Raw genomic sequence first — 144,179 nt, 5'->3', positions numbered from 1 at the left:
CTTCTCTGACTGCCCCAGGCTCCTGTACACCCACAGAAGGTAATCTTGGCAAATGGACCCTCTTGGATTTTGGAGAGTTTGATGGTCCAATATTCTGCGGCCTGGTTGGGAAGACCTGGGGGCTGGATTCTCCGCCGGCGGGATTCTCCGTTCTGTCGGCAGCCCGGGAGTTTCCCGACGGCGTGGGGCTGCCCCACAATGGGAAACCCCACTGACCGGCCGGTGAAACGGAGCATCCCGCCGGCAGGGTAAAATAGAAATGTGGCGGGGCGGAGAATCCAGCCCCCTGATTTCCTCCAAGGATCATTCTTTTGAGATATTAGGGAACAGAATCCCGTCAGTCAATGGACAACTGAGAATCCAATTACAAAGGGTTGCTGTGAAAAGGAATTCATGATGGTTTACACGGCTGGGAACACAAATCTTTCCGAATTGATGAGGAGGTTTTGGCAATTTGCCTCTTGACGCTGTTAAAAATTAAGAGTGGTCACATTGAGATTGCTGACTCTGTAATGATTTGTATTTTCTGAGAAATGTTGCAACGATGAGGTTCCTGGTAATTATTAGCAGCTCGCCCACGACAAGCCCTGGAGTTTACAGCAGCGTGACAAGGAGGAATACAGCACAGGAACAGGCCCTTCGGCCCTCCAAGGTTACCTTGGTGAGATAAGAGGGTGCTGGTACCTGACCTCAGCTAAGGGTCAGCAAGTTAACCAGCATGGTTGAGCAGGACGGCAAGCACATTTACAGCGAGAACTCCGATAACCGTGACGAAGCCCAGGAAAACCGGGCCGCTGACCCTGGCGACCTCTGTCAGGCTGCTTGACACCGCTTGCACCACGGCTTGACCAGGATCCAGGAGCTCGGAATAGACAAGCTGAAAGATTCCCACAGCTGCCTCATACCCGAGAGGCCGCAATGGAGAACTTGCCGTGTTCACTGGGTTGATTATCTTATTCTGAATCAGCCCTTCCACTTCTTTTAAGATTTGCATTTCATCGCTTTCGCTTGCCCCCCGACATTTATCGAACAACTTGGCCACTTTCAGTTTTCTCGCCAGCTGCCTCACGGACAGGTGCACGGTGGCCTTTTCAGGTTTCATCGCTTTCATAAATGCAAAGGAAAAGTCCCGATTGTACCTCAGTACATCCTGCCCCTCTGGTTTCATAATGCCATCCTGGCAGGGGTCGTTATTCTGGTCTCGTGGGAAGGTGCAGCACAGGGCTGTCCACACCAGCCCAGGCACCGAGACCCTATTATTTATTTTGGTTCCTGAGGGATTGGCAGCGCCTGTCACCAGATACATGGACCGGTCGGACTTGCGGCATATCCGTGCCAACTTCTGGACAATGGATTCTGCCTCCTGGTACCAATTAACGTTGGCCGCATGATCCTCGGGCACTGCGTTAGTGAGGGTACAGGTGGATGTGGCACTCTCCCACTCATTCAGTGCAAACGGGTAGAGGTGGCCCCTGTTGTAGCCCGAATCTTGGTAGTCCTTATCCACTGCCTGTCTCTCACTGACATACGTGCTTCTGCTTCCCATTGTAGTTGCGGCATTTTGATCATCGATCTGTAATCAACGCAGATAAAAAACAGTGTTAGAGAAATTAAAACATCACAATGCGAATCATTGTAATCTGATCTCCCAGTGACGGCCGAAATCAATGATCTCTCTGAGATTAGCCATGATCTCCTAGGATGGTGGGTCGTGCTGGAGGGGCCGAATTGACTATTCCTGAGCCTCCGTCCTTCTGTTCACAGGGGTGCAGCCTCAATGCACACATTGTCAGCACAACATTTTTGGAAAAATATACTTTACTCGTAAAATACCTGAAAGCAGGTTACAAAACATTTGAAAATGGCCGTCACAGGAAGTGCAAAAATACTCATGTTTTCTACGTAGGTCATGGCTCACTCTGAGGAGGAATGGAAATCGCTTATTGTCACGAGTAGGCTTCAATGAAGTTCCTGTGAAAAGGCCCTAGTCGCCACATTCTGGCGCCTGTTCGGGGAGGCTGGTACGGGAATTGAACCGTGCTGCTGGCCTGCCTTGGTCTGCTTTAAAAGCCAGCGATTTAGCCCAGTGTGCTAACCCAGCCCCTGCTTCAGTCTAATAAAAGGAACATTACAGACATTTGGAAATGGTGGGCAAGGAGGTACTGATTGTCCATCCTGAATTGCCTTGAAGTGATGACAATGTAGCTGCTTCCTGAACAATTACTCAGTAGCTGCTTCACAGAGGGTGCAGCATGGTCTGAGATTCACTGTGATGGCACATCATGTGAACATTAGTGAGGCCAATGTTTTTTTAAAATAAATTTAGAGTACCCAATTCATTTTTTCCAACTAAGGGACAATTTAGCATAGCCAATCCACCTACCCTGCAGACACGGGGAGAATGTGCAAACTCCACACGGACAGTGACCCAGAGCCGGGATCGAACCTGGGACCTCGACGCCGTGAGGTAGCAGGGCTAACCCACTGCGCCACCCTGCTGCACGGGAAACAGATGGTTTTTATGTTACAAGATATCAGCTCTGCTGATGTCAAACTCACTCTCGGGATGTGATTTTTCACACTTTGTCTCATTTGTTGGTAATGCAATCGGGAATTTAACTCACTCCCCGTTCATAATTTCTGCTCCGACTTCCCGCAGAATTACGCCCAATGTGGTATTTGCCTAGCACAGATCTACTGCAGGAATGCAAAACCCATCGAATAATCCTTTTGAGGCTGCCTCATTGGCTAAGGGCACACCGCGTGGTGCACAAAACCACTGCCAGATTTCACTTTTAGAATGTCACGTAACAGAGTATTTCTCAAACGCACAAGCTCTCCCACCTAGGACGACGGCAGTAGACGCAGGGGAAAACCACCACCTGGAGGTTCCCCTTTAAGCCACGCACCATCCTGGCTGGGAACGATTTTGCCGTTCCTTCGCTGTCGCTGTGTCAAAATCCTGGAAATCCCTCCCTAACAGCACGGTGAGTATACCTACACCACATGGACTGCAGCGGTTCAAGAACGCAGCTCACCACCACCTCAGGGATCGGCAATGAAGCCAGCAACACCCATGTCCCACAAGCGATTAAAGAAATGGGCACACCGTATGTTTAGTGTCTGTGCAAAGTGATCTCGGCGCCACTTGGAGATTCAAATCCAGACTGTGTGTCTCGGCCGACAGTGAAGTGAGTTCCCTGATGGACCCTCACACTACTCCAGTGACAGGCCACAAGCGCAACACGTCCCCACCCCACAACTACAACCTGCATTTATATAGCACCTTGTGAAGTCTGGGTGCTCACAGGAGAGTTAGCAAACAATAGTTGGACCACCAAGCCACAAGGTAAGCTATATGATCAAAAGCCTGACCCAAGGGTACTAAGAGTCATCTTAAAGGGAGAACCATAGAATCACAGAATTGTTACGGTGCAGAAGGAGGCCGTTTGGCCCATCGTATCTGCACCGGCTCGGCGAATGAGCATTGTGGTTGAGTGCCATTCCCCTGCCTTTTTCCCTAACCCCTGCACACTGTTTCTATTCAAGTAATCATCTAATGCCCTCCTTGAGTGCCTTGATTTAGCGGCAGCACGGTGGTGCAGTGGTTAGCACTGCTGCCTCACGCCACCGAGGACCCGGGTTCGATCCCGGCTCTGGGTCACTGTCTGTGTGGAGTTTGCACATTCTCCCCGTGTCTGCGTGGGTTTCACCCCAACGATGTGCAGGCTAGGTGGATCGGCCATGCTTAATTGGAAAAAAAAAATCGGACACACTAAATCTATTTTAAAATGGGGACAAAAATTGAACGCCTCAATTGAACCTGCCTCCACTACACTTTCAGTGCATCTCAGGAGAGAGTTGTAGAGGTTTAAGAGGTTTAGGGGAGGGGGCTTAGGTAGGTTGAAAAATGGGAGTTGAGGGTGTGTGCAGCTGATGGTGGGGCCCCCAATGGATGGGGGTGAAGAAAATGGGGAGTATATAACGGTGCATTGCAAACGTTACCTTGGATATAGAATCAGGATAACCTCCCTCACTCTGTAATTGAGAAGTGCCCCCAGGCAGGTACAGAACTCTGCAGTTCTGAGGAAGCAGCATATTGGATCGTTATCTCTATCACTCTGACTCCAGAGGCATAGACCAAGAATAGTTAAATTGGGGGAGAGCCCGATAGGGCAAGAACGGAGCTGAGTTAGGCTGGAGTAAAAGTTTGGTGGAGAAAACCGTAGCTGAACAGTGGGCTACCTTCAGGCACGGTCAAGGTGTAGTCCCTCAGAGGGCAAGGGTAGGGCAAACAAATTCACAGCTCCTGGGATGAGAAAGGAGATCGGAATTAAGATAGGAAAAATTGTGCTTATGACAGGTGTCTGGTAGAAAATAGGGTTGAGAGCCAAGAGGAATAGAGAAGGTTCAGGGGGAGGTACAAAGGTAAATTAGAGAAGCAAAGGGAGATTCCACAGGCATATCAATCGTGAAATGTGGAACCAAAAGGGGAACTTACACATGGAGCCATGTCTGATGTATAAAATGAATAATTTGCATCCGTCTTTACCAAGGAGATGGATGTTACCCAGGCCACGGGGAAGAGAAAACTCTGTCCTTAGAAGGGTTCAAAGTTGATCAGGAGGAAGTGAAATGAAAAAATGAAAATCGCTTATTGTCACAAGTAGGCTTCAAATGAAGTTACTGTGAAAAGCCCCTAGTCGCCACATTCCGGCGCCTGTTCGGGGAGGCTGGTACAGGAATTGAACCGTGCTGCTGGCCTGCTTTAAAAGCCAGCGATTTAGCCCTGTGTGCTAAACCAGCCCCTGCCTTGTGGTGAATAGACTATCGGTACTGCAAGTTGACAAGGCACCGGGACCAATGAGATGCATCCAAGGATGTTGGGGGAAGTGAGAGTGGAAATTCCAGGGGCGATGGCCATAATCTTCCGGTATTCTGAGACTCGGGATGTGCCAGAGGACTGGAGATTTGCAGGCACTCCACCCGTGTTCAAAAAGGTTGCAAGGATAAACCGAGCAATCACAAACCAGTCAGTTTAACTTCAATGGCGGAGAAGCTTTTAGACACAATTATTCGGGGTAGAATTAGTCGCCACATGGAAAACTGTGGGTTGATTAGGAAGAGCCAGGCTCCTCGGGGAGATTGGCACCTCCTCAGGTCACAAACTCAGCCTGGGGAAGAGCGAGATTTTCCTCGTAACCCCGAGAGGGAGGAGGGGAGCTGGAAGAGCTGAGGTTTAAAGTGACCCAAACCAAGTTCTGGTACTTGGGAATCTAAGTGGCCCACACCTGGAAGAGGCTTCACAAATTGAACCTCTCCAGCCTGATGGTGGAGGTGAATAGGGACCTTCAAAGATGGGACTTGCTCCCTCTTTCACTAGTGGGAAAGGTACAGACAATCAAAATGAACGTTCCTGCCCCCCCGTGTTTGCGTGGGTTGACCCCCACAACCCAAAGATGTGCAGGGTAGGTGGATTGAACACGCTAAATTTCTCCTTAATTGGAAAAAAATAATAATTGGATACTCTAAATTTATTTTTTAAAAATGAACGTTCCGCTTCGTATTCAGATCACTCCCGATCTTCACCCCCCAAATCCTTCAACACCAGGGTCAACAAGTTAATCATGGCTTTCATCTGCGGGGAGGGGGAGGAGGTACGTGGTAGACCTGGCACTACCAAATCTTCTGTTCTATCACTGGGTGGCCAACGCGGAGAGGGAACCGGAGGCAGACTGGGTCCGAATGGAGAAGGCCTCCTGCACGGGGGCCTCTCTCTGAACATTGGACACTACGCCACTCCCGGCTCTTCCACACATACACTCCAGGAGCCCAGTGGTAACAGACACCCGAAGGACGTGGAACCAGTTTAGGCGCCATTTCGAACAGGGAGAGATGTCCACGGGGGCCCCCCGTCTGCAATAAACACAAATTTGCATCGGCTGTGAGGCACACTCACAGTCAACGCCACCTCCTCCTGCGCTGGGCTAAGCCTGATGCAGCTTAAGGTGGTGCACAGAGCATACCTCACCAAGACATGTATGGGCGGGTCCTTCCCGGAGGTGGGACACAGGTGCAGAAGATGCTGGCGGTGGGTCCGGCCAACCACACCCACATGTTCTGGTCCTGCCCAAGACTCAGGGGAATTCTGGACGGCTTTCTCCGAATCTATGACCAAGGTGGTGGGTTCTTCGAGATGGAGCCACGCCCGTCTGTGGCGGTCTTTGGGAGTGTCATAGCATCCAGAGCTCTGGACAGGAAAACAGCCGGACTCCCTGGCCTTCGCATCACTGATCACCAGGCGGAGACTTCCGTTAGGGTGGAAGTCGGGAGCATCGCTTCGGGCCTCGGAATGGCTCTCATTTCCGGCTGAATTCCTGAGGCTGGAGAAAAATCCCAGGAACCCCAGCCACACCAGGACACAGGAGACGGGAAACAACCTGCATTGCCAAGCGGCAGGGCCCCCAGCGGAACCAGACAAACCGTTCTGAAAATCAAACATGATTCTGAAAATGTAAATATTGCCCAGAGTTAGAGCCCTAGTCACAGCTATGGTGACAAGGGAGGGCCTGAGACTGGTTGTTCAGACCTATGTACAGTTTTCTTTTTTGTGGCTGGTTGAAACTCCACGAGGGAAACCCAGGTCTTTTTCATTTATTTTTTTATTCTGTAACTGTTACTTGAAACACCAATAAAAATATTTTCAAAAAAACAGGAAGAGCCAGAATGGATTTCTGAAGGGAAAATCACGATGAACTGACTTGCTGGACTTTGTTGGGGAGGTGAAAGAAAGGACAATGAGGGTAATAATAATAATAATCTTTAGTGTCACAAGTAGGCTTACATTAACACGGCGATGAGAAAATCCCCTAGTCGCCACATTCCGGCGCCTGTTCGGGTACACTGAGGGAGAATTCAGAATGTCCAATTCACCTAACAAGCACATCTTTCGGGACTTGTGGGAGGGAACCGGAGCCCCCGGAGGAAACCCACGCAGACACGGGGAGAACGTGCAGATTCTGCACTGTTGTTGACGTGGTGTACATGGACTTTCAGAAGGCATTCGATAAGAGTGCCACACAACAGACCTGTGAGAAAAGTTATAGCTCATGGAATAAAACGGACCGGAGCAACGTGGCTATAAAATTGGTTGAATGATTGGAAACAGAGAGTAACGATCGATGGATATTTTTCAGTTTGGAGGGAGGTTTGTAGTGAAGTTCCCCAGGGACCCTGACTTTCCTGATATATGATCTTGGTACACAGGGGACAATTTCAAAGTTTGTGGATGATACAAAACTTGGAAGTATTGTAAAGGAGAGAGTGGACTTCAAAATGACAGAGACAAGTTGGTGAAGTGGGCAGATACATGGCAGATAGAGTTCAAGGAGGAGAAGTGTGAGGTGGTGCATTTTGGTAGGAAGAACATGGACAGACAATATAAAATAAGGGGTAAAATTCTTAAAGTGGGTACAGGATCCGAGGAACCTGGGTGTTTATGTGCCCAGATCATTGGAGGTGGCAGGACAGGTGGAGAGAGCAGTTAAGAAAGCAAATAGTATTCTGGGATTTATTAATAGGGGCGTAGAGTACAAGAGCCAGGAGGTTATGCCGAATTTATACAAGGCACTAGTTAGACCTCAGCTCGAGTATTACGGACAGTTCTGAGCACCACACGATGGGAAGGATGTGAACGCACTGGAGAGGTTCACAAGAACGGTTCCAGGGATGAGAAACTTCAATCATGAGGATAGATTGGAGAGGTTGGGACTGTTCTCCATGGAGACAAGAAGGCCGAGAGGAGATTTGAAAGAGATGTTCAAAATCAGGGCAGCACGGTGGCGCAGTGGGTTAGCACTGCTGCCTCACGACGCTGAGGTCCCAGGTTCGATCCCGACTCTGGGTCACTGTCCATGTGGAGTTTGCACATTCTCCCCGTGTCTGCGTGGGTTTAACCCCCACAACCCAAAGATGTGCAGGTTAGGTGGATTGGCCATTGCTAAATTGCCCCTTAATTGGAAAAAATGAATTGGGTACTCTAAATTAAAAAAAAAAGAGATGTTCAAAATCATGAGGGAGCTGGACAGAGTGGGCGAGAAACTGTTCCCACTCGGAAAAGGATCAAGAACGAGAGAGGGCACAGAGTTAAAATGATTTGTAAAAGAAGCAAACGTGATGTGAGAAAAAAAACTCTCTCACACACATCGGAGTGGTTGGGGTCTGGGATGCATGGCCTGGGGAGGCAGGTTCAATCGAGGGGCTCAAGAGGGCATTGGGAGCACGGTGGCACAGTGGGTTAGCCCTGTTGCCTCACGGCGCCGAGGTCCCAGGTTCAAATCCCGGCTCTGGATCACTGTCTGTGTGGAGTTTGCACATTCTCCCCGTGTCTGTGTGGGTTTCGCCCCCACAACCCAAAAATGTGCAGGGTAGGTAGATTGGCCATGCTAAATTGCCCCTTAACTGGAAAAAATGAATTGGGTACTCTAAATTTATATAATAAAACAAAGAGGGCATTGGGTGATTATGGGAGCAGAAACAGTGTTCAGTGTACAAGTCACAATGGCCTCCTGCACTGTAACCATTCTGTCAATTCTGTTATTAATAGAGCTTTAGCTCTGTGTTTATAAATACTCTGCAGCTAGCAAGTTGGAATAAGTCCCAGGAATGTAGAAGGTTGTTGATTCCTGCAGACCTGATCAGAGTCAGAAAATGTTAGTTCTTGTTTTGGGGGGGGGGGGGGGGGTGAAGGTACTTGAAACTTTTATATCCTAACGTGTCACCTTGTCGGATGGATGGACAGTAATGAGCTAGGACAGACTTGTGTGTGTGTGGTGGAGAGAGAGAGCACAAGGACTCATTTACCTGCGGCTCCTGGAACCAGGGACTGGGTCTGTAGCCATCGCTGCTGCCCAAGCTGCAGGGGTATCTGTAAGCCGAGTACACCGGGATCCTGTGGTCTGTCCTGTACAGGGTGGCATAGTGATAGTGGTTCTTGTACCTCTGGCAGATCTTGACCCGGCCTCTGTTGGGGAATCCCTGCGGGGGCACCATGTTCTGAAAGAACCAGTTGCAGGTTTGGAAATCCCGGACCACTTCCCCCGGCACCGTCCCGGGATGGAGGAGGGTCAGGAGCAGGAGCAGGAATGATCTCCCTCTGCCCATTGAGCCACAGGGTCCGCAGGCTGGTCTTGCCAATGCTCACTCCTTCTGTTCCGGTCCCAGCTACACAGCCGCCAGTCCCACTCCACTTCCCCTCAACTTCTTTTCGGAAGTTCCTGCCACTCCACAGATTGCTGACACTCCCATTCCCTAACCCTCAACAAAAAAACAAACCGCGTGATAGGGCTTCCTGCAGACCTAAGCCTCTCCCCCCCCCCCCCCCCCCCCATCATTTCAACCCACACTCACCAATAATCTCCAGATGGAATGCAGACAGGCACTGCTCCTCTCAAGGCTCAGTCCTGTAGGCTGCTGATATTGAGACAAGTTGCAACAGGCACCTGGAAACACTGGCGAACTATTACCAGCCTTCCCAAAGGTTCTTATGTCCATGGGCAAGGAAGTTGGTCCAACAGCGGGTGTGCTTGTCCAGGCCAGCATCGTGGCGCTAATCACTCAACACCGATTCCGCTGGGTGGCACGCATCATTTTAAAAATTTGTTCTTGGGATGTGGGCGTCGCTGGCTGTGCCCACATTTGTTGCCCGTCCCTAATTGCCCTTGAACGTGGCGGCTTTTTATGCCATTACTCAGTGCCGGGTAGTTAAGAGTCAACCTTATCACTGTGTGGGTCTGGAGTCACATGTAGGCCAGGCCGGGTAAGGACGGCAGATTTCCTTCCCTGAAGGACATTAGCGAACCAGATGGGTTTTTTCGACAATCGGCAATAGTTTCATGGTCATCATTAGGATTTTAATTCCAGATTTTTATTGAATTAAAATTTCACCATCTGCCATCATGGGATTCGAACATGGGGCTCCAGACCATTACCCTGGGTCTCTGGATTACTAGTCCAGTGACAATACCACTACGCCACTGCCTCCATCGTTTGTATGCCTGACATCACAATCCCGAGGCAACTGCTCTATCCGAAACGCGGCCACGCAAGAGACTCCCAGGAGGACATCGGACCTCAAAACATCCCTGAAGAGGTCAAATATATCTGCCGCCCCCTGGGGGACTCCGGCCCCTGGCCAAACAAAATGGAGGAAGTTCATTCGGGAAGGCCCCCGAACACGGTGACCCTTCAGAGGTGAAGGCGAGGCATCGGAGGGAGCTCACAAAACTCCAAACAAGCCTCCCTACCCAACCCTATACCTGCCCCGCACCAGGCAGAGTCTGCAGATCACAGGGTGGATTAGCGGCTATCGCAGAACCCATTGAGGCAGAGTGGGGGGTAAGACATCTTCATCCCCGAGGGCAACTGTTAGACTGTTGTTACAAACGCAGCTGTAAGAAAGGAGGGACAGAGACCTCACACCTTTCGCAATCTCAGAATGTCCGTTTTCATTTTGTAACTGCAGTTATTGTTGTGCAGGAAGTGCAGCAGCCAACTTGTGCGCAATATTATCTTTGAAATGGGGTGGGTTGAGGGGTAAACATTGGGCAGCACACGCGGAGTAACGCCCTTGCTCTTCTTCAGATAGCGCCAGGGGATGTTTGACAGCCGCCTGGCAGAGCTGAAGGAGCCTCGGTTTGTTGTATTATCAATTCTTTCACAGGGATGTGGGCGTAGGCCAGCGTTTTTAATACCCATTTCCAATTGCCCCTTGAGAAGGTGGTGATGAGCTGCCTGCTTAAACCGCTGCAGTCCATGTGGTGTAGTTACATCCACGGTGCTGATAGAAATGGGAACTCCGGGCAGCACAGTGGCGCAAGTGGTTAGCACGGTTGCCTCACAGCGCCGAGATCCCAGGTTCGATCCCGGCTCTAGGTCACTGTCCGTGTGGAGTTAGCACATTCTCCCCGTGTTTGCGTGGGTTTCGCCCCCACAAGATCCGCAGGGTAGGTGGATTGGCCATGCTAAATTTCCCCTTAATTGAAAAAAAAGGAATTGGATACTCTAAATTTATTTTTTAAAAAGGAATGGGAACTCCAGACCTTGAGCACCAGAATCTGAGCCGACAGTCCTGTACCATACTGACACCGTGCTGTGGTGTTGAAGGCCATAAATTTGGGTGAGGCCATAAATCAAAGTCCCAACTGCCCCCTCCTGGTGGACGTAAGAATTGCCATTTTAAAAAAAGGTCAGGGATTTCTCCCTGATCCCCTGGACAATATATTTTTTTTAAATAATTTTTATTAAAGTTTTCACAAAATATCAACAACAAAATATAAAAGGAACCCAATAGAATTGAATACAAAACAGAACCAAACAACTCAATGGCCCCCTCCCCCCCATACACAAATAATAAATTAATACCCGTCGAAACACATAGCAAACATAGCAAATATATACACCCCCTCAGATTCCCCCAATATAGAAAACTGACTCACAGCAGTTCAGGGTGCGGGTTTACGTTCCACCACTGGGGAGCGCTAAATGCCAAAGTAACACCAAAAGCTGCCTGCCCCAAACTGCAGATACTTAGAAACCAGTGAGTCACAAAACAGGTCAAAGTGTGAAAACTAAATGATTACCTAGAGAAACGTGCTGCGTAAAATGTGGTTTTTTAAAAAGTATTTTTATTCCAAATTTTCAACATTTTTACAATTTACATCACAACCCCCCCCCCCCAACACATTAAATCCCCACCCCCATACCTCCCTCTCCCTCCACCCCACTCTACCCCTCCCTCATCAGTCAACGGTAACCAAATCTCCTTAAAGCAAAATGAACAAAACCCCAACTATTGTAGAACCCACCATTCACCCAACTTAGAGCAAGTTTCACCTTTACCAGGGTCAGAAACTCGAGCAGGTCCCCCCGCCAGGCTGAGGCACAGGGTGGAGAAGCTGACCTCCACCCCAACAAGATCCACATGTCAGCTATCAGCGAGACGAAGGCTACACCGTCTGCCCCCCCCCCCCCCCCCCCCCGCACTCGCCTCCAGCTCCAGCCAATCCGACACCCCGAATATGGCTTCCAGGGGACCAGCTGCCACGTGTAGAACCCCCTAGATGGTACTGAACACTGTCCTCTAAAATCTTTTCAGCTTCAGGCAGGCTCAAAACATATCCACATGTTTCACAGGGCCCCTCCCACATCACTCACAGACATCCTCCACCCCCTCGAACAGCCGGCTCATCCTAGTCTTTGTGAGGTGTGCCCTGTACACCACCTTCAGCTGTATCAGCCCCCAGCCTCACACACTAAGCTGAGGCATTCACCCTCCGCAGCACCTCACACCACAATCCCTCCTCCAGTGCCGCCTCCAAATGTTCCTCTCACTTCGCCTTCACCCCCTCCATGGACAACCCCTCCTCCTACAAAATCCTTTTGTAAATCGGTGAGACGACCTCCTCTCCAAACCCCCCCCCCCCCCCCCCCCCGCTGACAGAACCGCCTCCAACAGCGAGAGGCAGTCACTATAGGGAAGGCCGGGAAGACTTCCTCACAAAGTTCCACACCTACACGTACCGAAAACCTGCCCCCCTGTGCCAAGCCAAACTTCTCACTCAGCTCCTCCAAGCTCATAACCGCCCTCCCAGAAATAGATCCTTCATTTCCCTAATCCCCTTCTCCTCCCATCCCCGGAAACCCGCACCCATCCTCCCTGGCTCAATCCCATGATTCCCCCTAATTGGCACCCCCCTGAAAAAACCTTGGGCAAAAAGACCAACAGGCACCGAAACAAATACAAGAATCGCAGCAAAATGTCCACCTTTACTGCCTGTACCCGGCCCACCAACGACAGAGGGAGATTGTCCCAACTCAGCAAGTCACCCCTCCCACCAAGTCAATGAAATTGAACTTCCGGAGACCTGCCCAGTCCCGGGTCACCTGCACCCCCAGATATCTAAAGTGAGACGCTGCCACACGGAATGGCAGCCCCCCCACCCTGGAGAGCAAACCACAAAGTATTCATTTTTCCCCAGATTCGACTTATGCCTTGAGAATGTCCCAATTCTCTGAAGCAAACCCATTATGTCTGTCACCGAGGAGCCCAGCTCCGAAATATATAACAGATCATCCGCGTACATGGACACCCTATGCTCCAGGCACCAGCCCCCTCCCTCCCCCCTCCACAATCCCGAGCTCCTCAGCACAATGGCCAAGGGCTGTATAGCCAATCCAAACAGATGGGGGGACATGGGCATCCTTGCTTCATTCCCTACTGCAACGTAAAATACTCTGAGTTTATATTATTTGTGCGCACCCTCGCCACCAGCTCCTTATACAATAGCTGCACCCACACCACAAGCTTAGGCCCAATCCCAAATTTCTCCAACACCACCATCAAATAACTCCACTAAGTCAAACGCCTTCTCCGCATCTAACGCCACCACCACCTCCATCGGCCGGAGACAGCACCACATTCAGCAGCCTCCTCACATTAGAGGACAACTGTCTGCACGTGACGAATCCCGTCGATCCTCCCAATCACCTTTGGAAGACACCAACCCCCAATTTTAACACCAGCTCCTTTGCCAACATCTTGCATTCAGCAGAGATATGGGCCTGTACGACCCACACTCCACCGGATCCTTGTCCTTCTTAACCAAGAACTAGATTGAGGCTTGCCCCATCGTTTGCCGCAAGACACCCCTATCCATCGCGTCTTCAAACATTACCACCAACAACGGCAGCAAGCCTATCCTTAAACCTCCTATAAAATCCGACCAGGAATCCATCGGGCCCCGCTGCATTTCCTGCCTGCATCCTCCTGATTGCCACCTTCATCTCCTCTAGTCCTATCGGCTCCTCCAGCCCTGCCCTCTCCACCTTACCCAATCTAACCCACACAAACACTCGCTGATCTCCCGCTCAACCTCTGGTGGCTCAGACTTATACAAATGCCTATAAAACTCCTCAAATAACTTTTTGATCTGTTCTGAAGCCACCTCTACCTCCCCCATCTTATGCCGCATCCGAACTCTCTCCCTCCCTGCGGCCTCCCTATGAAGCCGACCTGCCAACGTACTTCTCCCCGTACTCATGGGCAACCCCCTCACTGTTCTCAACTGATGTACCGCTTTACCCATTGGCAATAGGTCAAACCTCACCGTCAACTCCTGTCTCTTTGCCAGAAACCCCAGGTACCCAGTGTACCTCCCATCCAACCCCAAAATCACTCCTATCAACCATGGGCGCTCCTCTCTCTCCTCCCTATCCCTCTCTCCTCTCTGTCCACCTTGGCCTTTAACAAGATCACCTTCCCTCTCATCACTGCCTTCAGAGCCTCCCAAACCACCGACGGCAAGACCTCCCCTGTGCAATTGAACCCCATATACACCTCAATCACCTTCCCTATCTTGACACAGAAGCTCCAATCCACCAATAAGCCCACATCCACTCCCCCACCCCGGCTTCTGGGCTGCCCCTTCTCCAGGACCATGTCCATCCAATGTGGAGCGTAATCCGAGATCACAATTGCCGATTACTCTGTCTTCTTAATTCCAGCCAACAGCGCCTTTCCCACCACAGAAAAGTCAAATCTGGAGCACACCTTGTGCAGCGGGAATATTCCCGATCTGTCGGGTGTACAAATCTCCACAGGTCAAACCAACCCTCCCCCAACCCCCCACCTCCACCATGAGCCCGGCCAATGCCTCCACCCTCCACCCACTCCATCCCCCACGATGGGGTCAGCGAGCACGGCTGAACCCTGCCCATCCTTGGCTCCAATCTCCCCCCCCCCCCCCCCCCACCCACCCACCCAATATCAACTCATAGGTATCCAGATCCGGAATGGCAGTCAACATTCCCTTCAGGAACCCTGCATCATCCCAATTGGGGGCATGTACGTTTACCAACGCCACCAACCTCCTCTCCAGCACACCCGTTACAAACACGTACCTGCCCCCCCTGATCCACCGCCATCTTCTCCATCTTGACCCTCGCCCGCTTACCCACCAAAATCGCCGCGCCCAAGCCCTACTATGAAACCCCGAGTGAAACACTTGGCTCGCCCAACCCTTCCTCAGCTTCATCTGGTCCTTCACCCTCAGATGGCTCTCCTGCAGCATCACCACATCGGCTTTTAAACTCTTCAAATGTGTAAAAACTCTCGCTCTCGTCACCGTTCCCCTCACATTCCATGTCACCACTCTGACCAGGGGGGGGGTCTCTCACCATTCCACCCCCCCCCAGCCCATTCGATCCACCATTACCCCAGGCCCCGCCCATCCGGCCGGACCTGCCCTGTCCATCGAACCCCTCCCCCCCCCTCCCAGAATACCCCATCCACTTCCTCTGGCAAACACCTCACCCAGTATCAATCCCCGCCCCACAATTCACACCTCCCAGGCTCCAAGGACCGCGCACCTCTCCCCACCTCACTCCCGTTCACGAGCCAACCTTCATTTGCTAACACGGTGACCCCTGCCAGAGGCCCCCTCCTCCCCTCCCCCTCCTCAGAAACCGGCTCCTTCTGCCCAAAACCCACCTTCCCCAAACCAAGAAACAAAGAACAAAGAAAAGTACAGCACAGGAACAGGCCCTTCGGCCCTCCAAGCCTGCGCCGACCATGCTGCCCGTCTAAACTAAACTCTTCTACACTTCCGGGGTCCGTATCCCTCTATTCCCATCCTATTCATGTATTTGTCAAGCCGCCCCTTAAATGTCACTATCGTCCCTGCTTCCACCACCTCCTCCAGCAGCGAGTTCCAGACACCCACTACTCTCTGTGTAAAAAGTTTGCTCGTACATCTCCTCTAAACCTCGCCCCCTAGTAATTGACCCCTCGACCCTGGGAAAAGCCTCTGACTATCAGCTCTGTCTATGTCCCTTATAATTTTGTAGACCTCTATTCAGGTCGCCCTTCAACCTCCGCCGTTCCAGTGAGAACAAACCAAGTTTATTGAACCTTGTGGCTGTGGTAGGAACCACAGCCATGAGGAAAAACAAGAACATTTATCAATAAACCCCCTCCCATTAAGAGACAGAAAGAAAACCCCAATCCAAGTCGGAAACACTCAATAAAAAAGACAATCCCTGTCCGCACCATCCAAGTCCAAATCCCAACATCCCAGCCCCAGTCCTTCAGCCTTAATGATCGCCTCCACCTTCTCAAAATAAAAGTCCTCCGGATTGTGCGTCAGACTCAGCTTCGGTGGGTAGACCACTCGGAATCTCACTCCGCTGCCATAAAATGCCATCCTCACCCATCAAAAGGCCGCCTGCCTTCTTGCCAACTCCACCGTCGGGTCTTTATATAATCGCATACCAATGCCTTCCTACTCACATCTTGTCTCTGCTTTGTCCAGCTCAAAACCTTCTCCTTCACGTGGTAACTGTGGAAGCAGACTACAGCCCACCCCCCCACCCCCGCTTGGTGCTCATTGGCCTGAGCGACTGATGTGCCCTGTCCAGGGCGGTCTTCCCCCTCCCCCATCAATTCCGCAAACATCTTTGCAAAGTAATTGGTTTGCCTCTGGCCCTCTACACTCCACCCCCCCCCCCCCCCCCCAATCCCCAGGGCAGACCCTCCATCCTCAAGATTTTGCCTCCTCGACCTGTTCTCCAGGTCCTCCGCCTTAGCTCTGAGCCCTTTGTTGACCTCCGCCACCCTCCTCAGCTGCTCGCCCATCGAGGTGAACTGGTCGCTGTGTTGAGACAATGCCTCCTCCACTCCCTTCAACTTCACCTCGACCGACGTCTTCATCACTGCCGCCTTTACCGGGGCAATCGCCTCCTCCACCCACTCTTTCATTGCAGTCATCACCTGCCTCCGAAGAACCTCCATATGCTTGGCAAGCAGCCTCGAAAACTCCACCGACATCACCTCGGTTAAAGTTTCCGACGTGTGGTCAGCGGCCCCACCCGAAGACCCAGCCCCACCATCTTTCATACTGCAGGACTCACAGCGCCACTCGCCCTCGGACTTTCGCTCGCCCACTTCTTTCCAATATCTTCCTTCTTGGACTTCGGTAAGAAGTCTTACAACACCGGGTTAAAGTCCAACATGTTTGTTTGAAACACTAGCTTTCGGAGCACTGCTCCTTCCTCAGGTGAATGAGCAGCGCTCCGAACGCTAGTGTTTGAAACAAACATGTTGGACTTTAACCTGGTGTTGTAAGACTTCTTACTGTGCTCACCCCAGTCCAACGCCGGCATCTCCACATCGTGGAGTTCGACATTCTTCCTGAGCAAGAGCTGTGGGGTATGTATAGAACTGTCTTAGCATAGTAAATCATTCCAAAGCGTTTTCAAATGTTTTTTAAAAAATAAATAGAGACTACCCAATTCTTTTTTTTTCCCAATTAATGATCAGTTTAGTGTGGCCAATCCACCTACCCTGCACATCTGTTTGGGTTGAGGGGGTGAGACCCAGGCAGACACGGGGAGAACGTGCAAACTCCACACGGACGGTGACCTGGGGCCGTGATCAAACCCGGGTCCTCAGTGCCGTGAGGCAGCAGTGCTAACCACTGTGGGTAAAGAATCACAGAGTGTACTGTCTGTGGGTAAAGGGTCACAGACTGTACTGTCTGTGGGGTAAAGGGTCACAGACTGTACTGTCTGTGGGGTAAAGGGTCACAGACTGTACTGTCTGTGGGGTAAAGGGTCACAGACTGTACTGTCTGTGGGTAAAGGGTCACAGACTGTACTGTCTGTGGGTAAAGGGTCACAGACTGTACTGTCTGTGGGGTAAAGGGTCACAGACTGTACTGTCTGTGGGGTAAAGGGTCACAGACTGTACTGTCTGTGGGTAAAGGGTCACAGACTGTACTGTCTGTGGGTAAAGGGTCACAGACTGTACTGTCTGTGGGGTAAAGGGTCACAGACTGTACTGTCTGTGGGGTAAAGGGTCACAGACTGTACTGTCTGTGGGGGTAAAGGGTCACAGACTGTACTGTCTGTGGGGTAAAGGGTCACAGACTGTACTGTCTGTGGGGTAAAGGGTCACAGACTGTACTGTCTGTGGGGTAAAGGGTCACAGACTGTACTGTCTGTGGGTAAAGGGTCACAGACTGTACTGTCTGTGGGGGTAAAGGGTCACAGAGTGTACTGTGTGTGGGGTAAAGGGTCACAGACTGTACTGTCTGTTGGGTAATGGGTCACAGACTGTACTGTCTGTTGGGTAATGGGTCACAGACTGTACTGTCTGTGGGGTAATGGGTCACAGACTGTACTGTCTGTGGGGTAAAGGGTCACAGACTGTACTGTCTGGGGTAAAGGGTCACAGACTGTACTGTCTGTGGGTAAAGGGTCACAGACTGTACTGTCTGTGGGTAAAGGGTCACAGACTGTACTGTCTGTGGGTAAAGGGTCACAGACTGTACTGTCCGTGGGTAAAGGGTCACAGACTGTACTGTCTGTGCGGGTAAAGGGTCACAGACTGTACTGTCTGTGGGGTAAAGGGTCACAGACTGTACTGTCTGGGGTAAAGGGTCACAGACTGTACTGTCTGTGGGTAAAGGGTCACAGACAGTACTGTCTGTGGGTAAAGGGTCACAGACTGTACTGTCTGTGGGTAAAGGGTCACAGACTGTACTGTCTGTGGGGGTAAAGGGTCACAGACTGTACTGTCTGTGGGTAAAGGGTCACAGAGTGTACTGTCTGTGGGTAAAGGGTCACAGACTACTGTCTGTGGGGGTAAAGGGTCACAGACTGTACTGTCTGTGGGGTAAAGGGTCACAGACTGTACTGTCTGTGGGGGTAAAGGGTCACAGACTGTACTGTCTGTGGGGTAATGGGTCACAGACTGTACTGTCTGTGGGTAAAGGGTCACAGACTGTACTGTCTGTGGGGTAAAGGGTCACAGACTGTACTGTCTGTGGGGTAATGGGTCACAGACTGTACTGTCTGGGGTAAAGGGTCACAGACTGTACTGTCCGTGGGTAAAGGGTCACAGACTGTACTGTCTGTGGGGTAAAGGGTCACAGACTGTACTGTCTGTGGGGTAAAGGGTCACAGACTGTACTGTCTGTGGGTAAAGGGTCACAGACTGTACTGTCTGTGGGTAAAGGGTCACAGACTGTACTGTCTGTGGGTAAAGGGTCACAGACTGTACTGTCTGTGGGGTAAAGGGTCACAGACTGTACTGTCTGTGGGGTAAAGGGTCACAGACTGTACTGTCTGTGGGTAAAGGGTCACAGAGTGTACTGTCTGTGGGGTAAAGGGTCACAGACTGTACTGTCTGTGGGTAAAGGGTCACAGACTGTACTGTCTGTGGGGTAATGGGTCACAGACTGTACTGTCTGTGGGTAAAGGGTCACAGACTGTACTGTCTGTGGGGTAAAGGGTCACATACTGTACTGTCTGTGGGTAAAGGGTCACAGACTGTACTGTCTGTGGGTAAAGGGTCACAGACTGTACTGTCTGTGGGGTAAAGGGTCACAGACTGTACTGTCTGTGGGTAAAGGGTCACAGACTGTACTGTCTGTGGGGTAATGGGTCACAGACTGTACTGTCTGTGGGGTAAAGGGTCACAGACTGTACTATCTGTGGGGGTAAAGGGTCACAGACTGTACTGTCTGTGGGTAAAGGGTCACAGACTGTACTGTCTGTGGGTAAAGGGTCACAGACTGTACTGTCTGGGGTAAAGGGTCACAGACTGTACTGTCTGGGGTAAAGGGTCACAGACTGTACTGTCTGTGGGTAAAGGGTCACAGACTGTACTGTCTGTGGGTAAAGGGTCACAGACTGTACTGTCTGTGGGTAAAGGGTCACGGACTGTACTGTCTGTGGGGTAAAGGGTCACGGACTGTACTGTCTGTGGGGTAAAGGGTCACAGACTGTACTGTCTGTGGGGTAATGGGTCACGGACTATACTGTCTGTGGGGGTGAAGGGTCACAGACTGTACTGTCTGTGGGGTAAAGGGTCACAGACTGTACTGTCTGTGGGTTAAACGGTCACAGACTCTACTGTCCTGTGGGTAAAGGGTCACAGGACTGTACTGTCTGAGGGGTAAAGGGTCACAGACTGTACTGTCTGTGGGTAAAGGGTCACAGACTGTACTGTCTGTGGGGGTAAAGGGTCACAGACTGTACTGTCTGTGGGTAAAGGATCACAGACTGTACTGTCTGTGGGATAAAGGGTCACGGACTGTACTGTCTGTGGGGTAAAGGGTCACAGACTGTACTGTCTGTGGGGTAATGGGTCACGGACTATACTGTCTGTGGGGGTGAAGGGTCACAGACTGTACTGTCTGTGGGGTAAAGGGTCACATACTGTACTGTCTGGGGTTAAACGTCACAGACTCTACTGTCCGTGGGTAAAGGGTCACGGACTGTACTGTCTGAGGGGTAAAGGGTCACAGACTGTACTGTCTGTGGGTAAAGGGTCACAGACTGTACTGTCTGTGGGGGTAAAGGGTCACAGACTGTACTGTCTGTGGGTAAAGGGTCACAGACTGTACTGTCTGTGGGGTAAAGGGTCACAGACTGTACTGTCCGTGGGCAAAGGGTCACGGACTGTACTGTCTGAGGGGTAAAGGGTCACAGACTGTACTGTCTGTGGGTAAAGGGTCATAGACTGTACTGTCTGTGGGGTAAAGGGTCACAGACTGTACTGTCTGTGGGGTAATGGGTCACGGACTATACTGTCTGTGGGGGTGAAGGGTCACAGACTGTACTGTCTGTGGGTAAAGGGTCACATACTGTACTGTCTGTGGGGTAAAGGGTCACATACTGTACTGTCTAGGGTAAAGGGTCACAGACTGTACTGTCTGGGGTAAAGGGTCACAGACTGTACTGTCCGTGGGTAAAGGGTCACGGACTGTACTGTCTGAGGGGTAAAGGGTCACAGACTGTACTGTCTGTGGGTAAAGGGTCACAGACTGTACTGTCTGTGGGGGTAAAGGGTCACAGACTGTACTGTCTGTGGGTAAAGGGTCACAGACTGTACTATCTGTGGGGTAAAGGGTCACATACTGTACTGTCTGTGGGTAAAGGGTCACAGACTGTACTGTCTGTGGGTAAAGGGTCACAGACTGTACTGTCTGTGGGTAAAGGGTCACGGACTGTACTGTTGTGGGTAAAGGGTCATAGACTGTACTGTCTGTGGGGTAAAGGGTCACATACTGTACTGTCTGTGGGTAAAGGGTCACGCACTGTGGGAGGAAACCGGAGCACCCGGAGACCCACGCAGACACGGGGCGGACGTGCAGACCCTACACAGCCACCCAAGCCAGGAATTGAACCTGGGACCCTGGAGCTGTGAGACAACAGTGATAACCACTGGGCTACCGTGCTGCCACCCCTCTATATCACCCCTGCACCCTCCCCATCCCCTCTCCCCACCCTCCATTCCACCACTGTGCGTGGGGTTCTGCCTTCAATCGTCACGGTATCACTATCTGAATTTCCCTTCTTAAACCCTCACATTTGTCTGCCCTTCAATCCAGCTTGAAACCAGGCGGCTGCAATCGTTGCTTGTCCATGGGTGGCTGTGCTGTCTGCTGCCTGGGCCCTCAGCTCTGCAATTCACATTGTCCGTGTGGAATTTGCACATTCTCCCCGTGTTTCGTGGGTTTCGCCCCCACATGCGAAAAGATGTGCAGGGTAGGTGGATTGGCCATGCTAAACTGCCCCTTAATTGGAAAAAATGAATTGGGTACTCTAAATTTATTTAACAAAAGTTCTGGATCCCCTCCCTAAATCTACCCCCCCCCCCCCCCCCTCCTCCTTCAAACCCGCTACCTGGCTGTCACCCCTCCTGATCTCCTTATCCTGTGGCCAGCCTCACATTCAGCTCCTGCGGAACACCTTAGACCTCATCTCAATTCTCTGAGAGGATGTGAGCGTGGGCTGGCTCAGCCTGTAGTATCAAACTGAGCTTGCCTTTGGGAAGGAGGTCTTGCTGCACGAGAGGTGCTACATAAATGCAAGTGGTTGTTGCTGGCGGGGGGAGGAGCGCTGCTACAGACTGTGCTGAGGGAGCGGCGGGGGGGTGGGTGTTACTAAACTACAACACATCCCAGGGAACCGCGGGCTGGTGTAAACCTGGTTCAGGGACAAGGCTGAATGATAACATCCGGCGCAATGCAGAGTTCTTTACCTCCCCTCTCCCCTCCCTCAGTGTCAGAGCAGCTGACGGTGCGGCAGGGCTGCTGAGCAAGTGGGTGACAGGTTTCAGGGTCGTGGCTGGGTTGACAGGGGGCTGTCTGCAGAGTCCTCACTCCTGCTAAAGCAGCCCTGCAGGCAGCCAGCGGAGATCTGTGTGTGAGTCTGGGTGAGGTGTGTGTCTGTGTGTGAGTCTGGGCGAGTGTGTGGGTGAGTGTCTGGGTGAGTGTGTGGGTGTCTGGGTGAGTGGGTGAGGTGTGTGTGTCTGTGTGTGAGTCTGGATCAGTGTGTGGGTGAGTGTCTGGGTGAGTGTGTGGGTGTCTGGGTGAGTGGGTGAGGTGTGTGTGTCTGTGTGTGAGTCTGGGTCAGTGTGTGGGTGAGTGTCTGGGTGAGTGGGTGAGGTGTGGGTGCTGCAGCTCCACCCCCTCAGCAGGAAGTCTAGCTCCCAGGGCAGCGGCGCCGCAAGGAGCGGAGATCCGGGCACTTCCTGGTGTGAGGGACGGAGCCCTGGGGACATGGAGGCGGCAGTGGACGGCAGGGCGCAGATCCTGCTCCTCCTCCTGCTGCTGCAGGCAGGCACGCTGAAGGCAGAGGTGCTCCGCGACTTTGAGCAATGCAGCTGGTTCTTCCAGGGCAACACCCCTCCGCAGGGCTTCCAGGCTCCCAACCAGGTGTACATCTGCCAGACGTTTGAGAACCGCCACCACTTCGCCACCCTGTACAGCACCGAGCTGCGGAGCCCCGTCTACTCTGCCTACCGGTACCCCTGCACCCTGGGCCAGCAGCAAGGTCGCAGACCCACTCCCTGGTTCTACGAGCCACAGGTAACTGATACCCCCCCCCCCCCACCCCCCGTGCGGTTCAGTCTGACTCCAATGCGATGAAACTGGGGCAGGGTCACACCAAACCAATCGATTCGGGGGAATGGTTGAAGCTGGAGTGATTTATGAGCTAATTGCTTTCACTGGAGGTGGTGGGGGGTTGGGAATGTTGGGAAGTTTGTAACCTGATGAGATTGGCAGGGGCACCCGCTGAACAGAATATGTGCAGCAAATTGCGGGGGGGGGGGGGGGGGGGGGGGGCGCCCTGTCCGAATGGGATCTTAACTTTCCATGGGGGGGTTTGGATTTGGGACAGTTTTTTTTTGCTATCGAAGCCCGGATGGGCAGAGTGGCCACCTTCTGCAGGGCATCTGACAGGGCAGGAAAGAGGCGAATTGAGCAGACTGGAGACTGTGAAGTCAATCTACACATGGGGGTGGAGGGCATGGCTGAGGTTACCAAATGAATACTTTACGTCTGTCTGCCTTTACTAAGGAGGTTGGCGCTGCTTAAGTCATGGTGGGGTGTGGTGATGGAGATACTGGATGAACTAAACATTGACCAGATTAGATAGTCTAATTGTACTGGTTAGTATTGCCGTCTCCCAGCGCCAGGGACCCGGGTTCGATTCCCGACCTTGGGTGACTGTGCAGTTTGCATTTTCTCACTTTTTCTGCGTGGGTTCCTTCCGTGTGCTCCAGTTTCCTCTCTCAGTCCACAGAAATGCAGGTCAGGTGGAGTTACGGGGATAATGCGGATAATTGAGCCGAGGTAGGGTGCCCTTTTGGAGGGTTGGTGCAGACTCTATGGGCCGAATGGCCTCCTTCTGCAGTGTAGGGATTCTATGATTCTTAAATCACCAGGATTAGATGAGATGCGTCTAAGGATACCGAGGAGAGTGAGGGAGCAAATTACAGAATCACGGGTATTTGAGGTGGGTGCAATACGGGGGCACAGTGGTTAGCACTGCTGCCTCACAGCACCAGGGACCTGGATTCAATTCCGGCCTTGGGTCACTGTCTGTATGGAGTTTGCACGTTCTTCCCATGTCTGTGCGGGTTTCCTCCGGGTGCTCCGGCTTTCTCCCAACAGTCCAAAGATGTGCAGATTAGGTGGATTGGCCATGCGAAATTGCCCTTTTGTGTCCAAGGTGGGCACGTTAGATTATGGGGTTACGAGGACGGATGGTGGAGTGGGCATGGGGAGAGTGCTCTTTCAGAGGGTTTGCATAGATTCAATGGGCTGAATGGTCGCCTAACCCTAATCCTTTGCACTGCAGTGATTTTATGATTCTATAGTAACCTTCCAATTCTCCTCCGATACTGGCGTGATGCCAGAGGACGGGAGAACTGCAAATGTTACACCCGTATTCAAAAAATAATGCAAGGATAAACCCAGCAACATAAAACTAGTCAGTTTAACCTCAGTGGCGGAAACACTTTAAAGAATGATGAGATTAGAAGTGATAATCCAGGATCAAATTAACTGTTCCTTGGACAAATGTGGATTTGTTTAGGAAAACCAGCACAGATGTGTTAAAGGCAAATCACGTATAACTAGGTTGCTGGAGCTTTTTCATGAGGTAACAGCGAGGGTAGATGAGGGTAATGTTGTTGATGTGGTGTACATGGACTTCCAAAAGACATTCGACACAGTGCCACACAACAGACTTGTCAGCGAACCTGAAGTTTATGGCATGAACAGGATAGCAGCAGCGGAGATACAAATAGGCTGAATGATGGGCAACTAAGAGTGGTGGTGATTGGTTGCTTCTCGGGCTGGAGAGAGGTTTACAAAATTATTGCTTTCCTTAATCTACATTAATAAACTGGACTTTCGGTGGACGAGGCTTAATTTCAAAATTTGCAGATGACACAACACCTGAAGAAAATTCTCACAAGAGTGTGACATGGTAGATGAGGACTGGTCATTTCCCCTGGCTGATTAGTCTAGAACCAGGGGACACAGTCTCAGAGTAAAGGGGAGGTCCTTGCAGACTGTGATGAGGAGGATTTCTTCACTCGGAGGCAAATCTTTGGAATTCCCTACCTGAGAGGGTTGTGGAAGCTCAGTCATTGGGTAGATTCAAGGCAGAAATCAATAGAATCATAGAATTTACAGTGCAGAAGGAGGCCACTCGGCCCATCGAGTCTGCACTGGCCCTTGGAAAGAGCACCCTACCGAAGCCCACACCCCCACCCTATCCCCATAACCCAGTAATCCCACTCAATACTAAGGGGCAATTTCGGACACTAAGGGCAATTGATCATGGCCAATCCACCTAACCTGCACATCTTTGGACTGTGGGAGGAAACCGGAGCACCCGGAGGAAACCCACGCAGACACGGGGAGGATGTGCAGACTCTGCACAGACAGTGACCCAAGCCGGGAATCGAACCTGGAACCCTGGAGCTGTGAAGCAATTGTGCTAACCACTATGCTACTGTGCTGCCCGGTAACATAGTGGTTAGCACATAGTGGTTAGAATACATTTCTGGATTCTAGAGACATAATACGGGGCTAGCTCGGGAACGTGACTTTGAGGGAAATGATCAGCCACGATCCAGCTGAATGGTAGAGCGGGTTCAATGGGCCAAACAGCCTCTTCCTGCTCCTGCTTCCTATGTATTGTGAAATGTGAGGAGGTCGGTGATGCGTTTCAAGAGGACACAGGCAGGCTGGTGGAATGGGCGCACATTTGATAGATGAAATTGATTACCAAGAAGTGTGAAATTGTACAAGGAAAACAAGGAGAGGCAAAATATAACAGTAGATGCAATTCTTTCAACAAAAATATTTTTTCCAATTAAGGGGCAATTTAGCGTGGCCAATCCACCCGCTCTGCACATCTTTGGGTTGTGGGGGTAAGACCCACACAGACACGTGGTGAATGTGCAAACTCCACACGGACAGTGACCCGGGGCCGGGATCGAACCCGGGTCCTCAGCGCTGTGAGGCAGCAGTGCTAACCACTGCGCCATTGTGCCACCCTGGGTCCTGAATTTCATAAATAAAGCACAGTGCAGAATAGCAAAATGTTAAGATGGGTGTTTTTAAATCTTTAACAGGGGTGTGGGTGTCACTGCCTAGGCCAGCATTTATTGCCCATCTCTATTTGCCCTTTGGAAGGTCAAATTACATTCTCCCTGTGTCTGCGTGGTTCTCACCCCCACAACCCAAAGACGTGCAGCGTAGGTGGATTGGCCACGCTAAATTGCCCCTTAATTGGAAAAGAAAAGAACTGGACACTTTAAATTTAAAAAAATGAGAAGGTCAGATTAGGGATGGGCGATAAATGCTGATCTAACCAGTGACACCCACGACCCTTTTATAAAATACTGGATCGACCTTAACTTGTGTCCGGTTGTAGGCACCAGGTTTTAGGGGAGGATGTGAAGGTAATAATAATCATTATTAGTATCACAAGTAGGCTGACATTAACTGCAATGTAAGTTACTGTGAAAAGCCCTTAGTCACCACACTCTGGCACCTGTTCGGGTACACTGAGGGAGAATTCAGAACATCCAATTCACCTAACACGACACGTCTTTCGGGACATGTATGAGGAAATCAGAGCACCCGGTGGAAACGCATGCAAACACGGGGAGAACGTGCAGACTCCACACAGACAGTGACAATAGCGGGAATTGAACCCGGGTCCCTGGCGCTGTGAAGCAACAGTGCTAACCACTGTGCTGCCATGCTGTGGCTTTAGAGAGGGTGCAGAAAAGATTCACAAGAATGGTTCCCAGGAATGAGGAAATTCATGTTGCATGGATAGATCTACAAGAGGTCTGGATTGAGTAGTGTAGCCATCTGAGATGGCCACCTGCAAAGGACCGTGGGAATTATGGCCAACACAGATACAGAGCTTCTGTGTATTTGAAACGCAGGTAGCTAGACCTGATCGAAACCCCCGCCCGTTCCCCAGAATAATAGGACTCCAATCAAGAAACCGGTACAGCCACAGACTGCTTGGCGCCACTCCCTTTACTCAGAGAGCCCAACTGCCAAGGTCAATGACCGTTAAGGACCCGTCCAGCCACCAAGGCACCGCCCCTTTATTGGCAGTGATCAGAGCCCTGTCAAATTACTAGGTCCAAGATCAAGGACCGCCCCAAAGGGCGCAAAATCCCACAGGTATAAAAGGGGACACAGCCATGTGTTCTGCCTCTTTTGGACCCGGCCTGTGCCAGCCACTTTTGGGATTGGCCTGTGCCCACACCAACTGCAGCATAACGACCAGACAGCCAAGTTCAAGGTCAATGATCACTACCTGACGGATGAGCCCAGCAGGGACAGAGCCACTTCTCCAAACCAGCCACGTGAGATCAAGATAAAGGCCTTATCCATCTGCACAGTGCCGGTTGCCCTGAAGTTGTATAAATACCCACAGTATTGGCGACACTGTTGAGACATAACACCACATTATAAATAGAGCATCATAGGGCAGCACGGTGGCACAGTGGTTAGCACAACCGCCTCACGGCGCTGAGGTCCCAGGTTCGATCCCGGCTCTGGGTCACTGTCCGTGTGGAGTTTGCACATTCTCCCCGTGTCTGCGTGGGTTTCGCCCCCACAACCCAAAAATGTGCAGAGTAGGTGGATTGGCCACGCTAAATTGCCCCTTAATTGGAAAAAATAATTGGGTAATCTAAATTTTTTTTTAAAATAAATAAATAAATAGAGCCTCATTATTAAAAAGGCCAACAGTAGATCGGAAGAAAGGCTGAGAAACAGAAGACACAGATTTAAGGTTATTGGGAACAGGGCACGAGGGGAAACCTTCTTTCACACAGTGAGTGGCTGGGATCTGAATTGCACAGCCGAAGAGTGTGGGGGACGCAGGAATTATGGCTTTCAAAAGGGAATTGGAGACAAACATTACAGGGTTATATGGGGAAAGGGTGAGGGAGTGGGACCAGCTGATTTGCACTTGCAGCCAATTCGAATAGACACAGTGGGCTGAATGGCCTTTTGCTGTGCCGTGATCATTCTACAGTTTTGATTCTAACGTGTTTATTTAAACAGCAAATACATTAAAAATAAATTAGGATTTGTTCTGCAATAAATTATTTAAGACAAGGAAAATAGAAGAAATGAGTGGAATGTATGGATACCAGTATAAAGGTGAGAACTGGCAGTGAATCTCATTGCTCCTTGAGATTGCTGGTGTGTTGATCTCTGCGGGCACTGTGTCATCTTTGGTCACTGGTGTAGACCTGGTTGGAGATATGAAGGTCCATTGAGGAATCATATAACAATGCTTGAATCTTTCTCACATTTTTGTCTGTGTTGGTTTCAGATTGAGGATTCTGCTAATATAAAGGAGATGACAAGCTGCAAATTGGATTTCAGTGAGTTGCAGGCGGTTGATGTGGACTACCATGGTACGGGCTATGAGCGAGGCCACCTCTACCCATTCATACTAAATCGCAAGGAGAGCGCCACGAGTACCTGCACCCTCACCAACGCAGTGCCCGAGAAACACGGGGCCAATGTCAGGTGGTACAAGGAGGTGGAGGCGCTGACCCAGAAGTTGGCGCAGACATGCCACAAGTCCGGTCGATCAGTGTACTTTGTGACGGGTGCTAGCAACCCGTTGGCAGAGAAAATGAAAAACAGGGTCTCGGTGCCTGGAACCGTCTGGACCGCTCTTTGCTGCACCTTCCCCCAAGACCAGAATAACGACCCCTGCCTAAATGATGACGTGGAATCAGAGGGAGAGGACATAGCAACATACGATAAGGAATTTTCCACTGCATTCTTGAAACAAATGGTGCCTGAAGCAAAGGCAGAGCACCTGACAGTGAGAGAGTTGGAGGACAGACTGGGAGGGGGCAGGATCTTTGCCAGCTGTGGAGGAACGAGCCAAGATGATGAGGCGGAGACCTTCAAAGAGGTGGACGAGCTGGTACAAAAATTAGCCATTAGTGTGGACGAACAGGATATAGTGGAAGAGAATTCTCCCCCCACTCCTGCAGAGCAAAACCCAGCAGTGGATGGCGAAGATCTGGCAACAGAGCAAGCTGACACACCACCAGAACCAGCCAGTGAAGAGGTCGATGAGGGTGTTTGCCAGTCCACCATCACCAGTGCCTTGGCCCCCCTGGGAAGAATAATCACCTTGGTCACCAATGGGGTATCAGCCCTTGGCCGACTCATTGGAACTGTTGTCAACCTTGTCCGAATTTTGGCGGTGACAATTTTAAGAGTTCCCACTGGGATTATCCATGACTGTGCCATGTGTCTGGCCATCATGGTCAAGTACCTAATTGTCACAGTGGTCACGGTTCCCCAAGACCTCTTGGGCATTATGGGCAGCATCATATCGGACACTTTTGGTGCCATCTCATGGTCTGCCAGGTTGATCCAGTCCATTGTCAGAATTCTGTAATTCTTGGCTTTTCCAAGGATCAGCTTTCCATACAATACCGAATGAAGATAATATTTGTCAATGAATCCCAAGCTCCAGGAACCACCATTTAGCACCCTCTGATGGCTCCTCTCCGAGCCATTAATCAACATTCTAATATCTCTGTAAGCTCGTCGCCAACCACTCCTTTTAATCATGCCCTGGCTGATACTTATCCCTTAAACAATATCATGAAAAAGATTAATCTGGTCAATATCTGGTCTGCTTATTTGCGGGAGCTTGCTATGCACAAATTGATTATATACGTATATTACAACAGTGACTGCGCCTCTTCAGTACGTAATTGGCTACAAAATGCTTTGGGGCATCCTATAGAAGATGCTGCATCTTTTAGTATTTAGGATGCAAACTCCACTAGGAATGGTACGGAGATTATGGAATATCAATAATAAAGTTGAACAAAAGGTGTTCTCTCGAAAGGCAATATTGTTTCTGTGGTCTCCACCATCTCGAAGGACCAGGGCAGCGGGTTGGTGGCAACATCCCCACATCCAAGTTCCACTGGAAATCTCACGTTTCTTGGATATGCATCACGTTGTTCTTCATCCCTGCCAAGTTAATACCCTAACGTTCCCTGGCTAACGGCACTGACAGAGCATCTTGACCACAGAGACTGCAGCAGTTCATAATGAAGGCCCACCACCATCTTCTCAAGGACAGCAAGGGATGGGCAACAAATGCTAGCCTTGCTAACAATGTTCATCACCCAGATATCACTATCAAGAAACTTAGAGACAGCGCGTGCGCTTCATTAGCAAACAAGCAGAAATGCTACCGGCGAAGGCTTTGACAGCTTGAGTCAGAATTGCAAAACGGGTGAAGGATTTTAACACCTATCAGGCACCAATCTGACGAAGAAGAAACACTTAAGCGCATGAAGCATTGTAACTCAAGTTATTATGTCGAGAGTCAAGCAGTGTTATGGCAGCTATTATCTACACAGTGACAAATACAGGGCAGTGAATATATGGAATAGATTGCCCAGTCGGAGGATAGCATTGGCAAATTCAACTGGGTGCTGGATGAATAGTTGGCAGAAGAGGGGATTGAGGTGTCCGAGAGTAACATCTGAGGTTGGTTGGAGTTTGGGACTGGCCAGATGGACCACATTGAGCACTACCAATCCTCTACCTTTCGATGATTCTTGGTCCAGTCAGGTCACTCTTTATATTTACGTGGGAAAATGCTTTTTTGGTGACCGTGCTGAGGATTGTGTTGGTAAACTTTGCCCTGCTCTATTTTTGTACCTTGTCTCATCACAGACTTCCAGACGAGGAGTAGTAGATATCTGGGAGACATGCTTAATTTATGAGCTATCAGTTTTATTGTCATTGGCCGCAAGGTCTGAACTCATACAAGGAAATAAATGTGTGCACTGATAAAGGATTTAAGTGGATGTTGGGTGTATGAATTGAAATGAAATGAAAATTGCTTATTGTCACAAGTAGTCTTCAATGAAGTTACTGTGAAAAGCCCCTAGTCGCCTGTTCAGGGAGGCCGGTACGGGAATTGAACCGTGCTGCTGGCCTGCCTTGGTCTGCTTTCAAAACCAGCGATTTAGCCATGTGCTAAACCATTTCATTGAAACATAAGATTCAAAACAGTCTTGACAGGTTTGATTTCCATGTGGAATTCCGAAATTGGGGTCACAGTCTCAGGATAACGGGGCTGTTCATTTAGGACGGAGGTGAGGAGAAATTTCTTCACTCAAAAGGGTTGTGAATCTTTGGAATTCTCCATCCCCGGGGGCTTGCGGATGCTCCATCGTTGAATATATTTAAGGCTGTGGGATAGACAGACGGTGTGTCGGGGAATTAAGGGATATGGGGAGCGGGTGGGAAAATGGAGTAGAAGCTCTAGGCCAGACAGGATCATATTGATTGGCGAAGCAGGCACGACTGGCCATGTGGTCCACTCCTGCTCCTAATTCTAGTGCTCTTACAAACCATTAAGCTGTTTATGTCACAATGAGTGATAATACACAGCAACAGTTATGAATAGATCTACATAACTCGACCAACTTATCTATGTGCGACAGTGAACGTAATGCACCGTCCCTCATTAGTGGATTGGCAAGCTTGCCTGCACCGTGTAACCTCTAGTTACGCTGCTGCATTCTAACCTTCCGACAGCCTTTGCTAGGTCGAACTGCTTCTCGAATTTCAGTTCAGCAAACCTGACCGAGCCGTAGCTCGGTGGGAAGGTTCTGGGTGAAGTCCCAGTCCAGGTCTCCAGCACAAAAACTCCAGGCTATCACTCCAAGTGCAGTATTGAGGGGGTGCTACACTGCTGGTGGCGCCATCGTTCGACTGAGACGTCTGCTTGCTTGGCTGGACGTCAAAGATCCCAAGGCATTACTTTGAGATAAAAAGGAAGGGCCAATGTTTCTCTTTCAATCGACAACACAATAAAAGCAGATTATAATAGAATCATAGAATTTACAGTGCAGAAGGAGGCCATTATGCCCATCGAGGCCCTTTGGAAAAAGCACCCTACCTAATTTGGCCGTTGTCTAATTTACCATTTGTGGGATCTTGCTGTGCACAAATTGCTTGCTGTGTTTCCTATACTATAATGGTGACTACTCTTTGAAAAGTACCTCATTGGCTGTCAAGTGTTCTGAGACGGCCAGTGCTTTGTGAAAAGTGCTGGATAGTAAAGTTCTTTATTTGAATGTATTCTTCCCTGCCTGTGTTGCTTGTCTCTCTCTCTCTCTCCCTCCATTTTCATTATCACGATCTGTTTAGCCTGATGGGTTCAGAAACCTTCCCAGCACGATGATTGTGAGGGGCTTCGCAATTGCTGAGAGAGGCTAAATAATCCCTCGCTGTTCACAGCCTTTGGCGAAACAAATTTCTTTCGGATTGTTGAAAGGCTTCTTTTCAGCCAGGTGCCTCCCTCAGCTCCAAACCTTTGCGAATACGCTTCACTTTTAAACTTTAAGCAAATGATCTATGTGGGAAAATGGCCAAAAATTCTGAAAATTGACAAACAAATTCCAGAAGGTGATATTGAGAGGAATATGGCAGACTGTCGAGGAAGGTGGTAAATGACAGAAAGGTAAAGGCATTTATGTTGTCTATCTGAATTAGAATTCCCATTGGGTCAGTTGTTGGGCTCTTTGTCCTTCCCCGACATATATAAATGATCAGGACTATTGAGGTCGACACAGAAATGGAGAAGGTGCAGAGGACTGTAAGTATCTTCAGGACTCGAGGGGCGGGTTGGGCAGATGAAATGAAACCCCATGCAGGGGAATGTGAGGTGCTACCACAGAGAGAGAAAGGGAGGAAATGAACATTAAAGGGCTGAAATTTTCCAGCCTTTATTGCCAGCGGAACCTTCCGGGGCTTCTGATGGTGCCCTCCCCATCCCCCACACAGCACCTGGCAGTGGAGGGTGTGGGGAAAGCAACCCCGTAGACATTGGCGGGATTGGAAGATTCTCACTACCGACCAATGACGAGCGGCCTCCCCCGCCGGAAAATACACCGCGGGGGGGGGCTGGAAAAGCTGCCATACCTATTCAAACTTTAAAGAATAGAAGAGCAATTGGACTTTGTTCAATTACATCTTTTAAAATGGTACCTATGACAACCTTGCATCTCTTAGGGGCTGGTTTAGCACACTGGGCTAAATCGCTGGCTTTTAAAGCAGAACCGTACCAGCCTCCCCGAACAGGCGCCGGAATGGGGTGACTAGGGGCTTTTCACAGTCACTTCGTTTGAAGCCTACTTGTGCCAAGCGATTTTCCGTTTATTTCATTTTCACAAGATGGTGGTTTGTACTATGGTGGTCAATGTGTTGAACATTGCCTGGTGTGGCTCAGGAATCCCACTCCGCCATGACAGCCTCTACCACGTTTACTGCAGGGGATGACAGCGGGCTGAGAATTGACCGCTGACCTCAGTTTTCTATGTGGCCCTCTCCTCGGCCAACGGAAAGCTCCAGAAGCCATGGCCATAAGCGACTTTTGATTTGATTTATTATTGTCACATGTATTAGTATACAGTGAAAAGTATTGTCTCTGGCATGGTATACAGACAACGCATACCGTACAGAGGGAAGGAAGGAGAGACTACAGAATGTAATCATAGAATAGAATCATAGAATTTACAGTGCAGAAGAAGGCCATTCGACCCATCGAGTCTGCACCGGCCTATGGAAAGAGCGCCCCACTTAAGCTCACATCTCCATCCCCATAACCCAGAAACCCCACCTAACCGTATTGGACACTAAGGGCAATTTAGGCTGGCCAATCAACCTAACCTGCACATCTTTGGACTGTTAACTGTTCCTGTCATAGCTGGGATGTAGAGAAAAGATCAACCTAATACGAGGTAGGTCCATTCAAAAGTCTGACGGCAGCAGGGAAGAAGCTGTTCTTGGGTCGGTTGGTACGTGACCTCAAACGTTTGTATCTTTTTCCTGATGGAAGAAGATGGAAGATAGTATGCCCGGGGTGCGTGGGGTCCTTAATTATGCTGGCTGTCTTTCCGAGGCAGCGGGAATTATAGATAGAGTCAATGGATGGGCTGTTGGTGATCTGGTCACCTAAAAACGTGAAGCTCTCGACCCTTCTACTTCGTTCCCATTGATGTAGACAGGGGCATGTTCTCCACCAGGCTTCCTGAAGTCGGTGACAATCTCCTTCATTTTGTTGACATTGAGGGAGAGATTATTGTCATCGCACCAGTTCACCAGATTCTCTATCTCATTCCTGTACTCTGTCTCGTCATTGTTTGAAATCCGACCCACTACAGTGGTGTCATCAGCAAATTAGAAAATCGAGTTGATGGGGAATTTGGCCACACAGACATAGGTGTACAAGGAGTGTAGTAGGGGGCTGAGGACACAGCCTTGTGGGGCACCGGTGTTGAGGATGATTGTGGAGGAGTGTTGTTGCCTATCCTTACTGATTGTGGTCTGTGGGTTAGAAAGTTCAGGATCCAGTCGCAGAGGGAGGAGCTGAGGCCAAGGCCACGGAGTTTGGAGATAAGATTTGTAGGAATGATGGTGTTGAAGGCTGAGCTGTAGTCGATAAATAGGAGTCTGACATAGGTGTCTTTGTTATCTAGGTGTTCCAGGGTAGAGTGCAGGGCCATGGAGATAGCGTCTGCTGTGGACCTGTTACAGCGGTAGGCGAGCTGTAGTGGATCAAGGCAAACAGGAGTTGATTTGTGCCATGACTAACTATCTTCCCGTTGTCAGTATCAATATCCACCATCTTCATATCTCACTCACTTTGTAGCGGAGGTGCGGACGTCCAGGAGGCAGTGAACCAGTGGGCAGTTCACATACAGAAGGCCTTTGCGTACACAACCGTCATCCATCCGATGAACGAGTCTGAGCCAGCACATAAAAAATGGTAAAATAACAACGGCAACTTATACTTTGCGTAGCGCATTTAAGGTAATAAGACATCCCAGGCACCTCACAACAAAACAAAATATGACATTACGCCACTCGAGATTTGAGGGCAAGTGCTCAAAAACCTTGGTCAAAGAGGTAGGTTTTATTGAACATTTTAAAGAAGAGAATGAGGAAGAGAGACAGGGTTGGATAGGGAGGGTATTCCAGAGCTTAGGGCCCAGGCAGCTGAAGGCGTGACCACCAATGGTAGAATCAGGATTGCTCAGGAGAGCAGACTCAGAGGAACACAAATATGTCGGTGGGAATGAAGGAGATTAACGAGATAGAATTATAACGCTTGAAACAAGCTTATAAAGAAATAGGTAAAGCCCGGGATCTTCAATGTTATAAGTTGGAACGCAAAGTTGGGGGCAACACGGTAGCATGGTGGTTAGCATAAATGCTTCACAGCTCCAGGGTCCCAGGTTCGATTCCCGGCTGGGTCACTGTCTGTGCGGAGTCTGCACGTCCTCCCCGTGTGTGCGTGGGTTTCCTCCGGGTGCTCCGGTTTCCTCCCACAGTCCAAAGATGTGCGGGTTAGGTGGATTGGCCATGCTAAATTGCCCGTAGTGTCCTAAAAAGTAAAAGGGGGTTGTTGGGTTACGGGTATAGGGTGGATACGTGGGTTTGAGTAGGGTGATCATTGTTCGGCACAACATTGAGGGCCGAAGGGCCTGTTCTGTGCTGTACTGTTCTATGTTCTATGTTCTAAAGTGCAATTGCAAAGTAGAGCTAAAATTACACAAAGCGTTGCTTGGGGTGGCCTTGGAATAGTAAGTCCAGTTTCAGGACCCAGCATTAAGAAAGATGTCAAAGTTGTGAAGCGGGTATTGAAGACGGCTGACTGTGATGACATGGGAGATGAGAGGCTGTTGTTCTAAGAAAAGTCCAACCAAACTGTACCTGTTTACATTCAGGCCAAGCAGGGTAATCCAGGGGAGGTGCTGGTGCAGTGTCACTGGTAATCCAGAGGCCCAAGGTAATGTTCTTGGGACCAGAGTTCGAATCCCATCGCTGCAGACGATGGAATTTGAATTCAATAGAAATCTGGAATTAAAAATCTAATGGTGACCATTGTCAATTGTTATAAAAACCCCTTTGTTTCTCTAACTTCCTTTAGGGAAGGAAATCGTCTGTCTTTACCTGGTCTGGTCTACATGTGACTCCAGACCCACAGCAATGTGGTTGACTCAGTTCAAGGGCAATTATAGCTCGCAACATGCCATGAATGAATACAAAATAAAATATCTGAGAGAGAAAATAAAGCAAGGAGGTTGTTAGGGCAAGGCTCCACAAGAAATGATGGTTAAAGCAGAATCCATCATTGACTTTTTTTAAAAAGTAGGTAAATAATGGTACAAAGGGAAAGGAAAGAGAATTAAATGGATAGATTTTTCCAAGACGTATCATGAGCATAATGTCCTCCACCTGAGCTATGAAATGATATGATTCTACAAGACGTAATGTTAAGACAGGAGATGCCTCAAGTACAATTCAATTTCAAATGATTCTTAACTGAGGGACAAAGGAACCGTAGGAGCCAAGCAATAACTGGCAGCGACTAAGGCAAGTCTTTGAGCTGGAAGTACCGATAATAGAATGAGATTCAAGTTGGTTTAACGTTTGGTTGTGCCAGAGGCGATAGACACTCTACTATCAACCAGCTGAAGCTCAAACACAGGGAAAATATTTATTGTGCTTAGTGTAAAGAAAGTGAACCATCCTTTAAAAATAAGCTGTCAAGTCATAATCCCGAAATGATTGTTACATTTGTGACAATTGCCTTGGTAATTCTGTTCTCCTGGTATGTTGTGGATATGGTTAAATAAAAGCAGCTTCCTAATGGTACAAATTGTGCTGTGTTAAATCCTTAAATGTTCTGAGCAGACTGAATAACAGTGGTCACCCCACAGAGGCAGCTGTTGGCTGCAATTATTTTGGGTACTGTATCGTCATTTTTACCTGGAACATTACACTGTCATCAAAAGAGGTGTAACCTCAAAAACAATTCTCAAGTGCGCAGGGCTGACAAGCTGCAGCCGCACGTACACCTACACCCCCCCCCCCCCCCCCCACCCACGCAACAATCGCGTCAAACAAGATGGCGCCGGCCATGCTGGCCTTTCCAACCGCCCATCCCGACCCCACAGCCCACCTCCTGGTCATCCCCCCAACACTCCCCCCCAGTTCTGGAAGAAGCCCCCCCCCGGGCAGTGGCATGGACCAAGCCGACTGTGCTGGCGCTGGACACCCTCTCTGCAGCCAGTATGCCAGGCTCCCGCCTGCTGAGACCACACATGGCCCGCTACATCGGAAACTCGGCCCATCGGATGCGGGCCGGCCAAGGACACTCCAACGGGGTTGCGCCTGCGCGCCCCAATGACGAATATTTAGAGGGGGCAGAGCATCGCGACCTGGCATCAACCAGCGCCTGCCTTGATTTCGGCGTGACGAGCCATTCTCTGCCTGATCGCGTTCCCAATTTCGGTGTCGGCCAACAGAGAATCCCACCCAATATGTTCCCTTGCATGTTAAATGTAACGTAAAGTCCCCTCTACATTTCTTCTACTCCAGAACCTACCTCAGTATTTGTATCTTCAGTGATTTTGGCCGGATGATGGAGCGATGGTCTGGCCACATGTTTCTCTCCCACATTCTTGCCATTGCCCAGAGAGGGTCGAGGCAACGCCCACTGGTTGACGTGAGGCCTTTAAGGCTGGGATGAACATGCATTTGGTCTCTCAGGGAATCAAAGGGTGTGGGGAGCGGGCAGGAAAGTGGAGTTGAAGGCCAGAATTGGCCATGATTGTATTGAATGGTGGAGCGGGTTCGATCGGCCATTTTGTTAAGAACCCCACTGTTGTCAGATGCCAGGGTATCCCAAAATCCAGAAGGGTAACTTAGAACACGGGTTCGTAGTGGTGTATTTTTTCAATTTAATTTACTGTGAGGAAAGATGTGCAAACCAATGAGGAACAGTCTAATCTTCTTGTAATCAATTGAAATCACAGAATAGAATCATAGAATTATTACAGCGCAGAAAGAGGCCATTCGGCCCATCAAGTCCGCACCGATCCTCTGAAAGAGCACCCTACCTAGGCCCACTATCCCCAATCCCCTCACCCCACCTAACCTTTAGGAAATTATGGAGCAATTTAGCGTGGCCAATCCACCTAACCTGACATCTTTGGACTGTGGGAGGAAACCAGAGGAAACCCACACAGACACAGGGAGAACGTGCAAACTCCACACAGACAGTCACCCATGTCATAATCGAACCCGGGTCCCTGGCGCTGTGAGGCAGCAGTGCCAACCATTATGCCACCATGCCGTGCCACACAAGAAAGACTATACTATACTACAACTGCACACATAACTAAAATAATGACAATACACGCACAGTATCTCATGAAACTAACCCTTGTTCCCAACTATCTATGTTTCCCACACTTTGAGAAATGCCCCTTTCCTCAACAACATCTAATATTACATAACCGGATGAGCCAAATCCAGCATATAGTTACTGCCGACTAATTATCTTTAAGTTTGGGAGAGTCTTTCTTTCATTCAACGTAGTTGTTCTCTGAGGTATCTCAAAGCCAATCAGACTGGAGTTCTGTGCTTTTTGGGGGGAGTCCTGTTTGCTAGCTGTTCCTCCCATTCTCCAATCCTATGGATAATTTCTTCTTTTTGATGTTCTGCTATCTCAATAACACCTTGGACCAAGCCTTTAGAGTATTGATACAAATTATTTTCATATGTCTCCAAATTGAACTCGCCTCTTCTACAGTTCTAACACCTACATTGTCCAACTGCTAGTCACTTATTTTCCTAATTCACACTAATTTGCATATCAAGAACACCCCTTCAGACAGCTGTACTTTTTTTTTTAATTTTAGCGTACCCAATTATTTTTTTTCCAATTAAGGGGCAATTTTGCATGGCCAATCCACCTATCCTGCACATCATTTGGGTTGTGGGGGCGAAACCCACGCAGACACGGGGAGAATGTGCAAACTCCACATGGACAGTGACAGCTGTACTTTTATTGGGTCGCTTCAATCCAATTCTTATCCCAATTTTATTAGTAATCTTGATTTTATTCAATTTTTGAGTCTGCCTTTTACTCCAGTATCTTTTTAAAAGAATTTCGAGTACCTAATTGTTTTTTTTTCCAATTAAGGGGCAATTTAGCATGGCCAATCCACCTACCCTGCACGTCTTTGGGCTGTGGGGGTGAAACCCACGCAGACACGGGGAGAATGTGCAAACCCCACACGGACAGTGACCCAGAGCCGGAATCGAACCTGGGACCTCGGCGCCGCAGTCCCAGTGCTAACCACTGTGCCCCATGCTGCCCTTTACTCTAGTATCCTGACAATATGGTCTATTCCTGTTCCTATTTCCTGCTCTTCCCTGACTGAGGAGCAGTACAGGACCCAGAGTGTGTAGTGGAGGCCAGAAATATATCATTATACTTCCCTTTGTTTCATTCAGCATAATTCAGGGAAGGAATGGCCAAGAACCTCTTTCTCACTTCATACTTGGTGATTTCAAATCTCCTGTTGCACGTCCATTGGGTAAAAGGTGTGCTACATCTGATGTTCTTTCGAACAATCAGGAAGAATTTCTGAGCTGTGGCAGTTGCCCTTTTCTACGAAGCTGAGTTTCAGGGGCTGGGAAATGTGCGGGTGGGGGGGCGTTGGAGGTTGCTCAATTTTACAGCCACAAATCGGGTGGCCCACCCCCACCGACCCTCCAGCCCCACCAGCCCTCGACACCATCCCCTGTTCGAATGTAAGATCCGATGCGGTGATGATGCGAGGTCGTCAATCCAATGTCAGGGCACCAGTCTCCAGCACTAGAAGATGTAAGTGGGCTCGGAAACCAGAACACCTCCACTTGCCCCCCCCCCCCCCCCCCCCCCACCCACCCCCCACTCCCGCAATTGAGTTTGTAAAAGACCCAAATGGACACAACCTTCTATTGCCCGCTCCAGTTCCTGGGCGTCAGGAAGGAAAATGCTTGGGAGTGCTTTACGCCAGGTATGAGGAGACAGCAAAATGTTGGAAGGAAAGACCACCCAACAGGAACCATGGCTGCACCTAACAGTGGACTCTACTGATAAAGATTTTTTTCTTTTCTTAAATAAATTTAGAGTACCCAATTTTTTTTTCCAATGAAGGGGCAATTTAGCGTGACCGATCCTTGCCTGCACATCTTTTTGGGTTGTGGGGGTGAGATCCACGCAGACACGGGGAGAATGTGCAAACTCCACACGGGCAGTGAACTGGGGCCAGGATCGAATGTGGGTCCTTGGCGCCGTGAGGCAGCTATGCGTTTACTGATAAAGGTGACAGCTTTTCTGTATTTTTTGACCTCACTTATTCACTATTTTCAGCCTGATATGAGAAGTATGGCGAAGTTGAGAGAGCAAAGGGGGGAATTTTCAATTTGTACCTGTGACTGACTTCCTGTTCATGCCAACACCCCTCTCCCTCTCTCAAGAACCTGTGCTCCTCCAAATCTGGCCTCCTGAGCATTGCCGATTTTAATCACTCCATCGCCTTCAGCTGCCCGGGCCCCACAGAATACCCCCACTACCCAACTCCACCTCGCCACTCCACAGCATTCCATAAGAGGTTCATTGAAACCTATCTCTTTCACCCAACTTTCTTTCACCTATTCTGAAATCTCCCTATCTGGTTTGGATGACGTCTCAGCTGAGACTCTCAATTGGGCATTGCTAATTGGGCACCTTGTCGCCAGGCGGTTGCTAATTGGCTGTGGTGTTGGGGGGAGGGTTGGAGCGAGTGGACCACCCACTTTCTCTTCAACCTTCCCCGCACCATGAAAATCTGTCAAATCCAGCCTTGGGCAACAATGGAAATCGTTGCTGAAAATCGCAATGTCTTGGGGGTTTTTTCTCCCACCTGACCGCCTGTCAGTGTTAATCACTCAGGACTGAATTTATTTTTATTTCTTTCATGGGATTCTGACTTGGCCGACAAGGCCAGTATTTGGTACCCTTTCCTAATTGCCCTGAAACTGAGTGCCTTACTTGGCCAATTCAGAGGCTATTTCAGAGTCACCCAAGTTGCTGCGAATCTGGAGTCACATGTAGGCCAGACCTGGTAAGGATGCCTGATGGGCCTAAAAGACCTAAAGGACATTAGTGAACCAGATGGATTTTTGTGGCAATCGATGGTAGTTTCAAGCTCACCATTACTGAGATGAGCTTTCAATTCCAGATTTTATTGATTAAATTTAAATTCTACCAGCTGCCGTGAGAGGGGGGGGGGGGGGGGGGGGGGGGGGGATTTGAACCCGTGACCCCAGGGAATTAGCCTGGGCCTCTGGATTACTGAAGAGACCAGAATTTAATTTAGACAGTCCATATAATATTGATTTAATATTAATCAATCACCTTGTGGACTTCTGTTTTCGCAGCCATTAATAAATAAACATTAGGAATATATTGGACAATGGTCCAGCATCCATCCTGTCAAGTTCCCTCAGAATCTTAGATGTTTCGGTGAGGTATTCTCTCATTCTTCTAACCTCCCCAGCCTGCCTATGATGAATATTTAAGACCAGCCATAACCAGGTTCCACAGAAGAGTATTCCGTTAAAGAAAATGGTTCTACATTTATTAATTCAATGTCATCTATATTTGAGGTAGGATGACAATAATCTGGCGGCACAATCTTAGTTAGCACTGTTGCTTCACAGCGCCAGGGACCCGAGTTCGATTCTCGGCTTCGGTCACTATCTGTGCGGAGTCTGCACGTTCTCCCCGTGTCTGCGTGGGTTTCCTCCGGTTTCCTCCCACAAATCCCGAAAAACGTGCTGTTAGGTGAATTGGACATTCTGAATTCTCCTTCAGTGTTCCCAAGCAGGCACTGGACTGTGGCGACTAGGGGATTTTTATAGTAACTTCATTGCAGTGTTAATGTAAGCCTACCTGTGACACTAATAAAGATTATTATTATAAATGCAGTATCCTCCGGGCACCTTGTATGTGGTCAAGAATTGCTTCCAAATATATGATATGTGTACATTGTAGAGAATACCACATCATACAATTAAATCCTTCCTGTTGTGTACATGTAAAACTTCAATCTTTGTACCATAAACCATGCTACAGAGTTTTATTATTGTTGCTACTGCACTATCCCAGAGAAGTCATCTTGCTGGAGCTGGCAGCATCTCTCCCACGTACACTAGTTCTCTCAAGCTATGAAAAGATTTGCAAATATGTTCCATTGTGACATTGCATTAAAAAAAAACCCTGAAGAAAGCTATTGTAGTTCCTGTCATGTCTTCTGAAAAACAGGGCAAAATACATCATTTGGGCTGGGAAAAGAAGATGAGAATGCTCCGATTTTGTATCTGCTAAGGATCAAGGGAATTAAATGGTCTATTTATATCATCCAGTCTTGGCTGGGCGATGTGTCAACCCTGTCCTTGATTGTACCAGAATCTATAATTGGGCACACACGTTTGAAATATGCAGTCGCATTCCAGAATGGAGCTTGTAATGTTTCATTTCATTAACCCAGACTGATGTTGTGGTTTAGATAAAATGACTTTGTGTGAGAATTTCAAACGTGACGATCAAAGCGAAAAGATGTTTCTAAATTGAATGTCCTTTTCGTTGCGTTTCCAGTCAGTGGTATCCTGAGAGGTTTAAACATTTGAGTCAGGGATTTAGATCTTACATTTCATGATTTACCACGACAATATGATGAGTAGGAGAAATGTGCCCTCTTTGCTTAATCCTAAACACTACAACATTGCTGGATTGTGAGCTGAATCGAATCTCTGATGGATTGTCATTGCTGTAACCATATTGACATTGCCTTGTGCTATGGAGATCTATCCTGAATCTGGTGTCAGTTGTGGATCAGTGAACAGCTGTCACAGACAGGAAGGGAACACAGAACTGCTTTATTGTCTTGCCGTCTGTCCATAGGGGGAGGATTCTTTTCGTTTACAAATAGGCTCTCATATTTATTCCAAAAACTTTGTATGGTCAATATTTACAGTGGATCACAGCACTCTCTTAGGATTAAATCAGAGTTTAGTTTATTCACACATTCAAACCTGGAGGACGATCACAACTCAACACACACACAGACATACAGTCGGGAAATAGGAAAGGGGCTTTGCAACTGTGAATAACCTAACAGCAAAAAAGAATCACAGAAGTTAATGTCAGTTCATGTGATTGGCAGAGCCCAGAAAGTCTAAATCTAGAAGGGACTCCCTTGCAGAAAGGCTCCAGTTCAGGCAGGTTTCTGAGTTAAGGTGGGAGAGCAGAATTCCATGGGTGACACGGTGGTGCAGTGGTTAGCACTGTTGCCTCATGGCGCCAAGGACCCGGGTTCAATCCCAGCCCTGGGTCACTGTCCGTGTGGAGTTTGCACATTCTCCCCCTGTGTATCTCACCCCCACAAACCCAAAAATGGGAAGAGTAGGTAGATTGGCCACGCTAAATTGCCCCTTAATCGGAAAAGAAAAAATAATTGGTTACTCTAAATTTCTTTTGAAAAGTAGTGCAGAATTCCTTTAAAGATGACGATGACACAGTGAGATGGGTTAATAGCCAGAGATGTGCGGCCTGTATTCCAGGCAGTGGTCAGTGGCTTCCAGATAAATCGGCTTCGAGGAGGGCTGCCTAGTCAGCTTGGAGAGCTGATGTTGGATGTTTGCCGATTGGAGATGAATCAGCAGACTGGTTTGCTTCTCCAATCTCTCAACTCCGTACAGAGTGTTCAAAATGTTGACTTGATTCATGTGATGTCCTTCCTCCACAATGACTACATAAAGGGGATGTTTATCTGGTGTCTGAATCTGACTTTTGTTCTATGGCTTATAATGTTTCAGTCATTAGCCTCTGAAAGAGTCATTATCCATATTGATGACACTGTTCCAGGCGGCTCTTGTCTTGCGGACCTTAAGTCTCTACTAGTGGCATAAGAGTATAAAATGACATCCATTTCCTATCGATACTTCCTTTTTTAACTGGAACTAGACAGTTTTATAAATTTAGAGTACCCAATTATTTTTTTCCAATTCAGGGGCAATTTAGCGTGGCCAATCCACCTAACCTGCACATTTTTGGGTTGTGGGGGTTGATGGAACCATCAATTCACAAGACACATGTTTCCGATATGAATCTAGGCTTTAATCGACTTACTTCAGAGCCAGCCTGTTACCCATTGATGAACTCTTAGTGAACTCAGGCTGACTCTGGACAAGGGTACAGCAGCACTAGGGGGAGGAGTCATGGGCGGAGCCAAGGGTGGAGCCCAGTACAAGTTCCTGAGTACTCCCAGAGCTACTCCCCCTAGTGGTAGGATAGCGCTACTGCGCTTACAAAGACAGTGTGAATTATGACATATATATATATATCACATTCACCACAGGGGTGAAACCCATGCAGACACGGGGAGAATGTGCAAGCTCTACACGGACAGTGACCCAGAGGCGGGATTCGAACCCAGGTCCTCACCGCTGCAGTCCCAGTGCTAACCACTGCACCACATGCCACCCCCCAGTGCAACCTTTATAATACCATTATGGTCATTTTACAATTCCAGACATCAGGTGATTTGTGGCAGCCATTTGTGGTTCAGCAAAGTTCATTTTTAAATAATCAAAACTTAATAAAGTTTTGTTTACATAGTTTATGATTACTTTCATGTCTTAAGGGCATGTCACGAGCACCCTGACTGTGGGGACAGACACCTGGAATCATGAACTTGGGGTGGGATATTAGGTTTTGAGCCAAGACGGCAACATCCGGGTCAGATGCACTGCGTGGAAATCAGTCACCCAGGAGTGTTTGCCCCCAATTGGCCAAAGATGGGTTGCTGCGCGGACTTTTGAAGCTCGGGGCCAACAGAATGCCCTCCAGTTCACAGAATCAGTCGTCTGCAGTTTAGGCCATAGTGAGAGAGGGGAGGCCTCAAAGCCTGAGTGAAGCACGAGTTCCTTGATCTGCCACCAGATTTTCTCCAGGGAGCTGGCCGAGTCCCTGACGCCTCGGGAAAGCTCACAACCTTGACTGGAAAAACAAACTCTTGGCGGCAATTGACCTCAACGGGCCATTGGCCACCCAGCGCCAGGAGGGCGGCGAACCGATTCAACCCCCATTCCTCCTCCGGCAAAATGACCCAAAGGCGGAATGGTGCAGACAATCTGACTAAGGGTTTCTGTGGCCCAGGATTTTGTGTGGGAGGTAGGTAGGTAGACAGCACTCATTACTGACCTGCCCTTCTCGCTATTGTTCCCACACTGAAGAATTTGAGAAGTAAATCTGCCATGTTTGCAGCATTGACTCTTTGATCCCTTCCCAACAAACCCCATCAAATTGGGCACACATGACTATCAGGCGCCTGTGTGAGGTGGCAGATCGCCAGCCCCTTGCCAGTAAGACTTAATTCTGCCAGAGGTCTCGGGGATATTTACTCAAATTGTCAGATTTAGCTACGGTGGGTGATTCAGACAAATTTCATTTTTGTTGTAACATACTGCAGATGCTGGAAAGTTGAAATAAAAACAGAACATGCTGGAAATACTCAGCCGGTCAGGCAGCATCTCTATGGGGAGACAAATTGAGTTGGTGGGGCTGGATTTAGTTCCTGTGTGGTTGTCTCGGCCGGCTGGAGAACCAGCGCGAAACCCGCATCACTCCGTGGAGGAGGCCCAACTAAATGGGTGGCCTGGTAGCACACTGGTTAGCACTGTTGCTTCACAGCTTCAGGGTTCCAGGTTCAATTCCCGGCTTGGGTCACTGTCTGTGCGGAGTCTTCACGTTCTCCCCGTGTCCGCGTGGGTTTTCTCCGGGTGCTCTGGTTTCCTCCGACACAGTCCAAAGATGTGCCAGTTAGGTGGATTGGCCATGTTAAATTGTCCTTAGTGTCCAAAAAAAAAGGTTAGGGGAGGTTGCTGGATTATGGGGATAGGGTGGAGGTGTGGGCTTGGGTAGGGTGCTTTTTCCAAGGGCCGGTGCAGACTCGATGGGCCGAATTGCCTCCTTCTGCACTGTAAATTATATGATTCTCAGAAATTAAGTGCTTGTCTGGCACTTAACTGATCAGCGTTGGGTCTTTCCCAGGATTTAGGATCCTAGACATTTAGAATCAGGTGCTGACAGCGGTCTATTGCAGGCAGCGCCACCAGAAGCTCTGGCTACTGCCGGTACTGCAGCAAGGCCTTCCCTGGAGATCAACATGGGATCCCTGGAGAGAGGTGAGTGGGGGTGATTATGCAGGCCTGGCCGTCACCAAGCCCACTTCAGCTGTCTCCATTAAATCCTGGCAACTTGTCAGGTCTGTGACCTTGAACCAGAACTGGCTTCAAACGTATGATGTCAGCTCCTGGGACTTGTACAGGGATTTGAGGCTCACGTTCCTTAATCCCATCCCCTTTTTCCGTGACAATGGGAGATCAATCACTTGTAATATGCAAAGTGGACTATAGCTGAAGCCAGCAGTTCATAGGGACTTCATTGAACAAATACCGCAATTCGCTTTTGCTTCTCCACCAAGTTCAGAAACATGAAGCGAAACACTGTTGAAGGTGTCCATTTAAAGTCAAAGCAGGAAATGTGAGACAATATTCAGAAGGAAAGAGAGAGAGAAACGGTTCATGTTTTACGCTGATGGACTCCCATCAGAATGGAAAGCCGTAGAGATGGGCAACTTTTAAACAAGTGCAGACGAAGGAAAATCAAGAGGAGGTTTGGAGGATGGCAGCGTTTCAGCAGCAATAGGGCTAATAGAATTAACAGTGCAGAAGGAGGCAATTCGGCCCATCGAGTCTGCACCGGCTCTTGGAAAGAGCACCCTATCCAAGCCCACACCTCCACCCTATCCCCATAACCCAGTAACCCCACCTAACATGAAGGGCAATTTGGACCCTAAGGGCAATTTTAGCCTGGCCAATCGACCTAACCCGCACATCTTTGGACTGTGGGAGGAAACCAGAGCACCCGGAGGAAACCCACGCACACACGGGGAGAACGTGCAGACTCCACACAGACAGTGACCCAAGCCAGGATTCGAACCTGGGACCCTGGAGCTGTGATGCATTTGTGCTAACCACTATGCTACCGTTCTGCATCACTGTGTTGGACCTATTGTGTTGGGTGAACACGGAAGATAAATGGAGCCAACCCACTCACAGGGAAATCCCAGGGGGCAGCACAGTAGCACCAATGAATAGCACTGTGTCTTCACAGCGCCAGGGTCCCAGGTTCGATTCCCTGCTGGGTCACTGTCTGTGCGGAGACTACACGTTCTCCCCGTGTCTGCGTGGGTTTCCTCCAGGTGCTCCGGTTTCCTCCTTCAGTCCAAAGATGTGCAGGTTAGGTGGATTGGCCATGATAAATTGCCCTTAGTGACCAAAAAGGTTAGGAGGGGTTATTGGGTTACGGGGATAGGGTGGAAGTGGGTCGGTGGGTCGGCTTAAGTGGGTCGGTGCAGACTCGATGGGCCGAATGGCCTCCTTCTGCACTATATGTTCTATGTTCTACGTTCCATCCATGGGAGAGAATCTGATGTGCGGATTACAAGGTGGATGACACTGAAATGACGCGATGGAAAATGTAAGCTTTAATTTGTTCATCTGACAGGTATCTCCCCCCCTCTGTTTCTTAAAATATATTTTTATTGAAATTAAAAATTTTTTACAAACATTGCAGCACAACCAGGAAAGAGAACAAATGGCCATAGGTATCAATGTAAAGCAGGTACAGCACATCACACACATCCCCAACATGTTCCCTTCACGGATACAAGACCCGACTGTATCAAAACAGGAAACCGTCAACACTTCAAACATGTAGCGGCATGCAGGAGGAGGTCACACGTTGGGTGGCTCCTGCTCGAGGCTACTTCTTTTGGAGTTTAATGGCCGGTCTCGGGGGCAATGTTTTGACAATCGAGTCCAGGATGGCATAAGGAAGGAGGGAGATGTGGAAAAATCAGAAGAAACCCACCGTGAAGAAGGGAGGGAGTGAGGGTTTGACGTCGAGTGAAAGGGCCAGCCGGGTAGCTGGCAAGATGGCGGAGGCTGGGTCGCTGGGTGGGGCCGCACTGCTTACGGCAGAAAAGATGACCGAGGTGATGGCTTCGAACTGGAGAAGCAGTTCGTAAAGCACATGGGGGGGGGATGAGGAAGGAGATGATGGTGGCGTTGAAGGTGTTGGTGGAGGAGGCGATTGCTCCGGTGAAGGAGGCTGTGCCAATGGCATCGGCCGGGGTACGGGAGCAGGGTGAGAAAATTAAGGGAGTGGAGGAAGCCGTGTCGCAGCGATCAGCTCACCTCAATGCTTCCGCAGGTACCACGTGAAGGAGAAGGTTGTGAGTTGGGCAAAGCAGAAGTGGGAGGTGGAGTGGGCTGGAGCTGGTGTCCGTATTTACCAGGACTTAACAGTGGAGCTGGCGAGGAGGCGAGTGGCCTTCGGCCAAGTGATGACAGCACTGTATAACAGTGGGGCGCGGTTCGGTGTAGTGTACCCAGCGAAGTTGAGGGTGACCTACAACTGCAGAGACTTTTATTTCGAGACAGTGGAGGCACCGGAGGCATTTGTGAAGGCAGAAGGTCTGGGACAGAAGTGAGGAATGGGACTGAGGATTGGTCTTGGATCGAGTGGAGGGGAGTTGGAAGAGTGTATATAGTTCTACTTTTTACTTCATGCTGTTTATGGGTTAAATGGGGTAGAGTTGTTGTTTTGCATGAGGTAAGGGGGGGGGGGATTTCTGTCTTTGTTTTTCTGTAGCGACGGGCTCTATATGTTTGCATCGGATATGTTCGTTTGAGGCGGGTGTGCATTTTCTTGTTGTTTCTCCTGGGACTGGGCGGGAGGAGGGGAGGGGAGGGCGGGTCCTGTGCATGGGTCCCCGCACGAGCAAGCTTAAGTCAGCTAGTCAATGGAGGTTTGGTGGGGGAGGGGCTGCGGACATTGGAACCTGGTGAGCAGGTTTCAGAGGTCGAGGGTGCTTGCGCGCCTAAAAAGTTTAAAGGCTGACGTGGCTATGTTACAGGAGACTCATTTGAGGGTGAAATATCAGGGGAGGCTCAGGAAGGGCTGGGTAAGCCAAGTGTTTCATTCAGGATTTGACAGCAGGACACGGGGGGTAGCAGTGTTAGTCAATAAGAGAGTGAGGTTCCAGGTGGTGACGGACCGGGGGAGGGGTGGGGTAGATATGTGGCAGTAACAGGGGAATTGTAGGGGAAGTTAGTGCCGTTGGCGAGTGTGTATGGCCCTAACTGGGATGATGCAGGGTTCATGAGGAAGGTATGTGGGGCCATTCTGGACTTGAATTCGCACAAGCTGATAGTGGGAGGGGACTGGAGCTTTGTGCAGGAGCCAAGGCTGGACAGGTCGTAGCCATGCTCACTTGCCCCAATCGGGGGGGGGGGGGGGGGGGGGGGGGGGGGGGGGGGGGGGGGGGGGAGGTGTTGACTGGGTTTATGGAGGAAATGGTAGGAGTGGACCCATTGGAGGTTCTTCCACCCGAGGGAGCGTGAGTATTCCTTTTTCTCCTTGGTCCACGGGGTTATCATAGAATTTACAGTGCAGAAGGAGGCCATTCGGCCCATCGAGTCTGCACCGGCTCCTGGAAAGAGCACCCTACCCTAGGTCAACACCTCCACCCTATCCCCATAACCCAGTAACCCCACCCGACACTAAGGGCAATTTTGGACACTAAGGGCAATTTATCATGGCCAATCCACCTAACCTGCACACCTTTGGACTGTGGGAAGAAACCGGAGCACCCGGAGGAAACCCACGCATACACGGGGAGGATGTGCAGACTCCGCACAGAAAGTGACCCAAGCCAAAATCGAACCAGCGCGCATGCTGGCGGGCCAACTTCGGAGGGAGGCGGCAGTTGGGAAACTGTCAAGGTGCGGGATAGGGCATGGAAATTGGTGGTGGCCACGCACCAGATCAACAGGGTGTTGGTGAAAGGGAGGCAGCTGTTCTCGAATTTTAGGAGGATGCTAAATGTAGTTATGATCTTTTTTTTACAATAAATTTAGAGTACCCAATTTTTTTTCCAATTAAGGGGCAGTTTAGCGTGGCCAATCCACCTACCCTGCACATCTTTGGGTTGTGGGGGCGAAACCCACGCAGACACGGGGCGAATGTGCAAACTCCACACGGACAGTGACCCAGGGCCGGGATTCGAACCCGGGTCCTCAGCGCCGTGAGGCAGCAATGCTAACCACTGTGCCACCGTGCTGCCCTAAAGGTAGTTATGATGCTGGCTGAGGGAAAGGAGACAGAGGTGGTGATTATGTTGGACGCAGAAAGGGCAGCACGGTGGCCTAGTGGTTAGCACAACCGCCTCACGGCGCTGAGGTCCCAGGTTCGATCCCGGCTCTGGGTCACTGTCCGTGTGGAGTTTGCACGTTCTCCCCGTGTCTGCGTGGGTTTCGCCCCCACAACCCAAAAATGTGCAGAGTAGATGGATTGGCCACGCTAAATTGCCCCTTAATTGGAAAAAATAATTGGCTAATCTAAATTTATAAAATAAAAAAAAAATTTAAAAAATTAAAAATGTTGGACGCAGAAAAGGCATTTGATCGGGTAGAGTGGGGGTATTTGATTGCGGTGCGAGAGAGGTTTGGGAGGGAAGGGAGGGGGGGTGAAACACAGGGTGTCTCTGTGCATGGATGGTTTATGACTGAATGTTTCAGAGTCGAATGCGTTGATGGGGGTATATTGGAGATTTTCCAAATGTTTGGGCCCTTTTTGGGATAGAAATTAAACCTGGAAACAAGGGAATACTTTGTGGTGTGCTGGTCGGTGATGGGGGCTGGCATGGGGGGGCTCCCATTTCGCAGGGCAGCAACCCACTTTAGGTGTCTGGGGGTGCAGGTGGCACGGGACTGGTGGGGGGGGTCTGTAGGTACAATCTTACTAGCTTGGTGGGAAGGGTGAAGGTCATTCTGGCAAGTTGGGATAGTCTCCCTCTGTCGCTGGCAGGTCAGGTGTAGGCGATTAAAATAATAATAATATAATAATCGCTTATTGTCACAAGTAGGCTTCAACGAAGTTACTGTGAAAAGCCCCTAGTCGCTACATTCTGGCACCTGTTCAAGAGGCTGGTACAGGAATTGAACCCGCGCTGCTGGTCTTGTTCTGCATTACAAGCCAGCTGTTTAGCCCACTGTGCTAAACCAGCCCCTGAATAAATGTGTTGCCGCGGTTTTCGTTTATTTGTGGGGGAGGGGTTCTACAATTCATGGGCATTGTTTATCTTGCACTTTCAATAATTGGATGGCATCGACATTAGGGGGGGTGCTATCGGTGAGGTTGTTTATAGGATGACCGTTAGTTTTCTTTTGGTCTTTTTGGTTTTTTTTATTTGGAATGTATGGGTGATGTTTGGGTTTGTATATTGAAGGGGACGCTGGTTGGGGGATTGATACTGTGTGTGTTATTGTTGGTTGCCTTTTGTTGTGTATTTGATGAAAATGTGGAAAATGAGGAGAATAAAAAATATTTTTAAAAAAGCAACAGAGGGAAAAAACCCAGGAGGGCCCCATACGAGGACAGAATTATATTACATTGATACCCCGCCACACAATCCAAACCCTAACATGGCCCGGGACAGAAGAGAAAGTCATTGTATGGCTGCAATACTACAAAGAGAAGGCTGGGTACTACACGTCCATGTAAAACTCAGACCTCAAACCTCGGACCCTGGGTCCCCCATAGAGAATCACAAAAAGAATAAGGAGTGAAAAATAAAGACCCGAGTCACTAGACACGGTATAGCTGGGCATTTGTCAGACTGAAGATGAGTTGAAAATGGTGCTCCCGGGGGCTCAGTGTTGGGACCCTTGCTTTTTCTGATTTATATGAACGATTTCAAAGTGGGTGTTGAGGGCAAAATTTCTAAATTTGCAGATGGTACTAAGCTAGGGAGAATAGTGAATTGTGAGGATGACGCTCAGCGACTTTAGAGGGACATTGACAAGTTGGCCGAATGGGCAGTCACCTGCAGATGAACCTCAACGCGGCGAAATGTGAGATAATGCATTTTGGTAGAAGAAACTTGGGGAGACAATATTGGCTTCACGGCACAACTTTGAGGGGCGTACAGGAGCAGAGGGACCTCAGGGGTCAAGTGCATAATTCTCTGAAGGTGGCCTGGCAAGCTGAAACAGTTGTTAAGACGGCTTACAGGGTCCTTCGGGTTTATAAATATAATGATGTGGAGATGCCGGCGTTGGACTGGGGTGGGCATAGTAAGAAGTCTTACAACGCCAGGTTAAAGATCAACATATAGGCATAAATATAATTCTATGAGGCTGAATCAGGATCAACGAGCACTCCTCTGGATCTCTCAAGGATTGCACCGATGTAAGCATCAGACATCGTCACCCAGAACCCGGGCAGTCACCATCTGGCCGGATGGGATTACTCGACCAGCTCGGCCACCCCCAACCCCTCACGGTCAACATCTGGAAAAGGACAACACAGAAGGAGATCGGTAGGCCAAACTGACCCCAGGCCTCGGAGACAGGAATGAATGTGCTCCATCGAATTCAGGCTGGTTCTCACCAGAGGTAGTGCTCTCTCCAGCGCAAAAACCCCCTCATGCACCTCCACCACCTCCATAAAAAGACCTTTTACCGTTTGGAACTGGGCCTTGATTGTTAATAAATTTAGAGTACCCAATTAATTTTTTCCAATTAAGGGGCAATTTAGCGTGGCCAATCCACCTAGCCTGCGCATCTTTGGATTGTGGGGGCAAAACCCACACAGACACGGGGAAAATGTGCAAACTCCACACGGACAGTGACCCAGAGCCAGGACCGAACCTGGGACCTCAGCGCCGTGAGGCTAGTGTGCTAACCACTGCGCCACCGTGCTGGCTGGAACTGGGCCTTGATTTTTTTTTTTAAATAATTTTTATTGAGATTTTCCAAAACATATCAAAAACAGAAAATAACAACAAGAAAGCAGTATTAACAACCAAAAGAAAAACACACTAACCCTTCAAAACCAACCCCCCCCCCTCCCCAGTAACTACAAACAGAAGAAATAGATAAACACATATACACATTTCACCCTTCCCCCGAAACAAACCCCCCCCCCCCCCCCCCCCCTCCCCACCGGGTTGCTGCTGCTGCCGGCCTATTTTCCTACCGTTCTGCCAGGAAGTCCAGGAAAGGCTGCCACCGCCTAAAGAACCCCTGTACTGATCCCCTCAGGGCAAATTTCTCCTTCTCCAATTTGATGAACCCCGCCATATCATTGATCCAGGCCTCCACGCTTGGGGGCCTCACATCCTTTCATTGAAGCAAGATCCTCCGCCGGGCTACTAGGGACGCAAAGGCCAGAACACCGGCCTCTTTCGCCTCCTGCACTCCCGGCTCCACTGCAACCCCAAAAACTGCGAGTCCCCAGCCTGGCTTGACCCTGGATCCTACCACCCTCGACATCGTCCTTGCTACCCCCTTCCAGAACATATGGGCGTGGTTCGCTGGGCTCCCCGAGCACCTAGCACACCTGTCTTCGCCCCCGAAAAACCTACTCATCCTCGTCCCGGTCATGTGGGCCCTATGAAGCACCTTGAACTGTATGAAGCTAAGCCTCGCACAGGAAGAGGAGGAATTCACTCTTTCCAGGGCATCCGCCCACGTCCCCTCCTCAATCTCCTCACCCAGCTCCTCTTCCCATTTACCCTTCAGCTCCTCCACCGAGGCCTCATCCACCTCCTGCATGACGTGGTACACGTCCGAAATCCTCCCCCCTCCAACCCACACCCACGAGAGCACACTGTCCTGTGCCCCACGTGGGGGCAGCAGAGGGAACCCCTCCACCTGCCGCCTGGCAAACGCCCTAACCTGCATGTACCTATCGTGTTCCCGGGGGGGGAGCCCAAACTTCGCCTCTAACTCACCCAGGCTCACAAACCTCCAATCCACAAACAGGTCTCTCAACCTCCTAATACCTACCCTGTGCCCGCCAAGAAACCAGCCATCAATGCTCCGAGGGACAAACCGATGGTTCCCCCATATCGGGGCCTCCATAGAGCCCCCCACCTCCCCCTATGCCATCTCCATTGCCCCCAGATTTTGAGGGTAGCCGCCACCACCGGGCTCGTGGTATACCTCGTTGGAGGGAGCGGCAACGGCACCGTTACCAGCTCCTCCAGGCTCGTGTCCACGCAGGACGCCATCTCCATCCTCTTCCATGCTGCCCCTGCCCCGTCCATTACCCACTTACGCACCATCGCTGCGTTGGCAGCCCAATAGTACCCACAGAGGTTGGGCAGCGCCAGTACCCCCCTATCCCTGCCCCACTCCAAAAACACCCTTCTCACCCTCGGAGTCCCATGCGCCCACACAAATCCCGTAATACTCCTGTTGACCCTCCTAAAAAAGGCCTTCGGGATAAGGATGGGGAGGCACTGGAACAGAAACAAAAACCTTGGGAGCACCGTCATCTTGACGAACTGCACCCTACCCGCCAGTGACAGCCGCAACATGTCCCATCTTTTGAACTCCTCCTCCATTTGCTCCACCAGCCTAGTGAGGTTAAGCTTGTGAAGGGCCCCCCAGCTCCTAGCCACCTGGACCCCCAGGTACCGAAAGCTCCTCCCCGCCCTTTTCAACGGGAGCCTACCAATCCCCTCCTCTTGGTCCCCCGGGTGCTCGACGAACAGCTCACTCTTACCCAGGTTCAGCTTGTACCCAGAAAAGCCCCCAAATTCCCTAAGGATCTGCATCACCTCCGGCATTCCCCCCACTGGGTCCGCCACATAAAGCAACAAGTCATCTGCATATAATGACACTCGGTGCTCCTCCCCACCCCGCACCAGACCCCTCCAATTCCTCGACTCCCTCAATGCCATGGCTAGGGTCTCAATTGCCAACGCAAAGAGCAAAGGGGACAGGGGACACCCCTGCCTCGTCCCCCAGTACAACCGAAAGTACTCCGATCCCCTCCTATTCGTGGCTACGCTTGCCATCGGGGCTTCATATAACAGCCTCACCCAATTGACAAACCCCTCCCCAAACACAAACCTTTCCAGCACCTCCCACAAGTACCCCCACTCAACCCTATCAAAGGCCTTCTCCGTGTCTACTGCTACCACTATCTCCGCCTCCCCTTCTACCGCCGGCATCATTATAACATTCAGAAGCCTACGTATATTGGTGTTCAGCTGCCTTCTCTTCACAAACCCCTTCTGGTCCTCATGAATGATCCCCGGCACACAGTCCTCTATCCTTGTGGCCAAGATCTTCGCCAACAGCTTGGCATCTACATTTAATAACGAGATCGGCCTATATGATCCACACTGCAGGGGGTCCTTGGCCCGTTTAAGGATCAAGGAAATCAGCGCCCGTGACATAGTCGGGGCAAAGCCCCCCCCCCCCCCTCCCTTGCCTCGTTAAAGGTCCTAACCAACAGGGGGCCCAACAGGTCCGCATATAGTTTGTAAAATTCGACCGGAAACCCATCCGGCCCCGACACCTTCCCCGACTGCATGCTGCCTATCCCTTTGACCAGCTCCTCCAGTTCAAACGGCGCCCCCAGCCCCTCCACCTGTCCCTCCTCCACCTTCGGAAATCTCAGCCTATCCAAAAAGTACCCCATTTCCCCCCCCCCCCTCCACCGGGGGCTCGGACCGATACAATTCCCCATAAAAGTCCCTGAAGACCCCATTAATGTCCACCTCCCTTCGCACCACATTGCCTCCCCTATCCGTCACTCCACCAATCTCCCTGGCCGCGTCTCGCTTACGTAGCTGATGCGCCAGCATCCTACTCGCCTTCTCCCCATATTCGTACACCGCTCCCTGTGCCTTCCTCCACTGAGCTTCCGCCTTTCCTGTGGTCAACAAGTCGAACTTGGCCTGAAGGTTACGTCGCTCCCTCAACAGTCCCTCCTCCAGAGCCTCCGCATATCTTCTGTCCACCCTCACTATCTCCCCCACCAACCTCTCCCTCTCTCTTTGCTCTCCCCTCTCTCTATGGGCTCGGATGGAAATCAACTCCCCTCTAATCACTGCCTTCAAACCGTCCCCACCCGGACCTCCCCATTATCATTGGCCTCTAAGTACCTCTTGATACACCCCCGAACCCGCCCGCCCACCTTCTCATCTGCCAGCAGTCCCACCTCCAGGCGCCAGAGCGGGCGCTGGTCCCTCTCCTCCCCCAGCTCAAGGTCTACCCAGTGCGGGGCATGGTCCAAAATGACTATGGCCGAATACTCGGCATCCTCCACCCTCGAAATCAGCCCCCTGCTCAGGACAAAAAAAATCAATCCTCGAATAGGCCTTATGCACGTGGGAGAAAAACGAGTACTCCCTGGCCCTCGGCCTCGCGAACCTCCAAGGATCCACCCCGCCCATCTGGTCCATAAACCCCCTCAACACCTTAGCCGCTGCGGGCCTCCTACCCGTCCTGGACATGGATCGATCCAATAGGGGATCCAGCTCTGTGTTAAAGTCCCCTCCCGGTATCAGGCCCCCCCCCCGGTCTCTAGATCCGGAATGCGGCCCAACATGCGCCGCATAAAACCCGCATCTTCCCAATTTGGGGCATAGACATTCACCAGCACCACCCGCTGCCCTTGCAGCTTGCCGCTCACCATCACATACCTCCCTCCGCTGTCAGCCGCCACCTTTGACGCCTCAAACGACACCCTTTTTCCCACCAGAATCGCCCCCCCCCCCTGATTTTTTGCATCCAGCCCCGAATGAAACACCTGGCCTACCCAGTCCTTCCTCAGTCTAACCTGGTCCGCCACCTTCAGGTGCGTCTCCTGGAGCATGGCCACGTCCGCCTTCAGCCCCTTCAGGTGCGTAAACACCCGGGCCCGTTTGACCGGCCCATTCAGCCCCCTCACATTCCAGGTTATCAGCCGGATCAGAGGACTCCCTGCCTCGCCTCCCCTGCCGACTAGCCATAACCCATCCCCTGCCCGCCACAGGCCAGCACCCCCTGCTCGGCCCGTTGGAAATGGGCCTTGATGATCTGCTCCACAGAGTCGAGACTTTCAGCAAAAACGGTATATTCGTTGGCACACCGCACCGTCAGGGAGGGAGCCCGTTCAAAGGCAACTGGGCCACGAAAGGCGGCAGGGCCCAGCCCAACTCCTCCCAGCCATCAAGAGCAAGTGAGGATTCAAATATTCTATCCTGGTTCTATCCTGCAGAAATATCAGCCCACAATTCTCAGGACTTTGTACAAATCATGGAAACCAAGAAAAGACAATAAAGAAATGTGCACAAGGATGAAAAGGTGGATTAAAAGATGAGTAGAGCCGACGCGCGTAAAAGCGCAGCCATTCCCGCACTCCGATCATGTGACCCCCCCCCCCCACTCTCTCTTTCCCTTTTAAAAAGGTGAATTCAAGGGTTAAAGGGAAACTTCAATCCAACACGTTACGGTCTGATTCTGAAATTGAGACACCTGGCCGTAACCTAGGAGATCTTCTCTTCCTATTCTTGCATACTTGGAGCTGTGAGCAGTTAAAACTGGATGTGGGCGGCACGGTAGCACAGTGGTTATCACTGTTGCTTCACAGTTCCAGGGTCCCAGGTTCGATTCCCGGCTTGGGTCACTGTCTGTGCTGAGTCTGCACGTTCTCCCTGTGTCTGCGAGGGTTTCCTCCGGGTGCTCTGGTTTCCTCCCACAAGTCCCGAAAGACGTGCTGTTAGGTAATTTGGACGTTGGTAATAGGGGCTGGTTTAGCACAGTTGGCTAAATAGGTGGCTTGTAATGCAGAACAATGCCAGCAGTGCAGGTTCAATTCCCATACCAGCCCCCCCCACCCCAGACCAGGCGCCGGAAAGTGGCGACTAGGGGCTTTTTACAGTAACTTAATTGAAGCCTACTTGTGACAATAAGCTATTATTATTATTATAAATTCTCCCTCAGTGTACCCGAACAGGTGCCGGAATGAGGCGACCAGGGGATTTTCACAGTAACTTCATTGCAGTGTTAATGTAAAACCTGCTTGTGACAATAAAGATAAAAGAAATCTAACAAACTGCAGTAAACACTTTCAGCTTCATATTTTGGAAAAAGGAAGTCCCTGCAGAAAGTTCAAATTGAGAGTCTCGGGTAGGTTGCTAAAGTTTTAGTTTCACTTTCCGGGAAAGGATGATGTTTGATTTCCAAGAATTGCATCGCCTGTCCCTCTCTCACAGCAAGTGACTGTGTTTACTGAGCCTTCCTCTATGCTTTTGTAATGCACTTTTGAATGTGGACTTCACTGGCAAGGCCAGCATCTATTGCCTATCCTGAATAGCCCTTGTGAAGGTGGTAGTGAGCTGCCTTCTTCAGTACAGCTTGCTAGAGTGGCTTGCTGGGCCAATTCACAGGGTAGCCAAGAGTCAACCACATTGCTCTGGGGCTGGAGTCACATTTAGGGCAGGCCAGTTAAGGCTTCCCTTCCGAAAAGGACTTTAGTCCTTCAGAGGAGGTATTTAATCACATGGTCTCATTCATCATGGTGTGGGACAGTTTTGAGCAATCAGTTGGCCTTTAACAGCTCATGATGTGCCGCCAACAAAAATCCCCAAATAAACCAGCAAGATTAATTGAACTTGGCAACCAGGTTCAACACTCAAAAGTGAACAGGTTTTAAAGTTGTTTGTATTTGACAAGCTTAATTTCAATTGCACCAGGGATCACAGAATCAAAGAATTTACAGTGCAGCAGGAGGCCATTCAGCCCATCGAGTCTGCATCGGCCCTTGGAAAGAGCACCCGACCCAAGCCCACACCTCCACCCTATCCCCATAACCCAGTAACCCCACCTAACCTTTCGGAAACTAAGGGGCAAATTAGCATGGCCAATCCACCTAACCTGCACAGCTTGGGACTGTGGGAGGAAACCGGAGCACCCGGAGGAAACCCACGCACACACGGGGAGAACGTGCAGACTCCGCACAGACAGTCACCCAAGGCCGGAATTGAACCCGGGACCCTGGCGCTATGAGGTAGCAGTGCTAATCACTGTGCCGCCCACATGGCCTTGGTGGTCCCCTCAACATATTATAAAAGAAGCTTAAAACAAAGCCATATTACAGAGGAATTTCAATGCTCCAGTGGGGAAGAGGCCAGACTGATGATAACCAGAGGGATTGGGTGGAAGCGCAGGACATCTCTAAATAGCTGGATACTGCTTCTCAACAATTAATGGTAGGGTAGAGAAAACATTTGGTTTCGTATTTAGCACATTAATCAGTAATGGGGAAGTCAATGACCATTGCACAGTGAGTTTTGAGCATTAAAAGCTAAGCATAAAATAACAAAATGAAAGGGCAAGACTTTTATCACTGTGAGAGGGATTGAAGGCTTGAATTTGTGAGATTCACGGACTGGATTCTCCGTTTCAGGGACTATGTCCCCATGCTGTCGTGAAAACTGTGGCCTTTTCCGCCAGAAAAACTGGCATCAAAAGATCACATATTCCCAGCTCTGCAGGGGGCTAGCAGGGACCCGTCCTGAAGCTTACAGCTCCAACTGCAGATACGGGCCCCCACACGTCTGGGTCAGAAGCCGCGCATGCGCACGTCGGCGGCCATCAGAGACCGTGCCATGCTCCATGGCGGCCTCAGACCGCCGAGCTGGACTGCGTAAATAGTGCTCCCGATCGGCCGTGCGCCCAACCCTCCCCAACAGCCCGCTAAAAAATACTCCAGTCCCGTATGAGGCCCCCCCTGCCCTCCGATTGGCCCGACCCCCCCCCCCCCCGAACATTGCTGCCGCGGACTGAGTCCACAGCCTCCTCGCGAGTTTCCCGAACGGCTGGGACCATATTAGATCCACGGCATCGGTCAGCCAGTCAGAGGCAGAGAATAGCGGGGTGGGTCTCTGGCAACGGCCGCAGGTGGGGGATACGCGGTGCGGTGTACTCCCCGGGTACGCCGCTTTTCGGGTGCCGGAGAATCGAGGAACCGGTGCCGGACCCGATTCCATGCGTGGAAATGGATTCTCCGCCCCAGCGCTGGATGCGATTCCGACATCGGGGTTCAGAGAATCCAGCCCCATGTCTCCAAAAATAATTTGGGGGAGTGGAAGAAAAGAAATCGAGAGAGAGTTGTAAACCAATTATATAGGGAGGCATAAGGAAAAGCTTTCTAAAAAATTCAATGAAGCTCATACACTTACTGTGAAACTTAACGAGCATAGGCCATTCAGCCCCTCAAACCTGTTCCACCATTTAATAAGATCATGGCTGATCTGTCGCTCAACCCAATGTGATCCCTATCCCTTCATAATCTTATCCAGTAAAACTTTAACAATCTCAGCCCTGACATCCACAACACTTTGGACAGAAGAGGGTTCCAGGTTACTACTGCCCTTTGGGCGAACGCACCGCTTCAGAATTGGCAAACTCTAATTTTGAGATTACTCCCCCTTCTTTTGGAATCTCCCCAACTCAGGAAATGTTCTGGCAGCTGTCCAGCCGACGGAAGATGGTTTGTGGAACCCACCTCTTCACTCACCTGATGAAGGAACTGCGCGCCGAAAGCCAGTGATTCCAAAGCAACCTGCTGAACTTTAACCTGGGTGTTGTAAGACTTCTTACTGTGTCATACAGTTGCTTTAAGATTCTGCTTGTCCCTCAACTATAATTGTGTCAGGAATAAAAATGTAATGCTATGGGGTGGCAAGGGGGCTCACGTGAATGGAGGAGTGCAGAGATCGCGAAAGGTTTTCGGGCCAGAGAAGGTTACAGAGATTGGGAGGGTGGAGGCCATGGAGGGACTGACACACGTTTTCGAGAATTTTAAAATTGAGGCTTTGTCTGAAGATGCTACCAGTGCACACCAACCCATCAGAGTTCATTGTTTTTTATCTTAGATGTTCAGTAGGCTTTAGTTTTTAATCAAATATTGTTCAAAAGCCTCTGTAGATTGATAGCTGCTGAGTGGCCATTTAACAAGATGCAAAAATATATCTTGCATCAAAGTAGACTAAAGTGTAACAGTTTTCAGTCTATGTTAATAATCACAGATTCAAGAATTTGAAACACACAGCAAGATCCCACAAACACCAATGTGTTCGCTGGCTGGATCCCTAATTGCCTTTGAATGGAGTGGCTTGTTAGCATATGGGCAGCACAGTGGATAGCACAATTGCTTCACAGCTCCAGGGTCCCAGGTTCGATTCCGGCTTGGGTCACTGTCTGTGTCGAGTCTGCACATCCTCCCCGTGTGTGCATGGGTTTGCTCCGGTTTCCTCCCACAGTCTAAAGGTGTGCAGGTTAGGTGGATTGGCCATGCTAAATTGCCCTTAGTGTCCAAAATTGCCCTTAGTGTTGGGTGGGGTTACTGGGTTATGGGGATAAGGTGGAGGTGTTGACCTTGGGTAGGGTGCTCTTTCTGCAATGTAAATGGCCTCCTTCTGCACTGTAAATTCTATGATATTTCAGAAGGAATTTTAATAGTGAACCACATTGCTGTGGGTCTGGAGTCTCATGTAGGCCAGACCAGGGAAGGACGGTAGATTTCCTTCCCTAATGGACATAAGTGAACCAGATCGGATTTTATGACAATCGCCACTGGTTTCATGGTCATCATTAGACTTTTAATTCCTGATGTTTCCAGATTCAAATTGCACCACCTGCCGTACTGGGATTTGAACCCTGCGTCTCTGGATTATTGGCCCAATGACAATACCACTATGCCACCACATCCCCAATGTGATAATGATCCTGTTGCTGGAAGGGTAAATGGCCATGATATCAGGAGAACTTCCCTACTCTTCTTCAAAATAGTCGCACAGGATCCAGAGCATACAACCTGAGAGGGCCTTGGTATAATGTCGGCACCTCTGACATTTTACTGTCCTACATTTTGTGCTCAAATCCGTTGGAACATAAAGCCGTGACCAGCTGACATCAGAGGCAGAAGTGCTGCTAATTGATTTACCCTGGCATCTAAGGTGAGAGGAAGTGTCAGAACTGAGGACACTTGCTAACTTAGGGGCTGAGACTCATTAATAATGTGTGAGGAGCAGTTCTGTTCCTTCTAACATTTTCAGTGGGGGAACCAGGATTCCTTGCACTGCATCCTCATCAGATCCCTCCGTGGCCTCTCCCCTTCCTATCTTTGTATTTATTCTTTCATGGGATGTGGGCGTCGCTGGCGGCTAAGACAACATTTATCGCCCATCCCTAACTGTCCTGGAGAAGGCGGTAGTGTTCTTGAACTGTTGGCATCTATGAAGTGTAGGCACACCCACAGCGCTGTTAGGGAGGGAGTTCCAGGATTTTGACTCATCGACTGTCTCTTGCACATCCTTACTTTATTTGCTCCTCCACTGGTGTTTTCTGCTGCCAAGAGGCTCCAAGCTCTGGGACTTTATCCCTGACCTCTCAACCTCAATTCCTTTCTTCCCTCCTTCCTCTCAAAACATATCTCTTTGACCAAACTTTTGGTCATCGGGCCTAATGTCCCTAGATGTGGCTTTGTGTCAAATTTGTGTGATAGCGCCCTCATGAAGCACCTTAGGGCCTTTGACAGCGGCAAAGTTGCTACATGAATACAGGCTGTTGGGGCTGCTTTATGACATAAATTTTCAAAGACATTTGGACGCGATTTGATCAAAAATAATTAGTTTATTGAAAAAGTAGGTTATGCTCAAATCATCGCAACGACACGCACAGTACAAAAGGTTAAGTTTTGCTGAAAACAGCCTTTGCTTTGCACTCACATAAAGCAACTTCAATACAGATAAGACCAGTTTCGCAAGTTTGACTGGCAGATCTAGTCAAGCATGGCAACTTGAATCAAATACATGCTTCTGCTTCATACGTGGCACATCTTAAAGATCATAACAGAAATTGTACATGTTAAAAATATATGGGTCACACAATGAATACAAAGACACGTCTTTTCGACCAATGCCTTGCCTGAAAGCACTGTGTTCTTTTCATTGATCATAACAGTCAAATAGAAAGAAAAAAACAGAGATCAAACCGGCTCAGCTGGTAACATTGATGGAGGGGAGTTTTTCAAACTCTGGTTTAAACATATACGTGTCTGAATATTCTGTGGTTTCTTTTGTCTTTGCTAAGCTTTTTGCTCCTCCCCACTGTGCTGAATCCTTACTGTGCTACAGTTCTATCGGAGATAATTGACTCTCTATAAGTGCAAACATTCCTCACCCGTGAGCTGTGACCATAAGTGTCGGAGGTGTATTCAGAAATTGGGGTACCTCAACCTGTCCTCACCCACATGCAGGCACTTTCAACAAGGATTGATACACAGGAGAAGAAACGCCAAAATGCTTTAAATGTCATCAGAGCTGGGACCAGTAAACTCAACAAAGACCAGGGATCAACTCTGAAAGTGACGTGCAGTTAGTTGCCCAGCGTTGGATTAACTATTTCACAGTATTTATTAGCTTAGTTGATCAAAGCTTAACACTGAACAGTAATAATCTTTTCATCATTGATAATCACCCTCTTTTTGCATATTTTGTATTATAGCACAGGGAATGTTTGGATACACCATCAGATGAAGGGGCTGGTTTAGCTCACTAGGGGCTGGTTTCGCTCACTGAGCTAAATCGCTGGCTTTTAAAGCAGACCAGCAGCACGGTTCGATTCCCGTACCAGCCTCCCCGGACAGGCGCCGGAATGTGGCGACTAGGGGCTTTTCACAGTAACTTCATTGAAGCCTACTCGTGACAATAAGCGATTTTCATTTCATTTCATTTCTAAAAACAGACCGCCCAGTCTAATCAGGTGCATATCCAGATACCTTTTAAATAATTTGAGGGTTTCGGGAAGTCAATTCCAGAACCCTCTGGGTGAAAAAACACTTCCTTATCTCCCGTCTAATCATTCTACCAATTGCATCAAATCTATGCGCCCTAGTCACTGACCTGTCTACTAAAGGAAACAGACCCTTCCCACCCACTCTATCCAGGCCCCGCACACTCTTGTACATCTCAATCAAATCTCCCCTCAGCCTCCTCTGATCCAGCCTATCCAATCTCTCCCCACCCTCTCCAATCTTTCCTCATCGCTGCAATTTTCCAGTCCTGGCGACATCCTTGGAAATCTCCCTCTGTGCTTCCTTTGTGTGACCAGACCCACCCGCAGTACTCAAGTTGTGGCCTGACTAATGTTTTGCACAGATTCAGCATAACCTTACCTTCTATACCTCAGCCAATAAAGGAAAGGATTTTACACGCCCTCTTAACCACCTTATCAACCTGTCAACTGAATCTTGTAATGTCACACACGGTGAATTTTAGACACCCTAATTGTGATGAACAGAGCTGATTTAAGTTATGCTCTGATGCTGAAAGTTTGGCTGACCCGTCTTGACTGAAGCTTAATACTTTAACGTCAGGTGGCCATTGATTCATTTTTTTTGTGTTTAATTCCAATTAAGAGGCAATTTAGCGTGGCCAATCCACATTTTTTTGGGTTGTGGGGGTGAGACCCACACAGACACGGGGCAAAATTCTCCGACCCCCAGCAGGGTCAGAGAATCGTCCGGGGCCGCCGAAAATCCCGCCCCCGCCGTGTCCAGAATTCTCCCACCCGCAAAAAGTCGGCGTGCCGCCAATCCCGCCGCCCACCTCGGAGAATGGCGGGGGCCGGCGGGAGGCTACGGGTTTCTGTGCTGCCGTTATTCTCCGGCCCGTGATGGGCCAAAGTCCCACGGCTGGGAGGCCTCTCCCGCCGCCGAGGTTTGAACCGCCTCTGGTGGCGGCGGGGTCGGCGGCGTGAGCGGGCCCCCGGGGTCCTGGTGGGGGCGCAGGGCGATCGGACCCCGGGGGGGGGGGGGGGGGGGTGCCCCCACAGTGGCCAGGCCCGCGATCAGGGCCCAACGATCGGCGGGCGGGCCAGTGCTGTGGGGGGCACTCTTTCTCTTCCTCCGCCGTCACGGCCTACACCATGGCAGAAGCGGAAGGGAAGGATGGGAAGGGAAGGGGAGGATGGCATCCATGAGGGAAGTCATGACAACTAAGAAAGCAATAAGGCAGGAGAAGATGAAAGATGAGTGTAAGCTGCCTCGTACTATAAAAGAAGATAGGACATTTTTTAAACATATGAAAGGTAAGAGAGACTGGCTGTAAAACACTTTGGAATGTCCTAAGGCCATGAAAGGCACAATATAAATGAAACTTCTTTTATTTACAGTAATGTAAGGCCACCTCAAATCTTGTGTACAGTCTGATTGCTGCTCCCACCTTCTCAAAAGAACATACAAAAGAGAACCAGAAATGAGAAAGGAGGAAAGAGAGAAAGAAAGAAAGAAAGAAAGGGAGAGAGAGAAGAAAGAGAGAGAGCGAAAGTGAGAGAGAGAAAGGGAGGGAGAAAGAAGGAAGAAAGGGAGGAAGAAAGGAAGGAAGGGAGGGAGGAAGGAAGAGAGAGAGAGAGAAAGGGACAGAGAGAGAGAGAGAGAAGGGAAAGAGAGAAATAAAGAGAGAAATAAAGAGAGAAAGAAAGAGAGAAAGAAAGAAAGAAAGAAAGAAGAAAGAAAGAAAGAAAGAAAGAAAGAAAGAAAGAAAGAAGAAAGAAAGAAAGAAAGAAAGAAAGAAAGAAAGAAAGGAAAGAAAGAAAGAAAGAAAAGAAAGAAAGAAAGAAAGAAAGAAAGAAAGAAAGAGTCATATTGTCTGAAAACTTTAACTCTATTATATCAGTCTCCCAAAGCCTCTTGCAGGCAATTACATCTCCTGAGGTGTAGTCACTGTTATAACTTTAAAGTCATTAACATTCTGTAAATGAGAGTTATGTAATTAAATCTTACATTACTAGACTAATTGTCTTGGTCATATCCGTGGATGAATTGACTCCTTTATTATCAAAGCAAGGACAGCGAAAATTCCAGCGAAGATTAGTTGAAGAAATTCCGTAACAACATAGTTGAGGGAATCACTCCTTTGAATAAGTAAGATGAAAATAATAACCAATAAACTAAGCATGATCGGTGGCCTATCCCTGCTAGCTTCTTTGATGGCTGTGCCAGTGTTTAGGAAAGCTGTGGTGAGGGAGATGGGGAGATTGGCACTTATTCCAACAAGGAAACAATCCAAATGACCGCCACTGGCAATCATGACGCCAATTCCTATGACAATGACTAGAAAAATGATTGGGCCAATGTTTGTGAAAGCCAAACACATACAATTGTATACTCCTGTGATAAAATAGGTGATCACATTGTATACAACAATGACACCGGCAGCAATTGCTGCAAGAAGGAAGGCTCGGGAATATCTGGGACTGGTTCCATCAGTAACCACAGACACCAAAACAGCAACAGCAATCGCTAACGTACGAATACGGATGTCACCATACAGAAAAGGGCAGGAAATGGCATGATCAATTAAAACTCCAGGGACAATGATAAGGATGGGAATTATGTTCTCTGTACAAAATCCCTTAGCATAACTGAAATAAACTTTAGCAGTGTCCCTCTCGGTATTAGGCTGGACAGGAATTTGACTGGGGCGCCTTAAACCTGGAGGCTTGATGGAGACTGGGTGGGCAGTACGGGTTACATTGGACAGATTAACTTTGCCTGGTGTGGGATTTAGCTTGACGCTATTATCTTTGAAGATGGGTTGGTTGTCATATTGGTATTGTCGAGGGTGCTCAGAAGATGAAAAGAATTTTATCAGGACTTGGATGAAGAAGATGCAAATCAAGATAGCCAGTATGTACGTGTGTGAGTAAACTGAGTACTTTGAAAAAGCGGTGGCCAGGTATTGAAAGGATCTGGGAATAAGAGTGGTAAAGATCCAGTCTGGGCCTGTAACACATAAGCTGACTACAGTCTGTAGCATCAGTAATACAAGGGCTTCAAGTCCCAACACTACTGTAGCTATTGTCCCAAATATCCCGGCTGTGACCATTGAGATGAGAGAGAACAAGCCCCCCAACACACTCACAACAATTAGCCAACCCCCTAGGAGCAAGCTGGGCAGAAATAACACAATAGCCATGAGCATTTTGCAATGAGATGGAATGTCAAGCATGAGTGTCCAGAACTTGGCCATCAGGTCCTGGAATGCCGAAATGACCGAGAGTAACCAATTCCACGTGACGCTGGGAGGGGGGCGGGTTTCGACCACTGATGGAATGAGTTTGGTGATATACTGGGCGAGTTTAGAGAGCAGGTTTAGGAACAGATTAGGCCGAATGGCAATCACAAGAATGGTTCCAAAGAACAAGCTGACCAAGCTCACTGAGAAACTGAGGATGGGAAGCAGGAAGCTCGCACAGGAAAGCAGTGTGAATAGATTAGCCACGATACCAATGATGTAAGTGGGAATGCTGGCGATGGATAACAGGATGAACTTGGCTACACCAGTAATGAGGCCCAGAAGGCTTTTAGCGACAAATAAGAACCCCTTGGTCAACAGAACCCCAATTCTCCAGAAAAAGCCACCGATTGATCGAAGTATTGCCATTATGAGCCAAGCGATAGAAGCCAGCAGTAGATCGACAAGAGCCACAACCATTCTGATAATTGCCAAAACAACAAACACCACTCCACAGATAACTCTAAACACCCCATAAATAATCCAAGCCACCAAATCATAGACACACCGGGCCATAAAGCTCAGGGCATCAAACAGGGGTGCAGCAATGTCACTGAGCTCCAGGCTGGAAATCCTTTTAGCCCAGCTTGGTTTGAAAAACTCATAGATCACTTCCACCATCTGGGATTCGCTTCTGGAAACGGCGACCCTGACCCAAGCGGGGTTGACCTCAATCAAGCTGCCAAACAATTCTTGCAATTTTGCCAGGGTAGCCACTTCCACGACAGGGTTCTTCTTATCCATTCGGAGGATGTAACCACCGGATCTGGATGCACATTCTTCCTTCTTTTTCTTCCTTTTCTTCTGTTCCTCGCCTGGGCAGCAACTGTAAAAGCTGTAAATTGCCAGGGGTATGTTCACTCTTCCATTGAGGAATTGGAAGGATGGGATGACTCCAGTAATCACGAATAAGGCCTCTGTTGGTTTACACAGCCCTGACAATATATTGATCAATTTCTCGGCACCCTGATACCAGAGCCTGTTCAGCTCTGGCAGTTTGGGCACGACATTGGTGAGGGTGCATGTGGAGATACTGCTGGCATCGTGAAATGAGAATGGGCACAAGTGGCCCCGGTGGTATGACTTATTTGTATAATCCTTGTTGAGGGCTTGATTCATCCCAACTCCGTCTGGTGGCTCCTTGCTCATCTCAGGCGAACCATCAGGCAAGTCCAACTAAAATGAACAATGAACACCATCAGTTCTAATTTCGTTTTGCCTCACTTAAGAAAGGGTGACCTACATCGAGCCACAATCGTTTCAATTAAACGGGACTTTACTGGGCGGCACGGTGGCACAGTGGTTAGCACTGCTGGCTCCCAGCCTCGAGGACCTGGGTTCGATCCCGGCCCCGGGTCACTGTCCGTGTGGAGTTTGCACATTCTCCCTGTGTCTGCATGGGCCTCACCCCCACAACCCAAAAAGATGTGCAGGGTGTGTGGATTGGCCAGGCTAAATCGCTCCCTTAATTGGGAAAAAAAATGAATTGGGCACGTTAAAATTTTAAAAAGAAAGAATCTTACATAACTGTCAAATCCACCCTCCCGCATTGGGGGGGGGGGGGGGGTGGGTTTAAGAATTTGAGCTAATTAATTTTGTTCTCAATTCGCAAAGTGGTTCTCAAAGAACTGGGTGTCAAAATGCCTCTTCAGGCAATTTGGAGAATTTAAAAAGACATTCAGCTTCTCAAAGAGAGAAATCCTGGTGGGGTTTGGAATTCTCCATCACTGGAGTAAGGGACTGTCCACAGTCAGAACATTTATTCCACTTGAATCCTGGCATCTATTAAAGATGGGGTCGAGGTTAAAACAATAGCTTCCCCGATTGGCACCACATCGTCTTACCTGTGGCTCAATGAAGAATTTTGGGGGTCTGCTGGGCTTGAAAGAATTGGAGGCAGGTTGGTATTTGTAAGCGGAATACCACGGGATCCGGAGAGCTCTGCTGTACACAGTGGCGAAGTGGTCCTCATTGTTATAGCGCTGGCAGACTCTGGTCGTGTTAAAGATCATAAAGGGCTCAACGCCTTCGCAAAAGAACTGGCTGCATTCATCGAAGGACTGGACAACCTTCCCTTCGGTTGCCCGAGGGACAATGAGACCCGAGAGCAGAACCAGGCTGCAGTACCTCATCCTCCAAGACATGTTTGCTCGCCTCCAGCCTCCAGAAGAATGATCAGAGAGGGGTGCAGCCCGACACTTTTAGTTTCGATCTCTTCTTCTGACCCGCTTTGCTTTCGAAATGTTTCAGTTAAAAAGGAGACTTGACGGAAGGGGAGCAACCACTCCGATCTGAGCCCAGGGCAACTTGATCCTGCAGTAGTGCCAAGAAATGTAATGGGGACTGATCAAGGTGGTGAGACATATGGGGTGGCAGGATTGGATCCAAGATTGGCTTAGTGGCAGAGGAGACAGAGGGCGATGGTCAAAGGTTGATTTTGGGACTGGAAGCCAGTGGAGTAGGTGTTGGGTGCCTTGCTGTTTCTAGTGTACGTTAATGATCCAGACATCAATGTGGCGGGCATGGTCAGGAAGTTCGCAGTTGGCACGAAACTGGCGATGTGGTCAATAGCGGGATGGAAAGCCATGGATTGCAGGACAATATAGGCGGGTTGGTCAGATCGGCAGAACAGTTGGAAATGGAATATAACCCTGAAAAGTGCGAGGTGATACATTTTGGGAGGGCTAACCAGGCAAGGGAATACACAATGAATGTTGGGCGGGAGGAAGTACATAGGACCAGAGGGTTATTGGAGTGCATGTTCAACAACTCCTGAAGGCAGAAGGACAGTTGGGAAGATGGTTAAGAAAGCAAATGGGATACTTATCCTTATCAGTTGAGGCACAGAATATAAGAACATGGAGATTATGATGGATCGGTATAAAACGCTGGTTAGGCCACAGCTAGAGTACTTTTTTAAAATATATTTTTATTCAAGGCATTTTCGTATATACAAACAGAATTATTATTATTATTATTAATCAGACAACCAAACAATTCAATAAACAAGAAACAAGAAACAGGGCAGTACGGTAGCACAGTGGTTAGCACTTTTGCTTCACAGCTCAGGATCCCAGGTTTGATTCCCGGCTTCGGTCACTCTGTGCGGTGTCTGCACGTTCTCCCCGTGTCTGCATGGGTTTCTTCCGGGTGCTCCGGTTTCCTCCCACAAGTCCTGAAAAACGTGCTGTTAGGTGGATTGGACAATTCTCCCTCTGCGTACCCGAACAGGTACTGGAGTGTGGCGACTAGGGGCTTTCCACTGTAACTTCATTGCAGTTTTAATGTAAGCCTACTTGTGAAAATAAAGATTATTATAAAAGATTATTATAGATGATATTCATACGTCTCTTAACTAGATGGTGCCACAGAGTAGTCTTATAAAAGCCGGTGTCTCTAGGAGTTCTGGGAGAAGGTTGTGAAGATTTCTGTAGCATAGATTTCAGTAGCATAGATTTAATACTGTTGTTTTATTAGCTATTACTTAGCGTGCGAACCATTTGAAGTAGTGTAAAATAAACTAACTTTGTTTCAAATACATAGCTTGATGTTCTTTGTCAACAGAATGACTTTTACTCATCTTGGAAGACTATACAGGAAAAATCACATGGTCCCAAGAGTGATTACTAGAGTAATTTAGCTAGAAATAGTCAGAATCTAAAATAAATGTGCTCAGACTTCGACAGCAAGACTGCTTCCAAACCTGTTGCATCTGCTCATTCAGACAAGTCTAGACCTCTTGGAGAAACTGCAGACTCTGAAACAGTTCCGGATTTCTGGTTAAATAGATGTAAATTGGAAAACTTTCAAGCAGCACTTTCAACTTTACCTATCTGCCCAAACCTAGACTCAACTAATGATCAGCATAAAATAACTTTATTTTTTAAATATAAATTTAGAGTACCCAATTCATTTATTCCAAGGAAGGGGCAATTTAGCGTGGCCAATCCACCTACCCTGCACATCTTTGGGTTGTGGGGGGGGGGGGGGCGAAGCCCACACAGACACGGGGAGAATGTGCAAATTCCACACGGACAGTGACCCAGAGCCGGGATTGAACCTGGGACCTCGGCGCTGAGCTTTATTTTTTAACAATGGCTGGACCACAGGAAATTGAGCTGTATAATACCTTCCATGTCTCCACTAATGATGATAAAAACAAATGTAATGTGGTGGTTGAGGATTTTGTCCTTCATTGCAAAGCTCAGATTAATGAAACCTATGAGAGATATGTCTTTTAAAAAGAGAGTTAAAAAAGATGGAGAATCCATGGACTGTTTTATCATGGTGACTAAAGGCACAAACCTGTAACTTTTCAATCCTTTCAGTCTCCATGTTAAGGGATCAAATAGTTTTTGGAATCAAAAATGAAAAGGTGAGAGAACGTTCATTAAGACAAGAAAATGTAACTTTAGAAGGCACGTTTGAAATGTGTCAAGTGGATTATCCAGAAGTCAGTATTCCGATTTGGGAAAGTGGAGCAAAACCACACATCGGGGCCGACTGCGTTAGATCCGTGGCGCAGTTAAAAAATAGGCACTTTTCCACTTTTTTGAATCAGACAGCAGGAGTAATTACAGAGGGAACATCACTGCTGAATTCAGGCTATAACATCTAGCCTTCCACCAGGCCTCAAGGCATAATATTTTAAAGCCTCTTTCCAAAAGATCTTGAGTTTTCCTGGGAAACTGGTCCATAAAACCATAAGACATAGGAGCAGAATTAGGCCACTTGAAAATGAAATGAAATGTAAATCGCTTATTGTCACGAGTAGGCTTCAATGAAGTTACTGTGAAAAGCCCCTAGTCGCCACATTCTGGCGCCTGTTCGGGGAGGCTGGTACGGGAATTGAACCGTGCTGCTGGCCTGCCTCGGTCTGCTTTAAAAGCCAGCGATTTAGCCCAGTGTGCTAAACCAGCCCCATCTTGTCCCATCGAGTCTGCTCTGCCATTCAAGCATGGCTGATACTTTCTCATCCCCATTCTCCTGCCTTCTCCCCATAACCCCTGATCCCCTTATTAATCAAGAATCTATCCATCTCTGTCTTAAAGACACTCAGTGATTTGGCCTCCACAGCCTTCTGTGGCAAAGAGTTCCACAGATTCACCACCCTCTGGCTGAAGAAATTCCTCCTCCTCTCTGTTTTAAAGGATCGTTCCTTTAATCCGAGATGGTGTCCTCTGGTTCTGGTTTTTCATACAAGTGGAAACATCCTCTCCACGTCCACTCTATCCAGGCCTCGCAGAATCCTGTAAGTTTCAATAAGATCCCCACTCACCCTTCTAAACTCCAACGAGTACAAACGCAGAGTCCTCAAACGTTCCTCATACGACAAGTTCTTAATTCCAGGGATCATTCTTGTGAATCTCCTCTGGACCCTTTCCAAAGCCAGCACATCCTTCCTTAGATATGGGGCCCAAAACTGCCCACAATACTCTAAATGGGGTCTGACCAGAGCCTTATACAGCCTCAGAAGTACATCCCTGGTCGTGTATTCCAGCCCCCTTGACATGAATGCTAACATTGCATTTGCCTTCTTAACTGCCGACTGAACCTGCACATTAACCTTAAGAGAATCGTGAGCAAGGATTCCCAAGTCCCTTTGTGCTTCTGCTTTCCGAAGCCTTCCCCATAAAAAATAGTCTATGCCTAGATTCCTCCTTCCAAAGTGCATAACCTCACACTTCTCCACATTGTATTTAACTTGCCACTTCATTGCCCACTCTCCTAGCTTGTCCAAATCCTTCAGCAGCCCCCTTGCTTCCTCAATACTACCTGCCCCTCTACAGATCTTTGTATCATCTGCAAACTTAGCAACAGTGCCTTCAGTACCTTCTTCCAGATCATTAATGTATATTGTAAAATGTTGTGGTCCCAGCACAGACCCCTGAGGCACACCACTAGTCACTGGCTGCCATCCTGAAAAAGACCCTTTATCCCCACTCTCTGCCTTCTGCCAGTCAGCCAACCCTCTTTCTATGCCAGGATCTTACCCTGAACACCATGAGCTCTTAACTTATTTAACAGTCTCCTATGCGGCACCTTGTCAAAGGCCTTCTGGAAATCTAAATAAATCACGTCCACTGGTTCTCCTTTGTCTAACTTGCTTGTTACCTCCTCAAAGAACTCCAACAGATTTGTCAGACATGGCTTCCCTTTGACAAAGCCGTGCTGATTCAGTCCTATTTTACCATGCACTTCCAAGTGCTTCGCGATCTCATCTTTAATAACAGACTCTAAAATCTTACTAATGACCGAAGTCAGGCTAACCGGCCTATAATTTCCCACCTTCTGCCTCCCTCCCTTCTTAAACAGCGGTGTTACATTCGCCACCTTCCAGTCCTCTGGGACCCTTCCTGCCTCCAGTGATTCCTGAAAGATCATCAGTAATGCCTCCACAATTTCCTCAGCTATCTCTTTTAGGACCCTGGGGTGTAGTCCATCCAGTCCAAGTGATTTATCCACCTTCAGACCTTTCAGTTTCCCCAGAACCTTCTCCTTAGTAATGGTCACTGCACTCTCCTCTGCCCCCTGGCTCTCCTGGAGCTCTGGCATCCCACTGGTGTCTTCCACCGTGAAGACTGATGCAAAGTAACTACTCAGTTGGTCTGCCATTTCTTTGTTTCCTATTATTACTTCTCCAGCCACATTTTCTAGTGGCTCAATGTCTATTTTTGCCTCTCTCTTACCTTTTATATATTGAAAAACATCTCTTCCTATCTTCCTTTATATTACTAGCTAGCTTGCACTCGTACTTCATCTTCGCCCCCTTTATTGCTTTTTTAGTTGTCCTCTTCTCGCTTTTAAAGGTGTTTCAATAGGTGGTCCTCTGGTTACAAACATTATTAAGATTGTCTACTCTAATTGCTGCATGTCTCTTTTTCTTAAAAACCTTCCCAAAGCTATTTGAAAAATCAAGAGGTGAAAAGCATGGAGGAACCTAAACAATCATGACTACGAGGAACGAAAGCTATTACTAGACCTGAAGGCTGACATGCCTCCAGGGCCAGAAAGCCTGCATCCCAGGGACTTACAGAAGAGGCTGCAGAGATAGTAGAGGAATCAGTTATAATCTTCCAAACTTTAACTGATCCAGGAAAGGTCCCAGCAGATTGGAAAAAAGTGAGACCTTTATTCAAGTAAAGAGGGAGACAGAAAACAGGAAACCTTCAGCCTGTTAGTCTAAGATCTGTCTGAAGGAAATTGCTAGAACACATTTTTAAGGAAGTTACAATAAGATACTTAAAACTGGGGCAGCACGGTGGCGCAGTGGGTTAGCCCTGCTGCCTCACGGCGCCGAGGTCCCAGGTTCGATCCCGGCTCTGGGTCACTGTCTGTGTGGAGTTTGCACATTCTCCCCGTGTTTGCGTGGGTTTCACCCCCACAACACAAAGATGTGCAGGGTAGGTGGATTGGCCACGCTAAATTGCCCCTTAATTGGAAAAAATGAATTGGGTACGCTAAATTTATTAAAAAAAGAAGAAATGGGAAGCAGAGTTGGGAATGGAGATCAATTGGGGAGTATGGAGTGAGGCACTGCGAAGGGTAAACGGGACCTCATCATGTGCAAGGATGAGCCTGATACAGTTTAAGGTGGTGCACAGGGTGCATATGACTCTGGTGAGAATGAGTGGGTTCTTTCAGGGGGTAGCAGATGAGTGTGAGAGGTGTGGGTGGGGACCAGCGAATCACGTGCACATGTTTTGGGGTTGTGAAAAATTGGGAAGATTCTGGGCCGGAGTGTATCCTGGGCCAGGATAGTGGAGGAGGGAGTGGACCTGGGCCCTTTGGTGGCAATATTTGGGGTTTCAGAGAAGCCGGAGCTCATGGAGAGGAGGAAGGCCGATGTTGTGACCTTCGCCTCTCTGATTGCACGGCGACAAATTTTGCTGGAGTGGCGGTCGGCATCGCCACCGGGGGTAGCAGCATGGTTGGGTGACCTGTACGACTTCCTGCGGTTAGAGAAGATAAAGTATGAGTTAAGGGGCTCAGCGGGGGAGTTTGAGAAAAGGTGGGGGATATTTGTGACCGTGTTTGAGGAGCTGTTCGTCGCGGGGGGGGGTTGATGATGGAGAGGGGGAGGGGGGGGGGGGGGGGGAGGAAAATCAGTACAAACTGTATAGTTGATTGTTGGGAAGAATGTTTCCCGGGGGGGTTTATTTGCTGTAACCTACTTTGATACAAGTTTGAATAAAATGCGGTTAAAAAAATAATAATAATTTGGATGAAGGGGCTGAATGTATGGTTGTTAAATTTGCCGATGGCATCAAGATAGGAAGGAAAGTACTTTGTCGAGAGAAAGTGGGGATTGTGTAAAGGAATTTAAATAGCTAAAAATGAGTGAGCAAAAATTTGACAGATGCACTGTTATGTGGGAAAAAGTGAACTGGTCCACTTAGGCAGGAGGAATAGAAAAGGGCAACACGGTAGCATTGTGGATAGCACAATCGCTTCACAGCTCTAGGGTCCCAGGTTCGATTCCGGCTTGGGTCACTGTCTGTGCGGAGTCTGCACATCCTCCCCATGTGTGCGTGGGTTTCCTCCAGGTGCTCCGGTTTCCTCCCACAGTCCAAAGATGTGCAGGTTAGGTGGATTGGCCATGATAAAATTGCCCTTAGTGTCCAAAATTGCCCTTAGTGTTGGGTGGGGTTACTGGGTGATGAGGATAGGGTGGAGGTGTTAACCTTGGGTAGGGTGCTCTTTCCAGGAGCCGGTGCAGACTCGATGGGCCGAATGGCCTCCTTCTGCACTGTAAATTCTATGTAACAAAAAACAGCATACAATGTAAATTGAGAGATTGCAAAACTTTGAGTTACAGAAGGATCTGGGTATCCTGGTACATGAATCACAAAAAGGGGGGAGGGGAGAGGCATGTGGCGCAGTGGTTAACACTGGGACTGCGGCACTGAGTTGCACGTTCTCCCCTTGTCTGTGTCGGTATCACCCCCACAACCCAAAGATGTGCAGGGTCGGTGGGTTGGCCATGATAAAATTGCCCTTAGTGTCCAAAATTGCCCTTAGTGTTGGGTGGGGTTACTGGGTGATGAGGATAGGGTGGAGGTGTTAACCTTGGGTAGGGTGCTCTTTCCAGGAGCCGGTGCAGACTCGATGGGCCGAATGGCCTCCTTCTGCACTGTAAATTCTATGTAACAAAAAACAGCATACAATGTAAATTGAGAGATTGCAAAACTTTGAGTTACAGAAGGATCTGGGTATCCTGGTACATGAATCACAAAAAGGGGGGAGGGGAGAGGCATGTGGCGCAGTGGTTAACACTGGGACTGCGGCACTGAGTTGCACGTTCTCCCCGTGTCTGTGTCGGTATCACCCCCACAACCCAAAGATGTGCAGGGTCGGTGGGTTGGCCACGCCAAATTGCTCCTTAATTGGAAACAAAATAATTGGGCACTCTAAATTTATTTTTTTTAAATGAATCACAAAAGGTTTGCAGGGCACAGCAAATGATCCGGAAGGCAAATTGAATGTTGGTGTTTATTGCCAAGGAAATTGAATAAAAAAAGTAGAGAGGTTTTACTGCAACTGTACAGGGCCTTGGTGAAATCACATCTGGAGTATGGCATACTGTTTTGGTCCCTTTTTGAAATATATATATATATATAATTGCTTTAGAAACAGTTCAGAGAAGGCTTACTGGACTCATTCCTGGGATGAAGGGCTAATACCTTTTGAAGATACCCATTAAAGTTTAAATGAATGAGAGTCGATCTTAATGAAACAGATACAATCTTGAGGGGGCTTAAGAGTGGATACTGGGAGGATGTTTCTTGTGGGATGACGAGAACTAGGGGACAGTTTAAGAATGAAGTCACCCTTCTAAGACACACAGGGATGTGGAGGCCAGAACCAGATCAGCTATGGTCTTATTGAATGGTGGAACCAGCTCAAAGCACTGAAATGCCAAATTCTGCTCCTCAGTCCTGTGTTTTACACAATCCTGTCTTCAGCTATCTGGATTCAAATGAACCTCAGCTCCCGAGTTGAAAAGCTCATCTCACAGGAATCACACAAACATGTGAAATGTGGACTATTCTGTTTGGTTTTAGTATTCATAGGAGGTGAAACTCCTCTGAATCGCTAATGTGTATTGATAAACCTGCCCAGAAAGTGTGTGACAATAAATAATGCTCCTGCTTTAAAAACCCATGTAAGTCTGCTGGTGACTTTGTTAAAAAAAAAAACTGACCACGTAAATGAGTAGGATTAGGAACATGCACTTATCTAACTTCAACCACACTTTACAAAAAAATAAATTTAGAGTATCCAAATCATTTTTTCCAATGAAGGGATAATTTTGTACCGGCGCCAATGCGCCCATGCGCAGTGGCTTCCTTCAACGCGCCTACCCCGACGCAACATGGCGGTGGACTACAGGGGCCCGCACAGAAGAAAGGAGGCTGCCAGCCAGAAAGGCCGACCCGCCGATCGGTGGGCCCCGATTGCGGGCCACAGAACATGCACATTGGTGCCTCCCCCCGACCCTTTCACGGCGAGTTCCCGCTGGCTGAGAGCAGGTGTGGATGGTGGCAGCGGGACTCGGCGTTTTTACGATGGCTGCAGGAGATTTCTATCATATTAATTTTCCGAATGTTAAGACTATTTCCATTGGCAGAAAAGTCAATATATCTATGCCCGTTGGTTAAAGTAATTGGATAAAGATGAAAGGGGAGTTGAGAGATTTGATTCACCCAGGATAATGCGGGTCTGGAACTCGGTCTGAAAGGGGCAATAGAGGCAGAAACACTCCTTGTATTTAAAAAAAAAAATACTTGGAAATGCATTTGAGGTTCTGCAACCCATGGGGAAAACAGATCAAAAACTGGAAAGTGACATTACACAGGATAGCTATTTTTCCCCTACCAGCACACTCTGGATCAAATAGTTTTTCCTCCTGTGCGTACATTTCTTTTCTTTTTTAAAATAATTTTTATTAAAATTTTCACATTTTCACAAAAAAGAAAACAATAACAGAAAATTCTAAGAACAAAAAAAACAGAACCCCCCCCCCCCCGTAAATACAAAGGAGAAACAATAAAGTAACGCCCGTCATTGGCAAAAAACAGATATTCAACCCAAAACAAAAACAAAGAGACAACCCCCCCCCCCCCCCCCCCCCCCCGGTTTGCTGCCGCTACTGACCTTTTGTTTTTAACCGTTCTGCCAGATCTAGGAATGGTTGCCATCTCCTGAAAAACCCATACACTGACCCCCTTAGGGCAAATTTCACCTTCTCCAATTTAATAAACCCCGCCATATAGTTGACCCAGGCCTCCACGCTTGGGGGCCTCGCATCCTTCCACCGAAGAAGAATCCTCCGCCAGGCTACTAGGGACGCAAAGGCCAGAACACCGGCCTCTATCGCCTCCTGCACTCCCGGCTCCACTGCAACCCCAAATATTGCGAGTCCCCAGCATGGATTGACTCTGGCTCCTACCACCCTCGATACCGTCCTTGCTACACCCTTCCAAAATTCCCCCAGCGCTGGGCATGCCCAGAACATGTGGACATGGTTTGCTGGGCTCCCCGAGCACCTAATACACCCGTCCTCGGTCCCAAAAAACCGGCTCATCCTTGTCCCGGTCATATGAGCCCTATGCAGTACCTTAAACTGTATGAGGCTAAGCCTCGCACACGAAGAGGAGGAGTTCACCCTTTCTAGGGCATCCGCCCACGTCCCCTCCTCACCCAGCTCCTCCTCCCATTTATCTTTCAGCTCCTCCACCGAGGCCTCGTCTACCTCCTGCATCACCTGGTACACTTCCGAGATCCTCCCCTCTCCAACCCATACCCCCGAGAACACCGTCCTGGACCCCATGCAGCGGCAGCAGGGGGAAGCTGCCGCCACCGGGCTCGTGGTATACCTCGTCGGAGGGAGCAGCAGTGGCGCCGTTGCAAGCGCTTCCAGGCTCGTACCCACACAGGATGCCATCTCCAGCTTCTTCCATGCCACCCCCTCCCCATCCATTACCCACTTTCGCACCATCGCTGCGTTGGCAGCCCAATAATACCCACAGAGGTTGGGCAATGCCAGCCCCCCCCATCCCTGCCCCGCTCCAAGAACAGCCGTCTCACCTTTGGAGTCCCGTGTGCCCACACAAACCCCGTAATGCTCCTGTTAACCCGCCTGAAAAAGGCCTTCGGGATAAGGATGGGGAGGCACTGGAACAGGAACAGAAATCTCGGGAGCACCGTCATCTTGACTGACTGCACCCTACCCACCAAAGACAGTGGCAGCATGTCCCACCTCTTAAACTCCTCCTCCATTTGCTCCACCAGCCTTGTGAGGTTTAGCTTATGTAAGGCCCCCCAGCTCCTGACTACCTGAACCCCCAAGTACCTGAAGCTCCTCTCCGCCCTTTTCAGTGGGAGCCTCCCAATCCCCCCCTCCTGGTCCCCCTGGTGTACCACAAACAGCTCGCTTTTCCCAAAGTTAAGCTTATACCCTGAGAAATGCCCAAATTCCCGGAGAATCCCCATCATCACCAGCATTCCCCCCACCGGGTCCACCACATACAACAATAGGTCATCCGCATAGAGCGACACTCGGTGCTCCTCCCCACCCCAGACCAGTTGTGCGTATACAGTATTTCTATGATTCTACACGTGGCTCTGGAGAATTCACACCTAGGTAGTATAAATTGTGGTTTTGGGACATGCTGTCATTCTGACACCTCTGCAAAATTGGTGTGGATAAGGCTTGTTTGTTTCTTCACCCCCTGCCATAATCCCAGTCTTGGAGTTACATCTTTCAGGTGTCAGTCAGTTTAGCAAGTGACAGCACTTTTAACCACTCAACGATGGACAGTGATCACAGAATCGTTAGAGCAAGGAGGCCATTTGGCCTGCCATTTTGTACTGGCTCCAATGAGCAATCAATCTGATGCTAATCCCCTCCACCTCACAGTAACCCTGCATTCTTCATTGTCAGATATCTCTCATTCCAGTTTGTATGTCCTCACCCAACGTACACTCATTCTGATGCAATGAGTCAAGGAATGACTGCTATCCTTAAAAAAGGCATAATTAGTTGGAAAAGGAATGGAATAACTGGACAATCCAGACTTTTTGGAGTTATTTGTGCTAAATTAATTATCTCAGCTAAGGCAGCAGGAGTGACACTACAATGAGACTTCACCCCCTAAGGTCAGGGAGTACAGAATCAGCAGATGGGAAAATCAGCTACAATTTCAGGCAAGTGTCTAGAGATACCAATTATCATGTATCTCCTCCTCCTCCAAGTGATCCTGCATGGGGAAATGTAAGCAGAGACTCATTACCATGGCAGTAATACACGACCAAACTACCAGTTATTTCAAGTCATTTTTGACTCTTTGCCATCAATTGCTGTTTGCTCACCAAATCATTTTGAGTTCAGTTGACGATTTGAATTAAACTTTGGGGGTCTGGCAGAAAGGAAAATGAACAACCAGGTAACAATATGATCAGCTTCTTCGCATCTCTCCCAGAATCTAGGCTGGTAACAGGTTGTGGTTGACAGAGGTTAACCATCTCAGCCCCAGGGCATCACGACAGGATAATGTACTTCAGGCTAATGAACTAGGCCCAAACATCTCCAGCTACTTCAATGCCATTCCCTCCATCGTAAGAAGTCTTACAACACCAGGTTAAAGTCCAACAGGTTTGTTTCAAACACGAGCTTTCGGAGCATTGCTCCTTCCTCAGGTGAATGGAGAGGTATGGTCCAGAAACATTTATATAGACAAAGTCAGAGATGCCAGACAATGCTTGGAATACGAGCATTTGCGGGTAATCAAAATATTACAGATCCAGAGATAGGGGGTGATCCCAGGTTAAAGAAGTGTGAATTGTCTCAAGCAGGATTTCGCAAGTCCAGGCCAGATGGTGGTTGGGGGGGGGGGGGGGGAATGTAATGCAACATGAATCAAAGATCCCGGTTGAGGCCGCACTCATGCACGTGGAACTTAGCTATAAGCTTTTGCTCGGCAATTCTGCGTTGCTGCGTTTCCTGAAGACTGCCTTGGAGAACGCTTACCCGGAGATCAGAGGCTGAATGCCCTTGACTGCTGAAGTGTTCCCCGACTGGAAGGGAACATTCCTGCCTGGTGATTGTTGCACGATGCCCGTTCATTCGTTGTCTCAGTGTCTGCATGGTCTCGCCAATGTACCACGCTTCGGGACATCCTTTCCTGATGTCCCTCCATCACAAGGTCAGAAACAGGGATGTTTACTGATGATTGCACAATGTTCTGTATTATCTGTCTGTAACTCCTTATAAGACACCGAAGCAGAAAGACTCAAAAGCTAGGGCTGGTAAGTGGCAAGTACACGAGAATCTAACCTTTTCTTCTCAACATTCAATGGCATTACCATCAATGAATTCCCACTTTCATCCAGGGGGTTACCAGAAATTAAATTGGACTAGCCACACAGATAATGTGGCTACAAAAGCAGGCCAGTGGTCAGGGATTCCAAAGCAAGGAACTCATCTCCCAAAGACTGTCCATCATTTACAGGGCACGTGCTAAGAGTGCAATGGAACACTCTCCATTTGCATCGATGAATGCCGCCCCAACAATACACGAGAAGCATCCCACTTCATCAACTTGTCAAGCCTTCAACAGGATCTTCCAAACTCGACCACATCAAAAGGAGACGGGCCGTAGATTAATGGGAGCAGCTCCTGCAAGTTGTACTCAAAGCCACAAACCACGCTGACTTGAATTTATATTGTTGTTTCTTCAGTCACCGACGTATTTATGCAAAACAAGATCAGGCAAATTTGTAATGAGATAAATTACAATAGACTGAAGATGTTAGCTGAGATTTAAATGCAGGCCAGAAAACTCTCATTCTTTTTTTTAATGAAGAGTGCAATGCGATCTTATACCAAAAGGCAAATAGGGATTTGACTAAATGGTTTGAACTCTCAACCTTCTGACTCAGAGGCAAGAGTACCATCACTGTGCCAATGTTAACACTCCAATGTTGAGGGCAGCACGGTGGCCTAGTGGTTAGCACAACCGCCTCACGGCGCTGAGGTCCCAGGTTCGATCCCGGCTCTGGGTCACTGTCCGTGTGGAGTTTGCACATTCTCCCCGTGTCTGCGTGGGTTTCACCCCCACAACCCAAAAATGTGCAGAGTAGGTGGATTGGCCATGCTAAATTGCCCCTTAATTGGAAAAAATAATTGGGTAATCTAAATTTAAAAAAATAAAAAAATAACACTCCAATGTTGCACTGGGAGAATACTTAGCACATTAGTGTCACACTCTGAATCATACATTGAACATAGAACATTACAGCGCAGTACAGGCCCTTCGGCCCAGAACAGAATGTGTGCAAACATTAGTTATAGTATAATGATTTTGATCCTCTATAATCAAATTAACAAACGCTTGACTTGGACGAAGTATATTTTCCAAGAAAAACAATGCTACCAGTAGCTTGCCGTAATGTTACAATTTACGGGGATGACTCTTAAAACAGAAGGGTTCATTAGTGTTAATTAGGCTAGTCAGAGGATGTGCCTGCTGACTGCTCCACAGAAGACATTATATTGGTGCTAATGGGGAACAGGCATGTCAGCCCATGGTTTGGTCCTTCCTCCTTCACTAGCCAGTCACTCCGATCAAAATGAAGCAGAGACAAATGTACCCCATTCGGGTTTTCACAGTGCCTTTTTAAAGAGTGAAACATTTGGTAACGTACAAATGAAACCTTAAAATAGAAAACCCAATGCAGAGAAGGGGCCAAACACGTGTTAATCAGGCAGTCATCATTTACAGACACTAAATGCAGTGTACACAATCTAGCAATGAAACACCAAAGGATGCCACGATTCTCAAACAAGGTCGCTCCATATGAACAAAAAAAACAAGCTTTCAAAAATTAAAAATGATTTTCTTTTAATATATAAAAGTGGTTGAAAGGTCCTCTCTGGTGTAGCATTCACGGGGCAGTGCAGCTTCATGTCTATGGTGATGTTGACATTAATTTTGAGTGAATGCAGTTTTACAAAGGAAGTGAAAAGAGAGCTGAAATCCCTTTGAAGTCCAACATTGCCTTTATGTTTACAAATTTTTGCACCTCCGAAATTTCAATGTTCGCCTGATTTTTTCTTTTTAAAAATTGAAATATTGAAAAAAATTCCAAAGCCCCAAATATTTACCAACCTCCTCATTCCAACACAAAAGGATCGCTAGCACAAAACAGCGACTATCATCACACTGTGACACGGTATTTCCATCTTCAAGCATAGACAAATGGCATTCAGTCAAAACAGATCACGTTTCAAACACTGTTGATGCGTATTCAAGCCCCCACACTCCTTTGCTTAAAACTTCTTTTTTAAAAAAAAAAGGAGTCCGCGTTTCTGATTCCTGTAATATTTAAGCATCATCCAGTTTGGCCTCTGAAGTTGTGTGTTTCTTCATGGAGTGAATCAAAGTACTTCCTGTATCAAAAACCCGATGAGAAAAAGGAATGGACATTTCCAGACGCCAAAAAACCCCGCACAATAACAAACTCAATAAACAGCCACTTCCTTTCATCTCCAAGAGCTGGTGTGCTACAATGTAGGGTTCCTGGACTGACTGCTGCTAAAGGGGGTGTGCTTCAGGCACACAGTAATCTAGGGTGGCAAACTAAGGCTACATTGTACAATACTCCAGATTTATTTTTATACAATTTCCAGCAATCTCTTGCTATATTTAAAAAAAATCTCAAGTTCTTTAATTACACAATGACGTCAGGTCTCAGTTGATTCCCACCATCCCCCCCCACCCCCTCAGGTACATCGAGTTAATCGGTTTTTGCTTTCTTCCCATTTTCTTTCTCCTCTTCTGCCGAGTCGGGCTGTTTTCGCTTGCTGCAGTCAGCCTGGATTTTCACAGGCCGTGGTTTAAAAGTGATGATTATACAAGTCATGTTGTCGCATCCAGTACCGTCCCCTGATGTGTCAGGTGCCAAACACTGATCGAGGAGCTGCAAACACAAAGGTAAAGGATGGCTAGTGTAAAAGACAGCTCATAGAAAACCAAGCTCAAAGTTATAGATCGCACGCAGAGTATAAAATTAGAATTGCCTCTTTCGTCGCTATGTTAAAACACATTTGATTTTGCCTGCACTTTAATGCTCATTCGTTCGAAGAGCAGGTTGCATTGAAATACATTAAACTGTTCAGCTGGCTTGACAATGGTGGTGTCCTCTGGTTGGAGAGCCTAGAAATAGTTCACAGACAAGAAGTTTTTCCTCATCCCGATGCCAAATAGCTGACCCCTTATCTAGAAACTGAGAATTATGAATCTTTGGAATTCGCAATCACAGGTGCAATTGTTGAGCGTATTGAAGATTGACATCAATAGACACTTGATGCAGGAAAGCAGGGCTGAAATAAAATATCAGCCAGGACCTTATCGAAGCAGTGAGGGGCCACATTGGCTATTACTGCTCCCGTCATATTTTACTCCGAACAAAGCTGAGGGGAACAGTGGTCAGGAGGCTGAATTAACAAAATGCTCAATATTCTACAAAACAAAGCACTTTGTAAAAAATCTTTCTATTGAATGTCTTGCTGGATTTATTAGTGACCATCTTGTATCTTAATGGCACCCAGATCTGACTGCAAGCTCCAACCATCAATCTGTCATTTTATTAACTCAAAGGATCTTCACTCCCATGATTGTTGCAGTAACAACTTATATTTATATAGTGCCTTTAACATAGTAAAGCACTATTACTGAAACTTACAGGCTACTGAGAGGTCTAGATAGAGTTGACGTGGAGAGGATGTTTCCACTAGGAGGAAAACTAGAACCCGAGGGCACAACCGCAGATTGAAGGGACGATCCTTTAAAACAGACAAGAGAAGGAATTTCTTCAGCCAGAGGGTGGTGAATCTGTGGAACTCTTTGCCACAGAAGGCTGTGGAGGCTAAATCAGTGTCTTCAAGACAGAGATAGATAGGTTCTTGATTAATAAGGGGATAAGGAGTTATGGGGGAAGGTAGGAGAATAGGGATGAGAAACATATCAGCCATGATTGAATGGCAGAGCAGACTTGATGGGCCGAATGGCCTAATTCTGCTCCCATGTCTTATGGAATAAAATCTGACAGAAAATTACAGAAGAGAACAGTCTAGGGAGGGGCGTGCGGCGGCGCACACGCGCCTGTACAGACGACTTTTAGAAAGGACCCGCTCCCCACTGGACAAAACTTAGGAAAAATGGAACATTTAAGGATGGAAATAGGGTGGGGACTCTGGAGCGAAGCATGGTGTAGGGCCAACTCCGCCTCCTCATGCGCAAGGCAAGCCGTATGCAGCTGAAAGTGGTGCAGAACGCACCTGACAAGAACCAGAATGAGCAGGTTCTTCCCCGTGGTGGAGGACAAATGCAAACGGTAACAGGGAGGCCTGGCGAACCGCGCCAACATGTTCTGGGTGTGTCCCAGGCGTCACGGTTGTGTGGGTGAGGATGGGGCCATGCCCGAGAGTGGCAGTCTTCGGGATTTCGGATCCGCCGGAACTATTCATGGGGAAAGAGGGCCGGCGCCCTTGCTTCTCTAATCGCCTGCTCGGCTGGCAGGCAGCACCACCCACAGCTACAGACTGGCTGGCAGACCTATTGGAATTTCACCATCTGGGAAGATCAAGCTCACTATCTGAGGGTCATAGGACAGCTTCTACAAAGCGAGGAGGCTATTCACCAACTTCTCCTAGGACCTATCCGAGGCCAACAGCCAATAGAGCAGGGCAGGGGACGCATGGAAGCCAATGGGACCACAGAGAGTAGGAAATGGAGAGCGGGAAGCTACCGGGAAAAGCCAGAAGACAACCGACATAAAGGCCAGAGTCTAGAACAAGATACAGGAAAGGAAACCCCTAGGGCAAGGCCAAAAACAGGGCCCGGTGGGGTGTGGGGGGGGGGGGAGAGAGAACAAACAACAAAAGGAGGAGAGGGGAACGGAGGGCACCGCCCACTTGTAAGTAGCGAATGACTACCCACTGTACAGAGAAGGGCCCAGGAAATAAGTCAGCATGCACATGCTGTTAGGGGAATGAACTTGGTACAGGTTGGAATAAAGGGAGATTTCTGGATGAGTTTAGGGTTTGTCAGGTAGAAGAGGGAGGCTGGTAAGTGAGCTGGAATAATCAAGCCTAATTCTGACCTCAAAGTAACAAATTTTAACACAAGAGTTGCATTCTTCAGCTAAGTATTCAAAGCCAAAGTCACCATGGACCCTCATTCTGCTGCATTCTTTCAAATTAACATCTCAATTTCAGAATTGTATGACTGTGGGTTTCGGATGAGCCAACGTCGGGCGATGTAACAAAGGTGCAAAGAGGCATTCTTTGTAATACTGCGGACGTGATTGGAAGCTCAATTTTGGAGAAAATTTGACACCAACGCTCCAGACAGTTGTCAGAGAGAGGGGCGGAGTCCGTGGCTATGGAGTTTGTGGTAGGATCTGAAGGCAATGATTTTGTTCCTCCCATTATTTGGTTGGAAGAAATCAATGCTCATACAGTCATGCAGTACTGGATGGTGGACAAGCAGATCGGCCATTTAGAAACAGTACAGGGTTGTGAGCTAGAGGGTGCAGAAGCCAAGTTGACAAAATCCACATTACTAATTCTTAGACAGAAAGGTGGTTTGTTCCTAACTTGTCACCAAAACATCCAACACAAGGAGCAAGGAACCACTGACTGTAGAAAAATGATCTACCATATGATACAAGTTCTTTTTATAGCATCCTGTGCAACACTGGGTTGCAATGTTATGTGAGTGTGCTGCACATAATCACCACAAAACCTATTAACTACCAATATGATGTGTAGATGACGCAGGATGGCCCATTTGTATCACTGAGGATCACCACTGTTAACATATCAGACTCTCTACTGGCAAAAAATAGGTATCCAGAAGAATGAGGGAGTAAAATCAGTGAGAAAAGTCAGGAGCCATATTGTCAATCTACCGTATTAGGAAATGACCTGTGATCACTGCCCCTTTCAAAATTTAAATAGTTGAAAAATAGCTACATTTTGTTTAATTTTTCCTCCATTTAAATGGGGACTGTTGAATATCCTGTCTCTTACAGGAATGTTTTGTTGTTGCACGTTTGAGAACTAACTTTTCGAAAGCTATTTTTGGTGGCTACCATTATATGGGAAAACAAGGAGGTAGAGATGTGTAAACTGTTACTGAATAGTTTCCCCACAGGTAAAATCATCAGCATTTTAATACTTAAATTTCCAAAAAGGTACAAACATATAATCCAGAATATTCGTCAATCACTAATGTTGTTTGTTGTCCCCCAGAGACACCCTTCAGTGACAGCTATGCATGAGCTAGGTTTCATGGAGTATTTGATCACCTTGTTCCTGGTTTATTCATATAATCTGCTCCTTTTCAAAAGGAGTTAATCTGCCTAGTTTTGTTAAGAGCCTAGTCCAATAAATCACTGCACGGAGAACAATCTTCTACAATAAACCACTGCACGGAGAACAATCTTCTAATTTCAGACTCATTAAACGTTTGCATTATGCTTCATTGTCATGAGCATCTTGTCAAGCCAAATATTGCTGCAGTTTTCATGTAGAGAAGCACAGCAAGAAGCCACTTTGTCTATCTTATCTGCATCAGCCGTAAAAACGAGCTACCCAGTCTTATCCAGCACTTTGTCCGTAGACTTACAGGTTACGGCACCAGAGTATATCCAGACACTTTTAAAATGTGTCGAATTTAAATGTGTTTAAATTCTGCCTCTATCACTCTTTCAGGCAATGAGTTCCAGACCTCTCCAACACTCTGGGTGAAACATTTTTCACCTCCCCTCTAACCCTTCTACCAATCACTTTAAACCTATGGCCATTAGTTACTGACCGCCAATAGTTACTGACCGCCCTTCCCATCCACTCTATCCAGGCCTACTCAAGACCTGACCGAACTAATGCTTTATGTAGTTCCAGCATAATTTTCCTGCGCTTTTATTCTATACCTTGGCTAACAAGTGAAAGGATTCCTTATGCCATCTGAACCGCCTTTATCAACCCGTGCTGCTACAAAAGGAACAGAGAACAGGAGTAGGGTATTCAGCCCGTCAAGTCTGCTTGATCATCCACTCCAATGCCTTTTCCCACACACTATCTGTAGATCTCTTTGTGCCATTAGCATTTAGAAATCTGTCAATCGCTGCTTTCAACACGCTCAATGACGGAGCTTCCACAGCCCTCTGGATTAGAGAATTCCGAAGATTCATAACCCTGGGCAAAAAAAAACTTTCCTCCTCTCAATCCTTTTTTTTTTTTAAATTTAGATTAGCCAATTATTTTTTCCAATTAAGGGGCAATTTTAGCGTGGCCAATCCACCTACTCTGCACATTTTTGGGTTGTGGGGGCGAAACCCACGCAGACACGGGGAGAACGTGCAAACTCCACACGGACAGTGACCCAGAGCCGGGATCGAACCTGGGACCTCAGCGCCGTGAGGCGGTTGTGCTAACCACTAGGCCACCGTGCTGCCCTTCTCCTCTCAATCCTAAGTGGCTTCTCTGCTATTTTGAAATTGTTTTTTTGAATCTAGGGAAAGTAGGATTTTTCACCTGGCTAGACTTGCCAAATGTGCCAGAAGTCTTTCCTGTACAACAATGACAGCAGCACCTACCTCTTCAGATATGGATGAAAGCAACCTCAAGTCTCCATTCTCATTCGTCTTCTTGATGCGTTCACTGATGAAATCTACTACTTCCTGGCTGCTCATTACATTCCTGAAAAGGGAAGAAAAATTACTGAAACCGCAAGACTTATTTGTGAGCACACCTGGTCTCCAAATCCCTTCCATATCGAGTCAACTGAACCACTGCTAGTTGCTGAGCTCTGCATAATGATTCTGTTAACTGTAATTTAAATTGTAGGTATATGGTTAAAGTAATTGGCTTTGCTTGGTGGTTAGCATAAATGCTTCACAGCTCCAGGGTCTCAGGTTCGATTCCCGGCTGGGTCACTGTCTGTGTGGAGTCTGCACATCCTCCCCGTGTGTGCGTGGGTTTCCTCCGGGTGCTCCGGTTTCCTCCCACAGTCCAAAGATGTGCGGGTTAGGTGGATTGGCCATGCTAAATTGCCAGTAGTGTCCTAAAAAGTAAGGTTGGGGGGGGGGGGGGGGGGGGGGGGGGGGGGGGAGTTGTTGGGTATAGGGTGGATACGTGGGTTTGAGTGGGGTGATCATTGCTCGGCACAACATCGAGGGCTGAAGGGCCTGTTCTGTGCTGTACTGTTCTATGTGAAATTCCCCAATTCATGATGAATTCTCCAAAGTGTCCAAGGTTTCATAAAACTAATGGAACAGAGAACAATGGACTTGTTTGGCCTTTTTGTGTTTGTATAGATTACATTGAAATCTCAGGGTAGGTCTGCTCTCTTGTTTTAACAAGGGACCAAGAAGACTAAAAAACAGGAAAAAGGGAAGAAAATATAGTCCTGTAAATATCTTGGATCACCAACCTCCGTTCCACAGTACATTACTGAAGTCAGCACATATACCAATTCGACTGGTAAACGTGACAGCGAGAATCACACTAAATCTAACAATACTTTATTCCATAGTTAAATCAGCATTCAGGGAAACATTTCTTTAATGTATTATTTTTTCTCGAGCATTAATGAAACTCTTCCTGAGGGGGTGGCCAGTGTCAGATTGCACTTCCAGATTATGCTGAGCATTCAATGTAGCTATACAAGCAACCCCTTTACTCTCAGTGCCTGTTGGTATCTCATCTCTAACTGATCTGGCATCCAAATTCTGCTAGAAAGTATTAATAGATCATTGAAAATATGATCAATTGAATACTGTCACTTTAAGATTGTAGAACACATTGGTTTCAACTGTTCACATGGAACGATCAGTGCACCTTTGGCTCAGTAATCTAGAAGGCCCAACCAATGAATCTGCCTCGTTTGTCAGATAAACCAAAAATGTTTCCATTTCACCGATTTCAGCAAAAACAAACTTTCAGGTCTCAAGTATAAACCTGTCCTGGATCACCTGATGACTTCTCACACACTGCAAACCTCTTTATGGTATTTTCTGAGCTTACAAAAATGCATCATCTCTCTCTCTCTCCTCGGGTACCTTCCAAAAGGGCGCTGGCGACTATGCGCTGCCATGTTAATCTCTAGAGGAATCGATCATCTTTGTTGGTGGTCCATTCATCCAGTTTGCAAGGTGTTCTGTCACCACAATCTCTTTTAACCATCGATCTTTCCCATCGGCATTTGACTTTCCAGATAATTTCTTACTGTATGCCCAAGAGATTCCAAATGTCTTTCTAATCAGCAGTTTTTTTGGTCTCAGATTTTACCAGAGTCTCATCATTGGTCAGGAATATTTTCACTATTCAAACTGAATAAATCTTATGAGAAAATGCATCCCTGCCTGACCATCTTTTAATCTTCAGAAAAACATAGCTTGACAAGACAAGCAAAATTCCAGGGTAATTTAAAAAATATTAGTTCTCAAACCAACACCTCCCCGCAGGAGCTGTCAGAATGTAACTGCATTCCTAACTCCCATTTACCATTTCTATGACTGCACCCGTTTTGCTTGTAAATCGTTTGGATGTTGGGACATTGGGGCCTCCGGGATTGTTGTTGATCAGGACATCAGGAGGACTCCATCGTCTCTTTCAAATAGTAGGGAGGGGCTTTGAAGTTCACCTGAACAGGCAGGTGAGATTAAAGCTCTCAACCGATGAATGACACCATTGACAATGCACAAGCACACTCCACATCACACCAGAACATTGACCAAAATTACGTGCTTCATTCCAAAGCTGAAACCTCAAGCCACTCTTTTCCAACTCAAAAGGGAACGATACCAACTAAGGCCTGTGGAAATCTGACCATGAATAAGGTCATAGCTGATCACTAGATGTCTATTCCAGTACATTTTTTCAGCCTGGGTCATTGGACAACAAGGGACACTGAAGTTGCTGTTCCTTTCCCAAGCTCGGTGGTAATGAGTTGTGACACAAACTCCAATCAACTAACTCGGCATAGACCCAGGATTGAACTGTGGCTATTAGGGACTCAAATGTCGTATTATATTGCATGGCGTGTAACCAACAGGTCACCTGGAATTAGTTTCCATTTTTAGGCCCATTGATGCATCTATAATAGCTGTTGTTGGATCACATCTTTGCTGACATGATTACATGGTCATCAATGCAGGTTTAGAAAAGACAATATCTGAAGTTTGATGCATATACAAAATATTGGATACTTCAGTTTCTGTCAATATACAGGTGAGGAGGCATCTGTTCAATGTCCTAGTTCCATTAAATGAAAAATGAAATGAAAATCGCTTATTGAGTAGGCTTCAACGAAGTTTCTGTGAAAAGCCCCTAGTCGCCACATTCCGGTGCCTGTCCGGGGAGGCTGGTACGGGAATCGAACCGTGCTGCTGGCCTGCTTTAAAAGCCAGCGATTTAGCCTGGTGAGGAGGCATACAAACACCAGCAAGGTAGAGGTGGTATCTTCACTGTTCATTCAAGACTTAAAACATACATTTTTGGAGGTGGGGAGGTCAAGAGAAGAATACACCAGAGACTAGGAGAGAACATAAGACCTAGGATCAATGAGATTATGGCTGATCTTTTGTGGACTCAGCTCCACTTTCCAGTCCGAACACCATATCCCTTTATGATGATGCAACTAAAGGCCATGAAAGAATGAGGAAGCTTAAACAGAAGGCAAGAGTTATAGAGCTTAGGTATGCCCAGGAGGATTTACAGTCAGTGCTGAGCATTTAAAATTTAATATGTTGAAGAACACGGATCCAGTGAAGATGGGATGACAGATAAAGAGTTAGTGCAAGATAGGACCCAAGTGAGAGGTTTGGACAAGTTAACATTTTTTTGAAGCACGGAGGATGGGAAGCCAGCAAGGAGAGCAGGGCTGTTGAGTCTCAAAGTGAAAATGCGTGAATAAGGATTATAGGAGCTGGGTTGATGTTGGGTGAAGGCAGGCAGTGTTCCATAAGTGGAAGCAAGCAATTTGGTGATGGGGATATGGATGTTACATCCCAGCAACTTGCAATTTAATAGCATCTTGAATATAGAAAATTCCCTCGAGGAATTAATTGGCAGCCAAAGGGCATATAGTACTCGGAGTGACCAAAACCCTGCTCATATAGAAAGGTTTTAGGCGAAAGAGAAAATGCTGGAAAATCTCAGGTCTGGCAGCATCTCTAGGGAGAGAAAAGAGCCAACATTTCGAGTCCGATGACTCTTTGTCAAAGCTGAGCTTTTCTCTTCCCTTTCAGATTCCAGCATCCGCAGTAATTTGCTTTTATTAGAAAGGTTTTAGGGAAGATCTTAATGGACTTTTCTTCACTTTCTTCATCTCACCTCACTTACCCCAACAAATAAATCCAACAAATTAGTACTTACCATATACCGTCACATGCAATCACCATGAAGTCATGGTCATCATTTAATGGCAACACCTTGAGATCAGGTAGTGCTGAGATCATTTGTTCCTCTGGAGGGAGGTTTTTATTCCTCTTGTAGAAATGATCACCTGTAACAACAGTCACAAATCACTAGCAGAGTACACTCACTAATTTCTGTGCGCTAAACATTGTTCATATTGGAAGAGACCATTTTCTAATAAGCAGCACTAACAAGCAGGAAATTAAATCACCCCCCACCCCCCCCCCCCCAAAGTCTGAATGAAATTTTTAACATTTTAACAGGCAGGAAAGGCTACTCCAAGTATTGGCAGGCAACTAAGGTTCCGGGTGAGTAATAATAGAAATGTAGGGGGCAGCATGGTGGCGCAGTGGGTTAGCCAGCTGCCTCACGGCGCCGAGGTCCATGGTTCGATCCCGGCTCTGGGTCACTGTGTGGAGTTTGCACATTCTCCCCATGCTTGCATGGGTTTTGCCCCCACAACACAAAGATGTGCAGGTTAGGTGGATTGGCCACGCTAAATTGTCCCTTAATTGGAAAAAATGAATTGGGTACTCTAAATTTATATTTTAAAAAAATAATAGAAATGTAGGAAGGTTTACACAGCACAAAAAGACACCATTCCTCTATGATGATTAGAAAGGTAAGTTTTAACTGAATCCAAGCAGTATTCAACTGACTTACCATTTAGTGTGCTAGATTTGTACAGGGGAAAACACTTCACACTCCGCCATCCCCTCTAACCCACATACCAAAGTTTTTTAGACTTGGGTGGGTGGGGGAGAAGATAAACAATCAATGAAAGTTCCATGAAGTATCAAGTTGACCTATTTGTTTTATTAGACTGGGTTCTTTAAAAAAATATTTTACCTTCAAAAACCTCTTACCAGTTGAGTGATGCACCGTCCCGGGCCATAAGCACTATTACTATACCAGACCAGATCCGAACATTTGCTACAATACCAGACAGGAACCCCAATTTTCTTTTTAAATTTGTAAAGCTGAGGAACAGATACTTCATTCCAGGAGTGATTCCACACAAAAAATAAGGATTTGCTATATTAAAGCAGACTTTATTATTAACATGGTATTAAACTACCTTTAACAGCACAGAGATATACCTTACAATTACCAGGTAAACGATGCTCAACAATAAAATGCCCATTCACCTGAAGAAGGAGCCGTGCTCCGAAAGCTCGTGTTTGAAACAAACCTGTTGGACTTTAACCTGGTGTTGTAAGACTTCTTACTGTGCCCAACAATAAAATGAAAGACTTCTGGTGGCGGCTATGAAGGAGTAGGTCGCACATTTGGTGGCTCCCGCTCGGGTCGGACCTTTTCCCGATTTTTTGTTGGATTTGACTCGGGGAATTGATGGTGGACGTAATTGTGAAGAGGAATCCTATATCAGTGCATGGAGAGGCAGACCAGGAGTGTTCGCAAAGGAAGAAATAGGCAAACAGAGAAGGCCTGGGCTTAAGCTGCAGCGGGAGAAAGCACGGTGGACGACCGGAGTCCTGGCTCGACGACCCAGACGGCGACAGAGCAGCTGATGCAGTTCATACGGGAGGGCTTCGCCAAGAAGAAACAGAAATGCGTGGTCCCGATTAAGGAATCGATTGCGCGGCTGGAACATAGACTGGATGCTCAAGATTGGGAGATCCAGAAAGCGGAGAAGGCACTGACTGAGCAGGAGGAACACCAAACAGCAATGGAGTTGGAGGTGGTGATGCTGAGAGACCAACATAAAAGGCTCCAGGAGAAGGTGGAGGACATAGAGAGTAGGTCCCACCGGCAGAACTTGAGAATCGTTGGTCTCCCGGAGGGGTCCAAAGGAATGGACGCTGGGGCATATATAGCAGGCATGCTCGAGAAGTTAATGGGGGAGGGACATTTTCCCAACCCTTGGAGGTGGACAGGGCTCACAGAGCAGCCCCCCCCCCCCCTCAAGAGTGCGATGGTGGCGATATTCCACAGATACCTGGACAAGGAGTTTATTTTATGGTGGGCCAGGAAGATACGGAGCTCTAAGTGGGAGAACAGCATCCTGCGTATATACCAAGATCTGAGCGCGGACGTGGCCAGGAGAAGAGCAGGGTTCAACCAAATAAAGTCAACCCTTTTCCAGAGGAAAGTGAGGTTTGGACTGCTGTATCCGGCCCGTCTTTGGATGACTTATGAGGAGCAACATTTTTACTTTGAGTCGCCCAAGGAAGCGATGGACTTCACAAGAAGGAAAGGGCTGGCAGTGGACAGAGGTGTTTGAACTTTGTTGAAGCATTCGTGTTAAAAGTTTTTGGACTTTATCTGTAATGCCTTCTGTATTGATTCTGGGGCTGCCGCATATTTGTGCGAGTTAAAGTTTGCATTTGTACTGATGGGGGATGGAGGTGTGAATTTTAGATGTGGGCTTTTTTTGTTTGACTTTCTTTGTGTTTCTCTCGGTCAATTGGGCGGGGATTGTTTTCTTTTGCATACGTGAGTCCAAGCGGGGAAGGAGGAGGGAAACAATAGGTGGGAAAATGTCTGGCACCATGGGCAGGGGCTACCAAGCTAGCTGGGCGGGCTGGCTCATGGAAGCACAGTGGGGGGTAAGCAGATGTTATGCTTGTTGAAGGGGGCGGTTTGCATAGTGCTGTTATTGCGGGCGGGGGGGGGGGGGCGAACTGTTCTGCTGACGGGGACAAGAGCCTGCCTGGGGGCAGGCCTCCAGATGCGTGGGGCGCGAGCTGGAGACTGGCCAAAGAAAGGTGATGTTTGATCGGTGGAGGAAGAAGGCACGTGTGTTTGTGCACTTGAGGGGATTGAAGGCGGACGTGGCAATGTTACAGGAGACGCTCCTTAGGGTAACCGATCAGATTAGATGAAGGAAGGGATGGGTTGGACAGGTTATTCACTCGGGACTGGACTCTAAGACTAGAGAGGCCGCGATCCTGATTGATAAGCGAGTGTCATTAAGAGTCAGTAATTTTTTTTCCTTCTTTTTAAAAAAAAAAAATTTAGTGTACCCAATTAATTTTTTCCAATTAAGGGGCAATTTAGCGTGTTCAATCCACCTATCTTGCACATCTTTGGGTTGTGGGGGCGAAACCCACGCAAACACGGGGAGAATGTGCAAACTCCACACAGACAGTGACCCAGAGCCGGTATCGAACCTGGGACCTCAGCGCCGTGAGGCTGCAGGGCTAACCCACTGCGCCACCGTGCTGCCATTAAGAGTCAGTAATAATACTTGCGGATGTGGGAGGCTGTTACATCATGGTTAGTGGGAAGCTGGAAGGGCTGCTGGTGGTGTTCGTGAATGTGTATGCGCCAAATTGGGATGATGTGGAGTGCATAAGGAGAATGTCGGGGAAGATCCCGGACCTGGACTCGCATATGCTGGTCATGGGGGGGGAACGACGACACTTGGACACAGTCATTGACCCAAGGCTAGACCGGTCGAGCTCAAGGCAGGGTGTCAGCAATGGCAAAGGAGCTAAAGGGGTTCATGGAGCAGACGGGGGGGGGGGGGGGGGGCCATGGAGATTTGGACGGCCAAGAGTGAAGGAGTTCTCCTTTTACTCACACGTGCATAAAGTGTACTCCCGGATCCACTTTTTCATCTGGAGCTTTACTGACGGGGGTAATGGACACCGGGTATTCAGCGATCACGCCTCAGATCATGCCCCGCACTGGGTGGACCTACAGGTGAGCAAGGAGTGTGGTCAACGGCCACACTGGAGATTGGATGTCGGACTGCGAGTGGTGTGCGGGCGGGTGAGGAAATGTATCCAAAACTATCTGGAAGTTAATGATACGGGGAAGTCTCGGCTGTAATGGTCTGGGAGGCGCTGAAGGCGGTGGTTAGAGGGGAGCTGATCTCGATATGGGCCCACAGGGAGAAGGTAAATAGAGCAGAGACGGATCGACTGATAGGGGAAATACTTCAGGTCGACAGGAGATATGCGGAGACCCCAGAGGCAGGGCTTTTAAGGGAACGACGGAGGCAACAGGCAGAGTTTGGCTTGTTAACTACAGGGAAGGCGGTGGAGCAGCTGAGGAAGGCAAAAGCAAAAGGGAATATGGAGAGAAGGTCAGCAGAATGCTTGCGCAGCAGCTCAGAAAGACGGAGGTAGCCAGGGAGATTGGGAAAGTAAGTGACAGGGATGGGATCCTAGTCGGAGATTCAGCAGGGGTTAATAAGGCATTTAAGGAGTTCTATAGCAGGTTGTATGAGTCGGAACCCCCAGCTGGTCCAGAGGGGATGAGGCAATTCCTAGGAGGGCTGAGGTTCCCAAAGGTGGCTGAAGGGTTGGTAGAAGGGTTGGGGGCGCCAATCGGGATGGAAGAAATTGCAGAAGGCCTGTAGGCCAGGCAGGCGGGTAAAGCCCTGGGACCGGACCGGTACTCTGTGGAGTTTTATAAAATTTTCTCTGGGATACTGGGGTCGCTGCTAATGAGGACATTTAATGAGGCAAGGGAGAGAAGGGTGCTTCCCCCGACGATGTCACAGGCCTCGATCTCTCTGATCCTGAAGCGGGATAAGGGCCTGGAGCTATGCGGGTCCTACGACCGATCTCCTTATTAAATGTAGACGCCAAACTGTTGGCCAAAATCTTGTCCTCTAGGATCAAAGACTGCATTTCGGAAATGATTGGGGAGGACCAGACGGGTTTCGTTAAGGGCTGGCAGTTAGCGGCCACGTTAGAAGGTTAGATGTGATCATGATGCCCCCAGAGGGTAGGGACGTAGAGGTAGTGGTCACAATGGACGGAGAGAAGGCATTTGATCGGGTGGAATGGCCCTATCTGTGGGAAGTGCTGGGGCAGTTTGGGTTTGGACAGGGCTTCATCGACTGGGTTAGGTTGTTGTATCAGGTGCCCGTGGCGAGTGTACGGACGAACAGGTTGACATCGGGCTATTTTAGGCTGCACCGGGGGACGAGACAGGGATGCCCCCTTTCCCCACTGCTGTTTGCGCTGGGAATTGCGCTGCGAGCCTCAAGGGGCTGGTTCGGGGTGGGGTGGAACACAGAATTGCGCAATACGCAGATGACCTGCTCCCATGTCTCAGACCCACTAGAAGGATGGAAGAAATTATGAGGATTCTGGGGGAATTTGGCCGGTTTTCGGGTTATAAATTGAACATTGGGGAATAGTGAGATGTTCGCGATCCAGGCAAGGGGGCAGAAGAGGCGATTGGGGGAGCTGCCGTTTAGAATGGTAGGGGAAACTTTCGGTACTTGGCACCCAGGTGGCACGGGAATGGGAACGGCTACATAAATTAAATTTGACCCAACTAGTAGACCAAATGAAGGAAGATTTCCGAAGGTGGGACATGCTCCCGTTATCACTGGCTGGGAGGGTACAATGAAAATGACGGTCCTCCCGAGATTCCTGTTTGTGTTTCCGTGTCTCCCTATCTTTATTCCACGGACCTTCTTTAAACGGGTCAACAAGTGATCTCTGGCTTTGTATGGGAGGGTAAGATCCCGCGAGTAAAAAAGGGAATACTGGAGCGCTGCTGAACTTTAGTAATTATTATTGGGTGGCAAATATAGCCATGATTAGGAAGTGGGGGGTCGATGTGGGAGCGAGTAGAGGCAGCATCATGTAAGGGCATGAATTTGGGGGCATTAGTAACGGCACCTCTGCTGTTCCCGCCGGCATGGTACTCCACCAGCCCCATGGTGGCGGCAGCCCTGAGAGTCTGGGGGCAATGGAGAAACATGTGGGAGCAGAGGGAGCATCAGTCTGGCCTCTAATCTGCAATAACCATTGGTTTGCCCCGGGGAGGCTAGATGGAGGGTTCCGGAAATGGCAAAGAGCAGGGATCGAGAGGATGGGAGATCGGTTTATAGAGGCGAGCTTCTCCAGCCTGAGGGAGTTGGAGGAGAAATTTGAACTGACGGGTGGAAATGTGTTTAGGTACCAGCAGTCGCGAGATTTCCTAGCAGGCAGGTGTCAACCTTCCCGCTCCTACCACCAAGGGGGATACAGGACAGGGTAGTTTCGAGAATGTGGGTGGGAGAAGGGAGGGTTTCGGACATTTACAAGGAACTCGTGGGGTCAGAGGAAACGCAGGCCGAGGAGCTGAAACACAAATGGAAAGAGGAGTTAGGAGGAGAGATCGAGGATGGTCTCTGGGCTGATGCGTTGAGTAGAGTCAACGTGTCCACAACATGTTCCAGGCTCAGCCTGATACAGTTTAAGGTCGTTCACCGGGCTCACATGACAGTGGCCCGGATACAGTTTAAGGTTGTTCACCGGGCTCACATGACGGTGGCCCGGATGAGCAGGTTCTTTGGAGTAGAAGACAGGTGCGCAAGGTGTGCGGGAGAGCCAGCGAACCATGTTCATATGTTCTGGGCATGTCCGAAGCTTAGGGGATTCTGGCAGGGGTTTGCGGATGTCATGTCCAAGGTGTTAAAAATAAGGGTGGCACTGAGTCCAGAGGTGCCGCTTTTTGGAGTGTCGGAAGATCTGGGAATCCAAAAAGAGAAAGAGGCAGACATTCTGGCCTTTGCCTCCCTGGTAGCGCGGAGATGGGATATTATAAGCTTGGAGGGACTCAAAGCCTCCGAAGTCAGAGACCAGGCTAAGTGACATGGCTAGCTTTCTCTGTCTGCAGAAAATCAAGTGCGCCCTGAGTGGGTCACTGTTAGGGTTCGTCCGGAACTGGCAGCCATTCGTCGACTTCTTTGGGGAAAATTAACAGTCAGCAGACAGGGGGGGGGGGGCTCTGGATAAAGAATTCCTTTTAAAGTTTGGAGAGAGAGAGGGGTCGATCCTGTCACATTCATACCAAATCTCCAACAGCCTTCTTCCAAAACAGTTTCCAGGAACACTAACTCAACTACCTGTTGGAGATCTGGGGCTGGATACTCTGCCCCGCCACATTTCTATTTCAGCACGCTGGCGGGATGCTCTGTTACACCGGCTGGTCAATGGGTTTTCCCATTCTGGGGCAGCCCCACACCGTCGGGAAACCCCCCGGGCTGCGGGTAAATCTGAGCATCCCGCCAGTTGAGATGGTTCCTCCCATTAATCACATCATTCCATCCCACTCAAATCCCGTGACCTACTTGCTTAAGTTTAAATATGATGTCTATAATTATCTACTCCGCAGAAATCATAAAAACCCATTAGGCCTATCTTTGTAAACAAGCATGACCAGAAATAATGATGATCTCACTTCTTTGACAACTTAATTGCACCTTCTTTTGAACCAGGATTTTAAAAAAAATACTGCAGCAGATATATACACACCCTAACGCAGGCTTTTAAAATCATTACTGCACCAGATACATGTGGCACCGCATATTTAACAATTTCTTACATTCATCACAGAACATTCAAGGCTCAACCAAAATAGATATGAAAAGACAGCCCTATACAACAGACTATGAGAACTCTAATCTCTGGTGGCCTCTCTGCCCTTCCCCAAGTCTGAGTTTTTAAACTGGACTGAAAATGGTCATGATAAATTTCTCATCAGGCAGCTAGAAAAATCTCTTTATGTTTAAGTCTGCAACTTGACATAGAAACATTACTTTATATAACAAGATTCTATGCAGAACTGAAAATACATAGGAGGAAGTTGCAATCGTGCAATGCAAGTTGTTCTGAAGGCATCCTATATCAATTCATCAATATTTCTGGCTCAGTATATAGCTGGCAGTAGTAATTCTTAAGGGAGAAACAAAAATGATTACCTATTGCTCGAGAGAGGTTTAACCCGCCATTGACTCTCCCATCCAAAGTAACTTTTCCACCAGCATTCTTGATCCTGGCCAGTTCCACTTCGTCTTCTGGTTTGTGATCATAGGACATGTCAATCGCCTTGCCGCTCTCCGAAACAACACACCGGGAATCCCCAGCATTGGCCACTATCAACTGCTTCCCACGGATCAGTGCCACAACAGCTGTCGTACCGCTGTCAGAGCCAGGCTAGGATTCAAAGACACTTCAGTGATTAATGCTTTCTACTACCAATGGACAATAAAGTGGCACTTGTGTCTTGGGTAGAATTGCTTTCAAGTGCCCATTGGCTCTCTTAATATGGGATCCAGTGAAACTTGTAGGAAGCATAAAATATAATACATTTAACAGTCTGTATCCCAGCAATTAATGCCCTCTGCATTCCAACCAAAATTAATTTCTGGCACAGTAGCATGAGAAAGATATCACAAGAAAATAATCTCAAACCTGAAAAATCACTTACTCTGAACCCAATGTTACTTCAGAATTGTCCATCTAAGCATTTAAATATGAACTGTTTTCAGTTGCTCTTTGGCATTCAGTATTGAAAACGCATCAAATTCAGTGCCACTGACAAGCGTCCTAAATGGGTATAAAACTGCCTGTACTCTATCAAAACGGGATAAAATAAGCTAGTGTCAATATTGACGAGGATATCAGTCTATATCTGGCATCCAAACCTAAATAATTTATATTGACCCTGGATCTGGACTGAACAGAATTTAAACTGTGCAACATGCAGCTAGATTTGTGCTAGGTTTGACATGGCACAATGTCCTCACATGCAAACCAGCAAAGGAATCGAGGGTTATGGGGATAAGGCAGAAAAAGTGGAGTTGATGTTGATCAGGTTAGTCATGACCAAGGGCAGCACGGTGGCCTAGTGGTTAGCACAACCGCCTCACGGCGCTGAGGTCCCAGGTTCGATCCCGGCTCTGGGTCACTGTCCGTGTGGAGTTTGCACGTTCTCCCCGTGTCTGCGTGGGGTTTGCCCCCACAACCCAAAAATGTGCAAAGTAGGTGGATTGGCCACGCTAAATTGCCCCTTAATTGGAAAAAAATAATTGGCTAATCTAAATTTTAAAAAAAAGGTTAGTCATGACCTCATTGAATGGCGGAGCAAGCCCAATGGGCCGAGTGGCCTGCTTCTGCTCCTACGTCTTATGATTCCCCAGCACTAATATAATTTGCTTAATCTTGCTACCACGGCTCTCATCAATAGTTAACTCTTTGGGCAAAAGCACTGAGGGAAGCAATATCTGTTGAGCCATGCACAGCCAAAGCAGCAAGGTACGTGACTGATGGCAGGGACAATAAGGGATTTCCTACTTTCTGCTATCACGCCACAGCACGACATTAAAGTCCTTGATTCATACACATTTAAAGGTTTGAAATTCATCACAGTGAATTTCAGATTAGCACATGGGACAACAATATTTTATTTTGCAATTTATGTGGAACACCTGCAAAGGCTATGCATACCTCCTCTTTACCATCCATTCCAGGCAACATAATATCATCTTCCTCTTCTGCATCGTCACTCTCATCTTGCTCTTCTTCCTCCTCCTCCTCTTCCTCCTCATCTTCCTCCTCCCCCTCACTGCTGTATTCTTCCTCTTCACTGCAATCCTGCCAATGAAAGATTTAATAAAGCACAAGTCACATCGCAATTCAAAAGCTCCTATTGTCAGTGATATAAAAATATAGCTAAATTATTGGTAAAAATTCCTAATTATGGAAAATTAACTGTGCTAAGAGAGAAAAGACTTGCATTTATATAGCACCTTTCATGACCGGCAGACATCTCATACGGCTTTATAGTCTATGTTACTGTTAACAAAGCAGGACAGCCAATCCAATTCAGCTAATTTGCGCAGTTAGTTCCCACCAATGGCAATTTGATCAGAAGACCTATTTTTTTTGTGATGTTGATTGGGGGCATAAATATTGGCCAGGACACTCGGGATTACTCCCCAAAATCTCACAGGCGGCACGGTGGCATAGTGGTTAGCACTACTGCCGCACAGCGTCGAGGACCTGGGTTCGATCCCGGCCCCGGGTCACTGTCCGCGTGGAGGTTGCACATTCTCCCTGTGTCGGCGTGGGTCTCACCCCCACAACCCAAAAAGATGTGCAGGGCGGGTGAATTGGCCACACTAAATTGCCCCTTAATTGGGGAAAACAGAATTGGGTACTCAAATTATTCTTTAAAAAACTCCCCCAAATCTTCTCTGAAATAGTGCCATGGAATCTTTTACTCCGACCTGAGGGTAGATGGGGCTTTGGTTTAACGATTCATCAGAAAGATGGCACCTCTGACAATGTGGTAATCCCTCAGTACTGCACAGGTATGTCAGCTTCGATTTCTGTGTTCAATTGCTGGAGTGGAGGTTCAACCCACAACCTACTGACTCAAGAGGTTATACTCGTGCCAACTGAGCAGTCCTAATAATAATAATCTTTATTAGTGTCACAAGTAGGCTTACGTTTTTATAAATAAATTTAGAGTACCCAATTCATTTTTCCAATTAAGAGACAATTTAGCGTGGCCAATCCACTTACCCTGCACATCTTTGGGGTGTGGGGGAGAAACACACGCAGACACGGAGAACACCACATGTGCCCCGGCGCCGTGAGGCAGCAGGGTTAACCACTGTGCCACCATGCTGCCCTCCAGGTAGACTTACATTAACACTGCAATGAAGTTACTGTGAAAATCCCCTAGTCACCACACTCTGGCACCTGTTCGGGTACACAGAGGGAGAATTCAGAATGTCCAATTCACCTTCCTATACAATGACATCCATAGTTTGCTAAAGTAGCAGCAATTGGCTTTGATCAGTCATCTAGGAATCGTCTTCTGCACTATTTAAAATCAGGATTCAAAGGCACTGACCCTTTTTCCTGTACTAAGTTCATGATTGTTTGTGAAAGAATGTGATATTATTAATTTGTGATCAAGGATCGGACAACATAGGATAACTCCGAATTCGGAAAAGCCACAAAACGAAGGAGAGATGAGGACACTATTCCATTTATAATATTTACCATTCACCAGACAAACGTTACTAGTGAAGATTGTCAGAAATGGAAAGTGCCCAGTCAAATACAATATGGCCAGCTAACGTCAGAACTAACCTTCCAATACACTTCCCCAGCCTGGGAACAGAATGGCTCAAAATAATTTACTTGGTTTAGTTTTAGTTATGTATTAATGTTGGTACTCCCAACGGTAACTAGGGTTACTTATAACATTTTCTTATATTTCCTTTCCAATTTACACAGAAATACAAATATTAACCATGCTGATCCAGCATCAATGCAGTACACATTTTAAATTATTTCCAGAAAATGTGGAGGTTTGCACCTATTTGGCAACACGTAATATAAACACAACATTGATTCAAGATAATGTCATTTCTGATGCAGAGAAGCTCGCAGCATATGAGGTATAGATTATATATCATGAGTCTATAGACAAATTCAAATCTCCTGCTCCTTCCTTCTCCATACCATTCAATACAGATCTTTTGGAAAAAACAAATTTCCTGTAAAAGGGAAGTCTAGACTCTGATTCAACAGTCTGTGGTTGACAAATTTCACAATCTAATCACCTTGCATTTACACATCACCAACCAGTGGAACCGACAGTGCTATCTATCTTATAGCTCAGAACTCTTTTCAAGTCAACTTTAATCGCATTAGTGGAATAGAACAATTTCTCACTCTTCATAGCTAATTCCTCAACTTTAAAATATCAACTTTTTTTGATTTTTTTTATATGGACTACTCAAACCTACACATGGTACATCAACTGGATTCTAATGAAGGTCTTCTACAATTTAAAAATGATCTCTGCGTTTCTATATTCTACATCTTCAGATACAAATCCAAGGATTTGCCTCTATTTTTGGTCTTATTTAGTTGTCCTGTTGCCTGCAAATGACTCATATCTGCACACCAAGGTCCGACCTTCTTGTATCCAAAACACCGGACTTAATTTATTTACTTTGAACTGGAACTGCCATCTGTCTCCCTGCCCTCTCAACCTATTTATCCTTCTTTCGCAATGCTGGATACCATTTTCTCTCTGCTCAATATTTAGTGTCAGGTCTTCATTATCAATATTGATCACAGATAAACAGCACAGTGATCTGAACAGACCCCTCTCGGGTGCTTGCACATCTTTCCAATCCAACAAAATTCCTTTTACTGGTATCTTTTGCTTCCTGCCTGTCAACTTGCACTCCATCCACATGACAACAGCCCCCTTAATAGTCTCTTACATGGGTATTTTGTCAATTTGGGGGGGGGGGGGGGGATCCATTGAAGCTACATCAATCTTATCCATCGGTCCTCATCAAAAGCTAGCATTAATCCTCTTAACAGTTCCAAAGGACCAAAAAAAATGCACAACAGCTGCAGTAACTGATAAAAGCACTCCAATCACCAGGTATTAAGATGATAGGTACGGATAGCACTGTGGCTTCACGGCGCCTGGGTCCCAGGTTCGATTCCCTGCTGGGTCACTGTCTGTGCGGAGTCTGCACGTTCTCCCAGTGTCTGCGTGGGTTTCCTCCGGGTACTCCGGTTTCCTCCCACAGTCCAAAGACGTGCAGGTTAGGAGGGGTTACTGGGTTACGGGGATAGGGTGGAGTGCGGGCTTAAGTGGGTCGGTGCAGACTCAATGGGCCGAATGGCCTCCTTCTGCACTGTCTGTTCTATATTCTATATAAATTAGAAAAGAGCCCGTCTAGAAATGATTAAAACAGCAACAGGAAAAGATTCTAGAAACAGTTGTTCAGTGTGTGTCTCAATGTATTCCCTCATTTATTGCTCAAGGTTTCACGCCAGTTTCTTTCAGCTCTGTTGCACAAGCCATGGAGATCCTCATACTTCAATATGCCACCTTCTGGAATCAGCGCACAAAATTCATGCAGCTTCTTTGGGACAAGGTGAATGTTTACAGCTAATTTCATAGATGGTGTTTGCTGTCAGTAGAAAGTAAAATACCAAATTAAGTCCAACAAGCAACTGTCCAACAATTTATATCCTTTCAGATTAAAAAGCAGCCCTAGCCCTGCAAGATTCTGCATTTAAGTAATAGTTGCCCAAAGGTAACTGGTTTAATCTCACAGCTGAATGCTGAAGATGCTACAGACTAGGAAAACAACAGGTCTGCCCAATCAGGCTAGCTGACTGATATCACCAGAGAGAAGTGTGTACATCAGGATCATACTAGCCGACCAAAGTTTTCATGTGCAGAATGACAATGTATCAGAAAGCAAGCACCAGCAGTGCAACCGTAACCTGTCATTAAAGTTGCATTTTCGGAATAGTGGTGTGAAAAGGGAGCAAATGGAAGGCAAAGAGAAAAAAGACGCTCAAGTCTAAACACTGATCACAATATTTTTGACTTGCAGCATTGCAAGGATGCAAGTAATTAAATTCATAGTTCAATCAGGTTGTCATGCCTCAGCAAAAGAAGGCTGCAGGTACTTACTGACTTGCATTAATTGAGCAAATCAGGAGTTGGGAGCTTTCCTCTGATTAGTTTTTTGGGTGCCGAATGTGAAAGGAAAGTGGTTGTTCAGACAGAGCCTGAAACACCAGGAAAACCTCTCTCTTGATAATGAAATTTTACAAGTGCTTCATAACAGTATCTATCTCCAAAAGAGAAAACTGGAGAAGAAATGAAATTGTTACCTCTTCACTGTCCTCCTCTTCTGCTTCTTCAGACTCATCCTCACTGTCCTCAAAGAAGACCGACTTGGCTGCCCGCTGTGATTTGGCAGATGACGAGCAGGATGGTCCAGCATCAGCTGTGGAGGATGATACAACAGCCTCTTCAGAGGTGCCCTTGCTGGCTTTGGCAGCTTCTTTATCTGAACCACATCCAGTAGTGCTATCCCCACTTGCCAGCACTGCTTCCTCACCTCTGCAATCCGAGCTCGAGGAGATTCCCACAGTCTCCTCTGATTTCCCATTTTTGTTCTTTATCTCACTCATGCTCACTTCACTGCTCTCCAGCTCTCCATTAATCTCTTTGTCAGATTTGTTTTTATCTCCATCTTTGGGCAGCGGTTTCTTGACAGTGGGGGAAGTTTTGCTTTTTGCATGTTTGGCACTGTTCTGATTTTGCCCGTATCGGGTGAGTAACTCTTCAATTGTCATTGTGGCCTCTTCGTGTAAAAGTGCAGCCTCCTCATGGTCAACTGGAGGAAAAAAAGAAACAAAGAAAGTCTGTTGACCTATATGGGGGCGGGAATCTCTCATCAGTTACAAATGGGTTTAGGGAATTGGCACGAATGTACTTGGGAGGGAGGAATGCATTTACCATACATGTGCTCATACAGCCTGATCTACATAGAAAAATAACCCCTCCCAAAAGAATCTAACCGTTAATTTAATGGCAATTCACATTAAGATTACCAAGCAAAATTCTAATTTTATGCCGGATAGAATCCACAAGTTGTTTTTCATTTCTACTGATGCATACCTATACACTTATCGTCTACTTTTCCAGCAGCCATTATTAAATTTCTTCCCCTTTGATTTATTGCCTCTCGCCATATCTCATGTCTTAGGATATTTTGCAGAATTCTAATATCAACACTGCAAACTTAGGTTGCAGGTGATCAGAAGGGACGGCTGCGGTTTAAAGACGAGAACACTTGAACAGCACAACAAGTTACAAATCAAAATCCTATTGGCAAAAGAGAAGCAAAGCTAGGAGGAAAATCAAATGATTTGCCTGCAACATAATTCCCCATTTCCATGTTCAGATTCCAGTAAACGTTCGATGTTCTATTGATACTTTAGACGCTAAGGAATCTCCAAGCCAGTTTATCACAAGATGAAATCTTGGTAAGCACCTGGAATGGCCAACCAGAGAATTAAGTTTAAGATTATTGCCACTCAAATTGCTACCTAACCTTCATTAGGGAGAATGCAAAACACTTGTGGCTAGTACTTAATTGAGAATAAACACGGTTGCTAATAATTTGTTACTTAAAGGTACATCACCTTCTACTGTTCACTTGAGAACTGTTGAAACTCATTGGGAGAATTTCTGAGACATTTTTCAAAATTTTACCAATACTATCAACATCTTGTCACGTTAAAAGAACAAGTGCTGTGCTATCCCACAGAGAGGAATCACGAGGAGAAATGGAAAGAGGTTACGGCTAGGAGCAACACAGCTACTGCAGGAGTGTGGGGGGGGGGGGGGGGGGGGGGAGGGGGAGGAGGAGGAGGAGGAGAAAGAGAGAGAGAGAGAGAGAGAGAGAGAGAGAGAGAGAGAGAGAGAGAGAGAGAGAGAGAGAGAAAAAGGAAGGAGAGAGGCTGGACTCCTTCCATCCTGCAGATCCAGGACATCTCTCTTCCCTCCACTGTTCTCCTCCAGGGGGACCTGTAACACCATGGTGTAGAACCCTCGACCAGGGGCATCCTGAAACATGCCACTGTACATCTGCCAGCCTAATCCATACCTTCATTAGAAGTGGGTGTATTACGATCACAGGCCAGACCCCAACAGTGGCTAGGATACTGGACCGAAACCCCAATATTTTAGTTTATTTTGTAAGATTGTGTGGAAAGAGTGATTCACTCCAGGAGTGAGTTATGAAGAAATAGGACATGGCTATTTTTAAAACAAAAATCTTTATTATGAATACAATAGTAAACTTTTTTACTTCAGACCCAAAAAGAACAGCTTACAATCACCCCTTAAAATTTCCCATCAAACAAGAAACATGCAAACTCTCAATCTATTTTACTGTGGGAGAATTGCTGACTCGGGTCAGGCAGATCAGAATTCAACTCGCCTCTCCAAAGCTTTTCAAAATGCCTCTCTGCATTCCTTGTTTATGACATTAGAACTGTTTCCCCCAGTGCGACCCCTGACATAGCAGGCCCCCCCCCCCCCCCCCCCCCCCCCCCCCCCCCCGTCTCAACACACGTAGAACGGGTTCCTGTCCACCCCCTCAACCTTCCACACCTGCGCAGGGCACCCCACATCCGATCCTCGCCACATGAAAATGCCAGCCTGACGGTACCCCTGCCAACTGGCACTGCCAAGGTGCCCAGGTGGCACCAGCAGTGCCTGGCTGCCACCTTGCCCAGAGGACAAACACCCGGGGGCTTCACTATTCCCTGTACCCCGGTACACATGACAATAAACAAATCCAATCCAATGGGAGACCTCGAGTACCATTCCGCTGGCCCCAGTTTCTGGAGGCCAGCACTGAATGGTACTTGTCCGAGGTCTCCAAGGCAAGGGAGTTAGATCCTACACCTTGCTTTGATCGTGGGAACGCATATTAGAGTGAGGCTAGCTGTCTCACTAATTTGCACATCTGCCAGAAAGTGATTCCCCTCACAATGGGCGGGATTCACATTGCGATATCTCACGAGATCGCGTTAGATCTTGCAAGGCGTGGCAAGCCAGGTAGATCCCAGAAGTGCGATCTCCTGGTCACGTTGCACCACCCTGTTTTTCAGGGGTAACGCGACCGATAGATCTTGCCCACTATGTCTAATTAGCGCTGGAATGCTAAACCTGCAGATGGTTCTTTCAGCAACTTTAGACTAGTTCAAATTATGTTGATCAGGCAGGACCAAGATTGCTTCATGCATCACCTGAAACAGGAGGATTCTCTACGCTTTTCCTGCCTTTCCTTTGTACTCTGGAGGGGAGAACTAACTAATGGTGGCTCTAAAGATCTTGCAAAGATCAAACAGGCATGCTTTAATAGCATAAAATTCATTTAAGGCAGGCCTATGTTCAACCTTTTACCAAATAAAAACAATTTTATGCACACGTCTACAAAGTAAAAATTATTGGAATGCTACACAACACAGCATATGCGAGATACTTTTAATCATCCCAAAATACAGCTGCCATCTATAATCACCAGTATATCACCCAATCACACAGATCCAAAAAAAACATATCCAGACACCGGTTTGATGGAAACTAATTAACATTCCAGCTCAAACAGAGGCGTACTTACACTTTCGGGGGGGGGGGGGGGGGGGGCATGTTTAGCACACTGGGCTAAATCGCTGGCTTTTAAAGCAGACCAGGGCAGACCAGCAGCACGTACCAGCCTCCCCGAACAGGCTCTGGAATGTGGTGACTAGGGGCTTTTCACAGCAAATTCATTGAAGCCTACTTGTGACAATAAGCGATTTTCATTTCATTTCTCCCTGTTTGCGGGGCCTCTGCTGGCCATCAGGCCTGGACTCTGCTCTCGCCCTCACAGATCTGGTTGCTACCCAGCCCTGGACTCTGGTCAAGTTGCCCCCCTGCCAACCGAAAACTTTGTCACCAATGCATGCCTGGCCCTCGCATCTCCCGACTCGGAAAGATGAGCCTCGAAGGCCATGTGTGCTCCTGGCTGGCTGCTGGCTATCTGGCCTGGCCTTTGGTCTCTTGTTGGTCCACTTGTGCCCAGCCCTCTCACTCTCAGCTTTGACCTCTGGTCGAGTTGTCCGCTGCTCCCCAAAAGCCAGACTTTGTCGCTTGCCCAGTCTTCACACCTCACCTCTGTGGGTGTGCACCTGGCAGCTTGCTGTTGGCTTTATCTGGCCTAGCCCTTGGTTGCCCGCCCTCCTCAGCCCTGGTCTGGAGGTGGATGGTCACCCTGCTGCGCCCCTTGATGTCTGTTGGTCGGTGCCTCCCTCCTTGCCGTGCGGTAGACTTCGCAGGCTCGCACCCCGATGTTAGGTCAGCAGTCTCACTTTTGCCTCGGGCTCCTGCCGAGCCGAATGTCAGAAACCTGGCTGCTGTTTCATTCAATGAAAGTTAAGATACTTCACTCCCAATTCAGGAGATCCGTCTGAACTGCTCTAAGTTTCTACCACCTCTCAATGCAAACTGCTTTCCTGCTCCAAAGAAGAATCCACCCATCAGAGCCCGATTTTGTTCTGTATTTCTGGCTCTCTTGAGCCTGTCAGCAAATTTAGAGCTATCAGGCTCTGATTGGTGCTCCTTTACCAGTCACCTCTCAGTATGGGACCAACCAATTGGCTGGGGCCCCTTGCTGCCCTGCTCTGTGTTGCATTGTACGTCTGCCTCTCTGTGGACCCAAGAAAAATTTGAATGTACACCTTTACAGTTCACTACGGACGACAGTATTATGGTTTAAGCATTAGCAAAAAAAACATCCTTTTCATGGCTCATATTTACAAAAAAAACATTTAGTGCACCCAATTCATTTTTTTCCAATTGAGGACACTTTAGTGTGGCCAATCCACCTAACCGGCACATCTTTTGGGTTGTGGGGGCGAAACCCAGGCAGACACGGGAGAATGTGCAAACTCCACACGGACAGTGACCCAGAGCTGGGATCGAACCTGGAACCTCAGCGTCATGAGGCAGTAATGCTAACCACTGCGCCACCGTGCTGCCCTTTCATTGCTCATATAAACTTAAACCTGCAACTGCATGAGAAACACATTATATACATGCAATCGAGGTTGCTTAGCTCAGTTGGCTGGATGGCTGGTTTGTGATGCTGAACAACAACAGCGTGGGTTCAATTCCTCTCCCAGCTGAGGTTACCATAAAAGCCCCACTTTCTCAACCTTGCTTAAAGTGTGGTGATCCACAGGTTAAAATCACCACCTGCCAGCTCTCTCTCAAAAGGGGACAGCATCCTTGGAGACTATGGTGATTTTCGTATATACTCAAAATGAAAGTTTATATTAAATTACTGATGATTAATTTAACATCTCATCTCAGCTTTTATTATTTTAAGTTGGGCTGCAGGACAGTGTATGACGAAATAATTAATTCAGCTTTATTTTCTGAAGCAGAAGATTCCTTGTAATTAGAATGTTTATTACATGAGAACGGTTGCACCAAGCTGATTTGGGGAAAAAAATCTTGCTCAAAATGATAAATTAAACATTTAAGATAGCCTTTCTCATCACATCTGTATCTGCCTTTTTTTTCAAACTTGGTTGCTCTTATAAGTTTTATTTTGGTTGCAGGGAATGAGGAAGGAATATAGGTGGAAAATGGGGATATAATAAATTTGTCATAAGCAGTTGCATGATACTTTGCAAAAATGCAGTCCCGGTTTTCAATAAATTAATTCACAAGACATACAACTAAAACGGAATTCCTTAAGATCATTATTTATGCATTCTGGGGGTGGCATGTGGCACAGTGGATAGCACTAGGACTGCGGCGCTGTGGACCCAGGTTCGAATCCCGGCCCTGGGTCACTGTCCATGTGGAGTTTGCACATTCTCCCCATGTCTGCGTGGGTTTCACCCCCACAACCCAAAGATGTGCAGGTTAGGTGGATTGGCCACATTAAATTGCCCCTTAATTGGAAAAAAAAATAATTGGGTACTCTAAATTTATTTTAAAAAATAAAAAAAATTATGCATTCTGGTCCTTGGCCATCAGTAGGCAGAGAATTGGCTTTAATCACTTTTTAAATTCTTATGGGATGTGGGCATTGTTGGCTAGACGAGCATTTGATGCCCACCCAACTGGCCCTATGAGGTGGTGGTGAGCTGGCTTCTTGAACCACTGTAGTCCATGTGGTGCAGGTACACCCACAGTGCTGTTAGGGAGGGAGTGAAGTTCTTTGATCCAGTGACAGTAAAGAAACAGTGATCTAATTTCCAAGTCAAGATGTTGTGCGGCTTGGAACGGAACTTGGTATGACAGCACTTCAATACCTATAAATTTATTTTATTTTGTGGAACTGCGTCGCATTTCCACCCCATTTAAAAACCATTTACTTCTAACTCAACTTACCATCATCTTCGTCAGCAACTTTCTCGCCGTCATCCTCCTGAGGTCGCCCGGCAATCTGGGCAAGTTCCTTGATCACCATCTCTTCTGTAAGCTTGCCGTCTATGGACAGAAAGGCATCTTCCAGTGCCTTGAATTCAAAAGACAAAAAACAAAAATAAATCAAGAGATCTTAATATCAAATTACCTTTTCTGAATACCAGTCACAAGAAAAAGTATAGTGGATATAATTGGGAATGAAAGAGGAGTTTTCTTTGGAGTTATGCTGAAAGAGCAAGAGAAAATAAAATCATACAAACTGGACTCAGTAATAACTGCTTAGTGTCTATAACCTCATCGTACTACATTATCCTTAAAAAGAACATTCTAAAATGTAAGGAAATTACTCCTGCACACGTCTACTGAAACCGTGCACTAACGGTTAAACTCAGGAGGGCCGATCCCGGCTCTGGGTCACTGTCCGTGTGGAGTTTGCACATTCTCCCCGTGTTTGCGTGGGTTTTGCCCCCACAACCCAAAGATGTGCAGGCTAGGTGGATTGGCCATGCTAAATTGCCCCTTAATGGGAAAAAAAAGAATTGGGTACTCTGAATTTTAAAAAAAACAAACTCAGGAGGGCAATGGTGAGAAAGCAGGACCAAATCTGTTCAGCAATAGCACTGCTGTCTCACGACGCTGAGGACCCGCGTTTGATGTGGAGCGCAGGTGGATTGGCCACGCTAAATTACCTCTTAATTGGAAAAAATGAATTGGGTACTCTAAATTAATTTTTAAAAAAATTTTATATAAAGTTCAGCGTATGCTCCTTACAGATGCTGCCAGACCTGTTGAGATTTTCCAGCATTTTCTCTTTTGGTTTCAGCAGTAGCAGCCTGCCACTGTGTCAGAAGGTGGAGAGTTGAAATTCAACACCAGGCTAGGTTTAAAGTGAGAGGGGAGCGATACAAAAGGGAACAGAGAGGAAATTTCTTCACACAGGGTGGTGAACATCTGGAATGGGCTGCCAGAGGCAATGGTAGAGGTTTGTCTTTTAAAAAAGTTGGGCAGGGTGGGTATAGAGGGATGTGGGCCAAATGCGGGCAAGTGGGATTAGCTTAGTGATAGAAACTGGGCGGCATGGACAAGCTGGGCCAAAGGGCCTGTTTCCATGCTGTAAACATCTATGACTTGCACACGTAAACTAAGTTGACGCTTTGGTTTGCCTCTCAGTGACCTCCTTGGCTAGTCTTGTGGGCAATAAAGATCTAAGGCAACAAGTTTGAAAACAAGGGAATCCTCATGTCAGGGCCAAAGCCCAATCCCAGTTAACTGGCCATTCATCTCTTGTGTACAAACACAGGCTGCTTCGACTAATTATCATAGCATTAATGTAGAATTTACAGTGCAGGAGGCCATTTGGCCCATCGAGTCTGCACTGGCCCTTGGAAAGAGCACCCCACTTAAGCCTGCGCCTCCACCCCATCTTTGGACACAAAGGGAAATGTAGCATGGTCAATCCACCTAACAAGGAAACCAGAGCACCCGGAGGAAACCCACGCACACATGGGGAGAACGTGCAGACTCTGCACAGACAGTCACCCAAGCCGGGAATCGAATCAGAGACCCTGGAGCTGTGCAGCAACAGTGCTAACCACCGTGCATTGTTGCACAGTGACAAACAGAGGTGACTGTTATTTCACAAAGTAATTTATCAGCTGTGATCTAAAAGGAGACATATAAATCTTCCAATGCAGCATTGACTTTGTAAATGCAACACTTGTATGTTTTTTAAAAATTCCTTTTAATGTTAAAAAAGTGCAATGCTTTCTTTTTTTTTTGCTGCAAATGACACAAACCGTAATAAATTCCATTAAGTAGATAACATGCTGGATATTAGACCTGCCATTTGACTTCCACACAAGTACAAGAATCAGTGAGAAAAAGGGACTTCAGATATTAAAAAAACTCATCTCATTTTCATTATAAACTGCGAGTACAGCACCAAACAACTAATTACGGTGACTCTCCCATAATAAAACATCCGCAAGACACTTCAAAGGAACTTTATAAAACAACTGGCGAGGGAAAAATAAAACCACTGGTAAAATGTATGGAAATGTGACTGTGTTTCAATCAGAGCATGGGAAAATGTATGAATAATTCAGATCAATGCAAGTGGTGTCAACTATACTGCAGCCACTAGATGCCCTTGAGGAGTTTACACAACTCTTTAGCATCACCTGGTGGAAGGAATAGTAATCTGCCAGAATGAAAAAAAAAATGAAACGAAAACCGCTTATTGTCACAAGTAGGCTTCAAATGAAGTTACTGTGAAAAGCCACAAGTCGCCACATTTGAGCCTGTTTGGGGAGGCTGGTATGGGAATTGAACCGTTCTGCTGGCCTGCCTTGGTCTGCTTTAAAAGCCAGCTCTTTAGCCCTGTGCTATGAAATGCCTTATACAATTACCCTCAAGAAGCTTGAATATATTCATCCTCCACACTTACAAAATTATATTAAAGGTTCCTTTCCTTGATTGTCTGGCCACATACCATTTCTACCCATGTGGTTAGCACAGTTGCTTCACAGCTCCAGGGTCCCAAGTTTGATTCCCGGCTTGGGGAATTGTCTATGCGGAGTCTGCACGTTCTCTCCGTGTCTGCGTGGGTTTCCTCCGAGGTGCTCCGGTTTCCTCCCACAGTCCAAAGACGTGCAGGTTAGATGGATTGGCCATGATAAATTGCCCTTGGTGTCCAAAAAGGTTGGGTAGGATTACTGGATTGCGGGGATAGGGTGGAGGTGTGGGCTTAAGTGGGGTGCTCTTTTCGGGGGGCCTGTGTAGACTCGATGGGCCGAATGGCCTCCTTCTGTACTGTAAATTCTATGTGATTCTATGTCAGCTTTCTTCCTGGCCCTCCCCTCCAAATTCCACAATCATCAATTGCAGAGGTGATTGATCCCTTCCCTTTAAGAGAAGCACCAGCTATTGGTTTGGTACACCATCGATAGAGTTATGATTTGATAAATCTTTGTACTCAAGGTGATGTGTCTCAGCATTGGGGAATAGAGTATTTACCCATTCAACATTATGAGTGAAAAAGAGCCTCTTATTTAGGTTTTAAAGAGCTCAAATATATTGCATATTGGGCACAAATAGTCCAAAATGTTATTCTGTCAGCCCAGTCAAAATTCAAACCCAAGTCCCAAAGGATAGAAAAACCCATTCTAAGCATTCAGCAATATCCAAGTTGATACGAATACTTTGACAACATCACAAAAACTAGGAGGGCTGAATGGAAGAAAATTTATTTTTAATGAATCAGGGGATCATTAAAATCAAGTCTGGCAGATTTGTCATGAACTCTGATTTTTGGGGGATTTGTTTGAGGCCAATTCCTACATGCATCACACCCGTGAATCATGCAGTTTGCTGTGCCATGTGCACCATATACGGTGATTCCAGCTTCAAATTCAATACAGAATTGCCTCAGGTAAGCATTGACACGTGGTACATAGTAGGGTATCTGCACGTTATGGTGAAATCTTAAAAACCTTATTTTCTCTGGATCTGCACCCCAACCCATTCTCACAAAGCTTTTCTGATGCTTCATAGTCGAGTCTCAAAAAATAGGTTTTTAAAAGGTTGGTATAAAAAACAATTCAATCCATTTGAATCAACTGTTTCCTGTTATCAAGTACACAAGGTGCCTCCCTCCTCATCTTACATCTGAACCAGTAATTTGCTACTCTATCATTTCAAACATACTGTATCAAATTTTGGAAGCCATACCTTCTGCAATTTTCCATTCCTATAAGCCTGTTGGTTCTTAATAACATCAGGCAGGTACTTTGCACAGTAGAGTGCTACTTCTTCACCTGAAAGAAACAAAAATAAGATTTGAATCTAATCAATATACAGATTATCCTTTGGGAGAGAGAAATAAGTGAATTCAAGAAAGCTTGGGTTGGGCAGGGGTGAAGAAGAAGCAAGAGAAATGCATATTCTGCTAGAGTTGCAAGAGTAAAGGGTATACAGTTGTAAATCATTATGAAGGCACATAATCAAGCCTGTTGTGGACTGTGAAACTGCAGATGCGAATGCAAAACTGTGGGAGGTGCATGGGTATGGATTGAATGTGGCGTCTGAAACCCAGGCTTGGTTGAACAGGACACCCTGGTCACACATGTCAAGGACAGTGTGAACAATTGAGTGCGTGTGTGGGGCCCAGTCAGGAGAAAAGGGAATTAAATGTAATCCAAGACTTGCAGTTTCAGGTAGACCCAACTGAATGGCTCAAGTCATGGTAATGTCGAGCTGGACAAAGTTGGGTCTCATGCCAAATTCTTCAGTGGCACTCACAGGGACAAGGATTGTTGTGGAGAAGCAAGGTTGGATCTCCTTGGCGTTTATATGTAAACGGAATTTGCAAATACTGCATTGTCACCAAGGTTCATTGTGTAAGTGAGGATTAAACCAGATGGATTATGAACGTATTGGGGTATCCACCATTGGGTGAAATAGCCTCTTCTTTTGTAAAAATACGAACATGTGAGATATTGAAAGTAGGCTGTAGGCTAGTCAGCACTTCGAAGTGAAACATAAGTTAACTTATCAAATGTCCCAATAAAGTGTCCCATGTAAACACATTTTTTACAAAAGCTCAAACAATTTATTTTTTGGGTTATACTTTTACTGAAAATGTTCAATGATAGGCGAATTCCATAACTTCAAGATGACATATCAATGCATTTCAATATTCTATCCAGTTAAAGGGTGAGACCATTTTTATGGAATTTAGGGCTTTTCCATTTTAATCTGGTGGCACAGTAGCACAGTGCTTAGTTAACACTGTTGCTTCACAGCGCCAGTGACCCGGGTTCGATTCCTGGCTTGGTTATGGTTTTGTGGAGTCTGTACGTTTTCCCTGTGTCTGCGTGGGTTTCCTCTGGGTGCTCTGGTTTCCTCCCACAAGTCCCGAAACACATGTTTGTTAGGTGTTTTGGATATTCTGAATTCTCCGTCAGTGTACCCGAACAGGCCCGCCGAGTGTGGAGACTGAGCTTTTCACAGTAACTTCATTGCAGTGCTAATGTAAGCCTACTTGTGACACTCAATTTATTACAAATCATTGTAACATAAATTACAATGAGTTTAGTACAGTGGTTGGCATTTCATGAACTGCTTAAAACCCAGTTCGATTCCGGCTTGGGTCACTGTCTGTGCGGAGTCTGCACATCCTCCCCGTGTGTGCGTGGGTTTCCTCCGGGTGCTCCGGTTTCCTCCCACAGTCCAAAGACGTGCAGGTTAGGTGGATTGGCCATGATAAATTGCCCTTAGTGTCCAAAATTGCCCTTAGTGTTGGGTGGGGTTACTGGGTTATGGGGATAGGGTGGAGGTGTTGACCTTGGGTAGGGTGCTCTTTCCAAGAGCTGGTGCAGACTCGATGGGCCGAATGGCCTCCTTCTGCACTGTAAATTCTATGAAAAAGTTATAATTTCAGCATTGTTTACACTTTCTTTTTTAAAAATTTTCCAATTAAGGGGCAATTTAGCGTGGACAATCCACCTACCCTGCACCTCTTTTTGTTGTGGGGGTGAGACCCATGCAGACACAGGGAGAATGTGCAAACTCCACATGGGCAGAGACCTGGGGCCGGGATCGAACCAGGGTCCTCAGCGCAGCGAGGCAGCAGTGCTAACCACTGCACCGTTTATTGTTTAGATTTTCTACATTTTATTTGCACAACTGATCTGATATTTTCCATTATCAGGTGGCTTTGCTACAATCTGAACCCTGCAATTTTCCAGCGCCAGGGACCCGGGTTTGATTCCCTGGCTTGGGTCATTTTCTGTCTGCCTGTGTGGAGTCAGCACATTCTCCCAGTGTCTGTGTGGGTTTCCTACGGGCGCTCCGGTTCCCTCCCTCAAGACGTGCTTGTTAGGTATATTGGACATTCAACAATGCTGAGTTACCATGGCCCAGGATATTACAATTAGCCTACAGTATAGGAACCAATCGGTTTACTGAAAGTTAAATGGGACTAAGACTCCACTCAATCCAAAAGGCAGAAAATATCCCGCCCAATAACCACTTCACTCTCTAACTTAAAGGAACAATGAAATAAAATGAAAATCACAATTGTCACAAGTAGGCTTCAAATGAATTACTGTGAAAAACCCCTAGTCACCACATTCTGGCACCTGTTCGGGGAGGCTGGTACGGGAATTGAACCCGCGCTGTTGGCATGCTTAATGACAGTACAGTATCATGAATTATGAAAAACACCCGGTGATGGAGTTCATTTTACCCACGCGTTCTATTTTTACATTTTTTATAAATTTAGAGTACCCAATTCATTTTTTTCCCAATTAAGGGGGAATATAGCGTGACCAATTCACCCACCCTGCGCATCTTTGGGTTGTGGGAACGAGACCCACGCAGACACGGTGAGAATATATTGCCCAAAACTGATCACTGAACAATTCTTGTGCTTCACAAAAGTTTAATCTAAGCCAAGAAATTAAACAATTGAAAAGACAAGTCAATTAGCGAGTTAACATATGAATTCAATCAATCCCAGAACATGTACTAAATTTGCCTATGCTTTAAACTGCTGACAAATGCTATGGTGATTGAAGAGGGATTTTCTAATTGTTATTGTCCCTTACTCATCCCAAGAGATTGTATCAATGGGAGAAACAGTGCAGGAAATGTCTGGTAATGATGCACCAGATATTCCGGCCATTTTTATATGTCCGTATCCAAGATCAGACTGTAATAAGCCAACTTCCTGTGGGACTGGACACAGAGAATCGAGACAAAGAGCACTTCTCAGGTGAATCCAGACACCAAGGTGTGCAAACCTTTATTCATCCTCCATTCTGAAGCCATACATTGGAATACCAGAATTTCCTATGCCCAGTCATAAATAACAAATGACCCTGTAGGCAAAAGAATTCCATTGCTCACATTCTCCTACCTCCATGTCCATCATAAACTGCAAACATAGCAGTTTCGCCATCCAAATCAGGGATACAGTTATGGGCATCCTGAAAAACATAAATTCAGAGTACATGAGTACATTTCAATCAACTTGCACCATTATCTGACCAACAGCCAGCCAGGTTTCAATCAGAACCATCACAAAACTCAAAAACTTGCCATCTTCAACATGTGACCCCCGTTCCCCCGCATCAAAATCAGTCACAATTACTTGTTGGAATTAATACAAATAGCTAATTATGTACATACAAGTGCTTTAATATACAAAGCGTTCACAAGCATTACTAATTCTCAAAATTATCTATTAAATGCTCGCAATGATGAAATGAACTGACACGTTACCAATGTGTACATGTTCTCTCAGTCTATCAAGGATTCTTCCTTCAAACATGCAAATATAGCAGAGAACTCATTTTGCAAATTAATGGAGGTAATCATTATTAGACTTCTTTACAAATAACTCCGTGGCTTTCAGCTGATTTCTGAACATGAGAGCACAATCCAGGAAGTTACAAAAGCAGCTCCAATAATTTTATCAACACAATCCAGAATAAAGTCTGTTTAACATCCCAGCCACCACCTTAAACATTCACTCTCCTCACCAACGACACAGTGCCAGATGTAGGCACAACAAAGAAGATGTGATGCGGCAAATCAAGAAGCCCTTGACAACACGACCAAACACAATGAATATCATCAAGAAGGATAAGGGCAGATGCATGGGAACACCACCTCCGAGTTCCTCTACAAACCACAAAGCATCCTGATGTAGAACTATATTGCTGTTCCTTCACTGTCACTTGGACAAATTTCTGGAACTCATTTCCTCGCAGCACTGTGCCTGCACCTATACCACTTTGTCTGCAGTTCAAGACGGTGGGCCCTCACAGTGAATCAGCTATGGTTGGTGCACATTGCTGCCACTGCACACCAGGGGTGGCGGGTCTAAATGCTTATGGTGGTGGCTGAGCAGCCAATCAAATGGGCTGCTCTGTACTGGTATTGAGCTGCATTAATCCAGGTTAGTCGCAAAAATTTATCACATTCTTGACTTGTGCGTCGAAAATGGTGTATAGGCTTTGGGGGATTCAGGAGATCAGATACTCACCAAACTCCCAGCCGCTGGCCTGGTCTTGTAGCTACTTGGTCCAGTTCAGTTTCTGGCCAAATGGTATACCCCCACCCCGAGGGAATATCAAAGAGATGGTCAGATTCGCTCGTGTTGGAGATAATCATCCCAGTACACGTATGTGGCAAAAATGCTAATTGCCACTAATGAGCTCACAGTTGAATGCTGTCCAAGTCTTTCTGCACGTGGGCTTGGACTGTTCCTGTATCTGAGAAGTCACGGATGGTACTGAGCACTGTGCAAGCAGTGAACATCCCCACTTCTGACCTTATGAAGGGGAAGTCATTGATGAAGCAGCTGAAGATGATTGGGCCTAGGACACTACCATGCAGGGATGTCTGTAAAGTTGAGGTTCCAACTCTTTTCCTTCAGATAAAAAGGAGCATAATCTTAACTCATGGAATGTTTTGAATTTCCCACCACAACGTGTGTGTTCTTGCTTCCTTTCAATAATGCTTTGTTAGGGCATGGCAAGACTCTCACTTGTTACTGTACTTAAATCCAGCCACTTACACGCACCTCAATTTACATGGCTACCAAAAAACAAGAGAATTTGTCTCACTTTCAAAACTGTGAGAAGATTTTTTAAAAATTAAAGGATAACCAATTTGTCAAGCATTATAAATCCCAGATGCTATACGAGAACTCAAATGACCCCATAAACCACATGAGAATACAATCAAGTCTTTAATAATACTTCATTATCTTTTGCAACACACCTTTTGTTGTTTTTTAAATGGAATTTTTTTAATGATTCACCTGAGAAAGGAGCAGTGCTCCGAAAGCTAGTGTTTGAAACAAACATGTTGGACTTTAACCTGGTGTTGTAAGACTTCTTACTTTTTAAATGGAGGTGAAGTCCAAAGGAACATTCAGATAAAAAAGGTGGGGCTGGACGTGGAAACAAATGGAAACACGGACACAAGAGATATCAGTCATATTATCTGCAATGCACTCAAAAGCAGGAAATAGATGCAGAAAGGCTCTGATAATAATTAAGGTATACAGAGGTTGCGGTGGTTGGGAGAGGGGGGGGGGTTGCACAGCCTAAGCCCCGATCAAGGATTTAGATTTTGAAGAAGCCTTTGAACATGAGCAGAGTGATAGCAAAGGGGGTTCGTAAGAGGATTCCAATGTTTGTGTGGGTTGCGGAAGAAGGAACATCTTAAGCTCCCATATGGATTATCAGGGAAAAATTACATCATCTGCTTCATATGGCACGGCAATATATTTTGTTGAGGATTTTAAAGTTGCTTTCCATTTGCTTTCCTTCACCGTTAGCTTAGGCATACCACACTTAGCAGAATTCTCCCAGTGACCTGGCCTATATTTACTCCTTGGATATGACTTATGCACACTTATGGCAGTGAGTTGCAGAGTTAGGAGCTATACATGTCTCACTTTGTAAATAACTGCAAAATTGAGTAAAGATTGACTTCTAGTCTCCTACTTCACTGACAGATTATAAGATATGAGACAGTCTGGGTAGTTTATCTGCAACATCTTCAATTGCAATTTCCATTTTAATCCAACCACAAGTCAAGATTTCCCCCCTTTCATTCAAACTATGTATGGTTTCATTACATACATTGAATAATAAAGTTGTCAATAAGATGACCATAGGCTGTCTTCCCCTTTTGAGGGGGAGAGCTGACTGGTGGTGATTTAACCTGAGAATCGCCATGCCTTAGACGAGTGGTAAGGTTGAGAAGTCTGAGAACATGCATTAACAGATTCAAAAACAGCTTCTTCCCCACTGTAACCAGCCTAAACGACCCTCTTACGGACTGAACTTATCTCTACGTACATCTTCGAGACTGAATAGAACTACACTTCGTATGCTTCACCTGCTGCTTGTGTCTATGCATTTACGTTGCGTATTTATGTGTGCCCTATGTATTTTTTTCATGTATGGAATGATCTGTTTGGACTGTACGCAGAACAACACGTTTCACTGTACCTTGGTGATAATAATAATCATCACTTATTGTCACAAGTAGGCTTCAATGAAGTTACTTTGAAAAGCCCCTACACATGACAATAAACAAATCAAATTCAACCCAACCTAGTTTCCAGCTGTTTATTTTCACGTGAGAGAGAGAAATAAAGATCAAACTTTCAGATAGCTCAGCAGGCAAGTGTTGTGAATGGTCACTGTGCACAATTGAATGGTTTGAAGAGTTGATGGAATTACAAACCTCTTCTTTTCAAAATTATGGAAACCAAAGAAGTAGTAAATAATTGGAAGCATAATGCCAGGTAGGCAACTTTTGAAGTATTGCTTTGTTGATTTTAATCACGTGTTCAGAAAATTCGACTTGACAACTGCTTGTTAAAAGCTAAAGCTGTCACCATTCCTGAACCAGAAAGTTTTGAAGCATTAAATGGATTCCTGTGTTTCCGGGAAAGTGGGACACAACCTTATTTAACAAAATGTGTGGTGAACAAGCAAACCGTGACAAACCCAATGCTGACGTCTAGACTGAGAACGACTGACTGGTTTGTGAGCAGGAAGTATCCATCAGACTGTATTTATAGTTGTGACGAGACCAGACTGTTCTATGGTGCTTGGTCCAATCTAACATAACCAAAATATAGGCAAAATGAGAAAACAAATGCCTTATATTGTCTGCTGCATCAACCAAATGGGCTTGAATAAGGTGAAGCTTCTCAGGATTGAGAAAAATATAAAGCTTTATGTTTTAAAAAATGTAAATTATGCAAGTAGTGCAAATACTTAGATGATGCAAACAATTTGATTGTGGTCTTTCAATATCTGGATGAGCAAGTGATACAAAATGGTATTTTTAAAAGATAACGTCTCTTGCCAAGAGGTTTTTAAACAACAATTCAAATAGTGGTATCTATCACCTTTAATACCACTTCTATCACCCAGCCCCTGGACCAGGGCATCATTCATGGCATAAAGCATCACTAGAAGATTAAGCAATTTTCTGTACAATGTGATATCTGTTCTCAATTCCACTAAGAAAATTAGGATTTCACTGGTTGTGAAAAGCTATTGCGCATTGCATGTTCTGCACTTACCCAGTAGAGTTTGGAATGCACTCAATCCCAGTTGCATCTGAAGCTGGGTTATAAACAGTGCAGTTCGCATTCCGGCTCAGAAAACAATGACACAGTCAAAGTATAGAAGAGAAGGTTGGTCAAGTGATTCCTGGTGGTCTGAGGCAGATTATTTAATTTTCTTGTTTCAATGAATGATTTCCCCCAATGGAAGAAATCCAGACGACGATGATCAAAATGAGAACTTGGAGATTTGGAAGTAAAATCTAGAAGCACTTCTTCTCACAATGTTGCAGAAATCTGAAACACTCTCCCTCAAAGCGGGATACTGGGGCAATTGCAAGTTTCATGGTCAACACTGATAGTTATCTGTTGGAAAAATGGAGCTTGAGGCACAGGTCAACCTTAATCGGATTGAACATCAAGAGGTGGCTTGAATAGCCTACTCGCTGTTCCTCTGATTTTGTCAGGTTTTATTATTCCACCTGGGGTAACCCTCTTTCTGCACAATGTGACAGCCACTTCAAAAAATGGCTTGTAATCACACCTGGCAAGCAATGCTCTCCAGAAAGCCTTGATAGCTGCATGCATGATAAAGTTCCCGAAATGTTAATTCGTTATGAGCATCAAGATATTCTGATTTTTGAGGTAAGTGGATTAGGTCGATCTCTCCACTTTTAGAGGCTGTAATGAAGATGACGTTTACCTTTCAAGAGCAAAAAGGGGAAAGCTTAGCAGTGACTCACCATCATGATTTACACCAGTATGGTTGGGGGGAAAACAGCAAGTAATTGGTAATTCCAAAAAATACCCAGTACTTTTGCAGTACTGTTTCTCAGCCTAAAACCCAGAGAAACACAACGCAATGGGTAAACTACTGTTCTTTTTGACGAATCACTATCATTTTAAGTGAAGAACAGCACTATAAAGCAGAAAATTTTGCTTCAGTTGGCAATTGTGGAGCTTCCAAAAAGTGTCTGCAAATAAAAGTGAAATCTACTGCCAACTGCTTCTGACACTAAGTTCACACCACCAGCAGAGAGGCAGCTTACACAGCTGATGATCAGCAATTCCGAAGAGACAAACCTCAATTTGCCTGTAGCGAGTTCCAGCAGACATGAGCACTGACTTTATTGGCGAGATTGACAAGAAAGCTACTAACCAAAGTGAAAATTGACCATGTTGCTCCTCGCTGTTTCAATGATGAAGAAGAGACCCAAATTAAGGATGTTGATCTCAGATGGAGGTAAAGTCCAACAGTAGGATGTATAGAAATAACATCATGTAAATTTTCAAAGTTTTGTGCTTTGTAATAAGCACTATAAGATAGTGCTTATTACAAATTCTATTTAGGCAGTTATTTGATAACCACACCTCTTAAATCATTCCTATTTATTGAAAGAAAATGAAAGTCGACCATCATTTCAGAGGACAATAAACTGCTCTGCCCTTTGAGAGAATGCTGACTGGCGGTGATATGACCTGAGGGTCACTGCACCTCAAGTAGGTTGAGAAAAAAGAAAATTACAGCACAGGTTCAGGCCCTTCAGGCCTCCCAGCCTGCGCTGATCCAGATCCTTTGTCTAAACCTGTCGCCTATTTTCCAAGGATCTACTTCCCTCTGTTCCCCGCCCATTCATATATCTGTCTAAATGCATCTTAAATGATGCTATCATGCCTGCCTCTACCAACTCCGCTGGCAAAGCGTTCCAGGCACCCATCACCCTCTGCATAAAAACCTTTCCACGCACATCTCCCTTAAACTTTCCCCCTCTCACCTGGAAATCGTGACCCCTTGTAATTGACATCCCCACTCTTGGAAAAAGCTTGTTGCTATCCACTCTGTCCATACGTCATAATTTTATAGACCTCAATCAGGTCCCCCCTCAACCTCCGTCTTTCCAACGAAAACAATCCTAATCTACCCAACCTTTCTTCATAGTTAGCACCCTCCATACCAGGCAACATCCTGGTGAACCTCCACTGCACCCTCTCTAAAGCATCCACATCCTTCTGGTAATGTGGCAACCAGAACTGCACGCAGTATTCCAAATGTGGCCGAACCAAAGTCCTATACAACTGTAACATGACCGGCTGACTCTTGTACTCAATTACCCCGTCCAATGAAGGCACGCAGGCTGTATGCGTTCTTGACCACTCTATCGACGTGCGTTACCACCTTCAGGGTACAATGGACCTGAACGCCCAGATCTCTCTGTACATCAATTTTCCCCAGGACTCTTCCATTGACCGTATAGTCCGCTCTTGAATAGATCTTCCAAAATGCATCACCTCGCATTTGCCTGAATTGAACTCCATCTGCCATTTCTCTGCCCAATTCTCCAATCTATCTATATTTTGCTGTATTCTCTGACAGTCCTCCTCGCTATCTGCAACTCCACCAATCTTAGTATCATCTGCAAACTTGCTAATCAGACCACCTATATCTTCGTCCAGATCATTTATGTATATCACAAACAACAGTGGTCTGAGCACGGATCCCTGTGGAACACCACTAGTCGCCGTTCTCCATTTTGAGACACTCCCTTCCACCACTACTCTCTGTCTCCTGTTGCCCAGGGCAGGGCCTTCATGGATAACCTCTTATTTATTACCAAACTGAAAGCTTACCACTTCCAAATCATGCAATTGTCACAGCTGCTGTAAAGAAACAAAGCATTAAGGTGAGGGATTTCGTAAGTAGAGAGGTACCACCCTTCCCAGGGCTGCCGCCTCCACTTTTGCAGGACAAGTTGTTGTCGGAGGACGAAATAGGGGAGCATGCCGGATATATAAAAGGAATTGACAGAGTGAGGGTGCTCCGGAGGAGGAGATCAAGCGCAAGTGGGAGGAGGAGCTGGGAGGGGAGGTGCTGGCCGGGACATGGGCAGAGGCCTCATCCAGTTTAAGGTAGTGCTTAGGACCCACGTGACAGTAGTGAGGATGAGCAGGTTCCTTGCTGGGGTGGAAGACAGCTGTGCGGGAGGGCCCGCGGATCATATCCACAGGTTAGCAGAACAAGGGTGCATAGTCTCAAAATACGGGGAAGTAGATGTAGGACTGAGTTTAGGAGGAACTTGTTCACCCAAAGGGTTGTGAATCTATGGAATTCGTTGCCCAGTGAAGCAGTAGAGCATTCTTCATTAAATGTTTTTAAGATAAAGATAGATAGTTTTTTGAAGAATAAAGGGATCAAGGGTTATGGTGTTCGGGCTGGAAAGTGGAGCCGAGTCCACAAAAGATCAGCCATGATCTCATTGAATGGCGGAGCAGGCTCGAGGGGCCAGATGGTCTATTCCTGCTCCTAGTTCTTATGTTCTGGGCGCGTTCAAGACTGAGAGGGTTCTGGCATCCAAGGATCTTGGTATAGGGGGCAGCCCCGAGTCCGGAAGTAGCGATATTCGGGGAGTCGGAAGGGGGTCTGTGGTGTTGGCGGGACTCAGCCGCCGAAGGTACGGGTGGGGTGTGGAAAAAGTCAAGTTCGCTTTGCTGGGGTCATTAAGAGGGGTACACCCGGAGGTGGAAACCGTTCATTGATTTCTTCAAGGAGAATTGAGGGGTCAGCAAGGGAGGGGTGGTGAATAATGGGGTAAAAACTGGGTAGACGGGATGGGATGTTGGTATCTGGGGGTTGTTTGTTTAGGTTGATGTGTTGTTCTGATATTTTGTGTATATATGTAAAAAGCCCTGAATAAAAAGAAACAAAGCATTGGCCCAGAGTATGGATTAATGGCAGAGTGATAGGAGGTCTTGCGGCAAAGGGGCAGTGTCCCTACCTCTGGGTTCAATCCCAACACCAGGACTTATTGGCTACGGAAGTGCATTCATAACGCAGTTCAATAGGCTGATAATCAGCTCAGGAATCTTTCCACCACTGCCCCAAAGGGAAACAAAAATGTGAAATGATATGCTTGCAAGAAATGGCAGAGAAAAAAAAAATTTGTTGATGAAGAAAAGCCATATTCAACTCAAAATGTTAACTAGGTTTCTCTCTCTCCAGAGATGCTACCAGACCGGTTGTGTATTTCCAGCATTTTGTTTTTATTTCAGATTTCCAGCATCCACAGTGTGCTGCTTTTACTAATTTCTACTGGATCATGAACCTAAACCAGCTTTTAATATTTTTTTAAAATTCAGACCACCCTTTTTGTTTTGGACATTCTGAATTTGCCCTGTGTACCTGAACAGACACCAGAATGTGGCGACTAGGGGCTTTTCACAGTAACGTCACTGCAGCGTTAATGTAAGCCAACTTGTGACAATAAGGATTATTATTAAGGGGCAATTTAGCATGGCCAACCCACCTACTCTGCACATCTTTGGGTTGTGGGGGTGAGACCCATGCAGACATGGGGAGAATGTGCAAACTCCACACAGACAGTGACCCAGGACCGGGTTCGAACCCGGGTCCTCGGGCACCGTGAGGCTGCTACATCAGGTTTTATAAAACAATTGTTTTTAGCCGCTTTAATTTGCTGTCCAGAACAGCTGCTTCATTAAGATTTCCCTTTTTAGAGCATCACTCATATTCCCGCCACCCAAATACTTCCAAATGTAGTCACTGAATTGAACAGCAAACGACAGTTGGCCAGGATTGGAATAGAGTTAGAAGCACCTCAGTCCTGTCAAACAGGAGTTGTACAATACAGGTCAATGGTTATTTCCAACCATTTGGCAGTTTTGTCTTTCAAAATGTATAATTACACCCATTTGCTGGAGTCAAATGCATGAATTTGTCTGACCTCTAAACAGTCATTTAAAGATTTCATGTATAAACATGTGAAAATAAAATATTTTGAAAAAGCCTCCAAGACTTTCATTCAGATGCTGATAAACCTGTAAGATTATTTCCAATGTATTCGTTTTTAAATGCCAGATTTGCACCTTTCTTCTTTCCCTTTTAAACAACCCATCTTTTGCTATGGCTGTCACTGCCCCCCCCCCCCCCCCCCCGTGTCTGTGTGGGGAGTGCTCCGGTTTCCTCCCACAGTGCAAAGACATGCAGGTTAGGTGGATTGGCCATGATAAATTGCCCTTAGTGACCAAAAAGATTAGGAGGGGTTATTGGGTTACGGGGATAGGGTGGAAGTGAGGGCTTAAGTAGGTCGGTGCAGACTCGATGGGCCGAATGGCCTCCTTCTGCACTGTATGTTCTATGAATCCTTGCCTTCAACAGTGGGATTTAGGGCACAAGGTTGGACGAGTACCAATTAAATGCCCACCTGCGAACCATGTGTAATTTGATCACTGTTACGAGTGACTGAGAATGAAGAGTTTCACTGGAGGACGAGGCAACCAGCATGGCAGTGACCAAGACAAAATGTGAACTGAAGCTACCAAACAAAAATAATCTGCAAATATGTGCTGGGTCAGCATCTGCAGGAAAAATGCAGGTTAGCAATTACTGGAAAGTTTCTTACTGCCAGGATTAAATTATTTCATTCACTGGAATAGATATCATGTGAACGCCGGCAAGTCTCGACAACTTTTTGTTTTAACACGAGCCTCAGACTCGAGGTACAAGCATTGTACATGCCCCCCCCCCCCCCCCCCCCCCGCGCGATTCGGGTATTAGGATAATAGAGGTGCTAGAGCCGAACGCCTCTCCAATGCAAATCAAAATGTTGGCTCGGTGCTTCCTCCACGAGGTATCAGAGAATGGGAACGCCGTTGCAGTTCCACTCCAGCGGTTTCGATTGAAATGAATGATTACAGTCACCCCCACCCCCACCCCCATCCTGGTCAAAGCGATTCTGACCGAGGTGGGGGTGGTGGGGGACCTGCCCTGGGCCCGGCCTGGTTCGGGTGCCGGATCAGGCGGGACGAGGCGAAGCCCACAATGCAAGGCCCCTCGCTGATAACGTGTGTGCCCCATTCACTCCCTCCCTCTGCACTCACCTCCATGGACACCCTCCAGCCTTGCATGGCAGAGACGCCGAAGCCGAATCGGTCGGTGTACTGCTCGCTCGAGCTCTTCACCGTGTTGGGCTGCGACAGGTAGGCGCCCATTCTGCCGCCGCCTCTCCTCCTTCTTTCTTCTTCTTCTTCCACTTCCCCAACCGCAGCAGCAGCACAACCTCCTGGGGCCCGCAGATTAGGGAGGGATGGGGAGGGGGCTCGATCTGCCTTGGCCGTAGGAGAGGAGGGAGGGAGGGAGCGGCGGCGGGCACAAGGCCGGCAGGGACTGTCAGGGGGGGAGGGGCGGGGGGAGGGGAGGAGCCGGCGCGCGCCAACGGCCGGTCGCCAGGGTAACCGGGCCTAGCAGCCCGCCCGCCTCCTGCTGCAGCCGCTCCGCCTCCTATCCGCCAACTTTCTTCATTCCCCGATAATTATAAACACGGCCTCTGGGCACTCGTGGTGTGTTATTCCTCCCCTCCCCTCCTCGGGCCCGCTTTTCCAAAGATAGACTTCGAAACAAAAGATCCGGCCGATCTCTCCTCAGGATGTCGGTAAATGTATCATCAACCTGTCCCCAGACCTAAAGTTACGGTCAACTTTCCCCTCGACTTTTAAATTTAAAAATAAATTGATTCAATTGTAATATTTTGAAAAAATAAAATCGAGGTGAAGGGGTTAAACGGACGTGAGGGGGGAAGCCGCCGGCACGTCACCTCTCGGAAGCGGCGTCCCCGGAAATGACGTCTGCACGCCCGGGGGTTCACTCCCCCCTTCCCGGAAGATCTGACAATAGAACTACAGGTCCCAGAACCCCCTGCTCTGCAAGGCAACATTTCATTGACTGATTTTGTCAGCTCGGTCTGGTCGACAATAATGAACAGAGCAAGGGGAAGTTACACCAGAAGATACACAACCATAGACTTGTTCTTGTCTGGATGGATACATGAGTAGGGAGGAAATAGAAGGGTGCGGACTTGAGTAACGGAAGAAGGTTTTTGTTTTAGTTAGCGCATCATGATTGGCATAGCCTTGGGGCGAAGGGCCTGTTCTTGTGCTGAACTTCTGTTTGTTTTTTGTACAGAACAGAAGGAAGCCATTCGGCCCATCAAGTCTGCTTCCCCATTCAATCATGGCTGATATATTTCTCTTCCCCCTTCTGCCTTCTCCCCGTAACCCCTGATCCCCTTATTAGTCAAGATCCTATCCATCTCTGTCTCGAAGACGCTCAGTGACTTGGCCTCCAGGACCTTCTGCAGCAATGAGTTCTGAAGATTTGCAGTTATGTGGTTTATTGGCATGTCAGAGCTATCAGGCAGAACTCTCCTCCAAGTGAAAGCAGTTCCTGGGTAAGATTTGTCCCAAAAACAGAAGCGTTCCAGATCATTTTATTTAAAAAAATAATTTTTATTGGAATTTTTTACAGAAAATATAAAATGTAACGACAAACAATGAAATGTAACAAAATAATCCATAATACCTGTAACACCCCCCAGACCGTATCAACGTATGTATCACATCCTCCCACCCCCCCCAACCCCAATGAACAACAAGAGAACTTAAAAATAAATTAAAATTAAATAAACAAACATAGTCATCGTCCCCCTTTTCCCTCCCCCTCCCCCCCCCCCCCGGGTTGCTGCTGCTACTGTCCCCGTACCCTATCGTTGAGCCAGAAAGTCGAGGAAAGGTTGCCACCGCCTAAAGAACCCTTGGCGAATTTGACCTTCTCTAGCTTAATAAAACCCGCCATGTCATTGATCCAGGTCTCCACGCTTGGGGGCCTCGCATCCTTCCATTGTAGCAAGATCCTTCGTCGGGCTACTAGGGACGCAAAGGCCAGCACACCAGCCTCTTTCGCCTCCTGCACTCCCGGCTCCACCCCAACCCCAAAAATCGCGAGTCCCCATCCTGGCTTGACCCTGGATCCCACCACCCTCGACACCGTCCTCGCCACCCCCTTCCAGAACTCCTCCAGTGCCGGGCATGCCCAGAACATATGGGCATGGTTCGCTGGACTCCACGAGCACCTGACACACCTGTCTTCACCCCAAAAGAACCTACTTATCCTCGTCCCAGTCATGTGGGCCCGGTGCAGCACCTTGAATTGGATGAGGCTAAGCCGCGCACACGAGGAGGAAGAATTAACCCTCTCTAGGGCATCAGCCCATGTCCCGTCTTCGATCTGTTCCCCCTCCCACTTAGCTTTCAGCTCCTCTACTGATGCCTCCTCCACCTCCTGCATAACCTTGTAGATATCAGATATCTTCCCATCCCCGACCCAGACCCCCGAAAGCACCCTGTCACTCACCCCCCTCGCGGGAAGCGAAGGGAATCCCTCCACCTGCCGTCTAGCAAACGCCTTTACCTGCAGATACCTGAACATGTTTCCCGGGGGGAGCCCAAATTTCTCCTCCAACTCCCCCAGGCTCGCAAACCTCCCATCAATAAACAGGTCCCTCAGCTGTCTGATGCCCGCTCTGTGCCAACCCTGAAATCCCCCATCAATGTTCCCCAGGACGAACCTATGGTTCCCCCTTAACGGAGCCTCCATCGAGCCCCCCACATCTCCCCTATGTCGCCTCCACTGCCCCCAAACCTTGAGGGTAGCCGCCACCACCGGACTCGTCGTATACCTCGTGGGAGGGAGCGGCCACGGCGCCGTTACCAAGGCCCCCAGGCTTGTATCTCCACAGGACGCCCTCTCCACCCGTTTCCATGCTGCCCCTCCCCCTCCATCACCCACTTGCGCACCATCGACACATTGGCCGCCCAAAAATACCCCGAGAGATTGGGTAACGCCAGCCCCCCACCATCTCTACCCCGCTCCAAGAAGACCCTCTTCACCCTCGGGGCCCCATGCGCCCAAACAAAGCTCATGATGCTGCTAGTCACCCTTCTAAAAAAGGCCCTAGGGATAAAGATGGGCAAACACTGAAAAAGGAACAAGAACCTCGGGAGAACCGTCATTTTGACGGACTGCACTCTACCCGCCAACGATAGCGGCACCATGTCCCACCTTTTAAATTCCCCCTCCATCTGCTCCACCAGTCTGGTAAAATTAAGCTGATGGGGAGTCCCCCAACTCCTGGCCACCTGCACCCCCAGGTATCTGAAACTCTTCACTGCCCTCTTAAACGGGAGTCTCCCAATTCCCTCCTCCTGATCACCCAGGTGTACTACAAATACCTCGCTCTTGCCTAAATTTAACTTATAGCCCGAGAAGCCCCCAAATTCCGCTAACAGCTCCATCACCCCCGGCATTCGCACTTCTGGATCCGCCACATACAACAGCAGGTCGTCCGCATACCGCGATACCCAATATTCCTCCCCACCCCGCACCAGACCCCTCCATCTCCCTGACTCCCTCAACGCCATAGCCAAAGGTTCAATCGCCAATGCAAAGAGCAAGGGGGACAGGGGGCACCCCTGCCTGGTCCCACGGTAGAGCCTAAAGTACTCCGATCTCCTTCCATTGGTAACTACACTTGCCATCGGAGCCGCGTAGAGCAGCCTCACCCATTTGATGAATCCCTCCACGAATCCGAACCGCTCCAGCACCTCCCACAGGTACCCCCACTCAACTCTATCAAACGCTTTCTCTGCATCCAGCGCCACCACTATCTCCGCCTCCCCCTCCACTGCTGGCATCATAATAACATTTAGCAGTCTCCGCACATTCGTGTTGAGCTGCCGTCCCTTGACAAATCCTGTCTGATCCTCGTGTATCACCCCTGACACACAGTCCTCTATCCTGGTGGCCAGGATCTTCGCCAGCAACTTAGCGTCAACATTTAGGAGCGAGATAGGCCTGTATGATCCACACTGCAAGGGGTCCTTACCCCGCTTCAGGATCAGAGAGATCAGTGCCCGCGACATCGTCGGGGGCAAAGCCCCTCCCTCCCATGCCTCATTGAAGGCTCGCACCAACAGGGGGCCCACCAGATCCGCATACTTTTTATAAAATTCCACCGGGAACCCGTCCGGCCCCGGCGCCTTACCTGACTGCATTTGTCCAATCCCCCTGACTAGCTCATCCAACTCTATCGGCGCCCCCAGCCCCTCTACCAGCTCCTCTTGAACCCTTGGGAAACATAGCCTGTTCATGAAGCTCTCCATCCCCCCTCCCCATCGGAGGTTCCGACCGGTACAGTTCCTCGTAGAAGTCCCTAAAGACCCCATTTACTTCTGTCCCCTTCTGCACTACGTTCCCACCTCTATCCGTCACTCCACCAATTTCCCTAGCCGCATCTCGCCTACGGAGCTGATGCGCCAACATCCTGCTCGCCTTCTCCCCATACTCATATACCGCGCACTGCACCCTCCTCCACTGTGTCTCCGCCTTTCTGGTGGTCAACAAGTCAAATTTGGCCTGCAAACTACGCCGTTCCCCCAGCAACCCCTCCTCAGGTGCCTCCGCGTATCTCCTGTCCACATCCAGGAGCTCCCCCACCAGTCTCTCCCTCTCCTTCCTCTCCCTCCTTTCCCTATGGGCCCGGATGGAGATCAGCTCCCCCCAGATCACTGCTTTCAGAGCCTCCCAGACCATCCCCACCCGGAGCTCCCCCGTGTCGTTGGTGTCAAGATACCCCTCAATACTTCCCCGGACCCTCCTACACACCTCCTCATCAGCCAGCATCCCCACATCCAGGCGCCAGAGCGGGCGCTGGTCCCGCGCCTCCCCCATCTCCAGATCAACCCAGTGCGGAGCATGGTTCGAAATCGCTATGGCCGAATACTCGGCATCCTGCACCTTCGGGATCAATCCCCTGCTCAGGACGAAAAAATCTATTCGGGAATAAACCCTATGGACATGGGAGAAAAAGGAATACTCCCGCGCTCTCGGCCTCCCAAACCTCCAGGGATCCAGCCCTCCCATCTGGTCCATAAACCCCCTCAGCACTTTGACCGCCGCCGGTCTCCTACCCGTCCTTGAACTGGACCGGTCCAGTGGGGGATCCAGCACTGTGTTAAAGTCTCCCCCCATGATCAGGCCCCCCGCCTCCAGGTCCGGAATGCGGCCCAACAAGCGCCTCATGAAGCCAGCATCATCCCAATTCGGGGCATATACATTAACCAACACCACCTTCTCTCCCTGCAGCCTACCCTTCACCATAATATATCTGCCCTCCTTGTCCGACACCACCTCAGCCGCCTCGAACGCCACCCTCTTCCCCACCAGAATCGCCACCCCCCGGTTCTTCGCGTCCAATCCTGAGTGAAAAACCTGCCCCACCCACCCCTTCCTCAGACGAACCTGGTTCGCCACCTTCAAGTGGGTCTCCTGGAGCATAGCCACGTCCGCCTTCAGCCCCTTCAGATGAGAAAATACCCTAGTTCTCTTAACCGGCCCATTCAGCCCCCTCAAGTTCCAGGTAATCAGCCGGATCAGAGGGCAACCCGCCCCCCTCCCCCGCCGGCTAGCCATAGCTTATCGACTGCTCGCCCCAGGCCAGCTCGCCCCGCCTGACCCGTTCCCCATGGCGATAACGCCTCTCCTCTACCCCCCCGGCCCACACCAGCTCCTTCCTGGCCATTCCAGCAGCAACCCGGTATCCCCCCCCCCCCCCCCCCCCCCCCCTTCCAGGCTAGGACCCCTCCTAGCCGCGACGCACCCTCCATGGTACTTCCGTGAGTCAGCTGACTTCTGCTGATCCCGGCAGCTCCCGCCAAAACCCATCCCCTCCCGGCATGGGGTCATCCCCCTCTTGCCACACCTCCTTGGCACCGCTTCAGCGTGGGAAAGAAAACCAGTAGAGGCCACGCCCCCACCTCCAGCTCCGCCCCCCCGCCCCGCAGCGCGGGAAACCAGAGGAAAGCCCGCGCTTTCACACTGCCACACCCCACCCTTCTGACGCAGCTCCCCAAAATCCAGTTTCACCCCAACCCCCAGCCCCGTACAAAAGAGAACATATAAAACACAAACCCCCGACATTCCCCACATACCCCACACCCATACCCAACAGACAGACCCACCCGGAAACAGAGCAAAAAGAAAACCAGCATAAAAAACACGTGTCAAAATTGAAGAACAGCAACAGCGAAAACAGCAACGGCCATAGTGTGCCCCCAGACCCTAGTTCGAGTCCAGCTTCTCCGCCTGTACATAGGCCCACGCCTCCTCCGGGGACTCGAAGTAGTGGTGCCGGTCCTTATATGTCACCCACAGACGCGCAGGCTGCAGCATTCCAAATCTGACCTGCTTGGCGTGCAGCACCGCCTTCGTCCGGTTGAACCCGGCCCGCCGCTTTGCCACCTCCGCACTCCAGTCCTGGTAGATTCGCACCACCGAATTCTCCCACCAGCTGCTCCTCTCTTTCTTGGCCCAGCACAGCACACACTCCCGGTCACTGAATTGATGGAACCGCACCAGCACCGCCCGCGGGGGTTCATTTGTCTTGGGCCTCCTGGCCAGCACTCTGTGAGCTCCCTCAAGCTCCAGGGGCAAATGGAAGGACCCCGCTCCCATCAACGAGCTCAACATCGTGGTCACGTACGACGGGAGATCCGACCCCTCCAGCCCCTCCACCAGGCCCAGGATCCTCAAATTCTTTCGCCTCGTGCGAACGTCCAGCTCCTCCAAGCGGTCTTGCCACTTTTTGTGAAGTGCCTCGTGCAACTCCACTTTCCCCACGAGGACCACGGCCTCCTCCTACCGCTCAGCGGCCTGCTGCTGCAACTCCCGAATGGACACCTCCTGGGCCGCCTGGGTCCCAAGCAGCTTGTTGGTAGTCGCAATCAGGGAGTCCAGCAACTCAGCCTTCAGCTCTGCAAAACAGCGCAGAAGAGAGGCTTGCTGCTCCTGCGCCCACTTCCACCAGTCCTCGGGTGTTCCGCCAGCTGCCATTTTGTCCGTCTTCCCCCGCTTTTCTTGGGGAGCTGCTGCAGCTTTTTCCTTTGCCCCACTCCGGGTGAGCACCATAAATTATGGGGAATGCTCCTCTTGACACCTTCCCCCACCGGGATTCGTCGAGACAGCGCCGTTTGGGGCCCTCAAATCGGCCTAAAAGTCCTTAAGTAGCGGGAGCTGCCGAACGTGCGGCTTAGCTCCGCATAGCCGCAACCGGAAGTGCGTTCCAGATCATTGCTGACGCAATTGGATGTCAGAATTGATGGAGAATCAAGGAGTGAAACGATGCTTCCTCAATAAATTATACAAAATCAATAATTTTGTTAATATGATTGTGCAGAATTGATGGTGGAACGGTGGCACAGCAGTTAGTACTGCTGCCTCACGGCGCTGAGGACCCGGGTTTGATCCCGGCTCTGGGTCACTCTCCGTGTGGAGTTTACACATTCTCCCCGTGTCTGCGTGGGTCTCACCCCCACAACCCAAAGATGTGCAGGGTAGGTGCAATGGCTACTCTTTTGAGGTCCACCAATAAAACAGAAGAAAACAAACCGAGGGACAAAGCAAAAAAAAGGGTCGCTCCTCTTAGGGGCACTGCCCGAACATAACAAAGATCAATGGAAACTTAAAAACGTCAAATAAGAGTGCAATCAAAGGGGTCAATAAAGCACCCCAACCCCTGCAGTGCACACCGGACACGGAAGGTAGGTAGATTGGCCACTTTTTTTGAGGTCCACCAACAAAACAAAAGAAAGGAAACAAACTGAGGGACAAAGCAAAAAAGGGCCTCTCCGGCTAGGGGCACTGCCTGAAAATAACAAAGGTCAACAGAAACTTAAAAACATCAAATAAAAGTGCAATAAAGGGGTCAATAAAGCACCCCAACAGTCCAGGAGGCAGAAGAAGAGAGAGAAAAAGGGACAGAGACAAGAAGGAGCTGAAGAAACTTACCTGGAACCTAAGATGGCGTACACATGGACCCTGGACTCAGCAATCCAGCAGGCGCTGGATAACATGCTCCAGTTTTGAAGCGCTGAAGCGGGACAGCTTGGACCCAATCCAGAAAGCGGTGGATCAGCTGAACCAGAGGCTGGATGCGCAAGATGTTAAAGTTAAGGAGCTGGGAGAGGCGGTGGAGGAGCAGGCGGATGCGCAGACGGTTGCGGCGCTAGAAGTTGACGGGCTGAAGGAGCGGCAGAGAAGACTGCTAGACAGAGTGGAGGAGCTGGAGAATAGAGCCCGCAGGAACAACCTGAGGATGGTCGGCCTCCCGGAGGGGGCTGAAGGAGCTGATGCCGCAGCGTTTGTAGCAGACCTATTGATGCAGCTGATGGGGGCCGAAGCCTTTCCGCGACCGCCTGAGCTGGAGGGGGCATACAGAGTGCAGGGGTGGCCGGGCGGACCCCCCCCCCCCCCCCCCCCCCCGCCCGACGGTGATTAGGTTCCACAGGTTCGTGGGCAAGGAGCGGGTGCTGCGGTGGGCAAAGAGCGCCAGGAGCAGCGCGTGGAACAACAGTGTCCTCCGCATTTACCAGGACCTAAGCCAGGAGGTGACTCGACGATGAGCAGCCTTTAAGAATGTCAAGGAGGTGCTTTTCAAGAAGCACGTGAAGTTTGGTCTGCTGTTCCCGGCTCGTTTATGGGTCACGCACCAGGGTCAACACCACTACTTCTCCGAGCCTGAAGAAGTGATGGACTTTGCGAGGGATCAGGGGCTGGTCCCGAAAAGAGGCCCCACGGACGGCAAATTAGGGCCCGAGGACTACTGAAGGAAGGTATGCCGAATGGGCCTCGACTGCTGTTCAACGGTTTGCGGGGTCAAAGGTGCCAAGCGGAACATTTGGGACTCTTTCCTTTGTTCATGAACGTTGGTTTGGGGGGTTTTTTTTTTCTCTTATGTTTTTGTTTTTTCCTCTTTTTTTCTGTTTTTTCCTTTTTGGGCGGATTTGTACTTTTTGTGCAGCTCGCGGAGGACACTGGAGCCGGCACGGTAACAAAGGGGGGGGGGGGGGGGCAGTCAGCAAGGGGGGCCAAGGACGTGGGTTTGGGGGTTTTTTGTTTTGTCGATGTCCATGCCTTCCTGTGCCAGTGAGTTTGCTCCAGTGGGTTGGAGAGGGGGATGGGGCAGTGGGGAGGAGGACGGGGAAACAAGGGGAAGGGGCGCCGGAGTGTTGAGTCACCGGGCTAGCAGATTGGCTAGTCAAGGGAGTCAGGTGAGTGGGGAGATCACAGCCAGTGGATGGCAGGGGTGGGGGTATCGGGGGATGTTGTTAGCGGGGGGGGGTTGTTCTGCTGACGTGGGAGGGACTTGAAATAGGCACTGGAAAGGAGGTCGAGGGTGGAGGCAGCCAGGAATGGCGCGACACACGGGCTGGGGGCCGACCCGAGAAAGGCTATGGCTGACCAGCGTGGGGGGGGGTTGTGCCCGACCAGGCTGATCACCTGGAACGTCAAGGGACTGAATGGGCCGGTTAAGAGGGCACGGGTGTTCGCGCACTTGCGGTCTCTGAGGGCGGACGTAATTATGTTGCAGGAGACACATCTGAAAGTGTCTGACCAGACCAGGCTAAGGAAGGGCTGGATTAGCCAGGTCTTCCACTCGGACTTGGACTCGAAGTCCAGGGGGGTGGCAATCATGATCAACAAGTGGGTGCAATTTGAGGCGGAGGGCATAGCTGCAGACAGGGGGGGCAGATACCTGATGGTACGGGGCAGACTGGAGGGGAGAAGAGTGGTGCTGGTGAATATATATGCCCCGAACTGGGATGACGTGGACTTCATTAAAAGAGTGCCGGGGAAGATCCAGGACCTGGACTCTCGCAGGCTAATAATGGGGGGGGGGACTTTAACATGGTCCTTGACCCGGCTTTGGATCAGTCGTGTCCCAGAACGGGTAGACTCCCAGCAATGGCAAGGGAGCTGAAAGGGTTTATGGAGCAAATGGGGGCAGTGGACCCCTGGAGAGCCAGATAGCCGACAGGAAGGGACTACTCGTTTTACTCGCACGTCCATAAAGTATATTCTAGGATAGATTTCTTCGTACTAAGCAGGGATTGTATAGGGGAGGTAAAGAACACGGAATACTCAGCAATTACTATGCCCCGTACTGGGTAGACCTGCAGATCGGGGGGGGGGGGGGGGGGGGACTACCAACGCCCGCAATGGAGGCTAGACGTGGGACTGGTGTCGGAGGAGGGGATCTGTGTGAGGCTTCGGAGGTGCATGCAAAATTACTTGCAGTTGAATGACACGGGGGAGGTCTAAGCGGCGACCCTGTGGGAGGTGCTAAAGGCAGTAGTGCGGGGGGGAGCTGATTTTAATTGGGGCCCACCGAGCCAAGGCAGACAGGGCAGAGATGGATAGATTGGTCAGGGAAATGGGTCTGATAGATGAAGAGCATGCGGAGTCCCCGGGTGAGGTTTTACTCAGGGAGAGGCAGAGACTACAGGCGGAACTGGGGGCACTATCCACGAGTAGGGCCGTGGAACAGCTTAGGAAAGCGAGGGGCGTGGTGTACGAGCATGGGGAAAAGGCTAGCAGACTGTTAACGCAGCAACTCAGGAAGAGGGAGGCGGCCAGGGAAATAAGTAGAGTGATGGATGGGGAGTGGCGCAAAGTGGAGGACCCGGCAGGATTGAATAAGGTATTCCGGGACTTTTATCGCAAGATGTATACTTAGGAGCCGCCGGAAGAACCGGAGGAGATGAAAAGGTTTCTGGACGGGTTAACATTCCCAACAGTAGGTGGGGGGCGAGTGGATGAGCTGGGGCCCCCGATTAGAGTGGAGGAGGTATTGGGGGGCCTAATGGCCATGCAGTCGGGGAAAGCCCCGGGGCCGGATGGATACCCAGTAGAGTTCTATAGGAAGCTTTCTGAGCTGGTGGGCCCGGTCTTGGCGAGGGTTTTCAATGAGGCAAGGGACAAAGGAACCCTGCCGCCGACAATGTCGCAAGCCACCATATCACTGATATTGAAGCGGGGTAAAGACCCGGAGGCGTACGGGTCCTACAGGCCAATCTCCCTGATTAATGTTGACGCCAAGCTCCTGGCAAAGGTACTGGCGGTTAGAATGGAGGACTGCGTACCGGAGGTGATTGGGGAGGACCAAACTGGGTTCGTGAAAGGTAGGCAGCTGGCGGCCAACCTGAGAAGATTACTGAATGAGATAATGATGCCCCCGGCAGGCAGGGAGGTGGAGGTAGTGGTGGCGATGGACGCCGAGAAGGCCTTTGACCGGGTGGAGTGGGACTATCTATGGGAGGTGCTCGGATGGTTTGGGTTCGGGGAGGGACTGGTGAATTCGATCAAATTATTATATCAGGCCCCGAAGGCCAGCGTCAGGACAAACAGAGAAGTGTCGGAGTACTTTAGGCTGTACCGAGGGACCAGACAGGGCTGCCCGTTCTCCCCGCTGCTGTTTGCGCTGGCCATAGAGCCGCTGGCGATTGCGCTGAGAGCCGCAGAGGGATGGAAGGGGATGGTGAGGGGCGGGGTAGAACATAGGGTCTCTTTACGCAGACGACCTGCTCCTGTACGTGTCGGATCCAGTGGCCGGGATGGGAAGTATACTGGGAATGTTGAGGAAGTTCGGCCAGTTTTCAGGATACAAATTAAATACGGCCAAGAGTGAAATGTTTGTGGTACAGGCAAGGGGCCAGGAGAACAGATTGAGAGGACTACCGTTTAGGTTGGTTGAGGAAAGTTTCCGGTATTTGGGAATCCAGGTGGCACGAGATTGGGGCAGGCTGCACAAGTTAAATTTGGCCAGGGTGGTGGAGCAAATGAAGGGAGAGTTTCGGAGATGGGATGCTGTTGCTGGCAGGGAGGGTGCAGGCTGTAAAGATGACAATCCTCCCTAGATTTCTGTTTGTTTTTCAGTGCCTCCTGACCTTTGTCCCACAGTCCTTCTTCAGAAAAGTTAACAGGATGATCATGAGCTTTGTCTGGGCGGGAAAATCCCCGCGGGTGAAGAAGGCGATGCTGGAGAGGAACCGTAGCGAGGGAGGGCTGGCTTTGCCGAGTCTGATTAATTATTACTGGGCGGCCAACATCGCTATGATAAGGAAGTGGATGGTGGGTACGGGGTCTATCTGGGAGCGGGTGGAGGCGGCTTCGTGCAGGGGCTCCAGCTTGGCAGCCCTGGTCACGGCTGCTCTACCGCTGCCGACGGCCAGGTACTCCACCAGCCCGGTAGTGGTGGCGACCCTGCGGATATGGGGCCAGTGGAGGAGGCATGTAGGGGAGACGGGGGCGTCGGTTTGGGCGCCAATCTGCGACAACCATCGGTTTGCCCCTAGGAGTATGGATGGGGGGTTTCAAGCATGGCGGCGGGCGGGGGTGGGAAGGGTGGGCGATATGTTCCTGGAAGGGAGCTTTGCGAGTTTGAGGAGCTTGGAGGAGAAATTTGGGCTGGTAAGGGGAAATTATTTTAGGTACCTACAGTTGCGGGACTTTGTTCGTAGACAGGTCCCATCTTTACCAAGCCTCCCGCCAATGGGGATCCAAGACAGAATAGTCTCTGGGGGGAAGAAGCGGAGGGTAGTGTCTCTGATATTTATAAGGTGCTCATGAGGTAGGAAGGGTCCCAGACGGAGGAACTGAAACTTAAATGGGAGGAGGAGCTAGGTGGGGAAATGGAAGACGGGCTGTGGGCAGAGGCCCTGAGTAGGGTCAATTCGACCGCGACATGTGCCAGGCTCGGGCTGATTCAATTTAAGGGCGTCATGTCCCGGGTGCTAAAAACAAGGGTGGCGATGGGTCCAGGGGTGGCAATTTTTGGGGTTTCGGAAGACCCGGGAGTCCAGGGGGAGAAAGAGGCCGATGTTTTGGCCTTTGCTTCCCTGATAGCCCGGTGACGAATACTATTGGCGTGGAGGGACTCAAAGCCCCCGAAGACTGAGTTGTGGCTTGCGGACATGTCGAGTTTCCTGGGTATGGAAAAAATTAAGTTTGCCTTGAGGGGATCTGTACAGGGGTTCGCCCGGAGGTGGCAACCATTTTTATTGACTTCTTTGCGGGAGAGTGAGCGTCAGCGGGGGGGGGGGGGGGGGGGGGGGGGTAGAGTAGAGTAGGAGGGATAAAATGGCGGGTAGTACCGGTGTGAGAGGATCAGGCTTGTGCAGTATGTTACGATTGAAGTATTGAATGTACGGGGATGTTTGCACATTTTTGCTTTCTTTCTGTTGATGTCTGTAACAAAGCCAAAAACTACCTCAATAAAATTGTTTATTAAAAAAAAAATAAAGCACCCCAACCCATTCGGTGCGCACCGGGCACGGAAGGTAGGTGGATTAGCTATGCTGAATAAATAAATAACCTTTTTATTGTCACCTTTTATTGTCACAAGTCGGCCCCTTGAAAAGTCCCTAGTCGCCACATTCCGGCGCCTGTTTGGGTACACGGGGAGAATTCAGAATTCTCAGCCAATATGGAAATTGAACCCGTGATGCTTGCCTTGTTCTGCATGACAAACCAGCTGTCTAGCATACTGAGCTAAATGACCCCTTAATTGTCAAAAAAAAATTGAGTACTCGAAATTTTATATATATATATATATATATATGATTATGCGTAATCAATGAATTGTGAATATCACCGCCAGGAATAACTTGAAGGAAAAAAGTAACACGAAAGCACAACACCGGATATCAGGAACAAACCAAAACAAATGTTGGGAACACTCTTGTTCCCTCTCCACAGATGCTAACCAGACCTGCTGAGTTTTTCCAGCACTATTTTTATTTCAGATTTCCAGCATTTTGCTTTGATTTTACATTAACTCAGTTTCTCTCTCCAAATGCTACCAGACCTGATGAGTGTGGCCACCTAAAATGGTGTCTAGCAAGGGATGCTGGGAAAGCTAGTCAGGTTTATGGATAAGCAGGCTGCAGAGCAGATCAAATAAAGTTGCAGCCCAGGCTTTGCAGACTTGAAAGGACTTTGCAGGTTGTTGCAAACAACATAGGCAAAAGTCCATCCCAGATGGGACAACATAACTGTCCTGTCAATCACACTTGTTTACCAGACACAGGGGCAGCTGAGCACCTTATTTGGAAAGTCCTGTTTCCAATCGCCACCAGAGTCAGCAATAATGTTGCCAATTAATAATGATGCACTTTAGAGTCGCCAGGTATCAAATAATACCACCACAAGGCTTTACCAGATATCGATCAAAGGACCACAAAACTACTTAGTCAGTTCAAGTTCAAAGATGGTTTATTTACACACAAGGATTACTTCGACATGCAACACAAAACACCACAAGTTAAACTACACCTAACAACTACAATAACCTATACTTAACTTCAGGGCAACCGGCTATATGCAGATGGACAAGGCCTTTGTCCGGATCTTGCGTGGCTGGGTGGAAGAAGTGGCTCTGTTTCTGTTGGGCTCATCCGTCTGGTAGCGATCGTTGGTCTTGAACCTAACTGTCTGGTCGTTATGCTGCACTTGGGTTGGCATAGGCCGGATCCAAGAGAGACCGAGCACATGGCTGTGTTTCTTCTTATCCCTCTGGGATTTCGCGCTCTTTGGGGCGGTCCTTAACTTGGACTCAATAATTCGACAGGCTTCGATCACTGCCTTCGATTTTGGCCAATAAACGGGCGGGTGTCTTGATGGCTGGACGTGTCCTTAGCAGTCATTGACCTTGGCTGTTTGGGCTCCCTGAGTAAAGGGAGTGCCGCTGATTAGTCTGTATCTGTATCGGTTACCTGAGTACAGTTCTTTTGTTCTGGGGAAATGGGCCATTAGAATGCAAACGAGCAGGGGTTTCGAGCGCGTCTAGCTATCTGGGTTACAAATACACACACAAGCTCTGAGTCTGTCTGAGTCCTGGGTTGGCCATAATTCCCATGGTCCTTTGCAGGTGCCATCTGAGATGGCTACAGTCCTACCTGCCTCTATCACTTGCACACGTGGCCAATGAGTGCCCACCCCAAAATTGATGTGGCAGCCCCCGATTGGACTTTTAGAAAATAAATTTAGAGTACCCAATTCATTTTTTCCAATTAAGGGGCAATTTAGCGGTTCAATCCACCTACCTTGCACATCTTCCCCACATAAGGTTCCCCACGGTAGGCTATTGCAGAAAATAAGGAAGTATGGAATTGAAGGTGATTTAGCGGTTTGGATCAGTAATTGGCTAGCTGAAAGAAGACAGAGGGTGGTGGTTGATGGCAAATGTTCATCCTGGAGTTCAGTTACTAGTGGTGTACCGCAAGGATCTGTTTTGGGGCCACTGCTGTTTGTCATTTTTATAAATGACCTGGAAGAGGGTGTAGAAGGATGGGTTAGTAAATTTGCAGATGACACGAAGGTCGGTGGAGTTGTGGATAGTGCTGAAGGATGTTATAGGATACAGAGGGACATAGATAAGCTGCAGAGCTGGGCTGAGAGGTGGCAGATGGAGTTTAATGCGGAAAAGTGTGAGGTGGTTCACTTTGGAAGGAGTAACAGGAATGCA

General features: G+C 48.1%; 3 protein-coding genes across 4 annotated transcripts in view; 1 reads left to right on the top strand and 2 right to left on the bottom strand.

The window, feature by feature from the left end:
- The window catches only part of LOC119976107 (endonuclease domain-containing 1 protein-like), an 11,696-nt gene extending 2,359 nt beyond the window's left edge, over positions 1 to 9,337 (bottom strand). Inside the window, exons 1-2 of the mRNA XM_038816280.1 lie at positions 8,863 to 9,337; positions 1 to 1,573 (exon numbers count right to left, since the gene is read on the bottom strand). The exon at positions 1 to 1,573 is cut by the window's left edge and continues 2,359 nt beyond it. Of these exons, the coding sequence (XP_038672208.1) occupies positions 710 to 1,573; positions 8,863 to 9,162 (1,164 nt within the window). The 5' untranslated portion in view covers positions 9,163 to 9,337 and the 3' untranslated portion in view covers positions 1 to 709. The remainder of the gene's footprint in view (positions 1,574 to 8,862) is intronic.
- A 13,065-nt stretch (positions 9,338 to 22,402) lies between these two features.
- On the top strand, positions 22,403 to 32,045 carry LOC119976101 (endonuclease domain-containing 1 protein-like). The gene is made up of 2 exons (XM_038816269.1): positions 22,403 to 22,934; positions 28,237 to 32,045. Exons 1-2 carry the CDS (start codon positions 22,626 to 22,628, stop codon positions 29,326 to 29,328), a joined length of 1,401 nt encoding a protein of 466 aa, XP_038672197.1. The 5' UTR covers positions 22,403 to 22,625; the 3' UTR covers positions 29,329 to 32,045.
- A 50,463-nt stretch (positions 32,046 to 82,508) lies between these two features.
- Positions 82,509 to 129,170, bottom strand: ppm1g (protein phosphatase, Mg2+/Mn2+ dependent, 1G). Of its 2 annotated transcripts, none has more exons than XM_038816255.1 (10): positions 128,866 to 129,170; positions 118,789 to 118,858; positions 115,599 to 115,684; positions 111,834 to 111,960; positions 105,761 to 106,266; positions 101,537 to 101,683; positions 100,009 to 100,243; positions 92,292 to 92,421; positions 88,511 to 88,613; positions 82,509 to 83,827 (listed from the first exon to the last, which is right to left on the bottom strand). In XM_038816255.1, exons 1-10 carry the CDS (start codon positions 128,974 to 128,976, stop codon positions 83,645 to 83,647), a joined length of 1,698 nt encoding a protein of 565 aa, XP_038672183.1. In that variant the 5' UTR covers positions 128,977 to 129,170; the 3' UTR covers positions 82,509 to 83,644. The 2 variants fall into 2 exon arrangements, with proteins under 2 accessions (XP_038672183.1, XP_038672175.1); XM_038816247.1 differs by having other exon boundaries at positions 105,761 to 106,269; positions 128,866 to 129,169.
- Positions 129,171 to 144,179: the final 15,009 nt, after the last annotated feature.

Source organism: Scyliorhinus canicula, chromosome 1 (assembly GCF_902713615.1).
Source record: "Scyliorhinus canicula chromosome 1, sScyCan1.1, whole genome shotgun sequence".
In the NCBI taxonomy this organism is placed as follows: Eukaryota; Metazoa; Chordata; class Chondrichthyes; order Carcharhiniformes; family Scyliorhinidae; genus Scyliorhinus; species Scyliorhinus canicula.
Note: the sequence above shows the minus strand (reverse complement) of the source record. Positions and strands in the feature narration are given on the sequence as shown.

What these genes read in the sequence shown, in the direction of transcription:
- ppm1g (XM_038816247.1), bottom strand. Translation starts at nt 128,976, where the DNA reads ATGGGCGCCTACCTGTCGCAGCCCAACACGGTGAAGAGCTCGAGCGAG. An exon ending in GGAATGGAAAATTGCAGAAG is followed by an intron (nt 111,961 to 115,598) that starts GTATGGCTTCCA and finishes TTTGAATTCAAG; the next exon opens with GCACTGGAAGATGCCTTTCT. An exon ending in GAATGGATGGTAAAGAGGAG is followed by an intron (nt 100,244 to 101,536) that starts GTATGCATAGCC and finishes TTTGAATCCTAG; the next exon opens with CCTGGCTCTGACAGCGGTAC.
- LOC119976101 (XM_038816269.1), top strand. Translation starts at nt 22,626, where the DNA reads ATGGAGGCGGCAGTGGACGGCAGGGCGCAGATCCTGCTCCTCCTCCTG. An exon ending in CCTGGTTCTACGAGCCACAG is followed by an intron (nt 22,935 to 28,236) that starts GTAACTGATACC and finishes TGTTGGTTTCAG; the next exon opens with ATTGAGGATTCTGCTAATAT.